The following is a 124894-nucleotide window of genomic DNA, read 5'->3' on the forward strand; positions in this document are numbered from 1 at the left end:
CCAGGCCGGAAATAAGCGCATCGTTGACCCCCGTCACGTGATCAGGGGTCAGCGTCGCGTTGCCTTGACAACCAGAGGTCGGCGCTCCTAGCAATGCAGAAAACCTGCTACATATAAGCGATCTGAGCATCGCCTATATGTGGCAGAGCCGATCAAGTATGGCAAAAAAAAGTGTTTAAAAATGAAAAAAAAATTTAAAAAATCCTAAAAGTTGAAATCACCCCCTTTTCGTCCCAATCAAAATAAAATAAGAAAAAAAAAATCAAACCTACACATATTTGGTATCGCCGCATTCAGAATCTATCAATAAAAAAATGATTAATCTGATCGCTAAATGGCATAGCGAGAAAAAAATTAAACGCCAGAATTACGCTTTTTTTGTCGCCGCAACATTGCATTAAAATGCAATAACGGGCGATCAAAAGAAATTCTTTGCACAAAAGTGATATCATTAAAAACGTCAGCCCGGCAAGCAAAATATATGCCCTCACTTGACATCACGAAAAATGGAGACACTACGGGTCTCGGAAAATTGCGCATTTTTTTTTTTTTTGCAAACTCTGGAATTTTTTTTCCACCACTTAGATAAAAGAGAACCCAGACATGTTTGGTGTCTATGAACTCCTAATGTCCGGGAGAATCATAACGGCAGGTTAGATTTAGCATTTAGTGAAACTAGCAAAAAAGCCAAACAAAAAAACAAGTGTGGAATTGCACTTTTTTGCAATTTCACCGCACTTGGAATTTTTTTTCCCATTTTCGAGTACAAGACATGGTAAAACCAATGTTGTCGTTCAAAAGTACAACTCGTCCCGCAAAAAATAAGCCCTCACATGGCCATATTGACGGAAAAATAAAAAAGTTATGGCTCTGGAAAGTAGGGGAGCGGAAAACGAAAACGAAAAATGCTCCGGTCATTATGGGGTTAAATAATATCCAGTGCACTTTCTATATGATTTTGGTCACATACCTTACTAATTAATCTTCCACTTGTGTTTAAATTTGCTACTCTTGTATTTGGGCATCATGCAATGTGGCTATGTGCAATATATTTGGCTTATATTTGATCAGCTGTTTAATATAAATTGATCTCATTTGATATAAAAAAATTATTATTATATTTTTTTTCAATCTGATCAGATTATGTTTTCACATCATATTGTGAATTCAGCACTTTTTTCAGTATTGCTCTATGCCCTAGATTACATGCTGTGGTTTTGCTTTAACTTACATTGATGTTTCACATTGCATCATTTGGATTAATGTTACAATATACTGTATGATGAATTGACTGTTTATTTACTCTGCACACCCACCCCCCTCTTATTTTGTATATATTTTTATCTTTTCCTATCTTTTTATATTTTTATGGTGTTATGTTTTATGATGTATTAATAAAATGTCAATATTTTAATATATTTTGATTGTCTCTGCTTAATTCTAAAACAATTTTTTGAGGGTTTTCAGTTTGGTTTGTTCATAGGTACCTATTTATTTGTTTTGTATTTTTTCTATTTCCTTCTATTTAGGTGTATACAATTCCCAGGTGACCTGTCACAGCTCGGGGATAAGTACATCATGCAGGTACTCAGACAAGCTGCTCTGCGCATGCTCAGTCTGAACAATGAGAGAAGGTCTGCGGAAGAGGGGTACTTAAGTGAATAAACGTGCATACTCGACCTGTTACAGTGAGAACTACTACAGGTCGTACTCAGCAGGACAATAAAGGCTATGGATGGCGTTCTAGAAGTTCTGTCGACGTCTTAGGATATTTGTACATGATCAGTACGTACTTCTGCAGTGTTCAACCTGCAGCAATCAGATGTTACAGCATAGTGGATGGGATTTCAAGAAATGCCATGCCCGCTATGCGTCCAGAGACGTCTGCAGCTCACCCGCGGAGACGGACATGTGCGTCTCTCCAGACCGCAGCATGTCCATTTATCTTGTGGTGTCTCTGCAATATAAATTTCACCTGTATAATGTATTGTACTGTGAATCTGCACAGTTCAGTGAACACATGCGGATTCACCTTCGTTCAATATCCGGCAGCGCTTTGGACGCAGCGGACATGTGTCCAAAGTGCTGCCAATTCCTGATAGTGTGCACTTACGTACCCTAACATATCCAAACAAATATGCTTCTTGTGCCACAATGTATTTTTTATATCTCTTTGCTTGATCTATGTTCTAGCTGCTGCTTTCCTTTCACAACCACTGCCCTTTTATACATTCCGTGGACTCTCTCTCTACATCCAGGGGAAGAGTCCTGAGGTGAGAATTTGCATATTCCCAGTGCCTTCTGGGATAAGTGAAGAGTCTCCGCGAGCTCAACGATCACTGGATTTTGGCTGTTGCAGCTGAAAAGAGGAAATCGGTAAACCGCGCGCCGACAGGCGTGCGAATTTTGGCTCATTTTTCATCGCTTTAGAATTTTTCTTTAACAATAACAATATGGAAGAGGCCAGGAGCCATTTGGTGAGCTGCATTTCTTGCTACATGTTCACAGACTTACCAGTGGAAAAGCCAAACTTCACATGCCACAAATGCAAGATTGTGTTCCTGTTGGAAGAAAAGTTGCAAAATCTTGAAGAGAGGTTAGCTACATTGAAGATCATTAAAGAAGGTGAAGAGTTCTTAGAGCAGAATTATCTCTTCATGTTACAGAAAGAGAAGAAATTCGAAGTGCACCTGAAGAAACAGAGGAATGGAAACATATGACCCAGAGAAGCAGGAGGCAGTCAGCACCCATACTTCTCAGGAACCAGTACCAGGCTCTCACGCAGGAAAACGATGAAGAAATACATCAGGATAAGACTTTGCCCACAAACAGCAACCTTGTACGCCTTCAGAGTCCTCCTGGATGGAGAAAGAAAAATGTTGTGAAGAAGAAACGGAGAGTGGTGGTCATGGGGGATTCCCTGTTGAGAGGAACAGAGGCCGCTATCTGCAGACCGGATATAACTTCAAGAGAAATGTGCTGTCTTCCAGGTGCAAAAATTAAAGATGTGTCTGACAGGATATCAGGACTCTTCAGACCTACAGATGACCACCCATTCCTGCTAATACATGTGGGGACAAATGACACCGCAAGAAACGACCTGGAAACCATCTGCAGAGACTTTGAAAACGTAGGTAAGAAAGTGAAAACTGGGAGCGCAGGTGGTCTTCTCTTCCATCCTCCCAGTGGATGGCCATGGAACAACGAGGTGGAATAAGATTCTGCAGGTGAACAACTGGCTATGTCGATGGTGCCGTCAGCAAGGATTTGGATTTCTGGATCATGGAGTGAATTACACATACGATGGACTACTTGCTAGAGATGGGGTGCACCTTACGAAGACTGGAAAACATGTATTTGGAAGTCGCCTTGCTACACTCATCAGGAGAGCTTTAACCCCTTTCTGCCATTAGACATACTATCCCGTCCACGTGCCCTGGGACTTAATTCACAAGGACGGGATAGTACGTCTAATGCGATCAGTGGCGCCCACGTGGTGAGCGCCGCTGATCGCGGCCGGGTGTCAGCTGATTATCACAGCTGACACCCGGCACAATGTGTCAGGGGCGGTCCGTGACCGCCCCGACACGTTAACCCCTTGTACACCGCGATCAAACACGATCGCGGTGTACCGGGGGTTAAAGGGAAGCATCGGCAGGGAGGGGGCTCCCTCCGTGCTTCCCTGAGCCCCCCACGGCAGCGTAATGTGCAGCGCTGCTGCGGGGGACCCCTTCTCTACAGGCCCCCGGATCCAAGATGGCGACGGGGGCCTTCGGGGGCCTGTAGGGAGCGGACTTCCTGCCTGCAAAGCGCAGGCATGAGGAAGTCTGAACTGCCTGTGACAGATTGCTGATCTGTCACAATGATCTGTGATGTGACAGATCAGCGATCTGACACAGGACAGTGATGTCCCACCTGGGACTATGTAATAAAGTAAAAAAAAAAAAAAAGTGTAAAAATAATAAAAAAAAAAATCACTAATTAGTAAAAAAAAAAAAAAAAATATTCCCCAATAAATTCATTTTTTGAAAAAAAACAAAATAAAAGTACACATTTGGTATCGCCGCGTCCGTAGCGACCCGCCCTATAAAACTGTCCCATTAGTTAACCCCTTTAGCGAACCCCTTAAATAAAAATAAACTAAGCAAAAAATAATGATTTATTATCATACCACCGAACAAAAAGTGCAGTAACGCGCGATCAAAAAGACGCATATAAATATCCATGATACAGCTGAAAACGTCATCTTGTCCTGCAAAAAACGAGCCGCCATACAGCGTCATCCGCAAAAAAATAAAAAAGTTATAGCTCGCAGAATAAAGTGATGCAAAAATTTTTTATATAAAATTGTTTTCATTGCAAAAAACCGTCAAAACATAAAACGACCTAAATGAGGTATCGCTGTAACCGTACCGACCCGAAGAATAAAACCGCTTTATCAATTTTACCGCACGCGGAACGGTGTAAACGCACCCCCCAAAAGAAATTCATGAAACGCTGGTTTTTGTTCATTCTGCGTCCCAAAAATCGGAATAAAAAGCGATCAAAAAATGTCACGTGCCCGAAAATGGTATCAATAAAAACGTCAACTCGTCCAGCAAAAAATAAGACCTCACATGACTCGGTGGGTCAAAATACGGAAAAATTATAGCTCTCAAGATGTGGTGATGCAAAAACTATTTTTACAATAAAAAGCGTCTTTTAGCGTGCGACAGCCGCCAAACATAAAAACCGCCATAAATAGTAAATCAAACCCCCCGTTATCACCCCCTTAGTTAGGGAAAAAAAATAAAAAATGTATTTATTTCCATTTTCCCATTAGGGTTAGGGCTGAGATTAGGGTTAGGGGTGTGTTGGGGTTAGGGTTGGAGTTATAATTGGGGGGTTTCCACTGTTTGGGCACATCAGGGGCTCTCCAAATGCAACATGGCGTCTGATCTCAATTCCAGCCAATTCTGCGTTGAAAAAGTCAAATGGTGCTCCTTCCCTTCTTCCAAGCTCTGCCATGCGCCCAAACAGTGTTTTACCCCCACATATAGGGTATCAGCATACTCAGGACAAATTGAAAAACAACTTTTGGGGTCCAATTTCTCCTGTTACCCTTAGGAAAATAAAAAATTGGGGGCAAAAATATCATTTTTGCGGAAAAAAATGATTTTTTTTATTTCCACGCCCAGGCGTTCTAAACTTCTGTGAAGCACTTGGGGGTTCAAAGTGCTCACCACACATCTAGATAAGTTCCATGGGGGGTCTAGTTTCCAAAATGGGGTCACTTGTGGGGAGTTTCAATAGTTTAGGTACATCAGGGGCTCTCTAAACGCACAAGACACCCGTAGACCAATCCATCAGTCTGCATTCCAAAACGTTACTACTTCCCTTCCGAGCCCCGACGTGTGCCCATACAGTAGTTTTCTCCCACTTATGAGGTATCAGCGTACTCAGGACAAATTGGACAACAACTTTTGGGGTCCAATTTCTCCTGTTACCCTTGGGAAAATAAAAAAATTGGAGACTAATTGATCATGTTTGTGGAAAAAATATGATTTTTTTATTTTCATGCCTGGGCATTATAAACTTCTGTGAAGCTCTTGGGGGTTCAAAGTGCTCACCACACATCTAGATAAGTTCCTTAGGGGGTCTAGTTTCCAAAATGGGGTCACTTGTGGGGGGTTTCCACTGTTTTGGTACATCAGGGGCTTTTCAAACGCGACATGGTGTCCGATCTCAATTCCAGCCAAAAACGTCAAATGGCGCTGCTTCCCTTCCGAGCTCTGCCATGCGCCCAAATAGTCATTTACACCCACATATGGAGTATCAGCGTACTCAGGACAAATTGCACAATAACTTTTAGGGTCCTGTTACCCTTGGAAAAATAAAAATTGGGGGTGAAAAGATCATTTTTATGGAAAAAATGATTTTTTAATTGTACCGCTGTACGTTATAAACTTCTGTGAAGCCCTTGTGGGTTCAAAGTTCTCACCACATATCTAGATAAGTTCCTTAGGGGGTCTAGTTTCCAAAATGGGGTCACTTGGGGGGGTTTCCACTGTTTAGGTACATCAGGGGCTCTCCAAACGCGACATGGCATCCGATCTGAATTCCAGCCAATTTTGCATTGAAAAAGTCAAACGGCGCTCCTTCCCTGCTGAGGTCTGCCATGTGCCAAAACAGTGGTTGCCCCCCACATATCAGGTATCAGCGTACTCAGGACAAATTGCACAATAACTTTTGCAGTCCAATTTCTCCTGTTACCCTTGGTAATATAAAAAAAATTGAACCGGAAGTATTTTTTTGGTGAAAAAAAGTTAAATGTTCATTTTTTTTTAAATATTCACAAAATTCCTGTGACGCACCTAAAGGGTTAATAAACTTCTTGAATGTGGTTTTGAGCACCTTAAGGGGTGCAGTTTTTAGAATGGTGTCACTTTTGGGTATTTTCTATCATATAGACCCCTCAAAGTGGCTTCAAATGTGATGTGGTCCGTAAAAATAAAATGGGTGTTGCAAAAATGAGAAATCGCTGGTCCATTTTTAACCCTTATAACTTCCTAACAAAAAAAAAATTTTGGTTCCAAAATTGTGCTGATGTAAAGTAAACATGTGGGAAATGTTACTTATCAAGTTTTTTGTGTGCCGTATCTCTGTGATTTACTGGCATACAAATTCAAAGTTGGAAAATTGCGAAATTTTCTAAATTTTTGCCAAATTTCAGTTTTTTTCACAAATAAACGCAAGTTATTTGAATCAAATTTTACCACTAACATGAAGTACAATATGTCACGAGAAAACAATGTCAGAATCACCGGGATCCATGGAAGCCTTTCAGAGTTATTACCTCATAAAGGGACAGTGGTCAGAATTGTAAAAATTGGCCTGGTCATTAACGTGCAAACCACCCTTGGGGCTTAAGGGGTTAATCTCTCTTCGCATCCTCCATGCACCCAACAACACTTGGCAATTGTACTTAGACACTTGATGATGATTGGCTCATACAGCTTTATATCACAACTCCTATTAATTTTACAATTGCTGGACCATACATAAGAACTTTTTACCTATTGCGTCACCATATTTCCTTATAGATTGTAAGCTTGTGAGCAGAACCCTCACTTCTCCTGTAACTGTTGCTCCATGTGTTACTTTGCAAGGTCTTTGTCTGTACACGCCACCGCTATATTGTAAAGCGCTGCGGAATATGTTAGTGCTATATAAATTAAAATACAAAAAACATTTTAAATATTAAATTTTGAGCTGTCTTCTTCCATCAAGCTGTTAACATTTTTGGGTGTTTTAGATATAGCTTTTCATTGACTATGTTCAAAGAAGCTACACTGGAGCACCAGAAGAAGAAAATGGAGTGCTGCCATGGATGATGTACCTAGAGCACAGTGGTTAATGCTGCCACTACATCTTACCCAGGATAACCAAGTAATACTCCTGTGTTTTGTTGCCCTTTGTTCAATAAAAAAAAGAAAAAAAAAAAACATTACAAACTAACAAAACAAAACAGAGCAATGATTTGGCACTTCATTAAAACAGTTTAATATCACGAATGCTGGATGACAACTTGGAATGCAATGGATCATATATTAAAAATCTTAAATAGATTTGAAGAATACAATAACACTTTTAAAACCAACTCCGCTGCAACTTTTGTTTGCTTTTATATTCCGCTGCTTGGAACAGAATGATGGATGATTAGAATGTACCAGTCATTTGTGAAGAAACAATAAAACAATTTATTGCAGCCACTCCTTCATGTCACCACTGTGCGATGGACTAGAAGCATCTACTATGTGAGAGGACGCCGCGCCCCATCATGCCAGGATACCGATAATATTCGGGTCTTTAGCCAGTTGGCTGTCTGGTGCTCGATGTGGCAAAGATTAGAACCACTGGTGGCTCGCTATAAAATACTGGCTCCAAATTCAGTAACAGATAAAAGATCCGCGGATCACAGTACAGTCAGATGAGCTAACGAGTCCATTTCTACCAAGTCCAAAGGGTTGTAGCGTACAAACAAGTGCAAATACATTCGCTCTAGACAGTCACAGTTTGGCAATATTTGGCAAGCAATATGCTTGGATATCAGGATTCCTTCAATATCAGAATTTTCTATTTTCTTCGGTTTGTCTTGACGATGAGAAGTTCAACTCCTGAAAATAAAAAGAAAGTAATATAGTAAACGAAGTGTACAAACACTAGCAGCTGTACATCCAATTGCTTTCATGTTGCGGTAATAGTTTTCCTCTATACAAATACAAACAAACGGAGGGCACCGCTGAACTGCAATAGGAAAAAAGGGGGGGGGTTCTCCAAAGGCAATTCAAATTAGACAGTGTCATGAAACGAGAAAAGCAACTAGCCCATCTAAAGGGAACACCACAAATATGAATATTTGTATTGAACATGAATTAGTAATTTTATTTGTCAAAAAAGGCACAAACATGGAACACAGAATCCATAAAAACAATTAAAAAATGCAAAACTGCAATCTGGCAGATTGGTGCTTGCATTTGGAAGGTTTTGCTGTGAAGGAAACATGCGGTCAAAGGAGCTCTCCATGCAGGTGAAACAAGCCATCCTTAAGCTGCAAAAACAGAAAAAACCCATCCAAGAAATTGCTACAATATTAGGAGTGGCAAAATCTACAGTTTGGTACATCCTGAGAAAGAAAGAAAAAGCACTGGTGAACTCATCAATGCAAAAAGACCTGGGCACCCACGGAAGACAACAGTGGTGGATGATCGCAGAATAGTCTCCATGGTGAAGAGAAACCCCTTCACAACAGCCAACCAAGTGAACAACACTCTCCAGGAGGTAGGCGTATCAATATCCAAAACTACCATAAAGAGAAGAATGCATGAAAGTAAATACAGAGGGTTCACTGCACAGTGCAAGACACTCATAAGCATCAAGAATCAAAAGGCTAGACTGGACTTTGCTAAAAAACATCTAAAAAAGCCAGCACAGTTCTGGAAGAACATTCTTTGGACAGATGAAACCTAGATCAACCTCTACCAGAATGATGGAAAGAGAAAAGTATGGCGAAGGCGTGGTACAGCTTATGATCCAAAGCATACCACATCATCTGTAAAACACGGTGGAGGCAGTGTGATGGCTTGGGCATGCATGGCTGCCAGTGGCACTGGGTCACAAGTGTTTATTGATGATGTGACACAGGACAGAAGCAGCCAAATGAATTCTGAGGTATTCAGAGCCATACTGTGTGCTCAGATCCAGCCAAACTGATTGGTCGTCGTTTCATACTACAGATGGACAATGACCCAAAACAAAGCCAAAGCAACCCAGCGGTTTATTAAAGCAAAGAAGTGGAATTTTCTTGAATGGCCAAGTCAGTCACCTGATCTCAACCCAATTGAGCATGCATTTCACTTGTTAAAGACTAAATTTCAGACAGAAAGGCCCACAAACAAACAGCAACTGAAAACCACCGCAGTGAAGGCCTGGCAGAGCATCAAAAAGGAGGAAACACAGCGCCTGGTGATGTCCATGAGTTCAAGACTTCAGGCAGTCATTGCCAACAAAGGGTTTTCAACCAAGTACTAGAAATGAACATTTTATTTACAATTATTTAATCTGTCCAGTTACTTTTGGTCCCTTTATAAACAGGGTGGCACATGTTAAGGAGCTGAAACTCCTAAACCCTTCATCCAATTTTAATGTGGATACCCTCAAAGCTGAAAGTCTAAACTTCAACTGCATCTGAATTGTTTTGTTTAAAATTCATTGTGGTAATGTCTAGAGCCAAAATTAGAAAAATGTTGTCTCTGTCCAAATATATATGGACCTAACTGTATATTCCACTTTCAAGTACCCTGCTAGGGCATTATGGAGGAATGGAGAATGCAGACGACTCCCTCTCTAGAAGACTAAACACATCCATAAGTTACATGGCTAGTCCATAGGTTTCAATGGGCACCAGGTGGCACTGCAGCTAATTACGGGGACTCCCAGTTAGGCAGTGTGCACACACTGAGTATTTGGTCAGTATTTTACCTCAGGATTTGTAAGCCAAAACTAGGAGGGGAGCAATCAGAGGAAAAGTATAATAGAAACACGTCACCACTTCTGGATTTATCACCCGCTCTTGGTTTTATTTTACAAATATTGAGGTGAAAAAACTGACCAAATACTGAAAGTGTGACTGGAGCCTTACGGATATGGGTAATAAGTAGTGATGAGTGAGTATGCACGGATAAGGTGTTATTGAACAACCTCTGTGTTAATAGAGTATCTTCGGCGTGCCCGAATAATATATTATAGTCGCCGTGGCTGCATGTCTCGTGGCTGTTCGATAGCCGCAACACATGCAGGGATTGCCCATTAGGCAATAGCGGAATTTTCTCACAGACTGTTCTCAATAGTCAAGCTGTATTGCTGCTCATACAACTATTAAGAAAATCACTTATTAAATAAGTTCTACACAGAAATAACAAGTAGTCATGCAAAAATTAACCAAACGGAAAAGGGTTAAGAAATGGATTGTGCAAGACTCATGTGACAACACCTCCCTCCCGAACCTTCCGGTTAGTAGAATGCTAAGAGAGGAGATAGACAGCAGCATCAGAGTGAGGACCGCCCTGGGAGCATCTGAGGACGAAGACGGGTATCTATCATGCTATTCTTGACCTCAATGGGCATTACATTTAGGTCTACCTATTGACACTGCCTTATGACTGGACAGCATCATGAAAGTACACACCCACAGAGCTGAATGAAAAAACGCCCAGTTGATTAAAAAAAAATTAACATATTAGTTACCAGAAATTACAATTCCCTGTATCTCCACAATGGAGTGGAGGGGAAAAAAAAATAAATCAATTTTTAGTTACATTATTGCTAATATACGCAGAAATGTAGTTAGTTAGGCAAAAATAGTGTAAGGTCCCCTTTAAGGGATTGGCCAAAGTGGATATTCACTGTCCACACTTCAGTAAGGCTTCATGGCTTTTCAACAGAACAGAATACTGCTATTTTATCCTGTTTAACCCCTTCATGACCCAGCCTATTTTGACCTTAATGACCTGGCCATTTTTTGCAATTCTGACCAATGTCCCTTTATGAGGTAATAACTCAGGAACGCTTCAACGCATCCTAGCGATTCCGAGATTGTTTTTTCGTGACATATTGGGCTTCATGATAGTGGTAAATTTAGGTCGATAATTTTTGCGTTTATTTGTGAAAAAAATGGAAATTTGGTGAAAATTTTGAAAATTTTGCAATTTTCAAATTTTGAATTTTTATTCTGTTAAACCAGAGAGTTATGTGACACAAAATAGTTAATAAATAACATTTCCCACATGTCTACTTTACATCAGCACAATTTTGGAAACAACATTTTTTTTCGTTAGGAAGTTATAAGGGTTAAAAGTTGACCAGCAATTTCTCATTTTTACAACAAAATTTACAAGACCATTTTTTTTTTAAGGACCACCTCACATTTGAAGTCACTTTGAGGGGTCTATATAGCAGAAAATACCCAAAAGTGACACCATTCTAAAAACTGCACCCCTCAAGCTACTCAAAACTACATTCAAGAAGATTATTAACCCTTCAGGTGCTTCACAGGAACTAAAGCAACGTGGAAAGAAAAAATGGACATTTTAATTTTTCCAACCAAAATTTTCTTTTAGCATCAGTTTTTTCATTTTCACATGGGTAACAGGATAAAATGTATCCTAAAATTTGTTGGGCAATTTCTCCTGAGTACACTGATACCTCATATGTGGTCATAAACCACTATTTGGGTGCACGGCAGGGCTCAGAAGGCAAGGAGTGCCATTTTACTTTTTGAATGTAAAATATGCTTTAATATTTAGCGGTTGCCATGTCTTGTTTTAAGAGTACCTGTGTGCCTAAACATTGGAGATCCCCCACAAGTGACCCCATTTTGGAAACTAGACCCTCCAAGGAACTTATCTAGATGCATAGTATGCACTTTGAACCCCCAGGTGCTTCACAAATTGATCTGTAAAAAAAAAAAAAGTACTTTTTTTTTTCCTCACAAAAATTTTATTTAGCCTCAGTTTTTTCATTTTCACATGGGCAACAGGATAAAATGGATCCTAAAATTTGTTGGGCAATTTCTCCTGAGTACATCAATATCTCGTATGTGGTCATAAACCACTGTTTGCGTGCACCGCAGGGCCCGGAAGGGAAGGAGCGCCATGTGACTTTTTCATTGGAAAATTAGCTCCAATCGTTAGCGGACACCATGTCGCATTTTCAGAGCCCCTGTGTGCCTAAACAGTAGAAACCCACACAAGTGACCCCATTTTGGAAACTAGAACCCCCAAGGAGCTTATCTAGATGTGTAGTGAGCACTCTGAATCCCCAAGTGCTTCATAGAAGTTTATAAATGCAGAGCCATGAAAATAAAAAAATATTTTTTTTTCCTCAAAAATGATTTTTTAGCCCGCTATTTTTTATTTTCCCAAGGGTAACAGGATAAATTGGACCCCAAAAGTTGTTGTCCAGTTTGTCCTGAGTACACTGGTACCCCATATGTGACTGGTACCCCATATGTGGGGGGGAACCACTGTTTGAGCGCACGGCATGGCTCAGAAGGGAAGGAGCGTCATTTGACTTTTTGAATGGAAAATTAGCTCCAATCGTTAGCGGACACCATGTTGTGTTTGCAGAGCCCCTGTGTGCGTAAACTTTGGAGCTCCCCCACAAATGACCCCATTTTGGAAACTAGACCCCCTAAGGAACTTATCTAGATGCATAGTGAGCACTTTGAACCCCCAGGTGCTACACAGAAGTTTATAACGCAGAGCCGTTAAAATAAAAATATTTTTTTTCCCCTCAAAATAAATTTTTAGCCTGCTATTTTTTATTTTCACAAAGGTAACAGGATAAATTGGACCCCAAAAGTTGTTGTCCAGCTTGTCCTGAGTACGCTGGTACCACATATGTGGGGGGGACCACTGTTTGGGCACACGTTGGGGACCAGAAGGGAAGTAGTGACGTTTTGAAATGCCGACTTGATGGAATGGTCTGTGGGCGTCATGTTACGTTTGCAGAGCCCCTGATGTACCTAAACAGTGCAAACCCCCCACAAATGACCCCATTTTGGAAACTAGATCACCCAAGGAACTAATATAGATGTGTGGTGAGCACTTTGAACCCTCAAGTGCTTCACAGAAGTTTATAACGCAGAGCCGTGAAAATAAAAAAATATTTTTTTTTCCTCAAAAAATGATTTTTAGTCCACTATTTCTTATTTTCACAAGGGTAACAGGATAAATTGGACCCCAAAAGTTGTTGTCCAGTGTGTCCTGAGTACTCTGGTACCCCATAAGTGGGGGGGACCACTGTTTGGGCACACGTTGGGGCTCGGAAGGGAAGTAGTGACGCTTTGAAATGAAGACTTGATGGAATGGTGTGTGGGCGTCATGTTACGTTTGCAGAGCCCCTGATGTACCTAAACAGTGCAAACCCCCAACAAATGACCCCATTTTGGAAACTATATCACCTAAGCAACTAATCTAGATGTGAGGTCAGCACTTTGAACCCCCAAGTGCTTCACAGAAGTTTATAACGCAGAGCTGTGAAAATAAAAAAATATTTTTTTTTCCTCAAAAAGTGATTTTTAGCCCACTATTTTTTATTTTCACAAGGGTAACAGGATAAATTGGACCCCAAAAGTTGTTGTCCAGTTTGTCCTGAGTACGCTGGTACCCCATATATGGGGGGGGACCACTGTTCGGGGACACGTTGGGGCTCGGAATGGAAGTAGTGACGTTTTGAAATGCCGACTTGATGGAATGGTCTGTGGGCGTCATGTTACGTTTGCAGCGCCTCTGATGTACCTAAACAGTGGAAACCCCCCACAAGTGACCCCATTTTGGAAACTAGACCCCCCAAGGAACTTATCTAGATGTGTGGTGAGCACATTGAACCCCCAAGTGCTTCACAGAAGTTTATAACGCAGAACCGTGAAAATAAAAAATCTTTTTTTTCCACAAAAATAATTATTTTATCCCCCATTTTTTTATTTTCCCAAGGGTAACAGGAGAAATTAGACCCCCAAAGTTGTTGTGCAATTTTTCCTGAGTACCCTGATACCCCATAAGTGGGGGTACACCACTGTTTGGGCACACGTCGGGGCTCGAAATGGAGGGAGCACCGTTTGACTTTTTGAACGCAAAATTGGCTGAAATAAATGGTGGCTCCATGTCGCATTTGGAGACCCCCTGACATGCCTAAACAGTGGAAACCCCTCAATTCTATCTCCAACCCTAACCCCAACACACCCCTAACCCTAATCCCAACCCTAATAATAACCCTAATCCCAACCCTAATAATAACCCTAACCACAACCCTAATCCCAACACACCCCTAACGAAATCCCAACTCTAACCCTAACCGTAATCCCATCCCCAACCCAACCCTAACCCTTAGTCCAACCCTAACCCTTAGTCCAACCCTAACCCTTAGTCCAACCCTAACCCTTAGTCCAACCCTAACCCTTAGTCCAACCCTAACCCTTAGTCCAACCCTAACCCTTAGTCCAACCCTAACCCTTAGTCCAACCCTAACCCTTAGTCCAACCCTAACCCTTAGTCCAACCCTAACCCTTAGTCCAACCCTAACCCTTAGTCCAACCCTAACCCTTAGTCCAACCCTAACCCTTAGTCCAACCCTAACCCTTAGTCCAACCCTAACCCTTAGTCCAACCCTAACCCTTAGTCCAACCCTAACCCTTAGTCCAACCCTAACCCTTAGTCCAACCCTAACCCTTAGTCCAACCCTAACCCTTAGTCCAACCCTAACCCTTAGTCCAACCCTAACCCTTAGTCCAACCCTAACCCTTAGTCCAACCCTAGCCCTAACCCTAACCCTAGCCCTGGACCTAACCCTAATGGAAAAAAAAAAAAAAATTATTATTTGTCCCTACCTATGGGGGTGATAAGGGGGGCGGTGATTTACTTTTTTTTTATTTTGATCACTATGAAAGTTTATCATAGTGATCAAAATAAATAAAATGAATCTGCAGCGTTGCAGATTCGATTCGGCGCACTGCGCATGCGCCCGCCATCTTGCAAGATGGCGGCGCCCATGACACTGGACGCCGGGACACCGGGACGGATAGCGGGAGGTCGGAGGCACAAAGGAGGGTGAGAGGGGGTGATTGGAGGGGTGATCGGAGGGCTGGGGGGGCGGAGGGGCAGATTATGACGGCGGCTGCCGATCGGTGCCGTCAGACGGTGGCGGCAGCCGATCGGTGCCGTCAGTCGGTTTGGGGGGGGGGGGGGGTCGGGTCCCGGTGTCCAGCCATGTCCGATGCTATTTCAGCATCGGCCATGGCTGGATTGTAATATTTCACCAATTTTCATTGGTGAAATATTACAATCGCTCTGATTGGCAGTTTCACTTTTAACAGCCAATCAGAGCGATCGTAGGCACGTGGGGGCTAAGCCACACCCCCACGTGTTAACTCTGAAGGGTCCTTTGTGTGCGGGTCGGGTGACCATTCAGTGACCCCGGTCACCCGACCCGCAGGGGGGCTATTTATAGCATGACGCCTACGTAGGCGTCATAGGTCGTTTGGGCACTGCTTTTCATGACGCCTACGTAGGCATCATAGGTCGTGAAGGGGTTAAAAATATACCCATTGTAAGCCAATGGGATAATACAATCAAAGGACCCCCGTTGGAAGCCATGACATCAGTGGAAACGGAATACCAGCCAGTAGATGCTATAACTTAACTCCCAACTATCAGTCATTATATCCTGAAAAGGCCATATTTGGTCCGGTATAACCCAGATATACCCGGCGTGAATAATACATAAGCGTGTACCGGCACTGCTGCTGTCATCACCAGTGCGAGGAGTTATTCTGATGAATCTGGAAAAAAAAAGAAAGAAAAAGAAATTAGTCAGAAACTATAGAGGTGGTACTTCACTGTTTTATCATGTGTTATCAACAGCAGAAGTGAAATACTGGTGAAAGATGTGTGTGTCCATAAAACATGTTTACTTGGCTGCATAAATATCAATCCCCTAATTTCTATTGACTCTCTCACAGACAGGAAAATTTAATGTCATGACAACAAGAATCTTTGCTTTTAATCATCATTTCAATAAAACTCTGCATTATCCATGCAGCAGAATAAGTAACAGTGGGAGTAAATCCGCTGATCACTGAAGCACATGTCCAGTAGTAAACCTCTCTAACGTTGGAGGCCAATGTGAACCTACACTTCAATTCCATGTTAAGAATTATTAGGCTGCGTTCACACGTTGCGTTTTTTTCACGGCGATTTTCCGCTGCAAAACCGCTAAGAAAATGCATCCCATGCAATCCTATGGGATTCCGCATTGCTGTGCTTAATGCTGCGGATTTTACCGCTGTGGAATCGCATCGCAGTAAAATCCGCAGCATGCTCATTCTTTTTGCGGAATCGCGGCGAATGCATTGATCCGCTTACTTTCCGCATGTGGCTATGCCCACCTTGAGCAAAGTAAGCGGATCATGTGCAGATGGTATCCAGGGCCTGGAGGAGACTATCCTCCATGCCCTGGGTACAATAATCCTGTAAAAAAATAGAATAAAAATAAAAAAATAGTGATATACTCACCATCCGGCGGCCCCCAAAATCCTTCCCGCATCTCACCACGCTCCCGGCATCTTCCGCTCCCAGTAATGCTTTGCGCAAATGACTGCGCTCTTGTGACGTCATCTCAGGTCCTTCGGGCAAAGGATTACTGGGACCAGAAGATGCCGGGAGCGCCGCAGAGCAGATCGGGGGCCGTCAGAAGGTGAGAATAACAATATTTTTTATTTTTTTTATTACTTTAACATCCTACCTATCACATTCCAAGCGAATTCACATGCGTTTTACCCGCGGCGGAAGTGCAGAAATGTGGAAATCTCTGCATTTCTGCAACGTGAGTACATAGCCTTAATGTTCTGACTGGTTGTGTTCATCAAACACAGTATTCTCCTGTTATTTGGAAATGATCAAAACTTAAAAAAAAAAAATCAAACAAACAATGCAGGGGCCTCTCTTACAGCCAAAACAGATCTCATGCTTTGCACTGAGGAGGGGCAAACACCTTGACCTGTGTCTGCAAAAGAAGTTTCTCATAAAAAATGCCTATAGTGCTTGACCAGAAAACATTGGGGGAGATTTATCAAATAAAATATGCCTGAATTACACCACAATTTTGCTAAATTTAAAAAAAAAAAAAACAAAAACAAAGAAAAACTTATGACCTGCTCCATAGTCATTATGCGTTTTTAGATGTTTTCTGGTTATAGCTTCACTGAAAAGGGTGTGGCTTAGCGTAAAGGAGGTGTGGCTTAATACAAGAACATTTTTGAAGAAATTTCTGGACTAAAGTAAGCGAAGAAGATATAGACATTCCTGCACTCTTCATATAAAACATTCACTTTAACTAAAATGAAAATAGACATGGCAGAGAGCATGCATGGCTGGCAGAGAGCATGCATGGCTGCCAACGCATTTCAAACAACCCCAGTTCTTACTCAAGCAATGAGTAAGAACCAGGGGGATTGAAAAGCGTTGCTTGCTCCCTGCCATGTCTATTTTGATAACTTTTCTTATAGATCAATAAAGAAGTTAATTTTTTTTAGATGAAATGCACTGGAATGTGTACTCGCAATTCCTACGTTTGCCGTTACCTGTCTGACCGGTTGGATACTTTGCACTCCTCCCAAGATAGTGAAGAGGCTGTATTGAACATTTGGACTCAGATCTTTTGAGGTTTTGCACCATCTCTAAGCTAATAATAGGTGATAGAAACTTAGACAAGATGCTCTAAACACCAGAATATTAAAACATTGGATGGACATAACGGGAGCCTAACTGGGATACTATTACTCCTAAATCCATAGAACTTGCTGAATAATATTAATTGCCGTCACTTAGAGTATATAGAGAAGTCTAACCTGGATAAACCCTTTCAGGCTGCTCGGCGTTTTAAAGTCACCTTTTAAGACCTGAAAAATAATATCAAGCATTGGGATAATTGTCAATAACACTTGCGAATGTACAAAATTAATGAGAATAAAAAGTTTATATTGTACAGTACGTAAAAACTTGCTGTGTAAGCTGAGAAATGCATTTCTATAGGAAGCCACACTTGTCACTAGTTACAGTACTTGAGTAAGGCCTGGGAAAGAACTGTCTCCTGCAAAACCATGCTGCCATTAAAAATCGCACAGTTGAGCGGGTGAAACATTGGGTTTCCTGCAAAACTATGTGATTGCTTGGTAAACAAATACACAAGGCCACTCCGTTTTGTCTTACCCTCAATTCTTCAATCAGAAAAGTTACTTTGATGACTGTCAGAGTGGATTTTACAGGAGTGTACGTGTGTTTATATCACAGATATACTCACTCTGTGGGTGTTGTTGACCACTAGGGCATCTGGACTACCATATTTCGGCGGGTTTGCAAAAGGATCATACCCTAGACGCGCAAGCATTGGAGCCACACGAGGCATGTCCTCTACTATATCTGCTGGAAGCTTTCCAACCCACTTTGTCAAGGCCTCAAGATTCACAGGTTTCATTACTTGATCTGTTGACTTTTCAGTCCTGACAATAAAAATAAAAATTAAAGTCAAGGCAAAGAGACATGCTGAGAAAATTAAACACCCGGCAAATCCTTAAAAGGATAATGAGATGATGACCCATTTCCGATTGAGCAGGAATAATGACCAGAACAAACCACATTCTAGGTATTTACAAAGAATTCAGGTCATCGGTCCCCCTCGAGTCCGTAATCGACATCTAGATACTTGGGAGTGTAATGACCATCAACATTTGCAATAGGCTTACTTTCTTGATGGCCCTCTGGCCTGGGAAGTTCAGTAAATGTGGCTGAAGAATTCTATGGGCAACATTTCCAGCCTCAGTTTATTCATATTGATAACAGATCGCCAGTGTGAAAGCCTCATATTTACCAAGTAAACCATCTCCAGAAAGATTGATCCAGAACATTCTTCACGTTCCTCTGATTGGACCCGGATAGAGATACATATACCCAAAAACCTATCTGTATATGAGCTGTCATATGGCCATGTGAATAAAGCCTTAAAAATGGGTATTCTGGAAAGAAGTCATCAGAACGGAGTAGCAGTGTGCATGTGTGACATCCCATCCATTCATTTCCTAAGGAACAGCTACAGAAAGCAGAGTGCATTGCTCAGGCAGTCCCACGGACAGAAAATAATTAAGCAGAGGTAATGCTTATAATGGGGATAAAAGGTGCTCTGTTCTGGCTTGTGTAAGGCCATGTGAACTTTGGTTGTCATGCATGCTGTTCACTTCTAAAAGAAGGCCACATCAATTAACATGCTGCAAGGAACGGGAACCAGATGGCAGCCCCATGTCCCCAGCACACATGGTCGAGCATCAAACCAGTAATTGACATGGCATCTGCTTATATCTTTTGTACTTCACCTGTATTTAGGTATCTGACCACTGTAAATGTGTAACAATCGTGTATATAGTGTATTGTCTAGTGTGCCCTTAAGGCAATTATATAATTTAACCTTGGGCTGCTCTTTTATCTCAATCCACACGTCTGTGTTCTTGGCTTTAACTTCACATGCTATCTGGGCTGGTTTCTGGCCCGATATAATCCAGTTAATGAACAGGGCTTATATCTAAGCAGTCCCACCGGGTTGGCAGTGCTCTGTTTTACTGGTACCAGTGAAAGGGGCCTCTCAGCCTGTCAGGGTTGTGAGCAAGTGTGGTGTCATATCAGCGGCTGCGTGGGCCACCTTCTCTCATTCACCGTGTGGACAGGGGGTGTCTGCGTAAACTATGCTAAGCTGACCTTACGTGTCCCCAGGTAGTGCGGAACGTCACGTTGGTGCAAATGCAGCAATCGTACCACATGATCCCTCTGATGTAATTGTGACAACAGGCGGGGAGACGAGGTTGAGAGCGTGTGGGTTCTTCACATGTGGGTGCAGTGATGGGATCTGCGTGATCTCTCTAGTTCCATCTTTCACAGAAACGTTTTGCTATGGGTCCATCAACCCTGCTCATGTATTATAAGGAATCAGTCATATTATGCTGCTCAATATATGAGAAGCACATAAAAGGGACAGAACAATGGTCCTATTAGCCCAAATGGCACAGAAATGTTGTGCCCTTTAGCTACTAGAGGTGAGGGGAGCTCATAACCATGTAGTTCTCTGTACTCTTTCATCGGCTAAGAATTCAATGATAAAATAAACCAGCAGAATATCCTAGTCTGGATACAACTGTAGCAAACCCACGGCTACGAGAATTAATGGCTCTGTACACTTGATCTGCCTGTAGATGTAAACATACCATGACACCATGCAGCGGTCTTGACAGAAAAATATAGCGCTTAAGATAAATTTACATATATCCAATTCCAATTTTAATTTTCTGCTGTGATTATTAAATTAATTTGCAACATTTGCGAGAGAATAACCTAGAAAAAGAAGCTTCAATATTTCTGGGGCATGTTTCAGTAGATGAAAGAATTATTAAATGGTGGGCTTGATCAGAAAAGCCTACAATATCCTCAGGTGCACAATCACCACAATGACCACTAGGTGTCAGCAATAACCACATTTGCACATGAGTAAGAGCACAACGCTTTTCAGCTTTGCTGTTAAAAGTAGAAAATAAATTAAAAAATAAAGTTCTAACTGGACACTAGCAGATGCGTCACATTTGCAATGGCAGCACTCACTTAGAGAGGGATACTCCTCCTGGTTTTCCAATCAGTTCCTCGTGATGAAGCACTGCATCATTCCATGGGATACCCAGAAACTCTATAATGGCGTGCATGGTTTGCTTCGGATGCAGAACGAGCTGCTCATAGTACACTGGCAGGCACTTGTCCTCTCCGATCTCCAGGCACTGCGCATACATGATCTCTATCGCCTTGTTCCATTTGGTCAGGCAGTCTCTGTAGCTGTTGAGATCGAAGCCGGCAATCGTTATCTTCCTGGTGATCATGGAATGTACAGACGCACGCCCGTCCCGAATCATTAGCAGAAACTTGGAATTTGGGAACAGTTTGGAGAGATAAACTGATGATTTCAGAGTAAATGGATCCTTATTACACAGCAGTTTAGCAGGTTCTCCATGTTTGGCAATGATCTCTAGTATAAAGGCCTGAACGGCGGCATCCATGACCCCGTCTGTTACACCGGCCTCATCAAGACGCAGCTTTTCACTGCCAGATTTTGACCAAGCTTGGCGCATTGCTAAAATCCGAGGTATAATTCTTGTCTCTTCTCCACAGCGGACGTCTGGATGAGCGTCCAGCATGGCTCTCATTAACGTAGTACCGCTCCTCGGCACTCCTCCAATAAATATAAGTGGCATGTCTTTACTGTATCTGTACTCTATGTTGTTGGCGTCCATCATTACAAGTTCTTCACTTTCTGGCTTCATGATGCCCCGATTTTTACTACCATATCCTTCATCTAAAATCTGCTGGCATTCCAACATTTGTTGTCCAAGATGCACTGCCAAGGCGACCAAGGCAATGAAGCCAAACACCAGCAGCACCTTCCTCACCGTGAAGCGCATTCTTACTGGTCACCATGCGGAATCAAGCTCTGCAGCGGGTAAACTAAAATGGTAATGCTTCCATAGGGGCCCTGGAGAGGAGAAAAATATAAAGCAGAACATGGTAAATCCGTTCTAAATGCAGCACTCGCTCCGGATAGGTTATTTACCTTTGAATGCAGTACCATACAGTGCCACAAGGTGGCAGTGTTTTGCTCCAATTTACAATTGCTTAAATAATACGTCTTTACGAATCAGCTATTCCTGACCCGCATGCCCTAGGATTGTGTATACATCAAAAGATCGAATAGACGACTTTCTATACACAAAGTGGCACAGTTCTTAATATAATATATTTAGTGGCTTCACTAAAAAGGAGTGTAATCAATTCAGCATCATGGCTCAGTGGTTAGCAGTGTTTATTTTCAGTGCTAGGGACCTGGATTCAAATCCCACCAAGGACAACATCTGCAAGGAGTTTGTATATTCTCCTCATATTTGCATGGGTTTCCCTCCGGTCCACTCTGACATGTTAGAGACATACCGACAGGGAATTTAGATTGTGAGCCCCAATGATGACACAGAGGATGAGGTCTGTAAAGCGCTGCAGAATATGATGGCGCTAGACAAGTAAGCATAATAAATAAGACTGGTCAGTCCTGTATTGTACCATGCAGTTTCACTTATTCACAGATCTTACAGCCAAGCATTTCACATTCCGGCTCATCTGCAGCACGCTCTAAAAATTACCGTACTTGAAATTTTAAAGGGATTGTCCGATACGTAAAATGCCCTCTATAAATAGTTATCGTTAAGCCCTAACCACTATTGTAATTAGCTTTATTATAAAATTCCCTGCATTCCTCTTACTGTTAATCCATGTATTCATTTTTTTTTTTACTTTCTGCAATGTTTCATTTGACAGGAGTCTCAAACTGCAGTGTAGTGGTCATTTCCCTGGAGCGTCCATCACCCTCAACCCTCCCCAAAACGGGACGGCACTGTGGTCACTTATCACAGCTTTCACTGCCGTCCCCTGATAACGTCTAGTTTCAGAGGGGTGATGGAGAAGTGACTGCAGCTTAAGTGGCCACCACCACACCCGTAGCTTCAGTGGTTGCTGCCACACTTCTGTGCCCGCCCCCTGCAACTTCGGTCACTGCAGCCACAGTCCCTGCTCCTGACACCGCCACCTCTTTCAATGAGATGTCATCAAGGGGCAATGATGAAAGCAGAATGAGTGACTACCCTCAAATGAATCGTCATCAAAGGGCACTCACCCTGCCAAGATGACAGCTCATTCAGGGAGAAGCAGTGGCGGTATCACAAGCAGGGACAGTGGTGATGACCGAAAAGATGTGGGCAGCGGCAAGAGAAGCTGCACTCACTTCTGCATCACCCCCTGAAACAGGTCATCATAGAACAGCGAGGACGGATGACATCCTGTTACAGGAGGGAGGGAAAGGGTGGGTGATCATATTTCAGGGAAGTGACTCCAGGGCCGTTTTCCGGTGCTGACATGTTTTGGACTCCCCTCAAAGAAAAAGAAACTAATCTAGGGATTAGCAGGATCGGTAGAATAGTAGGGATTTTTATAATAAAGCAAATTACAAAAGTGGGTAGAGCTTTAAGATTGATATTTATAAAAGGGAATTATAGGTATCAGACAATCACTTTAAAAAGTGAGTTGCAGGGATTTCCACCTTCACTTACATCTCAGAAGCAAATTCTCATTCTGCAAAACCTCCGTGTACAAGGCGTGTTTGTATAAGAATTCCATTAATTTCATTATGGGTTCAGGTAAAGAAAGGGTTTAAAAAATTAAAGGGAATCTGTCAGTAGGATCAACCCTCCTAAGCCATCTACATTGGCAAGTAGGTCATTGGAAGCGGAATTATGTGATACCTAGGTATAGATGATCAGATGTCTTATTCCAGAGAAATCTGTGTTTTACTTCATATGTAAATGACCTATTATGATCACTGGGATGGACAAAGATCTCCTCAAGAATCTGCCTCCAGACATGTAGATCAGGAGAGCAGACTGTCAGTCATTATATGTCTCATACTGGTAACACCCCCTTTTATTTAAAGCAAGCTACCAGCCAGTAGGCGGATTGTCTGGGAGATCTTTGCCCACAGATCTTAGTCAACTTACATATTAAGAAAAACGTGGATTTCTCTGGAACACCACATCAGATTGCAGATACCAAGGTATCATTATATTAAGCTTCTTATGACCTACATGCCCATAAAGACTGCTTAGGAGGGCTGAACCTATTGACAGATTCCCTTTAAAGTAAGGGGGAATCCATTCATTTCAAGTCAAGTGGAAATATACGGAGAAAGCGCTTCCCTCCCTACATGACATCCGTATGTACTAATCAGTAGTGCACAATGGTTACCATAAAGTTGATAGTACAGGAGTACACTTAGTTCTAGGATATTGTAGGCAGTGACTAATAAAGCTTTCTTATGTCTATGTACTGAACACTTGGGATAGTTTTTTCTTGCCAAGTTGCAATGTGTGTTTTATTGGATTTGTATTTTGGTGGTACATTTACAGCTGAAGGTGCACAATATGGCAAGAGAAAGCCATGGCTACAGTATAGACAGCAGAGGTGGCACGTGAAGAATGTTTCTGCAGTTGTTTCACAAAGGATAAGTGCGCCTTGCAGTCTGATATTTTACGCCCCTCTCTGCCATAGCAAATTTTTATTTTTGCTCTGTGTTTCCCTCCCCTTCTTCCAAGAGCCTTACATTTTTTAGTTTTTCATTGACATAACTATATATAAGAACGTTTTGTTTTTTTATGTGGGACAACTTGTAGTTCTATAAAGCACCAATCAGTTCACCATACAATGCAGAGAAAATGGAAAAAATGACAGCACAGTGAAATTGTGAAAACAAAGAAAAATGCACTTACGCCATTGTATTTTGTTGTGATAGCATTTATCAAGTGGTAAAAATTTTCAGGCAACTTGATTCTTCAGGTCAGTACAAATACTGTGATAAATGTGTAGAGTTTTTGCTTTTTTTACAAATTGAAAAGTCACAACTTTGTTATAAAAGAGAATAAAAGCTGTGTGACAGAATGTTTTTTTGCGTGGCACGCTGACCTTTTTATAGATACCCTTTTGGGACATAATAATGGTCAATTTTATATTTTTTTAGAGCAAGCTTTTACAAATGATGAGATATCAAATAATTTCATTTTTATATATTTTGTAAGCTTTTTTTATAGATTTTATTTTTTGTATTTAAAAACTACACAGGAGACCTAGGACAGCAGCCATGGTGGCCTTCAGCAGGCCATTAGCTGCCATGATAGCACATCAGAACACAGAAGTTTCCCCATTTAAATATAACAGTTGGCATCTGCCGAGCATGGTGCAGGCTCAGACTTAACACATGGCGTACTACTTGTGTTCTATGTCGGCAAACCGTAAAAGCAGCAACATTTTGCAGCAAAGGCTAGCACTGAAGAATAATGTGACAATTCGTTCTTTCCCTCCAAAATGGTTGCCTTACATTTCCCATGATGACTGACTTTTCAGACAAGGGACGTGAAGTCTCATTACACGGCACTTGCTCTGCTCGGAGTCCTCTCTCGGTGGATTATTGACCTGTGGCTCATGAATTACACTACAGAGTTCCGGTGTTAGGGCTCATACTCACTTGCGAGAAACTCTCACGATTTTCGTGGGAGCCTCTTGCATGAAAACCTGGCACTGCCACCGGCACTCAGACCGGTGCCTGCAGCTACATGTATGTCTATGCAGTCACACGCTCCGTTCGTAGTGCCAGGTTTTCATGTTTCTCACAAGTGAGTATGAGCCCTTATACAGCTTCATTATCTCTTCCCCTGCCTCCTGCTTGTGAAAGATTACTCCCTGTTATTACTTTCAAGTGGGAGGCAGGGGAGAACTTAAGAAGCTTCATTTCACAGGGAAACACTGGAGATTTCACAGGTTGCGGTCTTTTCTCTGCACAACAAAGTACTAGACTGGGGGGGGTCAGACTGGAGATCACATAACATCACTGCCAATGAAAGTCAAAATGTATTAATGTACATATCAGTTAGAAAGTTAGAGGGCACCACCAAAATACAGTCGGGATCTACCTGTCACATAAGAGCGAAGTATTAAGGGTGTATGAGAAAAGAAGTATGCAAAGACTAGGATCACAAAAAAATATATACCGTATTTTTTGGATTATAAGACACTCTGGATTATAAGACACACCCCAAATTTTGAGGAGAAAAATAGGAAAAATTATTTATAATAAAATGGTGGTGCTTCTTATAATCCATGAGTCTTATTGCTTACCAGGGATGGTGGCTGCGGTGAAGCGGGATCCCAGGGTCACTGCTGGAGGAGGCAGGAGTGGGGTGATGCTGCAGGCCGCAGGCTGGGAGGAGGGGGGTGTCCGATGTACAGGGTGCTGCTGCAGGGGGTCTCAGCCGACATTTTGTGAAAGGCTAGAGCGCCCACAGTCCCGGGGTTTCCTGTGCGGTGAACTCTGGGAAAATGGCCGCCGGGGGGTGTCGCATGCGCAGATGGACATCTCAGCATCAAGTTCTCAGGAGATGAGATTTCAGCGCTAAAATCTCTTCTCCCGAGAACTTGGTGCCGAGATCCCGATCTGCGCATGCGCCACCCCGGCGGCTATTTTCCCGGAGTCCACCGCACAGGAAACCCCGGAACTGCGGAGGGTCTGGCCTTTAACAAAATGTCGGCAAAGCCCCACGCAGCACCGATGGGCACCCCTTCAACGCAGCCTGCAGCAACGGTACCGGTAAGGTATATACACATTATAAAACGCACCCACCATTTTCCTCCCAAATTTTGGGGGAAAAAAGTGTGTCTTATAATCCGTAAAATATGGTAAATAATTTATTAACAAGCAAGCCAAACATTACATTTAAAAACCATTAAAAAAAACACAAATGGCTGTAACACAAACATACGTACTATAGTGCTGTGGCCTGGTACATTTGTGTTACAGCCATTTGTGTTAATGATTTTTAAATGTTATGTTTGGCTTGTACAGAAAAAATAAAAAGTCAAGTTGGCCACATTGCCAGCCGTGGTTCCCAGACGGATCTTCTAATGTTCCAGCATTGCAGATAAATATACCTGACTGCAATTATGCTGTCATGCTCCAATTCGGTTTGGGCTGCAAGAATTAACAGATAGGTTCCCTTAACGGTGATATGAAATTCAAGTGATTTGTTGGTGGAGGAGGGGGCTCATTTTAGGCAACTATTACTAAAACACAAGCAACGGATGAACTTGTTGGCAGTAAAGATATTTTTTATAAAATCTGAAAGCGAGTTAATTATTAATGGTACAGCAATGGATTCTCCATTTACAGTATCAAATATTTATACCAACCCTGCTGTACTATCAGACCATACTACAGAGGATAAACCCACCTATCCATGGTGTAATCATCCTATGAGGTCAGCTTCTTCTCTTTATAATGGTCCATTCTGAAAGAGAACATCCATTTAGAATGCTATTAGAGATCAAAGAAACATAACGAGCCCCCAAATGCTTCATCCTACTGGAACGTAATCCATTTATGAAGACTGTAAATACCGGTACATACAAGCGCACTTCATTATACATACAACCCTGTATATGGATAAATCATGGGGGTAAATCATCTCATGGGATCATCCTCTTTGGGATAAGCAGTTTGGTTGGTAGGAGAAGCTTGGGAAACTTCCATCATTTTGTTTTTCTCATATGACAAAAACTGATGACACACTAGCGGTTAAAACAGATATATATTGTCTATTTAAATATGTATCTATATACAAAAACAGCATATATTAACGGACTGTAAACTAATTTTGAGACCTACTATGGATGCGTCCTATTAATAGGAATGCTATCAGATTGTACATGTAACATGAAAACTAGTAGTAAAATAAAAGCAAACATTTTCATTTCTCCTTTACAATATAATCTCATGATATCAAAACAGACTGCTCTAGATCACCAAGTGAGGACTACACAAGGAAAGGAGTGGAAATGTCACACAAGGGTGTCAAGTACACGTTAGACAAGCCATCTAACACCATGAATGTGTACACAGCACAAGTCATAATCATTCCCAAATAACTGCAAGTACAGAGATGTAAAATGTTGATATCAATTCACCAAACTGCCAAGTTCCCGAAAGTCCAACACAATGGCAAAATAGAAGAGTCTGCCCTAAGCACGTGCAATGAATGGGCACCTCACTTCTGTACAGGGGAGTCTGATTTATCACTAATAGATAGCGATGGATATAAAACTATTGTAAGAAGAACTGACAGGTCTCCACAAGCCTGAAAACCATGCACACTACGACTCCCTGAGGGACCTCATGTCAGCAGAGGAACAGAAGTTCTTCTCAGATCTGAACTTCGCTCATCAACGAAACAGAAAAACTACAGGAATAAAATATTTTTCCACTCCACAAAGAATTCCTTGCCTTTTTTCATCAATTGTTTGCAGCGTGCTACAGAAGAGCATTATATAAGCCCTTTGTTGGATAGTTTGTGGATTGCAGTTACAACACGAGAAGCATCCCCTGGGCCAAAATTCCCACCTGCACATCACATGGAGCGCTCGCCATAACGCAGCACAGCGCCCACAGTGCACAATATTGCTTCCAGCTGCTCACGCCTGGCACCATGTAGTTCCTTCTTCTTCATCGCATCATTACACTGGAGGACGCGGAGGTTTCTTACACTGTACGACAGACGATTGTTACTTCATGTCACAGGCCACCATTGTCAACTAAATATACCGGAGATATGGGAACGTTGCACACAGGAACCGCAGTACCTGGGCTCACAAGGTACAAACAGTACAATAATGATCAGAGGTACATATTACGCACATATATTCATATATGCAGCATGCGAGCCTTATGTTCACACTGGCCAATAAACAGACACCCAAGTCAAAAACATAAAAAGCAAATAGTATAATATATATATATATATATATATATATATATATATATATATATATATATACACACATATATATACATATATATATATATATATATATATATACACACACATATACACATACACACACATTATATACACATATATATAGATATATATTTTACACATCGCTATCATTTATGCAGTAACTCCACTGCATTTTGCTTTTCATGATATTTTACATGTCTTATTAAAAATGAACCTATTGCTTAATTGAAGTTTGTACATGAAATATATTTTTAAATTGAGGCTTTATTCTCCATATCACTGCAATATCAGGAAATCTCAAGTCTTGCAATTTTCACATTGGTCGCTGCACCCAATTCTAGACTTGCTTCCTGTTCTTTACAGAAGACTTTGTGGAAGTGATCACATGCAGCGATACCATGAAAGGTAACAACTCTATATCAAGGGATCCACCATTCACAATAGGTGGTGTCACAACTCGCCTCCTCCCTCTACCTTCAAAATGACTTTTGTCTTGAATAGTCCATACAAGTAGGTTCCGAGCCAGTCTATTGCTATTACTGTCCATGTATGTTTACAGAAAGAGCAGGAGGGAGGAGACTAAAATTAGGTTTAGTGGTCAGCTTAATTGCAAGATTTCAGGTTTTTTTTTTCTTTTAATACAGATCGCAATATATAAATATATCACAATTCCTTACTGAGGCTGGTACACTGTGAACACAGTAAATCTACGAAATTCTAGCAGTCTGTGCTTGAGGCTTTTTTAGAACATTTTACCAACTTGCTCTTATTTAATAAAAGAATGGGAAGCTGCAGATACAAGATACCATGACCCGGAAAATCAGGCTCCTCGCTGGAGTACGATACGTCACATTCATTAAGAGGAGCACGCCACTTAATGAATTCACAGTAGTGTGTGCCTATGTTTCGCCTCCTCAGAAATGCTGCTCCATCAGGGACTCTAGTAGCATTTCTGGCGTACAAAACACCAGAAGTTCTGCGGAGTTTGGGCGTGGGTCGGGCCTTACTGCCTTTCTTGCACTACCTATTTTGTCAAACTAGCTTCAAACTGGCATGAAAACACAAGTCGCAACATTTTTATGCAAGTTGGTGTTATACAAAAATTTTGTGACTTTTCAAAGCGTTTTCTGCCAGTATTTTATGGCATAAAAGCTTTGATGAATCGCCCCAGAAAACCTTGAAAGTAAAAAATGATACAAAACTGAAAACAATGCTATGTCACGATTAAAAGGCACCCACTATTCAATTTGAAACAAAACGACAAAAGTTTTTAAACTTGTGATTAATTAGAAATTAGTCACTTTGTCCCCACCTTGTCTGTGCTCACATTTTAATTAACCAAACAAGGACTGCTTTCATGCTTAACCCCTTAGCGACAGAGCCAGTTTGCAGCTTAATGATCAGGCCAATTTTTACAATTCTGACCACTGTCCCTTTATGAGTTTATAACTCTGGAATGCTTTAATGGATCCCGCTGATTCTGAGATTGTTTTTTTGTTACATATTGTACTTCATGTTAGTGGTAAAATTTATTCGATAAGTCTTGTGTTTATTTATGAAAAAATGGAAATATGGCGAAAATTTTGAAAATTTTGAAAATTTAAAACTTTAAATTTTTATGCCCTTAAATCAGAGAGATGTGTCACAAAAATTTCTTAAAAAATAACAATTCCCACATGTCTACTTTACATCACCACAATTTTGGAAGCAAATTTTTTTTTTGTTAGGAAGTTATAAGGGTTGTTAAAAGTTGACCAGCGATTTCTCATTTTTACAACAAAATTCCCAAAACAATTTTTTTTTTTTTTTTAGGGACCACATCATCATATTTAAAGTCATTTTGAGGGGTGTACATGACAGAAAGTACCCAAAGTGGCACCATTCTAAAAACTAGACCCCTCAAGGTGCTCAAAACCACATTCAAGAAGTTTATTAACCCTTTAAGTGCTTCACAGGAACTAAAGCAAAGTGGAAGGAAAAAATTAACATTTAACTTATTTTTACAAAAAATTTACTTCAGAACCAATTTTTTTTATTTTCACAAGTGTTAAAAGAGAAAATCAACCACAAAATTTGTTGTACAATTTCTCCTGAATACGCCGATACCCCATATGTGGGGGTAAACCACTTTTTCAGCACACGGCAGAGCTCGCAAGGGATGGAGCGCCGTTTGACTTTTCACAACGCAGAATTGGCTACAATTGAGATCGGATGCCATGTTGCGTTCGGAGAGCCCTTAATGTGCCTAAAGAGTGGAAACCTCCAACAAGTGACCCCATTTTGGAAACTAGACCCATTATGGAACTTATCTAGATGTGTGGTGAGCACTTTGAACCTTCAAGTGCTTCACAGAAGTTTATAACTTAGAGCCGTGAAAATAAGAAATCCATTTTTTTTCCACAAAAATTATCTTTTCGCCCCCAAATTTTTATTTTTACAAGGGTAACAGGAGAAATCATACTTCCACAGTTATTGTGCGATTTGTCCTGAGTACGCTGATACCCCTTATGTGGGGGGAACCACTGCTTGGGCACATGAGAGAGCTTGGAAGGGAAGGAGTGCCATTTTGGAATGCAGACTTTGATTTAATGGTCTGCGGGCATCATGTTGCGTTTGCAAAGCCCCTGATGGGCCTAAACAGTGGAAACCCCCCACAAGTGACCCCATTTTGGAAACTAGACCCATTAAGGAACTTATCTAGATGTGTGGTGAGCTCTTTGAACCCCCAAGCGCTTCACAGAAGTTTATAAACGCAGAGCCGTGAAAATAAAGTCTTTTTTATTTCCACAAGTGTGATTTTTTAGACCCAATTTTTAGACCCCCAAAGTCGGTAAATAGTGGAAACCCCTCAATTCTTGCTCCAACCCTAACCCCAACACACCCCTAACCCTAATCCCAACCCTAATCCCTAATCCTAATTCTAATCCTAATCCTAGTTCGCCCTAACCCTAGTCCAACCCTAACCCTAGCGGAAAACTGAAAAAAAAATATTTTTCTTTATTTCGTTATGTTGGCCTAACTAAGGGGGTGATAAACAGGGGGATTATGTACTATTTTGTTTATTTTGATCACGATGATAGTTTATCATCGTGATCAAAATGAATGAATGGAATCTTCCAGCCGGAACCGGAAGATTCCCGGCGGGCGCTCTGCGCATACGCCCGCAATTTTCCCCGGATCCAAGATGGCGGCGGGACGCAGGACCACCGGGAGGGGACAGAGGACCACGGAGAGGTACCGGGGGGGGGGGGGGGGAGATCAGGGACCCTCTTTCTCTCTCCTCTGATGTGCAATCACATCAGAGGAAAGAGAAATTAAATGTAAAATCGCGGCTTTTTTTTTTTTTTGCGGTCGCCGTTATAGGGTTAATAACGACGATTGCAAAAGCGGGGTCGGTAAAAACCGACCGATTCATGCTCTCTGGGGTCTCGGCTACCCCCGGCAGCCGAGACCCCGGAGAAAATCCAACACTGGGGGGCGCTATTCACTTTCTCCACAGTGCCGTGAATTAGCGGCGCTGTGGTTTCAGTACCCTTAATTACCACCGTTAAAAGGCGTATTGGCAGTCGCTAAGGGGTTAATAAGGCCAGGTTTATTCAATTCATTGTTTACATTGACAAAGACAAGAAAGCTGTCTGGGCAGACTAGATATACAATTATCACAAAGTACAAGTACAATAAAGGGTACAAGACTGGCTTAAAAAAACCTGGACATGCTGACTTCAACAGTTCAACATGTTAAGAAGTTTGCCGCTCATAGAAGCCTAGGTCCTGCCAGGAAGTGACAGAAATCAGAAAATTAATAAGTGAACCTGACAAAACTTGGTTTCAAATGTGGTAAAAAAAAACAAAAACTTGTACAAGACCTTGAGTTTCAACCCATACCATATGCCAGACTCAACAAACTAGGGCTCTGTGGGCAAAGGAAGTCCCATATTGCTTAAAGGCATAAAACCAGAGTGGACATTACCAAACGTTACATAAATAGACCAAAATCCTGAAATATGTTGTATGGACAGATGAGACCATACTAGCGCTCTTGATCATTGAATACCTGGGTTATGTTGATAGACAATGAAACAGAGCCTACAGAGAAACATGTTGGAAGATCCATAATGTTATTGGTCCCAAGACCAATTAAATCAGAGGATTATCAGAGTATTGGAGAGTGAAATGTGCTCCTATCTGTAAAAAAAAAAAAATTAGGTTTGAGAGGTATAAAAGTGACATTACACCAGAATAATGACAAATAAAACGTCCTACACCAGGCTAATGACAGAGTTAACATCCAAAACCACATAAGAATAGGTAAAAAAGGTAAAAAATAAAACTGCACACCAATTAGACCTCATCTCAATCCAATTAAAATCGGCTATTGGGAAAAGAAACCATGCAAAGACCCTCAGAGAACTGCAGTGCGTCCCCAAAAATAAGTCCTTGCACGATTTTACAGGATTTTTGGAGTATCCTTGAAATATAAGCTCTACTCCAAAAAATAAGCCCTAGTTACAATCAGGACCGTAGTTAGGGGCGGGGAAAATAGGCAATTATACAAAGCTCCCAGCGTTACTATTCCGAGATTAAAGGTACCGTTACACTTAGCGATGCACCAGCGATCCCGACAACGATATGGATCGCTGGTACATCGCAAAGTGGTCGCTAGTGAGCTGCCACACAGGCAGATCTCACCAGCGACATAGCAGGGGTCGGGGGTCGCTACTTACCTGTCAGACGCGGTGATCCTGATGTCCTCCCGCCCGCGTCCACGCGTCGCTCGTCGGCGCCACAGCAGGAAGCTGACGATGAGAAACGGTCCAGGACGTTCTCACGCGATCAGCGATAACCAGCGGGGAGCCGGTCGGAGGCAAGTATCAGACATAGCGATATCGCTAGCAATATCGCTATAACGTTACAAAAACTAGTGACGTTACAGCGATATTGCTATCGATATCGCTATGTGTAACGGGGGCTTTAGACTGCTTTAGGACTTTTGGTGACATCACTGTCACCAAAGGTTCTTTAATTGTGGGAATCGAGAGAAACTGAAGAGGAGACAAGCTGGTATGCAGGTTGGGGTAAAATGGGAAAGTTCTCGCTAGCCACCAGCATTTCTATTTTGGAGTTAAAACTGCTTAAAGGGAATCTGTCACCCATATTTCGTGATGTTATGTAAAGATATCACCTAATTGCGCGTCCCATAAGGATTCTATTAGGGCTTTTGACTCCCCCGACCCCGCACCTTTGAAGCATAAATACCTTTTTATCTTGTTGGGGATGTATGCAAATCACCGCCGTCTGGTCCGATGGGCGTGACTTAGTCGCCTTCTCCCCCCCCCCCCCTCGGCTTGCTACACGTAATCTTCATCTGTGAATAGCACAGAACGTTGGTTTCCGCGCTTGCGCATTGTAAAGGCCACCGGCGCCTGCACAGTATGCTTTGCCCAACTGTGGGCGAAGCATATAATCGCTACTGCGCATGTGCCGGTATTTTCCAGCGTGGTCTATGCCCTGGAAGTCTTCACATGCATGATTGAAGTTGGTACCAAGAAGTTCGACTTTGGTCTCATCTGACCACATGATCTTCTCCCATGCCTCCTCCTCTGTCATTGGCGCACTTCAAACGGGCATGGACATGTACTGGTATAGGCAGGGGGACCTTGCATGCCCTACAAGATTTTAATCCATGACGGCGTATTGTGCTAGCAATGGTAAGGTTCAAGACTGTGGTCCCAGATCCCTTCAGGTCATTGACCAGGTCTTCCTGTGTAGTTCTGGGCAGATCCATGACCATTCTCAGAATCATCCTTACCCTAGGAGACAAGATCCTGCATGGATCCATTGACCAAAGAAGATTGACAGTAATCTTGTATTTCTTCCATTTTTTAATAATTGCACCAACAGTTGTTGCTTTCTCACCAGCTGCTTGCCTATTGTTCTGTAGCCTATCCCAGCCTTGTGCAGGTCTACAATTTTGTCCCTGGTGTCCTTAGACAGCTCTTTGGTCTTGGCCATGGTAGAGAGGTTGGAGTCTGACTGATTGAATATTAACAGGTAAGGAGTTCAAAGAAGTGCAATTAATACAGGTAATGAGTGCAGAGTAGGAGGGCTTCTCAAAGAAAAACTAACAGGTCTGTGAGAGCAAGAATTCTTGCAGATTGGTAGGTGATCAAATACTTATTTCATGCAATTTCATTATTTAAAAATCATACAATGTGATATTATGGCTTTTATTTTTAGATTCTTTATTTCACAGTTGAAGTGTACCTACAATAAAAATTAGACATCTCCATTCTTTGTAGGTAGGAACAATTGCAAAATCGGCAGTGTACTGAATACTTATTTTGCGCACTGTATTTCTGTATATATATACATACAGTGGGGAAAATAAGTATTTGAGATAGACATATATATACACACACAGTAATGGGCAAAGAGTTGGCACCCTTGAAATTGTTCCAGAAAATGAAGTATTTAATCTCCCAGAAAATGATTTCAATTACATGTTTTGTTATAAATAAGTTTTTTTTGTGTGTATTGAAACACACACAAAAAAGCACATTGGACATAATTTCACACAAAACCCCAAAAATGGTCCAGCCAAAACTGTTGTCACCTTTTCAAAAATACAGGTAAACAACTTTGTTTCAAGCATGTGATGCTTGTTCAAACTCGCCTGTGGCAAGCAACAGGTGTGGGCAATATGAAAATCACTCCTGAAACCAGATAAAGGGAGAGGTTGACTCAACCTGTGCATGGAGAACAAAGAGGAAAAAGAGAACTGTCTGAGGACTTGACAACCAAAATTATTGAAAAATATTAACAATCTCAAGGTTACAAGTCCATGTCTAGAGATCTTGATGTTACTTTGACCACAGTGCACAACATAAAAAAAGTTTAGAACTCATGGCAGTGCAGCTAATTTCCCTGGACACAAGAGAAAAATTGATGAAAGGTTGCAACGCGGCATAGTCCAGATAGTGGATGAGCAGTCCCAATCAAGTTCCAAAGAAATTTAAAGGGAACCTGTCAGGTCACCCATGCCCTCTAATCCAGTAGCTTTCAGCTATATGTGATTAAACTCCCTTCCTAACCAGCCCTGTATATCAATTCAGTTAAATAAATGCTTTAAAAAAGCATATACAGTTAGGTCCATATATATTTGGACAGACATTTTTCTAATTTTGGTTCTAGACATTACCACAATGAATTTTAAACAAAACAATTCAGATGCAGTTGAAGTCTAGACTTTCAGCTTTCATTTGAGGGTATCCACATTAAAATTGGATTAAGGGTTTAGGAGTTTCAGCTCCTTAACATGTGCCACCCTGTTTTTAAAGGGACCAAAAGTAATTGGACAATTGACTCCAAGGCTATTTCATGGACAGGTGTGGGCAATCCCTTCGTTATGTCATTCTCAATTAAGCAGATAAAAGTCCTGGAGTTGATTTGAGGTGTGGTGCTTGCATTTGGAAGGTTTTGCTGGGTTCTCCAAAGGCAAGTCAAATTAGACAGTGTCATGAAACGAGAAAAGCAACTAGCCCATGCCCATGTCTCTGTCCAAATATATATGGACCTAACTGTATGGTAACCTCTGCTTATCCTATACTAATGAGGCTTTGACTAGTCGATGGGGCGTTAGATTCCCAGACTAGTCAGCCCTTTCTCCATGTTACCATGCCCCTGTGGGCGTAATAATCTGCATCATCGCCGCTCATTCCGGCAGCGTTACGGTGTCTCTAAAGCTAGGTGTACGCATCCCAGCTTCAGTGGCGTGCACTACACATAACCGGAAGTTCAGAAGATGGATTTCAGTCACGAATAGTGTGCGCCTCTGAAGCAAGGAAGCGTACACCTGGCTTCAGAGACGCAGTGAAGCTACCGGAACGAGCAGCGCACATGTGCTAGATATGCACAAGCAGCGATGACGCCGCTAGTACAAGTTATGTTATCATGCCCACAGGGGCATGATAACCTGGAAAGAGTGCTGACTAGTCTGTGGAACTAACGCCCCATTGACTAGTCAAAGCCTTCATTAGCATGGGAAAAGCGGTTATAAATGCTGTTTTTTATAGCATTTATTTAACTGAATTATGATATATAGGGATGGTTAGGGAGGGAGTTTAATCACACATAGCTGAATGCTGTTGGATTGAAGTGCATGGAAGACCTGACAGGGTTCCCTTTAATCTGTATCGCAGGCTCAGGGTGCACTAGTGTCAGCTAACTATCTGTCGATATTTGAATAAAATTAAAGGAAACCTGTCACCCCTGTTATGAATGAGTCACCGGAGGAGAAAACATAAATACAAGCTAAGTCCAAAAAAACGGAGAGGTTGGTAGCTATCGGATTGCAGACCCCTGAACCTATACACCACAACTAACAGTAGCCGTGGGGGGTTCCTACGGTGCCCTAGACCCCTCGTCACAGCCGGAGAACTACATAAGCCTAAAGAAGGAAAGGGAAAATCTAAACTGCCCCAGAGCAGACCCCAAAGCAATAGACAGCCCCCAACATGTATTGTCGGTGAAACACAGATGAAAACACAAACACAGACAGAAAGACAGGCTGAGCAAACGATGGGGACCAACTAGCTAGATAGGACAGGACAGAAAAGATACTGGCTGCAATCCGCAAAAAACCCTACCAAAAATGTCCCAACCGTCTGATAGGGAAAAAGGACCTGAAGTTGCTAGACTTCAAAATCACTATATCAGCACTCAGGTATATTCTGAAAACAGAGCAAAGAGATCAACTGATCAGAGACAAAAATGGAATTCAGCCAGTCCCAACCAGGACTGGCTGAATACAAACACTAAGGAAACCAGACAAAATCTCATGGAATAATAGCAGGGCAAAAACTTAGCTTTTAGTAGACAGGAACTAAGCTGGATGCAAGAGCTCAGAGCAGAAAGGATCACCAGCAGCCCTGCATGGCGTCGGCTGCCTTATATCCACTCAGAAATTCCAGATGTCGAATCACACTCCGCCTGTTCAGATGACAGGTTCTTCCCATCCCAATCAATTTCACTACCTCTCTTCACCAGCAGAGGGAGTTCATCAAACATCAAAGGTGAAGGGGAGAATGAACTCACAACAGTACCTTCCCCTTGAGGAGGGGTCACCAAACCCTCATCCACGCCACCAGGGCGATCAGGATGGGCCCGAAGAAAAGCACGCACCAATCTTTCGGCATGAATATCGGATGCAGTGACCCAAGAATTATCCTCCTGGCCATAACCCTTCCATTTAACCAAATACTGGAGTCTGCGTCTAGCCAGACGAGAATCCAGTATCTTCTCAACCTCATATTCCACATTACCTTCAACCAATACAGGGTCAGGAGGTGCCACCACAGGAACTACTGGCTCAACAAACCTCTTTAACAGAGACTTATGAAACTCATTATGGATCTTGAATGTAACAGGAAGAGCCAATCGAAACAAGACCGGATTAAGAATCTCCAAAATCTTGTAAGGTCCAATAAATCTAGGTTTAAACTTTGGAGAAGCCACCTTCATAGAGATATTCTTTGATGACAACCAAACCATATCACCCACCTTAAACCGGGGACCAATGGTCCTATGCCGGTTGGAAAACCGCTGGGCATTTTCCTGGGAGAGAGACAACTTATCCACCACTTGGTCCCAGATCTGGTGCATTCTCTCCACCACAGTGTCAACACCTGGGCAGGCAGAAGACTCCACCTGCCCTGAAGAGAATCGAGGATGAAACCCAAAGTTACAAAAAAAAGGTGACATCAAAGTGGCAGAACTAGCTCTATTATTTAAAGCAAATTCGGCCAAGGGCAAAAATGAAACCCAATCATCCTGATCAGCAGAAATAAAACATCTCAAATATGACTCCAAAGTCTGGTTTGTTCTCTCTGTCTGCCCATTGGTCTGAGGGTGAAACGCAGAGGAGAAGGACAACTGAATACCCAGCTTGGAACAGAAAGTCCTCCAAAATCTAGAAAAAAACTGAACTCCTCTGTCAGATACAATGTTCTCAGGAATCCCGTGCAAGCGAACCACCTGTTGCAAAAACAAGGGCACCAACTCTGAGGAAGATGGCAACTTAGGGAGTGGTACAAGATGGACCATCTTAGAGAATCTATCACAAATCACCCAAATATCAGTCATTCTCTGAGTGACAGGCATATCAGAGAAAAAATCCATTGAAATATGGGTCCATGGCCTCCTGGGCACCGGCAAAGGCATCAACAACCCACTAGAGCGAGAACAAGGTTTAGACCGGGAGCAAGTCCCACAGGACTGCACAAAATTCCTGACATCACGAGACAAGGCGGGCCACCATAAAGACCGACTCACCAAATCTCTAGTACCAAAAATACCTGGATGACCAGCCAATGCGGAGCAATGAACCTCAGACATCACTCTCTTCCTCCACTGGTCAGGAACATACAATTTTCCAATGGGACAACGCTCAGGTTTGTCCTCCTGAAACTCTTCCAGAACACGTCTCAAATCGGGCGAGATGGCAGAAAGAACTACCCCCTCACCTAAGATGGTAGTAGGCTTGGTCACAATAGGAGAATCAGCAAAGAAACTCCTAGAGAGGGCGTCTGCCTTGACATTCTTAGTGCCCGGAAGAAAAGAGACCACAAAATCAAAACATGTGAAAAACAAGGCCCACCTAGCCTGTCTAGGTTTCAAGTGTTTGGCCGACTCCAGGTAAATCAAATTCTTGTGGTCAGTAAGGACCACGACTTGATGTTTAGCTCCCTCCAACCATTGTCTCCACTCCTCAAATGCCCATTTCATGGCTAACAGTTCCCGATTCCCCACATCATAGTTACGTTCGGATGGGGAGAACTTTCGGGAAAAGAAAGCACAGGGATTCATTTTAGATGTTACAGGATCTTTTTGGGACAAAACAGCTCCTGCACCAATTTCAGAAGCGTCCACCTCTACCTGAAACGGGAGTGAGACATCAGGTTGCCGCAAAACCGGAGCAGAAGTGAGTCTTCGCTTCAGCACCTGAAAAGAAGAAACAGCCTCCGGAGACCAATTCAGCACATCAGCCCCCTTCTTAGTCAAATCAGTCAATGGTTTGGCAATACCAGAAAAATTAGCTATAAATTTACGATAAAAATTAGCAAAACCCAAAAACTTCTGGAGGGCCTTCAAAGAAGTGGGCTGAACCCAATCATAAATGGCCTGTACCTTGGCCGGGTCCATTTCAATAGTTGACTGAGAAAATAAATCCCAAAAATGAAATCCTCTGTACACCAAAAAGGCATTTCGATCCCTTGACATACAGGGAATTTTCCCTCAAAATCCGGAACACAGTCCGAAAATCATGTGGAACAGAGTCCCAATCCTTGGAAAAGATCAAAATATCATCCAGATAGATGATCAAAAATTTATCCACAAAGTCTCGAAAAATATCATTCATGAAGCACTGGAAGACAGAAGGGGCATTAGTGAGCCCAAAAGGCATCACCAGGTACTCAAAATGTCCCTCCGGAGTATTAAACGCCGTCTTCCATTCATCCCCCTGCTTAATGCGAATAAGATTATACGCCCCCCCTGAGGTCAAGCTTGGTAAACCAGCAAGCACCTTTAACTCTGGAGAATAGATCAGAAATCAGGGGTAACGGATACTGATGTTTAACAGTAATTTTGTTGAGGGAACGATAGTCAATACAAGGCCTTAATGAACCATCTTTCTTGACCACAAAAAAAACCCAGCACCTAAGGGTGAAGAGGATGGTCTAATATGACCCTTCTGCAACGACTCCTTAATATAGAATCGCATAGCCTCATGCTCGGGTACAGATAAATTGAAAAGTCGACCCTTGGAAATTTACACCCAGGGCTCAGCTCAATTGCACAGTCATAACTCCTATGATGAGGCAAAGATGCAGACTCATTCTCACTAAATACATCATAAAAATCAGCCAAATAGTCAGGAACATCATGCGACTGGGGAGAGGTGGAGAAAATAGGAGCGTCACTAAGGGCACACCGACAACCCCAACTCACCACAGACACAGACTTCCAATCCAAAACAGGATTATGGATTTGCAAACAGGGAAACCCCAGAACGATGGTATCATGCAAATTATGCAACACCAAAAATCTGCAGTTTTCTTGATGGTCTGGGGCGACCCGCATTACCACCTGGGTCCAAAACTGAGGTTTATTCTTCGCCAAAGGAGTAGCATCAATACCCCTCAAAGGGATAGGCGTCCGCAGAGGTGTCATAGGAAACCCACAACGTTTAGCAAAATCCAAGTCCATCAGGTTCAGAGCTGAACACCACCCACAGCAAATGTGTGTGCAAAACGTTTCTCTCGTTTAGGGCAGACAGAAATAATATGAGAGGCATCACCACAGAAGAAACACAGCTTATTACGCCTTCTGAAATCCTGACGTTGCGCCCTAGACAAAACTATCACATTGCATAGGTTCAGACATTTGTTCAACAGGTGGCAACACCTCTCGTGCAGTTTTGCGTTCACGCAAACGCCGATCAACCTGAATGGCTAATGACATAGAATCGTCAAAACCAGAGGGAACAGGAAGTCCCACCATAGTATCTTTTACGGTTTCTGACAAACACTTCCGAAAGAGCGCTGCCAAGGCACCATCATTCCATGTAGTAAGGACCGCCCACTTTCGGAATTTGACAGTACAACTCTGCAGAATCCTGACCCTGGCTCATTGCCAACAGGGCCTTTTCAGCCTGATCAATAGCATTAGGTTCATCATACAACAACCCCAAGGCCTGAAAAAATGTGTGCACATCAGTCAGAATAGGATCATCAGGTTTCAAAGAAAATGCCCAATCCTGGGGATCGCCGCGCAGCAAAGAGATGACAATTTTAACCTGCTGCGCGGAGCTCCCCGATGAGATAGGCTTCAAGGCAAAAAATAATTTACAATTATTCTTAAAATTCAGAAATTTAGACCGATCCCCAAAAAACACATCAGGAGTAGGGATCTTTGGTTCAGCTGCATGTGAATGAGCAAGATAGGCGGAAATTCCCCGCACTTCAGCAGTAAGCTGCTTCACACGATCAGACAATTGCTTAATCTCCATTGAGAAAAAATTCCCCCTACGGCCTCAGAGAAATAGAGGAAAAAATATACACAAAAAAAAAAAAAAAAAATTCTGACACTTTTTTTTTTTTTACAATTCTCCTGCTATTGAGCACCCTAGAATCTGCGGTATGGCTGGTGATTCTGTTATGAATGAGTCACCGGAGGAGAAAACAAATACAAGCTAAGTCCAGAAAACCGGAGAGGTTGGTAGCTATCGGATTGCAGACCCCTGATCCTATACACCACAACTAACAGTAGCCGTGGGGGGTTCCTACGGTGCCCTAGACCCCTCGTCACAGCCGGAGAACTACATAAGCCTAAAGAAGGAAAGGGGAAATCTAAACTGCCCCAGAGCAGACCCCAAAGCAATAGACAGCCCCCAACATGTATTGTCGGTGAAAAACAGATGAAAACACAAACACAGACAGAAAGACAGGCTCAGCAAACGATGGGGCCCAACTAACTAGATAGGACAGGACAGAAAAGATGCTGGCTGCAATACGCAAAAAGCCTTACCAAAAATGTCCCAACCGTCTGATAGGGAAAAAGGCCCTGAAGTCGCTAGACTTCAAAATCACTATATCAGCACTCAGGTATATTCTGAAAACAGAGGAAAGAGATCAACTGATCAGAGACAAAAATGGAATTCAGCCAGTCCCAACCAGGACTGGCTGAATACAAACACTAAGGAAACCAGACAAAATCTCATGGAATAATAGCAGGGCAAAAACTTAGCTTTTAGTAGACAGGAACTAAGCTGGATGCAAGAGCTCAGCAGAAAGGATCACCAGCAGCCCTGCATGGCGTCGGCTGCCTTATATCCACTCAGAAATTCCAGATGTCCAATCACACTCCGCCTGTTCAGATGACAGGTTCTTCCCATCCCAATCAATTTCACTACCTCTCTTCACCAGCAGGGGGAGTTCATCAGACATCAAAGGTGAAGGGGAGAATCAACTCACAACACACCCCCCTCAGGCGTTTTTAAGTAAAAGAGCCAAAAATTTGTGAGACATACCAGTGGGCAGGTCTTTCCCCCTCTGACACCGACGCCTCACATCCATCATTCATGTCCTCCTTGTGTCTTTGCTCCGCCTCCTCAGCATTCATTTCAAATGCTGGTGCCCGTGCTGTAATATCTTCTATTGGGAATGGCAAGTTAGCACTGCCCTTCCCTGACATCACGTCATGATGTCCTTCCTACCGCGGCAGCCTGCAGTCCAGGGAGAGATGAGGCTGTAGCAACGAGCTCAGCTCAGGCGCTAGCACGCATTGTCCAGGAGGAAGCGACGCTCTGTGCACACCAGCAGGAAGCCCAGAGTGCAGCTCTACCAGCTAATGCCTGCACAGCGCTGCATGTTCTTAGGGTTCACGACCATTGACGTCACGGCTGCAGGAGGACCCGCGGGGCCTCGGCGGATCGCTAGGACTTTTTTTTTTTTTTTTTTAAACCTTCACAGCTTGATTGCCAAATGGGTTGCCCCTAGCAACGGGAGCCAGCGCTGACGTCAAGCGCCTTCTGCACAAGCTGTCAGTCACAGAGCAGAGCGGAAGAGAGACAGAGAGAGAGCGGGGAGAGAGAGGTAGAGAGAGACAGAGGGAGGAGACCGAGGGGAAGAGAGAGTCCGAGGGAGGAGAGAGGGGAAGAGAGAGACCGAGGGAGCAGGCTCGGTAGGAAGGACATCATGTGATGTCAGAGAAGGGCAGCACTAACTGCGCATGCCCAATAGAAGATATTACAGCGCGGGCACCAGCATTTGAAATGCACGCTGAGGAGGCAGAGCAAAGACACAAGGAGGACATGAATGATGGATGTGAGACATCGGTGTCAGAGGGGGAAAGACCTGCCCCCCTGTCAAATATCAGGTATGTCTGACCAATTTTAAAAACGATTATTTCTGCGGTGGAAGGTACCCTAAATAAAAGAGCCACCCTGACAGAATGCAGCATTAGTGCTGCACAAGGTGGCTCTTTTACTTAAAACTGCCTGGGGGGGGGGTACAGGTTCCCTTTAAATGTTATGGCAGGAGACCCAGGAGGACCCCGCTGCTGACACAGACATAAAAAAACTAGACTGCAGTTTGCCAAAATGTACATGAGTAAGCATCTTGTGGACAGATGAGACCAAAATAGAGCTTTTTGGTAAAGCACATCATTCATCATTCTACTGTTCAATGAAAATGGAATGAGGATTACAATGAAACGAACACATTACCTACAGTCAAATATGGTGAAGGTTTAAAAATGTTTTGGGGTTGTTTTTGCTGCCTCTGTCACTGTAGGATTTTGGGTCGCAATGTAGTGCCCAGTGTCAGAAAGCTGGGTTTCCATCCTAGGTCATGGGTCTTCCAGTGGGACAATGACCCAATACATACTTCAAGAAGCACCCAGGAATATATGGAGAGTGCCGGAGAGTTCAGAAGTGGACAGCAATGTGTCCAGATCTAAATCCCATTGAACACCTCTGGAGAGATCTTAAAATTGCTGTTGGGAGAACGCACCCCTCAAATATGAGCGACTTGGAGCAGTTTGCAAAGAAGAGTGGTCCAAAATTCCAGTTGACAGATGGAAGAAGCTTGTTGATGGTTATAGGAAGGAAATAAAACGATTTTAATAAAACGTGTTGAACAAAATGTGTGACTGCAATAATTTTCTGGGCGAAATACTTCCAGCTACGGAACAATTTTAAGGGTGCCAACACTTTTAGGGTATGTTTCCACAGTAAGTAAACGCTGCGGAATGGACGCTGCATATCTTCCAAATGTTACAGCGTAGTGGAGGGGATTTCAGGAAATCCCATCTCCACTATGTGCGCAAGGACACCTCCGGCATCCCTGCATAACCGGAAAAGCGGCGCATCTTTCTAGACGGCAGCATGTCTATTTATCTCGCAGAGACGCTCAGTATGTGTATATATATATATATATATATATATATATATATATATATATATACACACACACACACACACACACACACACACACACACACACACATATACACACAGAGTTAAATCAGACTGCAGGAGTCATTTTTGAAAAAATTGGAGACCTCTTTTTACATTGGTCATGTTGAGCTAATTACATTGGTTTTTTACAAACAGCAGAAAGTTTGAACATTTTGCTAATAAATATGAAATGAGGGTGTGAATCATTTTTATCGCCACTGTTTATATATATTTGAAACAAATACATTATTAGCTATAAGTAAAGGGCCAATTAGCACAATAAATTTAAGAAACGATATATGAAAGAAATGTGCTCAATTTGTTTTAATACACAATAATTAAAAACAATAAAGTAGACATACAAAGACAGTTTGTCCTGTACTGATGAGGCTTGAAAAGCGCATCGGGTACATTTTCATGGGTCGGGTCCCTTACATTGTCTGGGTAGTATTGACTACTTTGGGCTTGGATTCATACTATAGTATCTGTCTTCAGTGCTGAGACTACACAACATTCTTATTTACTGATTTTTCTCCTCTTCTGGGAGTGTGGCGTCATTGTTCACATATCCATAGTATTTTAAATGTCTGACTTTTTAGGTCTACCTTATTTTTTATTATTGTACCTTAGTGCTTTTTATTATTGTGCAACAAAATAAATATTTTTACTTTGTGTTGAGCCTTGCACATTTCTTTAAATAGGTTGTCTTGTTTATGCAGATACTGTATTGTATGTATAATTTTTGGAAAGGCAGCAAAAATGTGACAATTCTAAATTACAACTCCTACATGCACGTTATCAGTTACTAGGATAGTCATTTGTTGTGCAGAGATAAGGTCAATAGAAGAAATGGGCTCTTAACGTTTCTTTAGTCACATGAATGCATTAGAGGATAAAAACAGGACTTTCATGATCGCCTTGGTATTAATGCATTTCGAGTGTCCAGGCACCTCATGACTCAGGCTGTGTGCACACGTTGCGGATTTTGATGTGTTTCTGCAGTATTTCTGGATGCGCTGAATTGCCCAAAATCCACAGTGTAGTGCACAACCAAAGTTATTCAATGTGAAACTAAGAATTGGTGTGCACATGCTGCGGAAAAATCCGCGCAGATTTGCAGCGTTTTTTTCTGCAGCATGTCAATTCTTTTTGCAGATCTGCAGTGTTTCTGCACCCATTGACTTCCATAGAGTCAGGCACATCCGCAGCAAAACCAGTAAGTGTAAAGATTTGCGGATTTGCTGCGGATGTGGGTGCTAGAAACGCTGCAGATCGGGAGGAGGGAAGTGTGTGAGCGGAGACTACGTGCGTGTCTGTGTGTCCCTGTGTGTGCGCGTGCGTGTGTCCCTGTGTGTGTACGGGTCTGTGTAGGCAGCTATTGCCTGACGTGTCTACTGCTCCCATCCGGCTATGAATGCTATCACATATTGACAGTGACAGCATTAGCCGATGATGGGACAGTAATCCCATCAGACAATGGCTGTGTTCAATTGTAAAATTAAAAAAAAAAAAAAAAAAAACAGTACATAAAACATATAACATACAGTACATACTCGCCAATTACCTAGTCCCCAAAGCCCTCGCTCTCCTGTAACAAAAAATAAAATAAACCAACTTATACATAGCTTTCAGCCGTAGTCCAAATAACGAGTGTCCCATGACGAACTCCCATGTAGAACACTGACATCAAGCGATGTCAGTGTTCTACAGGGCCTCCACGATTCACTGACAGGCGGAGGTAATCCTCCACGCTGTATCCCTCCGCCGCCGGGATTTTTAAAAAAATTAAACAGATATTGCGTTTAAGGCCGAGGTCACACTTGTGAGAAACTCGCACCTCAATATCTGGCACTGCCGCCGGCACTCGGGACCGGGAGGGGGCAGCTGCATGTATTTCTATGTAGCCACACACTCCGGTCCGAGTGCCGGGTATTGAGGTGCAAGACTTGTGCAAGTTTCTCACAAGTGTGACCCCGAACATAAACGCAATATCTGTTTAATTTCCCATGACAGCACCACAAGAGAATTATAGAGATGTAAACTAACTTAGGGAGGGACTACATCCTGCAGCACCCTTAGCCCAAAGGTGAGATCTGAGGAGGCACCCATATCTAACTGATAGTGGTTAAAAAAGGTGGAAGGAAATGACCAGGTGACCGCCTTACATATCTGGTCAATTGACACTCCAGATCTTTCCGCCCAAGATGATGCCATGGCACGAGTGGAATGTGCCCTCAGGTTCTGCGGAGCCGGACCGCCACCTGCTGTATAAGCCAGAGAGATAGCCTCCCTAATCCACTTTGCTAATGTGTGTTTTGATACCCTAAACCCTTTCTTAGGACCTTGGAAGGCTAAAAATAATGTGTTCTCTTTCCTCCAAGGATCAGTAGCCGATATATTCTAGAAGCAATCTTTTAACATCTAATGCATGAAGCTTCTCCTCTTTAGGGTTGGTAGGATTAGGGAGGAAGGAAGGGAGAACTCTCTTGTGTCCTGTGAAAGTGTGATGCTACCTTGGGCAAGTATGCTGGGTCCAGTCTCAGGATTACTCTATCATGTAAAACTCTGTATAAGGGGGCAGCCTGGAAAGTGCCTGTATATCACTTATCCTATGTGCAGATGTTATTGCTACCAAAAAAGCTGTGTAAGAAATATAATCTTTAACGAGGCCGAATCCAGAGGTTCGAATGGCTTCTCTGTCATAGCTGTAAGGACTAAATTTAAGTCTCATGGTATACATTTATCCCTGTGTATGGGTCTGGATCTACTAGCAGCTCTGATGAATCTAGTAACACAGTAGTTGCTGGCAATATCACAGGTAAATAGGGCCCCCAAGGCTGAAATCTGTACTTTTAAGGTAATCGTGGAAAGACCCAACTCGAGACCCCTCTGAAGGAATTCTAGAATCTGTCTCGTGGGTATTCCATCCCTGAGATTAAACTCTGAGGTGGACAAGAATCGCCTCCAGGTTCTAGCATAGATATTTGTAGTAGTCTGCTTCCTGCTCTTCAGAAGGGTATTAAATTTTGGGAGAAACCTCTATCCCTCAACAGTGTCCTCTCAAACTCCACGCCGTCAAATGGAGCCCCGTTACTTGCAGATGGTTGACTGGCCCCTGGTAGAGAAGATTCGGAAGGTTCGGCAGTACCCAGGGATCGCATACTGACATGGTCCTCAGCCATGCGAACCAGGTCCTCCTGGGCCAGAATGGGGCAATTAGCTCTTGCTCAATCTTCCATGATCTTTCTCACCACCAGAGGTAAGAGGGCTAACGGTGGAAAGGCATATGCCAGGGAGAAATCCCATTTTATTAGGAAAGCGTCCACTGCCATTGGATTTTCCCTGATGTTCAGAGAGCAGAACTTTTTTACTTTCCTGTTTTCTTTGCTGGCAAAGAGGTCTACCTCTGGCTGACCCCATCTGCGGACAATCTGGTTGTAAACATCCGTGTTTAAAGCCCATTCTCCTTGCCTTAGCGCCCTGCGGCTTAGAAAGTCTGCTTTTGTGTTGTCTTTCCCTCTGATATGGAGCGCTGTTAAAGATTGAAAATTTCTCTCTGCTATTTGAAATAGATGTTCTGTTATCCGCATCAGGGCCCCGGAGGTGCATTCCACCTTGGTGGTTGATATAGGCTACTGCTACCTGGTTGTCCGAGAGGATCCTCACATGATGACCCTGTAGGTACATAATGAGTTTTTTTAGTGCCAGCTCAATCGCCAACAGCTCCCTCAGGTTAGACGAGGTCTCAGTTTTGGAGTCCCATTGTCCCTGGACCAATATGTCCCCCATATGGGCCCCCCAACCCGAGGGGCTAGCATCTGTGGTTATTATGCGGGTTATCTGCATTACCCAGGGCACCCCTGAAGATAAGTTGTTTTGTCGAGCCACCATCTAAGAGATGTAAGGGTCAAAGGGCTCAATGATATCTGACCTTGTAAAGACCCCTCTAAGGCCCTATCGCTAACTAGGACATCCTTCTGAAGGGATCTAGTGTGAAACTGCGCCCACCTGACTGCTGGCATACATGACGTCAGGGAACCCAACAGTGATATGGCTTGCCTGAGGGTCATGGAGGGTTTATCAATTGCCCGAAGTACCTCCTGTTGTATGTGTACTAACTTATCTGATGGCAGAAGACACTGCTGTGTTTCTGAATTTAACACTAAGTCTAGGAATTTTTGGACTCTTAAGGGCTGAAATCGGGATTTTTCATAATTTATTATCCACCCGAGGTGCCCTAGTCTGGACTTAGTCCTTTCTGAGATAGACAATGGTCCACCGAATTACCCACAATCAAAAATTGTCCAAGTACGGGACAATAAGGATATCAGCCTCCCTTAGATGAGCCATGACTTCGGCCACTATCTTCGTGAGAAAGATATGAACCCCACTTTTCTGGTTTCAAATCTCGGCAACGAGATCTCGTCCACCGAGATCTCGGGCCGAGATCTGAACCCGCGCATGCGCAGTCCCCGAACCGGCGGCCATCTTCCCGGCGTCCATGTTCCCGGAGGCCACCACAACATGGCGGCGGTCAGCAAGGGATGTGCGGGGGCCTCCGGGCTTGGAGAAAATGCCAGCGGAGCCGCCGCCCCTGCACCGGAGTGCAGAGAGCCGCTACCCCTGCACCGGAGCACAGCCCGCTGCCACCACCGCACTACAGAGCCCCCGCGGCACCCGAACCAGCCTCACAGGTTAGTACATTGCGACCATAAGACGCACCCCCCACTTCCCCCAAAAATTTTGGGGGAAAAAAGTGCGTCTTATGGTCTGAAAAATACGGTAGCTGTGGTTTGGGCTCCTCTACCTCCATTGTTCCCCTCACCGCCTTTACCAGCTTATCAACCCGGTCTAGGGACAGACAGAACCGACCGGAGTCCTCTTCCTCCGAGGAGGACGAGGGGGATGAATAAGAGGAGTCCTTATTTCTTCTCCATTCCACCGAGGAGTCTGAATCCAAAGGGTCCATAACCTTTGAGCTCCCCGCTTGGGACAGGGATTTTAGGGTTTCTCTCATTTCTGCCCTATATCTTTTAGGCTTGCAGCAATATTAGGCGATTCCTCTGCCACCGTCTGTTGGATACAGGGGGGACATAACTTTATTGGGCATGAATCCGGTAGTGGGCATCCAGAGAGAGCGCATTCCCTGTGTTTTGCCTTACCCGTGGACTTCTTCCCCTGAAAATAAAAACATAGGGGGAAGCTCCGTCACTGAGTGAACATTCACGTAGATCACTTACCAGCGCAGCAAATAGGTACCGGAGTATGAGAGGGATTTCTCTCAGCCGATTCTCCTGTCCGTCTGGAGGAGCTCTTACGGCTGGGTTGGTCACTCCGTTTGGCAAGCTCCTTACTGTCCCGTGATTTCTGCATGACGTGCTGATGTTCCTCTAGGGGCGGTGGCGATGGTTGGCGCTGCTGCTGTTCTTCTTGTTCGCTCTCCATCATTGCGTGCAATAATGTGGCCAGAAGCATGGAACCCCCCCTTGGGCCCTGCTTAAATACCCCTCCTCCGGTCAGCAGACATGCCGCGCCCCCCCTGATTGGTCTCCCCCACTCCAGCTGGCGCAGCTATCGCTAGGTGAGTCGGCGTTTACCAGGCGCTTGTTCCGATGGGCGCCGCCATCTTGGTTTCTTCGCGCCTGCGCAGTGGCGCCACTGACCTAGAAGTGCCCGCGGCTCTGCCCCCGACGTCACCGCAGACACTTCCTGTTTATCAGGGAGCAACGCGGGACGACCGGGCATCCTCCTGCAGCGCCTCCGGGTCCCGGACGCCACTTGGTTGTGCTGCCAACACCGACCCCAGCCACCGCGCCGCTGGAGCAGGGAGACCGAGGGGCCACACTTACCGGCTGCGGCTTTTTTTCCACGGAGGCGGATATCCTCCGGACTCCGCTCCCTGCTGCGAACGCCACTGCCGTGCAGCCTAGCAAGGACTACCGTGATGTCTCCAGGAGCTCCGCAACTGGCCGAGGTAGGAGACCCCCTGCTACCTGTGTCGGCCGGCCTGGGATCCATTCGGACTTCCATCTGTAGGATCCCGTCCCCTCAGGAACAGGAAACCAACTGATGCGCGGGAGAGGTGCCGCCCTTTTTGTCTGTAGGTTTCCTGTTCCTGAAGGGCAGATCCCCTCTCTCTCGTGGTGCTGTCATGGGAGTCCGAATAAATAAGACGCTGCAAATCCATGTGTTTTTTTCCGCAGCATGTGCACAACAAAACTCCATTTCCCATAGATTAACATTAGCAGTGCACTACACTGCAGATTTGATGGGAATCCACGCGTCCAAAAACGCGAATCTGCATCTAAATCCACAATGTGTACACATAGTCTTAAGCAGGGCTGTGGAGTCGGTAAGCGAAACCTGCGACTCCGACTCTTCAATTTCCCTTACACCGACTCCAACTCCGACTCCCATATATATTGCTTTTATTTAAGTGAAAAATTTATTGTAGTACAATGTGAACATCAGACATTTAATCATTTTTATGATACAATAATCAAGATATTTAGATGGAACATATTTACTTTGTACCCTTGTCTGTAGAGGAGGAGCTTCACTGGTGCTGGAGTGCAGCAATGACTTATCTCCGCTAAGACAAAGCCTAGATCCTCAGGCTACATTCACACCATGGGCGTAGCCGGGATCAAACCTAGGGGGGGGGGGCAGAACCTCATACTGTTCCACAGAACCTCATACTGCACACCTCAGCTGCTGCAGAACCTCATACTGCACACCCCTACACTTGAAAATAAAGCCTGCACCTTAAGAAGATGTGGTGATTAATGCAGTCTATTTATTCCAACAATCAATTGATGTTGATGTGTTACTGAAGACGAGCAGTGCCTGTCCCGGGCGTCCTTTTGGGCAGCTATGAGGTGTACCTGACCGGTGCTTTAAAAAAAAAAAAAAAAAAAAAAAAAAAAGTGTTAGTCTGTGTGCTACCTGGCTTTCATTCTTTTTGGTACAGATAAGATATGGATAGACAGATATGGATAAATGGATAGATAAAGCAGATTAGAAACCTGCTCTTGCTATTGAAAACATTATCTATGAGCTCAAAAACCTTTCCGGTGATGCGGTTTTTCAAAAATCTGATCTGCTTTTGCAGCTGAAAAACGTATCCTCAAAAAATGCAGCAAAAACGCTGTGTTTGAATGTAGCCTTAGATCAGGAATAGAACAGCCATTTATAGGACACTAGCTGAAGAGCCCGGCGCTGCCCGGGCATAGTAACTAACTACGGCTAGTTAGAACAAATTATAATGAATATATATATAGATATATATATATATATATATATATATCTCTCTCTCTCCATATATCTATCTAATATATAAAGCTCAAAGTATGTGTGTGTGTGTGTGTGTGTGTGTGTGTGTGTCCGGGATAGGCATCCGCACCGTCGCAGCTACAGCCACAAAATTTGGCACAGTCACACGTCTGGACCCCGAGAGCGTCCTAAGCTATGTTGTGAGGCGAAATTTTAACCCCCCGCGTCCCAATTCACCAAACAATTTTGCCCTGTCTACATACTGGGGGGAAAAGTGTGTGCGTGTCAAGCCCCGCCCCTCATTATGATGTCACAATGCCCCTATTTGCATACTGGGGAAGCAGTGTGTGCGCGTCAAGCCCCGCCCCTCATTATGATGTCACAATGGTTGCCATGGCGACGCTGATGTCATCATAGGTTGAAAGCCCCGCCGCCGCTCATTATGATGTCATAATGGTTGACTATGGATTGGAGGATGTGTGTGCGTATATGGGCACCGGACTATGGGATGGAGGATATGTATTACGGGTATATGGGCACGGGACTATGGGATGGCAGATATGTATGATGGGTATATGGGCACGGGACTATGGGATGGAGGATATGTATGATGGGTATATGGGCACGGGACTATGGGATGGCGGATATGTATATGGGCACGGGACTATGGGATGGAGGATGTGTGATGGGTATATGGGCACTGGACTATGGGATGGAGGATATGTATGACGGGTATATGGGCACGGGACTATGGGATGGCGGATATGTATATGGGCACGGGACTATGGGATGGAGGATGTGTGATGGCCTGGGTATATGGGCACTGGACTATGGGATGGAGGATATGTATGATGGGTATATGGGCATGGGACTATGAGATGGCAGATATGTATGATGGGCATATGGGCACGGGACTATGGGATGGAGGATATGTATGATGGGTATATGGGCATGGGACTATGAGATGAAGGATGTGTGATGGGTATATGGGCACTCGACTATGGGATGGCGAATATGTATGATGGGTATATGGGCATGGGACTATGGGATGGAGAATATGTATGATGGGTATATGGGCATGGGACTATGGGATGGAGGATGTGTGATGGGTATATGGGCACTCGACTATGGGTTGGAGGATACTCTTGATGCATGATGAACTCTTTATGCATCAAATGGCCAAGTTCTCCAAAAAATATGACATAGTTGTCATGGGAGATTTCAACTATCCAGACATTTGTTGGGAATCTCTCTCAGGCAAAACTAACAGGTCAAGGAAATTCTTATCCTCTCTTGCTGACAACTTTATCTTCCAAAAGGTAAGGGAGAAAACAAGGGGAACTGCTACCTTGGATCTAATCCTTATAAACAGGGAGGAAATGGTTGAGGAGGTAAAAGTGGCTGGGACCCTAGGAGGTAGCGACCATGCTATTTTAGAATTTTGGATAACTAGAGGCGGAAGACCTGTGAAGACTCAGACGTCAAGGTTAGATTTCAGAAAGGCAGATTTTAAGGGATTCAGAAAGAGAACTGGAGGGATCCAATGGCTGGATATCCTTAAAGACAAAAATGTCCAGGAAGGATGGGAAATCTTGAAAAATGAAATTCTCAAAGCACAGTTGTTAACAATTCCGAAAAGAGGGAAGAATAGGAAGCATTTAAGGAAACCAGGATGGATGAACACAGAACTTAAGCACATGCTAAAAAGGAAGAAAAAAATGTTTATAAAATGGAAAGAGGGAGGCATATCTAAAGAAGAATATAATGCTGTCTGCAGAACCTGCAGGGCACAAATCAGATTAGCTAAAGCTGAAAATGAATTGAGGCTTGCAAGAGATGTCAAAAGCAATAATAAAGGATTTTGGGGATATGTCAAAAGTAAAAGAAAAGTCAAAGATGCTATAGGATTTTTACAGGATGAAAATGATGAAATGGTAAGACAGGATGTTGAGAAGGCTGAACTTTTAAATTCCTATTTTGCATCTGTTTTCTCTCAGAAACGAAATGTAACATCAACTGTTATTCACTGTCCTATTAAGGGAATAGAAGAATCCAGGATATCTATAAACAGAAAGATAGTGAGGAAACACTTAGCTAGCCTAAATGAATTCAAGTCTCCAGGTCCAGATGAATTACACCCCAGAGTACTGAAGGAGATAGCAGAAGAAATTTTTGAACCCCTCTCCATAATCTTTGAAAATTCATGGAGAACAGGAGAAGTGCCAGAAGACTGGAGAAGAGCAAATGTTGTTCCTATCTTCAAAAAGGGGAAGAAGGTGGACCCAGGCAACTATAGGCCGGTGAGTCTGACTTCTATACCAGGAAAGATCTTTGAACAAATTATTAAACAACATGTATGTCAATACCTGGATAAGAATGAAGTGATTAAACAGAGTCAGCATGGGTTTGTAACTAAAGTCATGTCAGACTAACTTAATTTCCTTCTATGACTGTATCACTGATTGGGTGGATCAAGGAAATGCTGTAGATATAGTATATCTTGACTTCAGCAAAGCATTTGACAAAGTCTCTCATACAATCCTTATTGAAAAAATGATTAAGTATGGAATGGACAAGGCAACTGTTAGGTGGATTCATAACTGGCTTAGTGATCGGACCCAAAGAGTGGTCGTAAATGGCTGCACATCCAGTTGGAAGAATGTCTCAAGTGGGGTACCACAGGGCTCTGTCCTGGGCCCTGTATTGTTCAACATCTTTATCAACGATTTAGATGAAGGAATTGAGGGTAAACTGATTAAATTTGCTGATGACACAAAGCTAGGAGGGATAGCTAATACTAGAGAAGAGAGAGAGAGGATTCAAAAAGATTTAAATAAACTGGAGAAGTGGGCAGCAACTAACAGAATGGTTTTTAACAGGGAGAAATGCAAAGTACTACATCTGGGCAATAAAAATGGAAAAAGCATATATAGAATGGGAGGAATAGGGCTAAGTGACAGCACATGTGAAAAAGACTTGGGTATACTAATAGATCACAGACTGAATATGAGTCAACAGTGTGATGCAGCAGCAAAAAAGGCAAATGCAATTCTAGGATGTATTAACAGAAGCATACAGTCTAGATCACGTGAAGTCATTATTTCCCTCTACTCCTCTTTGGTCAGACCTCATCTGGAATATTGTGTCCAGTTTTGGGCACCACATTTTAAAAAAGACATCAACAAACTGGAGCAAGTTCAGAAAAGAGCGACCAGAATGGTGACCGGTCTGCAAACCCTGTCTTATGAGGAAAGGTTGCAGGATTTGGGAATGTTTAGTTTGCAAAAGAGAAGACTGAGAGGAGACTTAATAGCTGTCTACAAATATCTAAAGGGCTGTCACATTGTAGAAGGATCAACTTTATTCTCATTTGCACAAGGAAAGACTAGAAGCAATGGGATGAAACTGAATGGGAGGAGACACAGAATAGATATTAGAAAAAACTTTTTGACAGTTAGAGTGATCAATGAGTGGAACAGGCTGCCACGAGAAGTGGTGAGTTCTCCTTCAATGGAAGTCTTCAAACAGAGGCTGGACAGACATCTGACTGGGATGATTTAGCGAATCCTGCTTTGAGCAGGGGGTTGGACCAGATGGCCCAGGAGGTCCCTTCCAACTCTACGATTCTATGATTCTATGATTCTATATGTATGATGGGTATATGGGCACGGGACTATGGGATGGAGGAAATTATAATTTTCTATAACTAACCACAGTTAGTTACTATGCCCGGGCAGCGCCGGGCTCTTCAGCTAGTATATATATATAAAGCTGAGTGCAGAGCCCCGCCCACTCCGCATAACCACATTCGCTATAATATCCCACATCATCCCTTCAGCCAGAGCCATCGGACTACTACCTCCATTATCCCACATCATCCAGTCAAAGCCACTGGACTACTACCCCCAATATCCCACAACATCCCATCTGCCAGAGCCACCGGACAACTACCACTAATATCCCACATCGTCCTGTCACAGCCACCAGACTACTACCCCTAATATCCCACATCATCCCATAAGCCAGAGCCACCGGACTACTACCTCAAATATCCCACATCATCCCATCAGCCAGAGCCACCGGACTACTACCCATAATATCCCACATCATCCCATCAGGCTGGGCTCAGAACCAGAGTGCTGAGTGGAACGGTCCTAACTTCCATACCGGGGATCCCTTTAAGAGAGGTCTGGCGTCAGTACCAGAGTGCTGAGTGGATTTGCCCTGACTTCCATACCAAAGATCCCTTTAATAGAAGCCTGGGGTGAGAATCAGAGTGCTGAGGGATTTACCCTAACTCCCATACCGGAGATCCCTTTAGGAGAGGCCTTGGGTTAGAACCAGAGCGCTGAGTGGGTTTGCCCTAATTTCCATACTGGGGATCCCTTTCAGAGAGCCTGGGATTAGAACCAGAGCGCTGAGTGGATTTGCACTGACTTGCATACCAATGATCCCTTTAAGAGAGCCTGGGGTCAGTACCAGAGCATTTGAAGGCAATTGCCCTGACTTCCATACCGGAGATCCCTTTAAGAAAGGCCTGGGGTCAGTACCAAGGCTCAGTGTGGATTTGCCCTAACTTCCATACCAATGATCCCTTTAAGAGACCCTGGGGTCAGAACAACAGAGCTGAGTGGAATGGTCCTGACTTCCGTTACGGGGATCCCTTTAAGGGAGGCCTGGGTTCAGAACCAGAGCGCTTAGTGGAATTGCGCTAACTTCCATACCAATGATCCCTTTAAGAGGGAAGATGTGCCTATGGGGTGGAGGATGTGTGATGGGTATATGGGAACGGGAGGGGGATTCATTTCTGTCATGTGCTCTCTGCTCCTTTCTGGGGGCAGACAATGGCTGGGAGCTTATGTTCCTGGGGATGCTAGATTTCTCCCACCATCTCAGTGTCTGCCGAGGTGTTGTCAAGTGGGAAAACTTGCTTATAGCAACCAATCACAGCTCACCTTTTAACCAGCTCTGGTGAAATGAGAGATGCTTAGTGACTGGTTGGTGACACACACATACATCCATCCAGATAGATAGATATAGATAGATATAGATAGATATAGATAGATATAGATAGATATAGATAGATATATATATATATAGAGAGAGAGAGAGAGAGAGAGAGAGAGAGAGAGAGAGAGAGAGAGATTGCATAACTTTCCAAAATTCCTATGAAAAAATATTCAGCACATTCTGCATTGAACTACTGTACCCAATTTATTATATATTTTAGGAGTCGGTCCATTTTATATCGACTCCACCAAAATGAGCACCGACTCCGACTCCACAGCCCTGGCCTTAAGGGGACTAGTAAAGACATTGAAAAGTATTTAAAAAAAACAAGTCTTTAAAAATTTTAAAAACAATATTGCTGCATTTAGAAATGCAGGTCTACCAAAATATAAAATAAATTAATCTGGACAATAAGCAGTGTAACAAGGAAAACAAATCGAAACGCCAGAATTGCGACTTTTCTGGCTGCCGCAACATTGCAATAAAAGGCAATTAAAACATGGTATCTACCCCCAAAATGGTATCAAAAAAGTTAGCCGAAGCAACAAAAAATAAGCCCTCACCCAGCTGCATATCATGAAAACATTACGGGTCACAGAAAATGGTGACTAACTTTTTTTTTGACAAATTTTGAAAAAAAATTTCATCACCTAAATAAAAACAACAAAACTACTGTATATACTTGTGTATAAGCTGACCCGAGTATAAGACGACCCCCCTAATTTTGCCACAAAAAACTGGGAAAACTTATTGACTTGCGTATAAACCCAGGGTGGAAAATGCAGCAGCTACTGGTAAATTTCGAAAATACAAATAGATACCAATAAAAGTAAAATTAATTGAGACATCAGTAGGTTAAATGTTTTTGAATATCCATATTGAATCAGGAGCCCCATATAATGCTTCATACAGTTCATGATGGCCCCATAAGATGCTCCATACAAAATACACCCCATATAATGCTGCACAAAGGTTAATAATGGCCCCATACACACATACTTCCTGGCGCCGCTGGAGTGGCAGCCTGTTACAGTAGCTCCTTCTTTGATCTTTTTTTTTCTCTATTTTTTCTATTTTTCCTTTCTCTTTTTTATTGTTACTCCAAAGGACATTGCACTATGGATAACCATAAGAGGACGTGGACCTTTGATGGACTCTTTACCTTGTTTTTACTTGGATCTATTGTGTTGGGAAATCCAGGAACTGAAAAAGACCCTAGTGTCTTCTCCAGAGAAGCTATACTGCTGCTTAGGGACACAGCAAGGCAGCATGCTGCTAATAGACCAGAGGACATTCCACCAGAAATAAGGAACACTAAGAGAAGAGGTTGCAGAGCTGGAGCCCTCAGGAAAGCTAGAAGAAGGCGCTATAGACCTGCTCTTCCCTCCGTCATTATGGGCAATGTGAGATCACTCAGGAATAAGATGGACGAACTGTCGGCGCTGACCAGACATCATCGGGAATTAAGGGAGTGCAGCATGTTGCTGTTTACAGAGACCTGGCTCACCGAAGGTATTCCGGACACTGTTGTCTCGTTGGATGGCTTTAAACTCATTCGCGCGGACAGGACAAGGGAGAGCGGTAAGAGGAAAGGCGGAGGGCTGGCGATATTTGTGAATGATAGATGGTGTGACTAGGCATATCGTGGTCAAGGAGCAAACATGCTGTAAGGACATTGAGCTATTAGCTGTGGGCATGAGACCTTTTTATTTACCGAGGGAACTATCGCATGTAATCATGATAGCTGCATATGTCCCCCCTTCTGCGAAAGCTGATGCCGCCACTGAGGTCCTACAATCCACAGTGAGCATGATGCAGTCCCTTCACCCCCAAGCACTCCTTCTGGTTTCGGGAGACTTCAATCATGTGTCTCCAGCATCCATACTAGCCAGTTGCACACAGTATGTTACCTGCCTCACTAGAGACAACAAAACATTGGACTTGTTCTTTGCCAATGTGAGAGGGGCATATGCCTCGTCAGCCCTACCGCCCCTTGGAAGATTGGATCACAACCTAGTGCACCTCCAACCCGTGTACAAGCCACTTGTACAGAGAGAACCTGCTGTCACTCGCACAGTGAGGATATGGACTGAGGAGAGTGATGATGCTCTGAGAGACTGCTTTGAAACAACCACTTGGGAAGTGCTGCAAGATTCCTATGGTGATGACATGGATGGTCTCACACACTGTATAACGGACTACATTAATTTCTGTGTAGACAACAGGGTACCCACAAAAGTAGTGAGGTGCTTCTCTAACAACAAACCATGGATCAGCCCCGGAATAAAGGCTCTTCTCAAAGAGAAGAAGTTGGCCTTCAGATCAGGTGACAAGGGCAGGCTTGAACTGAAACGGTCACAGAAAAGGATCCATGAAGTCTGGGAGGGTCTAAAGTCTATATCTGGGCATAGACAGACTGTCTCCAGGATGGTTGTAGATAAAGAGGGGCTTAATGAACTTAATCTATTCTTTAACAGATTTAATCACACACTGGCTGCTCCTGCCCCTGCATACCATTCACACGTCTCTGCTACAATAACCTCACCCCCTGCTGCAACTTGTCAACTGAGCCAGGGTCTGTTCTTCACAAGTACCCAGGTTGCAAAAGAACTGAATAAGATCAAAGTTTTGAAGGCTGCAGGTCCTGACGGCATCAGTGCAAGACTAATCAAAACCTGTGGGCACCAGCTGAGTCAGATCATTACATATCTGTTCAATATGAGCCTGAGAATAGGTATAGTACCACAACTGTGGAAATTATCGTGTGTTGTACCGGTTCCGAAGAAACCTTATCCGAAAGACCTTAATGACTATAGACCTGTAGCAATGACATCACAAGTGATGAAGGTATTAGAGAGATTGGTTCTCACATGTCTCCGTCCTCTAGTGAGCTCGGATATGGACCCTCTCCAGTTTGCCTACAGGCCGGGCATTGGTGTGGATGATGCCATTATCCACCTTCTAGATAGGACTCTCTCTCACCTGGAGAAACCTGGGAACACTGAGAATAATGTTCTTCGATTTCTCTAGTGCTTTTAACACCATACAGCCAGGTCTACTGAGAGACAAGCTGGGCCTTGTTGGTGTGGACCTCCAACTCTCCACCTGGATCCTTAACTACTTCACGAACCGACCTCAGCTTGTAAAGGTTCGGGACAATGTGTCAGACACGGTGATCTGCAATACAGGGGCACCTCAAGGTACAGTTCTTGCCCCTTTTCTCTTCACACTGTACACTGCGGATTTTAGGTGCAACTCATCTAGCTGCTACTTGCAAAAGTATTCTCATGACTCTGCAATAGTAGGCCTCATCACAGGAGGTGATGAAAGAGAGTACAGAGACACTAACCAAGCTTTTGTGGAGTGGTGTCAGAGGAACCACCTTAGGATTAATTCCGGGAAGACCAAAGAATTGGTGGTGGACTTTCGCAAGGGCAAAAATCCACCAGTAGTGGTGAACATTCAGGGAAATGACATTGAGATAGTCGACATCTTTAAGTACCTTGGTGTGATCCTCAATAATAAGCTTGACTGGGCCCATCACTTGGATGCAGTGTACAGGAAGAGCCAAAGCAGGCTTTATCTGCTCGGAAGGCTGAGAGCCTTCGGAGTTAGAGGGGCACTCCTTGCATCCTTCTTCAACTCTGTTGTGGCGTCAGTCATCTTCTTTGGTGTGGCGTCCTGGGGTAGTGGCATATCAACCAGGGATAGGAATAGGCTGGACAAACTGATTAGAAGGGCCAGCTCTGTCCTGGGATGCCCCCTTGATCCAGTTCAGGAAGTAGGCGACAGGAGGATACTGGCCAAGGTGAGCTACATGGTGCAGAATGATTCCCATCCCATGCATGAGACCGTGACAAAGATGTGCAGTACTGTCAGTGACTGGCTGCTTCATCCTAAATGTGAGAGGGAGCGCTATCGAAAGTCCTTCCTTCCTGCTGCAGCTAGGCTGTATAACCAGCACTGTCCAAAACGGAGAACGACACCAAACAGAGAACTGATAGATCCAAAGTTGTGACAGTCCGGTTACATTTTTTTTTTTTTTTTCCCCCCCTGTATATGTACCTACCTACTGTCAATGTAATACCTTTATGCATCTGTATCTGTACTTGTTCCTGCCTTGCTACTGTAATGCTCTGAATTTCCCCATGGTGGGACAATTAAAGGATTGTCTTATCTTATAAGATTCTCCATAGAATAATATGCCCCACATGCTGCCCCATAAGATCCTCCATAGAATAGGACCCATATGCTGCTGCTGCAAATAAAGAAAAAAAAAAAGACATACTTATCTCTCCGTCGCTGGGGGACAGGTGCCAGTGTCACTATATTCACCTGTCCCCGTTCCCACGCTGTTTGCCGCTGTCTGCCGCGTCGTCTGTCAGTGACGTTCAGGCAGCAGATGGCGCAGCGCGCACTAACTACGTCACTACGCCCTCTGACCCGAACATCACGACAGAGGACACCAGGGCTGTGGAGTCGGTAAGCCAAACCTGTGACTCCGACTCCTCAATTTCCCTTACACCGACTCCGACTCCAACTCCGACTCCACGACTCCGACTCCCACACATATTGCTTATATTTAAGTGAAAAATTTATTGTAGTACAATGTGAACCTCAGACATTTAATCATTTTTATGATCCAATAATCAAGATATTTAGATAGAACAGAATATATATTGGTGTACTACCCGGTTTTCATTCTTTTTGGTACAGATACGATATGGATAGACAGATATGGATAAATGGATAGAGCAGATTTCTAATCTGCTTTTGCTATTGAAAACATTATCTATGAGCTCAAAAACCTTTCAGGTGATGCAGTTTTTTAAAAAGATGATCAGCTTTTCAGCTGAAAAACGTATCCTCAAAAAACACAGGAAAAACGCTGTGTGTGAATGTAGCCTTAGATCAGGAATAGAACAGCCATTTATAGAACATTTCATAACTTTCCCAAACTCCTATGAAAAAATATTCAGCACATCCTGCATTGAATTACTGTACCCAATTTATTATATATTTTAGGAGTCGGAGTCGGTCCATTTTACACCGACTCCAACTCCGACTCCACCAAAATGAGCACCGACTCCGACTCCACGACTCCGACTCCACAGCCCTGGAGGTCACGACAGACAGCAGTTAGCAGCTTAGGAACGGGGACAGGTAAATATCGCACTCACCCCTTCTGGCGCGTCTCTGCAGCCCCGTTCTCCCACAGTCTCCAGCGCCTGCCTTCAGCGGTCATGTGATACCGCTCATTAAAGTCATGAATGAATATGCGCATATTCAAGTCTTTAATGAGCGGTACCACGTGACCGCTGAAGGCAGGCCCCTGAGACCATGGGACGCGCCAGGGGTTAGTATGATCTGACACCCCCGCTTCTCCCCTGCCGACCCCCTGGCGTATAGGACTCGCGTATAAGCCGAAAGAGGGGACTTTCAGCCCAAAAAAATGGGCTGAAAATCTCGGCTTATACGCGAGTATATATGGTATACATGTTTTGTATCAGTGTACTTTTACTACTGACCTGGAGAATCATGCTGCCAGGTCAGTTTTACTGTAGAGTGAACATGGTAAGTAAAATACAACTGTGGAATTGCACTATTTTTTGTAATTTCACCGCACATGGAACTTTTTTCCCCGTTTTCCAGTACAGGATATCGTAAAATGGATGGCGATGTTCAAAAGTACAACTCATCCCGAAAAAAACAAGCCCTCATTTGGCTACTTGACTAGAAAAATTAAATAAAAAAAAAAAAAAAAGTTATGGCTCTTGGAAGAAGGGGAAAAGACAAAAGCTGAAAAACAGAAAATCGTCAGGTAGTGTCTTGTTCATGAATTATTGGAGAAAAATATGCATTTTTAGGATTATAATTTTTGGCTTGTGGACAAAGACACATGTAGTCCCTAAAAACGCATATCCAGAAAGGTAATCTTGCGTATCTGGAAGCACCCTCAGAAAGTTTCCAGGGCAGAATGTGTCCGTGAATTAAATGTGTGGAATATGTACATCTTCTTTGCTTACGTTGTATTTTTAAAGTGTGAATCCTAAGTAGATAATTAAAAAAACGTCTATTCTGTGTTACTTGTGAAGATTAGTTAATGAGACTGCTAACCCACAACTTCCTGCACGCTCATCTGTCCCTACACAGATGCATAAGACATGGCCCCGCTGCTTGGAAATAGATTCTGGCGTAAAACCCCACAGAAAAGAACAAAGAATAAAGTATGAAAACTAAGTCCACCAACAATGGCGCATCTATGCAGTACAGTGCTTTGTTATTTCTGCTGCTTTTGTAGTCAATGTAGGTTTATCTAAACACATCATGGTCTGGGTATAACTTTTTTTTAATTTCCTTAATCACAAACAGCTTTAAGTGCAGAGATCAGGTTGGGTTATTTTATGGGTTACTATTAGTGATGAGTCCCAACGCCTGCATATCTTGCGGATGTTCGACAACCGCAACACATGCAGGGATTGCCTAACAAGCAGGCAATCACATGTTGCGCGAGACTTGAACATATTTTTCGAGCATTTTTCGAGCACACTGTTAGCACCCGAACAAGCTCGGATAACACCCTATCAGAGCGTGTTCGCTCATCACTAGCTACTATGAAAGCCAGGTGCTGGCTTAATTCCCCCATGTTATTCCTCCCATAAAATCCAGCCGTAGGCCAAGTCATTGGAGACACCGGTTGCTTTATATAGCACAAGTAAACAAATGATCGCAGGTCCAAGCAAGTCCTCTTAGGGACTGAAAAGAAAATGTAAAAAAAGTAAAAATAAAATTTTTAAAATTAACATACTAATAAAACCAAAACTTGAATCACCCCTTTTTCCACCATAAAAAGCAATGTAAAAAATAAAAGTATATTTGATATTGCTGCAGCTGTAAAAGATTGATTAAAATATAAAAAAATTTAATCCCTACAGCAAGAATAGTTTAACCGAACAAACATCGGCAGTTTGGGCAATTCATTTTTTTTTTCATTGCACCTCCCACAAAAAAAATGCAATAATCAAAGCATAGCACCAACTCCAAAATGGTATAAAGCACCAGCTCGCCATGTAGAAAACAAACCGTCACAGCTCCAATGAATTAACATCAAAATAAAACCCCCAAAAAAACAAAGGCGAAATTGCAATTTTTCACCACATTTGGAATTTTTGTGCCATTTTCCTTACTATTTATAGTTAGATAAAATGAGGTACCGTAATTCAAAACTATAACTCGACCCCCCCCAAAAAAAAAAACCTCCTCATACATATTTGTTGAATGAATGTTGAGAGAAATAGCTACGGTATTTGAAAAAACAGGAACCAAGGCTATTGGGTACAATAGTACAATGCAAAATGTGCTGTAAATGCTTGCAGAAGAATTTGGGAAAGTTATGAAATATCATAAGTATCTGTTCTGTTTCCTGATCTAAGGATCTCGGCTTTCAGTTTAGATGAAAACGTGCTGCACTTTATGCACATGCTCAGTAGTGAGGCAGTACTGTGGAGTCATAGCTGAGATGAATCTGTGCTGCACTTTATGTACATGCTCAGTAGTGAGGCAGGGCTGTGGGAGTTGTAGCTGAGATGAATCTGTGCTGCACTTTATGTATATGCTCAGTAGTGAGGCAGTGCTGTGGAGTCATAGCTGAGATGAATCTGTGCTGCACTTTATGGACATGCTCAGTAGTGACCAGTGCTGTGGAGTCATAGCTGAGATGAATCTGTGCTGCACTTTATGTACATGCTCAGTAGTGAGGCAGTGCTGTGGAGTCGTAGCTGAGATGAATCTGTGCTGCACTGTATGTCCATGCTCAGTAGTGAGGCAGGGCTGTGGAGTCATAGCTGAGATGAATCTGTGCTGCACTTTATGGACATGCTCAGTAGTGAGGCAAATGCTGTGGAGTCATAGCTGAGATGAATCTGTGCTGCACTTTATGGACATGCTCAGTAGTGACCAGTGCTGTGGAGTCATAGCCGAGATGAATCTGTGCTGCACTTTATGGACATGCTCAGTAGTGACCAGTGCTGTGGAGTCATAGCTGAGATGAATCTGTGCTGCACTTTATGTACATGCTAAGTAGTGAGGCAGGCCTGTGGAGTCATAGCTGAGATGAATCTAAGCTGCACTTTGTCCATGCTCAGTAGTGAGGCAGGGTTGTGGAGTAGTAGTTGAGATAAATCTGTGCTGCACTTTGTCCATGCTCAGTAGTGAGGCAGGGCTGTAGAGTAGTAGTTGAGATGAATCTGTGCTTAACTGTATGTCCATGCTCAGTAGTGAGGCAGGACTGTGGAGTCATAGCTGAGATGAATCTTTGCTGCATTTTATGTACATGCTCCGTAGTGAGGCAGGGCTGTGGAGTCATAGCGGAGATAAAACTGTGCTGCACTTTGTCCATGCTCAGTAGTGAGGCAGGGCTGTAGAGTAGTAGTTGAGATGAATCTGTGCTGCAGTTTTGATAAATGAACTGATTTATCAGCAGATCAGTAGTAAACTCCTCCCAGGTAGGTCACCATATTCATAGGCTGAATAACACCGCCCCCACCACTGATTGGCAGCTTAATATGCACACTGTGCATGAGCAGAAAGCTACCAAACAGTGCTGGGAGAGGGATAATACAGAGCACAGCATTCAGAGAACTGCCACATCTGTAGCAGAGAAAACAGCAGTTTTATCAATACTGCAGCAAGTAGTGTCCCAGGAATCAGGGTCATCATTCTACTCTCAGTTGAGTGGCATAAGCATGGTGACAGATTCTCTTTAAGGGGCTAAGGAAAAAAGCCACTGCACTGCAAATGCGCTCCAAAAATGCCACAGACCAAAAAACATAAGTATTAATTTATTTGCTATTAAAATTCTAATATCTGCAAGGTCTTTCACATTTGTCATGTAACCCCCAGCTCCTACTTTCTATAACAGTTCATTCAAAATATTCAAGCATGGAGGACAGAGATTTCCTCTCTGTTCTTTGAATAGAACATGGCCTGTCCATCAAGCAATACCCTGCATGCAGGAGGAAGGACTCAGCCAGCAGCTCTCAAAAGCAGAGAGCCCTGAACATGAACGCCATGGTGGCACCGCCTGTAATCTGTGAATCACTGACAATAAGTACATGGAGGGAGATCAAAAGCCAGATAAATATTGCAGGACCTAAATAGGTGATTAGAAATATCACCTAGTGATTTTGGCCAGAGGTAGTGGGAATTCTAAAGTGCTAGATTACATTACAATTAATCCATAACTCACTGCTTCCCTACCGTACGCTGAGCCTGTATGATACCAGAGTAAGGAGAAACTTAAGGCCCCGTTACACATAACGATGTCCCAGCGATCCCACCAACGATCCGACATGGATGGGATCGCTGGGACATCGTTAGGCTGATCGCTGGTGAGCTGTCACAGACAGCCCCTCCAGCGATCAGGACCAGCGAGCAAGCTGGTTTCCAATGTAAACAACGGGTATCTAAGAGCAGCGCGGCTCTTGGATACCCGCTGTTTACCCTAGATACCAGCGTGCATGCTGGTTTCCAAAGTAAACATCGGGTAACTAAGAGCCGCGCGGCTCTTGGATACCCGCTATTTACCCTAGGTACCAGCATGCGCTGGTATCTAGGGTAAACAGCGGGTATCCAAGAGCCGCGCGGCTCTTAGTTACCCGATGTTTACGTTGGAAACCAGCGTCGCTGATCGCTGGTCTCTCGCTGCCACACGCAGCGATGCGCACTGGCCAGCGGAAGACCAATGATCAAAAAATGTCCCAGGACGATCCTGCACAATCAGCGATACCCGGCAGGGGGGCTGGTCGCTGATCCCCGTCACACACAGCGATATCGCTGGAGAGATCGCTGATGCGTCACAAATTCAGTGATCTCGCTGTGTGTGACGGGGCCCTTACTCTGTAGACAGCAATTTAACCATCTTGAGACTATATAGGAGGCTCAGGATGGGCATTGTAGGTGGAGTTGACTGGCATTCAAGGTGGGAGTGAAAGATAGATGGTGAGACAGATACAGCTCTGCCTCTTGGGAAATGTAATCTAGAGGCACAGAGGGAGAGCTCAGAATTAAAACAAATCGAAAAGATGGCTGCATAGGTAGAAAGGGAGCAAAGACCATAAAAAACAGCTAACAAAGGCGTTTGGAGACTTATTATGGGCAGCACGGTGCCTCAATGGTTAGCACTTGCAGTGCTGGGGTCCTGGGTTCAAATCCCACCAAGGACAACATCTGCAAAGGAGTTTTTAGGTCACCTCCATGTTTGAGTGCGTTTCCTCCCACACTGCAAAGACATAGTGATAAGGAAATTAGATTTTGAGCCCCGATGATAGCGATGCTGATGTCTAAAGCGCTGTGGAACATGATGCCGCTATACAAACGAGTAAAATAAATAAATGACTAAATATTATAGGGAAAGTCAGATTTTTTTTTTCTTATTTCTACCTTAAGTTTTCCGGGTAACATGTTGCTAGAATTTTTTAATTCAACAAAACTCACGGAATTGGCACAACACTTTATAACACTGAATTCAGCATCAAAAAAGTACTTTACAATCTAAAATGCAGAAAAACGTTGCATTGGGTCTAACTAGACCCCGAAGTATAACCAATGTGATCAGACCCCCCCAGCAGCAGACAGAAGCGGTGACGTTCAGGCCAGCAGTAGGTATAACGTAACATTATTATATGCTACACAGAAGCAGCACATTGTAAATGTATACAGCTCTTTAGGCTAGCCAAGCTGTACGGGTATTAGAACGGAAAGGCGTAGTTTCACATGATCTGATCTAGAAAACAGTGTCTGATATCTGAGTTATCTAGTGGTAAATGTGGTTTTCAGCTGGAATTAATTTGTGAACTGTAAGGGTATGTGCACACACTGCAGATTCACCTGCGGAACCGCAGGTAAAACCGCAGGTAAAGTGACCTGCGGTTTTGCTGCGGTTTGGCCTACAGTTTTGCCCTGCGGTTTGCCACCTGGACAATGGAATAGGTGGCAAACCGCAGCAGAATCCGCAGAAACAACTGACATGCTGCGGAAAAAAAACGCAGCTTTTCCGCAGGTAAAAAACCGCAGCGTGAGCACTGCAGTTTTGAAAACCCACAGGCTAACATGGTAAAGTACCATGCCTGCGGAACTGCTGCAGTTCTGCAGGGCCAAAACCGCAGCATGTGCACATACCCTAAGAGGGTTATCATGCAACAGACAATAATGGTCACCCAAACCAATAAGTAAACATCACATTCATCTCCGTCCTGATATTGCATCTTGAGGTCTAATAGTGGTTTAAATCCTAGCCAATGCAATACTGCGCTACAGACACATTTTCTAACATATCAACCACTATGCTCAAAGGTGAGCCGATGGGTTTACTACCAACATCAAAAGACAAAGTAGAATGAAGTATGGCAGTCAGATGAAAGTGACGGAGTAATTCCAACATAATCCGGTGGTGCACGTCACTTTGCAAACAATTTTATGACTATTGAAACCACAGAATGAAAGTGTGGCACTCACTGGTATCATACAAAGGAGTCCTTCTCATATTGTGAAACATCAAACGGTTGTGCAGGCGATGGCCGTTTTGCGCCAACGTTGCTTTTACAAATTTTTTTTTTTTTTTTCATAATTAAAACCAGAAGATGCCTGTTCGAGAGAATCAGGAAAGGTTTTGTGCCATACATACGGAGGTTTTGTTGATCCACCACACATCTGGCGTATCTATGCCATCCTACCGGTGAAAATTTGATGGCATTTAAAAGTGTCGCAGGAGGAGACAGACACCAACTCGTCAGTCATGATGAGTACATAGTGAATGGCAGCTGTAACAATGCCCTGGAACTGACAGACGGATGGCTCTGAACTGATGCACTGCTGAGCCTGAATACTATACATGGTCAAGCGCCTTTTTACAGATGAAACATTTATTTTACACATTCCACCTGTAAATGCATGCATGCAGTTGTTTAGGGTGGAGCTTTACGCACACCACAAATGCACTGTATGAATACACCCTCATGTGGTCCAACCGTATATGCAATATAAAATCCATCTAATCCAGGTTAAAGGCTGTATATTGGTCACACTGGTTAATATTTAGTTTGATAGGGTACAGGTATTGGAAACAGAGGCTTTCAGAAGCTGGGAAAGTCTGGAACAAGAAATACCAGACTCTGTTCTTAATTGTGTCTGATCATTCTGCAGTGAACTGGGAGTTTTAAACCAATTGCTTTCAACAAATGCAAGCCTCTTAAAGAATGAAATCTTAGGAAGCCTTTGTGTCTCCACCTAACTGGAGAAACTCAAGTGTTTCTAATCTTGAGAGCATCACTCACCCAAGTTTAGAAAAGTCTGGTAGCTATTAACCAATCAGAACTCAGCTGAAAAGTTTGTACACTGTTCAAGACAAGTGCTTTTCATAACTATGATCAAAAGGCCAGCTAAACGAAGCCCATAAGTGGAGATTGACTAAGGTATTTAACTACGGGTAAAAAAAAGTGAGACACTGTGTAAAGTGTAAAGAAAACAAGAATGCAATGATTTGGAAACCTCTTACAGCACAGTTTATTCACAACAGAACAAAGATCAAAAGGTGAAGGTTAGACATTTTTTCCATTTCATTAGAAAAATTCATTTACAAATTGTTGGTAGCAACACATCTTACGAAAGTCAGGACAGAGCCATGTCTGCCATTGTGTAGCACCCCCCCTCCTTTTAACAGTCTATAAATGTCTGGGACGTGAGGAGACCAATTGCTGGAGTCTTGTGAGAGGGATAAGGTCCCATCCTTGTCGGAGGTAGGATTGAACTTGTTCATCAGTCCTGGGGGTCTCCCTTTCCAAGTTTTTCATAATATGTCAAATATTTTCTATTGCTGAAAGGTTTGAACTGCAGGTCGCCAGTTCCCTCCCAAAAACTCTTCTGTGAAACCAAGCTGTTATTGTGGATGCAGTGTGTGGTTCGGAATGGTTTTGCAGAAATATACAAAGCCTTCTGTGAAATAAATGTTTTCTGGATGTAAGCATCATATGATGTTCTAATCTAAAACCTTTATATAATGCTCAGAAATGACAGAGCCTGTCAAGGATGGGGCGATTTAATGACAGCTTACAATCCTCCTGAAAGCATGTGTTGCTGTAACAGGACACCTGACTTGGCAGGTGATCCAGCCCCACTAGATAGAATCCAAGCTTCTACCGGAAGACCTCCTGTGGAATCCAATGCTATGTAATTGCTTTGTTTAGACAGCTAGGATTTCATAAGGAGAATAAGAACTTCTCGTACAGCCTAGCCACACGGTTACATTTGAGATCTCTTGAATGGGCCAAACGCCTTCCAGGGTCTCAATCCTTTCTAGCACCAGAGTGGGAAGGTACGTAGAATAGCTTTTAGGAGCCAGGTAGCAAAGCAGTGTTTGGCCTCAGTTTAGAAGCGGCCCAGCCGGATCTGATGGCGTCAAAACAGACTTCCTGGGACCATCCATTAAGGAGTTATGAGCATAAATGCTCATGTAACGCATGGTCAATTGCTTTTTTTTCGGGGAGGTCACAAAGACATATCAGCTGACATGTGCCCGCAATAGGCGCAGGTGGAATCGCGCTCCACCTGCACCTATTACCCCGTTAAACGAAGCTGTCAAACGCTGACAACGGCGTTTAACCGGCGCTTCTAGCCTCTGGACCGGAAATGAGGTCATCGCTGACCCCCGTCACGTGATCGGGGGTCAGTGATGCGTTGGCATAACAACCAGAGGTCTCTTGGAGACCTCTATGATTGTTGATGCCGCTTTGCTATAAGCACCACCCGGTGGTCGGCGCTCATAGCTATGCAGTAATTCTGCTACATATAGGCGATCTGCTCATCGCCTATACGTAGCAGAGCCGATCAAGTATGGCATGCTTCTTTGCTCCCATGGAGGCTATTGAAGAATGACAAAATTAACCCCTTACCTACAATGGACGTAATATTCCGTCCATGTGACCCTGGACCTAATTACCATGGACGGAATATTACGTCCCAGCGATCAGCGGCGCCCACGTGGTGAGCGCCGCTGATCGCGGCCGGGTGTCAGCTGATTATCACAGCTGACACCCGGCACAATGTGTCAGGGGTGGTCACGGACCGCCCCCGACACGTTAACCCCTTGTACACCGCGATCAAACGCGATCGCGGTGTACCGGGGGTTAAAAGGAAGCATCGGCAGGGAGGGGGCTCCCTCCTTGCTTCCCTGAGCCCCCCACGGCAGCGCAATGTGCATCGCTGCTGCGGGGGTCTCTTTCCCTACAGTAGGGAGCTGACTTCCTCACTGCCTGCAAAGCGCAGGCATGAGGAAGTCTGCAGAACTGCCTGTGACAGATTGCTGATCTGTCACAGTGATCTGTGATGTGACAGATCAGCGATCTGTCACAGGACAGTGATGTCCCACCTGGGACAAGGTAATAAAGTAAAAAAAAAAAAAAGTGTTAAACATAAAAAAAAAAAAAAAAAAAAAAAAAAAAAAAAAAAAAAAAAATCGCTAAATAAATTAGTAAAAAAAAAAAAAATATTCCCCAATAAATCCATTTTTTCAAAATAAAAAAAACCAAACAATTAAAGTACACATATTTGGTATCGCCGCGTCCGAAGCGACCCACCCTATAAAACTGTCCCATTAGTTAACCCCTTTAGCGAACCCCTTAAAAAATAAAAATAAAAAATGAAGCAAAAAATAATGATTTATTATCATGCCACCGAACAAAAAGTGCAATAACGCGCGATCAAAAAGACGCATATAAATATCCATGGTACCGCTGAAAACGTCATCTTGTCCCGCAAAAAACGAGCCGCCATACAGCGCCATCCGCAAAAAAAATAAAAGTTATAGCTCGCAGAATAAAGCGATACAAAAATAATTATTTTTTATATAAAATTGTTTTCATTGCAAAAAACCGACAAAACATAAAAAAAGACCTAAATGAGGTATTGCTGTAACCGTACCGACCCGAAGAATAAAACCGCCTTATCAATTTTACCGCACGCGGAACGGTGTAAACGCACCCCCCCAAAAGAAATTCATGAAACGCTGGTTTTTGTTCATTCTGCGTCCCAAAAATTGGAATAAAAAGCGATCAAAAAATGTCACATGCCCGAAAATGGTACCAATGAAAACGTCAACTCGTCCCACAAAAAATAAGACCTCACATGACTTGGTGGGTCAAAATACGGAAAAATTATAGCTCACAATATGTGGTGACAGCCGCCAAACAAAAACCGCCATAAATAGTAAATCAAACCCCCCGTTATCACCCCCTTAGTTAGGGAAAAATAATAAAACTAAAAGAAAATGTATTTATTTCCATTTTCCCATTAGGGTTAGGGCTAGGGTTAGGGTTAAGGCTAGGGTTGGAGTTATAATTGGGGGGTTTCCACTGTTTGGGCACATCAGGGGCTCTCCAAAGGCAACATGGCGTCTGATCTCAATTCCAGCCAATACTGCGTTGAAAAAGTCAAATGGTGCTCCTTCCCTTCCAAGCTCTGCCATGCGCCCAAACAGTGGTTTACCCCCACATATGGGGTATCGGCCTACTCAGGACAAATTACAAAACAACTTTTGGGGTCCAATTTCTCCTGTTACCCTTAGGAAAATAAAAAATTGGGGACAAAAATATCATTTTTGCGGAAAAAAATGATTTTTTTATTTTCAAGCCCAGGCGTTATAAACTTCTGTGAAGCACTTGGGGGCTCAAAGTGCTCACCACACATCTAGATAAGTTCATTAGGGGGTCTAGTTTCCAAATTGGGGCCACTTGTGGGGGGTTTCCACTGTTTAGGTACATCAGGGGCTCTCCAAAAGCAACATGACACCCGCAGACCATGCCATCAAAGTCTGCATTTCAAAACGTCACTACTTCCCTTCCGAGCCCCGACGTGTCCCCATACAGTAGTTTTCTCCCACATATGGGGTGTCAGCGTACTCAGGACAAATTGGACAACAACTTTTGGGGTCCAATTTCTCCTGTTACCCTTGGGAAAATAAAAAAAATGGGGACTAAAAGATGATGTTTGTGGAAAAAATACGATTTTTTTATTTTCACGCCCGGGCGTTATAAACTTCTGTGAAGCACTGGGGGGTTCAAAGTGCTCACCACACATCTAGATAAGTTCCTTGGGGGGGGTCTAGTTTCCAAAATGGTGCCATTTGTGGGGGGGTTTCTACTGTTTTGGTACATCAGGGGCTTTCCAAACGCAACATGGTGTCCGATCTCAATTCCAGCCAAAAACATCAAATGGTGCTGCTTCCCTTCCGAGCTCTGCCATGCGCCCAAATAGTGGTTTACCCCCACATGTGGGGTATCAGCGCACGCAGGATAAATTGCACAATATCTTTTAGGGTCCTGTTACTCTTAGAAAAATAAGAATTGAGGGTGAAAAGATCATTTTTGTGGAAAAAATATGATTTTTTAATTGTACGGCTGTATGTTATAAACTTCTGTGAAGCCCTTGGGGGTTCAAAGTTCTCACCACACATCTAGATAAGTTCCTTGGGGGGGGTCTAGATTCCAAAATGGTGCCATTTGTGGGGGGTTTCCACTGTTTTGGTACATCAGGGGTTTTCCAATCGCAACATGGTGTCCGATCTCAATTCTAGCCAAAAACGTCAAATGGCACTGCTTCCCTTCCGAGCTCTGCTATGCGCCAAATAGTCAATTACACCCACAAATGGGGTATCAACGTACTCAGGACAAATTGCACAATAACTTTTAGGGTCCTGTTACCCTTGGAAAAATAAAAATTGGAGGTGAAAAGATCATTTTTGTGGAAAAAATGATTTTTTAATTGTACCGCTGTACGTTATAAACTTCTTTGAAGCCCTTGTGGGTTCAAAGTTCTCACCACATATCTAGATAAGTTCCTTGGGGGGTCTAGTTTCCAAAATGGGGTCACTTGGGGGGGTTTCCATTGTTTAGGTACATCAGGGGCTCTCCAAACGCGACATGGCGTCCGATCTGAATTCCAGACAATTTTGCATTGAAAAAGTCAAACGGCGCTCCTTCCCTACTGAGGTCTGCCATGCACCGAAACAGTGGTTCCCCCCCACATATCAGGTATCAGCGTACTCAGGACAAAGTGCACAATAACTTTTGCAGTCCAATTTCTCCTGTTACCCTTGGTAAAATAAAGAAAATTGAACCTGAAGTATTTTTTTTGTGAGAAAAAGTTAGATGTTCATTTTTTTTTTAAATGTTCAAAAAAATTCCTGTGACGCACCTAAAGGAATAAACTTCTTGAATGTGGTTTTGAGCACCTTAAGGGGTGCAGTTTTTAGAATGGTGTCACTTTTGGGTATTTTCTATCATATAGATCCCTCAAAGTGGCTTCAAATGTGGTCCCTAAAAATAAAATGGTGTTGCAAAAATGAGAAATCGCTGGTCAATTTTTAACCCTTATAACTTCCTAACAAAAAAAAATTTTGGTTCCAAAATTGTGCTGATGTAAAGTAAACATGTGGGAAATGTTATTTATTAAGTTTTTTGTGTGCCGTATCGGTGTGATTCAAGGGCATAAAAATTCAAAGTTGGAAAATTGCGAAATTTTCAAAATTTTCGCCAAATTTCCATTTTTTTCACAAGTAAACGCAAGTTTCACAAGTTATTTGAATGCAATTTTACCACTAACATGAAGTACAATATGTCACGAGAAAACAACATGTCAGAATCACTGGGATCCATGGAAGCGTTTCAGAGTTATGACCTCATAAAGGGACAGTGGTCAGAATTGTAAAAATTGGCCCAGGAGTTAATGTGCAAACCACCCTTGGTAGTGAAGGGGTTAAAAAAAAAGGTATTTTAAAAAATATGAAAAAAATAAAATATACAAGTTCAAATCACCCCCATTTCACGCTATTCAAAATAAAACAATTAAAAGAAAAAAAAACACACATACACATTTGGTATCGCCGCGTTCAGAATCGCCCAATTAATTAAAAAAAGCATTAACCTGATCGCTAAATGGCGTAGCGAGAAAAAAAATCAAAACCCCAGAATTAAGTTTTTTTGATCTCTGTGACAATGCATTAAAATGCAATAACGCGCGATCAAAAGAACTTGTCTGCATAAAAGTGGTATCATTAAAAATGTCAGCTCGGCAAGCAAAAAATAAGCCCTCACCCGACTGCAGATCACGAAAAATGGAGACGCTACGGGTCTCGGAAAATGTTTTTTTTGTTTTTTTTTTAATGCAAACTTTGGATTTTTTTTCACCACTTAGATAAAAAAGAACCTAGACATGTTTGGTGTCTATGAACTCGTAATGACCTGGCAAATCATAACGGTGAGTCAGTTTTAGCATTTAGTGAACCTAGCAAAAAAGCCAAGCAAAAAACAAGTGTGGGATTGCACTTTTTTTTTTGCAATTTCAGCGCACTTGGAATTTTTTTCCCGTTTTATAGTACACAACATGGTAAAATCAATGGTATTGTTCAAAAGTACAACTCGTTCTGCAAAAAATAAGCCCTCACATGGCCATATTGACGGAAAAATAAAAAAGTTATGGCTCTGGGAAGAAAGGGAGCGAAAAACAAAAACGCAAAAACGAATATAACCCCGGTACTTAAGGGGTTAACTTTCCATAATACCGGGGCTGGTTTCTGGACAATATAATCCAGTCAACGGACTGGGTTTATCGCTAATGAGGAACTGGTGGCAGTCCTACCGGACTGATCAGGCACTGTTTCAGTGCATTAGTGCAAGGGGCCACTCAGCCTGTCAGGTTTGTGAGAGTGTGTGGTGTTATGTCAACGATTGTGTGGGCAACATCCTCTCAGTCCCCATGCCTCATTTGGATCGGGTGGACAGGGGATGTCTGTGTAAAACTGTGCCAAGCTGACTTGGGTGTGGAATGTCACGTTGGTGCAAGTGCGAAGACTGTACCGCGAGATCCCTCTGATGTAATAGTGATAAAACTTACCTGGAGCAGCCAGTGCCAGGCAGTGGCTGCCAAGGCAAACAGGATCATGGGGTGCATTAAAAGAGGTCTGGATACCCATGATGAGAGCATTATACTGTCTCTGTACAAATCCCTGGTTAGACCGCACATGGAGTACTGTGTACAGTTTTGGGCACCAGTGCTCAGGAAGGATATAATGGAACTAGAGCGAGTACAAAGGAGGGCAACAAAATTAATAAAGGGGATGGGGGAACTACAATACCCAGAGAGATCAGCAAAATTAGGATTATTTAGTCTAGAAAAAAAGACGACTGATGGGTGATCTAATAAGCATGTATAAGTATAAAAGGGGACAATACAAATATCTCTCCGAGGATCTGTTTATACCAAGGAAGTTGACAGTCACAAGGGGACATTCATGCAAATAAAGTCCGTGGAGTCTCATTTAAGAGTCTCAAACACGGGACTAGCCAGATCTTCCTCCAGGGAAGGACCCAGCCAAGGAGTGGCTCCTTTCGGAAACCACCATTACCACCATATTAAGTAGCCCTTTAAGTCAATATCCAGCTCTTTACGAGTTTACAGACATGACAAGGGAAATACCAAGGCCAGGTATCCATCCACAGACAGCTGTTTCAGGGTGTTGCCCCTCATCAGTGTGGAGTAGGATTCTGGCTAGGTGGGAGCAATGCCTAGTTGACCAAGGGGACATTCATGCGTCTGGAGGAGAGAAGCTTTTTCCACCAAAATAGATGAGAATTCTTTACTGTTAGAGCAGTGAGAATCTGGAATTCCTTGCCTGAGGAGGTGGTGATAGCGAACTCAGATGAGGGGTTCAAGAGAGGCCTGGATGTCTTCCTGGAGCGTAGCAATATTGTATCTTACAGTGATTAATAACCTCCCTCTCCAACATCACTGAAGGAGAGCTTATTCATCTCCTTTCCAAATCACGCCTCACCACCTGTGCACTTCACCCCATCCCTTCCCACCTGCTCCCCAACCTCACTAACATGATCATTCCGGCCCTAACCCATCTCTTCAACCTATCCCTAAATTCTGGTACCTTCCCCTCTGCCTTCAAACATGCCACCATAACACGCATCCTCAAAAAATCAAACCTTGACCCAACTGCTATGCCCAGCTCTCGCCCCATATCACTGCTCCTGTTTGCTTCCAAACTCCTTGAACAGCATTGTCCATGCTCAACTTTCCTCCCACCTCTCATCTAACTTCCTCCTTGACATCCTGCAATCTGGCTTCCACCCCCACCACTCCACTGAAACTGCCGTGACCAAAATTACTAATGACTTACTCACAGCCAAAGCTAACAGAGTTCTCCACCCTCCTCCTTCTTGACATGTCCTCTACCTTTGACACAGTTGACCACTGCCTACTGCTACAGATTCCTTCTTCCCTTGGCATCAAAGACCTTGCCCTGTCCTGGATTTCCTCATACCTTTCTGACTGCACATTCAGCGTTTCCCACTCCCACACTACCTCCTCATCCCGCCCCCTCTCTGTTGGAGTCCCCCAAGGCTCTGTCCTGGGACCCGTACTTTTTTCCCCATCTATACTCTTGGCCTAGGAGAACTCAAAGTCCCATGGCTTCCAGTACCACCTGTATGCAGATGACACTCAGATCTACCTCTCTGGCCCAGATGTCACCTCTCTGCTGTCCAGAATCCTGGAGTGTCTATCAGCAATATCCTCCTTTTTCACCTCTCGCTTCCTAAAACTCAACATAGACAAAACTGAACTCATTATCTTTCCTCCATCTAACGCATCTTCCCTTCCTGATCTCTCTATTATGGAAAACGGCATCACACTCTCTCCCGCATCTGAAATACGCTGCCTCGGAGTAATTCTCGACTCTGCCCTGTCCTTCAAACCACACGTCCAAACTCTTGCCACCTCCTGTCGCCTCCAACTCAAAAATATTTCCAGAATCTGTCCCTTCCTCAGTCCTCAATCCACTAAAACTCTTGTACATGCCCTCATAATCTCCTGCCTTGACTACTGCACCACTCTACTTTGTGGCCTGCCTGCTAACTCTCTTGCACCACTCCAGTCTGTCCTCAATTATGCTGCCCGATTAATCCACCTCACTCCTCGCTACTCCCCCATCTCCCCCTCTGCAAATCCCTCCATTGACTCCTAATTCCCCAACGAATCCAGTTCAAACTACTAACAGTGACCTACAAAGCCATCCACAACCTTTCCCCTCCCTATATCTCTGAACTAATCTCCCAATATATTCCCTCACGTAATCTTCGATCCTCCCAAGACCTCCTACTCTCCTCCACACTTATTCGTTCCTCACACAACCGCCTCCAAGATTTCTCCCGAATATCCCTTATCCTCTGGAATTCCATGCCTCAACACGTCCGATTATCCACCACCCTCGGATCCTTCAAACGGAACCTGAAAACCCATCTATTCAGGAAAGCTTACAGCCTGCAATGACCATTCTGCCGCCTCACCACCGCCTGAGCTGCCACCTCATCACCACCAGAGCTTCTGCACCCCCGACCTTCTGTCTCTCCCCCACTATCCCGTAGAAAGTAAAGCCCCCGTTACACACTGCGATATCGCTAGCAATATCGCTGTAAAGTCACCGATTTTGTGACGTTGCAGCGATATTGCTAGCGATATCGCTGCATGTGATACTTACCTCCGACCGGCTCAACCGCTGCTTATCGCTGATCGCGCGAGAAGATCCTGGAGCATTCCTCGTCGGTCACTTCCTGCTGCGCTTCCTGTGGCGCCGACGAGCGACGCATGGAGCCGGGCGGGAGGACGCAGGATCGCCGCGTCTGACAGGTAAGTAGCGATCCCCGTCCCCAGCGATGACGCTGGTGAGATCTGCCTGTGTGGCAGCTCACTAGCGACCACCTAGCGATGCACCAGCGATCCTGACCGCGTCATATCGCTAGTCGGGATCGCTGGTGCATCGCTAGGTGTAACGGTACCCTAAGTCCGGAAGGACAGGGTCCCCTCCCCTCTGTACCAGTCTGTAACATAAATTTGTTTACTGTTAACGATATCTATAACTTTGTATGCAACTCCCCTTCTCATGTACAGCACCATAGAATTAATGGCGCTATATAAATAAATAATAATTAGGTTCTTTAGAAGGACGTAGATCGGGAGATTTATTCTGACAGAAAATAGGCTGAACTGGATGGACAAATGTCTTCTTTTCGACCTTGCTAACTATGTTACTATCAGACAGGGTGGAGTGCTGCGATTCTGTGTGACCTCCCTGGTGTCATCAAGATATGTGTAACGGACGGGGTGGTGGAACCACTATGCAGTGATTTGAGGAGAGCCTGGATGGGCATGACTAGGCGCCTCACCGAGTTCTACCTTGGATGTACAGCAGCTGGCGATACAATCTGATGAGGAACGTGGGAGACGGAACCAGGTGACCTTGGGTAGATGGCAGCTGACCCCCCCAATGGACAGCAGACACAGGCAGGTACTGACTGGAACTACTGGTATTCAGGCAGGCAGGTGCTGGTGAGCATGGCTCATATGCAGACAGGCAAGAGCTGGCGGGCACGGCTAATAAACAGGACAGGTATACCGAGATACGACCACTGAGATCTGGGAACTTGCGTGTTAGAAACAAACTACAATATTGTACAGTCATGTAGTGGTGTCTAAAATAGTACTTGTCTCCCAGCCATTGGCTGGGGACATTTTAGGACGGCATGGGTGCCTTTCAGAAGGAGGGAGTGCACGTAACACGGACATCAGTCACAAGAGAGGAGGAACTGCAGGACCACGGCAGTGAGTGAGTCGGCGTCTCTGCCGGGAAAGGAAGGCAGAGTGCAGAGACACCGATGCTACAATATGAAAGCTGACCATGCCATAATCAGTAATACAGCTCAATACCATCAGAGAGGCATGACCCCATACCATCAGAGAGGCATTTGAACTGCATGCTAATAAGCTGGATGGTCTTTCTCCTCTTAAAAGGTGTTGTGCAACAAATGTATATTTTAAATCAACAGATCTTGGAATAATATATTCCTCAATTGGATCTGTTTAACAAATATATTTCTGTGCTGAGATAATCTTATAACTGTGCCCCTGCTGTGTGTGACCATACAGGGACATGGTCTGATCATACCACATCTCCTGGGCAAGGAAGAACGCAAAAGAGAAGATACAGACATTACAGCAGGGGATTGCAGCCGATTATTCTTTTGAGTAAAACATTTAACTGCCTGTTTTTAAACAATATTTTACATCAAAGAAGGAACTGGCTGCGACCCCATGCTATAATGTCTGTACAGTCTTTTGCTTTCCCCCCTGCCCAGGAACTGTGATATGATCAGACCATGTCCCTGTACGGTCAGACACAGCCATTACACGGTACACAGCAGGGGCACAGTTATAGGATAATCTCAGCACAGGAACATTTTTTTTTTTCTTTTTTAAACATGTCCAGTTGTGGTGTTAATTTTTATTCCAAGATCTACTGATTAAAATATACTTTTGTTCATGGCCCAACCCCTTTTAAGTTTGTAGGACACGGCATTTATGGTTTCCATGAAGAATTTAATATTTTGATTCATCTGACCACAGAAACGTTTTCCATTTTGTCTTAGTACATTTTAAATGAGCTTTGGCCCAGAGAAGACTCCAGCATTTCTGAATTGTGTTGATATATGGCTTCTACTTTGCATGGAACTTTAGAAAACCTTTCACAAACTTTAGCATTATAAACTGTACATTTCTGCACACAGTATCAGGAATGTACAGTCATGGCCAAAAGTATTGACACCCCTGCAATTCTGTCAGATAATATTCAGTTTCTTCCTGAAAATGATTGCAAACACAATTTCTTTGGTATTATTATCTTCATTTAATTTGTCTTAAATGAAAAAACACAAAATAGAATGAAGCAAAAAGCAAAACATTGATCATTTCACACAAAACTCCAAAAATGGGCCGGACAAAAGTATTGGCACCCTCAGCCTAATACTTGATTGCACAACCTTTAGCCAAAAGAACTGCGACCAACCGCTTCCGGTAACCATCAATGAGTTTCTTACAATGCTCTGCTGGAATTTTAGACCATTCTTCTTTGGCAAACTACTCCAGGTCCCTGATATTTGAAGGGTGCCTTCTCCAAACTGCCATTTTTAGTTCTCTCCACAAGTGTTCTATGGGATTCAGGTCTGGACTCATTGCTGGCCACCTTAGAAGTCTCCAGTGCTTCCTCTCAAACCATTTTCTAGAGCTTTTTGAAGTGTGTTTTGGGTTATTGTCCTGCTGGAAGACCCATGACCTCTGAGGTAGACCCAGCTTTCTCACACTGGGCTCTAAATTATGCTGCAAAATTTGTTGGTAGTCTTCTGACTTCATAATGACATGCACACGGTCAAGCAGTCCAGTGCCAGAGGCAGCAAAGCAACCCCAAAACATCAGGGAACCTCCGCCATGTTTGACTGTAGGGACCGTGTACTTTTCTTTGAATGCCTCTTTTTTCTCCTGTAAACTCTATGTTGATGCTTTTGCCCTAAAAGCTCTACTTTTGTCTCATCTGACCAGAGAACATTCTTCCAAAATGTTTTAGGCTTTTTCAGGTAAGTTTTGGCAAACTCCAGCCTGGCTTTTTTATGTCTCGGGGTAAGAAGTGGAGTCTTCCTGGGTCTCCTACCATACAGTCCCTTTTCATTCAGATGCCGACGGATAGTACGGGTTGACACCGTTGTACCCTCGGACTGCAGGGCAGCTTGAACTTGTTTGGATGTTAGTGGAGGTTCTTTATCCAACATCCGCACAATCTTGCGTTGAAATCTCTTGTCAATTTTTCTTTTCCGGCCACATCTAGGGAGGTTAGCCACAGTGCCATGGGCTTTAAACTTCTTGATGACACTGCGCACGGTAGACACAGGAACATTCAGGTCTTTGGAGATGGACTTGTAGCCTTGAGATTGCTCATGCTTCCTCACAATTTGGTTTCTCAAGTCCTCAGACAGTTCTTTGGTCTTCTTTCTTTTCTCCATGCTCAATGTGGTACACACAAGGACACAGGACAGAGGTTGAGTCAACTTTAATCCATGTTAACTGGCTGCAAGTGTGATTTAGTTATTGCCAACACCTGTTAGGTGCCACAGGTAAGTTACAGGTGCTGTTAATTACACAAATTAGAGAAGCATCACATGATTTTTCGAACAGTGCCAATACTTTTGTCCGCCCTCTTTTTTAAGTTTGGTGTGGAATTATATCCAATTTGGCTTTAGGACAATTCTTTTTGTGTTTTTTCATTTAAGACAAATTAAATGAAGAGAATAATACCAAAGAATTTGTGTTTGCAATCATTTTCAGGAAGAAACTGAGTATTATCTGACAGAATTTCAGGGGTGTCAATACTTTTGGCCATGACTGTAGATGAAGTTTTTTCTTTTTTCTCCACTCTACTGTGGAAATACAGGACACTGAAATTATTAGCACCAAATTTCTTATTGTTCCTTTCCTTCAGCTCAGTGGGCATGTATTAACCCCTTAGCAACCGCTGATACGCAGTTTAACGGCGGCAGTTAAGAGTATATAACCCTCAGCTTCGCTTAATAACGGCGCTGAGAAATAAGTGTATAGTGCCCCCCAGTGTCTGAATTTCTCCGGGGTTATGGCTACAAGGGGTAGCCGAGACCCCAGAGAACATGATTCAGGTTGGTTTTTACAGACCCCAGTATTGCAATCGCTGTTATTAACGGAATAACAGCAACCGCAAAAAAAAAAAAAAAAGAAGAAGAGTCAGATTTCCCATTTAATTTCTCTCTCCTCTAATGCGATTGCACATCAGACGAGAGAGAAATGGGGTCCCCCGATTCCTCCCCCCAGTACCTCTGATGTCCCTGGATCCTCCTGCATCCCCCCGTGATGTTCCCCGGCCAGCGGCGTCTTCTTCTGGGAAGAAAATGGTGGGCGCATGCCTAGTGCACCAGCCAAGATCTGCCGGCCGGCACTTGGCAACAATGGAAAATTTTTCCTATTGGTTCATTTTGATCACTGTTATAGACCCTACAGTGATCAAAATAAAAAAATAGTAAATAAAACCCCCTTCCTTTATCACCTCTTTAGTTAGGTAAAAATAATAAAAAAAAAAATGTATTTCCATTTGGGTTAGGGCTGGGGTTCGGATTACAGCTAGGGTTCAGATTAGGGGTGTGTTGGGGTTAGGGTTGGGAATGTGGGAGGAAAATCGGAGTACCCGGAGGAAACCCACATAAACACGGGGAGAACATAAAAACTCCTTGCAGAGGTTGTCCTTGGTGGGATTTGAACTCAGGACTCCAGCGCTGCAAGGCTACAGTGCTATCCTCTAATATGGCTATGTGAGGATTTGTTTTGTGCGGGACGAGCTTTACTTTTGAACAACACCATTGGTTTTACCATAATGTCTAATGGAAAGCAGGAAAAAAATTTTAAGTGCAAAAAAAAAAAAAAAAAAAAAAGGGGCAATTCCACAATTGTTTTTTGGGTTTTTTTTTAACCATGTTCACTATATGTCATTATGATTCCCCAGGTTATTAAGAGTTTGTAGATACTAAACATGTATAGATTCTTTAATATTTAGTTAGCGAAAATAAAATACAAAGTTTGTAAAAAAAAAAAAAAAAAATTAAAAAAAAAAGCACAATTCTCTGAAACCTGTAGCGTCTCCATTTTTCGTGATCTGGGGCTGGATAAGGACTTATTTTTTGCGTGTCGAGCTGATATTTTTATTGATATCATTTTGGAATAGATAAGATTGCAATCAATAAGGATTAAATTCTGAAACGCGTATGCTAGATGTGCACATTTTTTCTGCCCTGTACACTGGTACGATTTTTTCATTCTTCAATAAAGACTTCCGAATTTTATTCAACACGCTGGATATTTTCCCATTCCTACAAATGGATTCCAAATAGGTGTATTTTTTTTTTTATTTGTTTTATTTTGAATGGGACAAAAAGGGGGGTGATTTAAAGTTTTATATTTCTTAAATATTTTTACAACTTTTTTCAGTTTTTACTTGCTTTAACTTGCTGCAGCCCTGCTATGTGTAACAAAAATGCTCATCTGCTATCAGCACTGACCATAGGCAGAGCCAAGATTCGCATTCTTTTTGCGAAAGTTAAATGCCGCTCTCAGAGATGGAAAGCGGCATTTAACTAATTGATAGCCACAGGTGGATCATGATTCCACCCTTGGCTGTTAGGGGCACATAAAAGCAGACCAGATCAACTGTCATATACCGGAAAAGGTGCAGGCTCAGGGCCGAAGCCTGCGCCAAAGAGGGGGAGGCGACCTATGACGAATATATATGTCATAGGTCGTTAAGGCTGGTTTCACATTTGCGTTTTTTAGCGCTGGAAAAAAACGCACATGTGCGCATGCGTTTTTTCCCCTATATTTAACATGGGTGCGCATACCTGCGCGCTTGTAAGCGCATGTATGCGATTTTCATGCGCTGCGTTTTTTTGGGGTGTGCGTTTGTATTTTCCAGACGCAGCATGTTGCATTTTTTGGCCCTGCAAAAAAGCGCATGCGCACATATGCGCACGTTTTGCGCTAAAAATGGCCATTATAGCCTATGGATGCGCATATGTGCGCACTGGCATGCTCATGTATGCGTTTTTTTGCATATGCGTTTTTTTTTTTTAACCATGGAATTTAGGGGTTTGGGTTAGAGTTAGGGTTAGTTAAGGGGGTTTAGGGTTAGGGTCAGGGTTAGGGTTGGGGTCAGGGTTAAGTATGGTTTGGTTAAGGGTTAGGGTCAGGGTTAGGGTTAAGTATGGTTTTGTTAAGGATTAGGGTCAGGGTTAGGGTCAGGATTAGGGTTAAGTATGGTTTGGTTAAGGGTTAGGGTCAGGGTTAGGGTCAGGGTTAGGGTTAAGTATGGTTTTGTTAAGGGTTAGGGTCAGGGTTAGGGTCAGGATTAGGGTTAAGTATGGTTTTGTTAAGGGTTAGGGTCAGGGTTAGGGTTAGGGTTAGGGTCAGGATTAGGGTTAAGTATGGTCTGGTAAAGGGTTAGGGTCAGGGTTAGGGTTAAGTATGGTTTTGTTAAGGGTTAGGGTCAGGGTTAGGGTTAGGGTTAGTTAGGGTTTGGGTTAAGTATGATTTGGTTAAGGGTTAGGGTCAGGGTTAGGGTTAGTAAAGTCATGGTTTGGGTAGTGTGAGGGGCCACCTAAAAATGTTGGAAAAAAACGCAAACGCGGTAAAAACGCACTAAAAACGCATACAAACGCATAAAAACGCTGCGTTTTTTTCATGCATGCTCATAAAAATGCTTGAAAAAAACGCAGCAGTTGTATGCTTTTGTATGCGTTTTTTCAATGCGTTTTTTTGCGGGAAAAACGCGCTGCAAAAAAAAGCAAGTGTGAAACTAGCCTAAGGTATGTTTTTATGAAATCATTTAATTACAGTTGTTCATAGATTGGGAAGATGCTGACTATCTTTGCTTCTGAGCCCCTGCCTCTCAAATATGCTCCTTTTCTACACAGTCATGCTTTTCTACCCTTTCTTTTAACACTGTCCCAACTTTTTTGAAATGTTGAAATGTGTTGCTGCCAATTTTTTTTTTTTTTTTTTAAAGGGAACCTGTCAGCTGTTTTTGCCGCTATAAGATGCAGCCACCGCCTTTCAGGACTTATCTACAACATTCTGTAATGCTGTAGATAAACAACCGGTCCAACCTGCCAGAGAAGAAAAATAATTTTTATTATACTCACCTGTAGAGCGGTCCGGTCCGATGGGTGTCGCATCTCCGGGCCCGGCGCCTCCCATCTTCTTGCGACATCGCCCTCCTGCTTGCTTCATGGCTCACCGGCATCGCACTCCTGCGCAGGCGTACTTATCGCAAAGTACTGCAGAGCGCAGGCACCGTGAAAGGTCAGAGAGGCCCAGCACCTGTGCACTGCAGTACTTTGCTCTGCCGTCAACAGGGCAGATAAGTACGTCTGCACAAGAGCGCGATGCCGAGGAGCCATGAAGCAAGCAGAAGGGCGGCATCTCAAGAAGATGGGAGGCGCTGGACCCGGACCTGTGACACCCATCGGACCGGACTGCACCAGACCACTCTGCAGGTGAGTATAATAAAAATTATTCTTCTCCTCTTGCAGGTTGGACCGGGGGCTTATCTACAGCATTATAGAATGCTGTAGATAAGCCCTGAAAAGCAGTGGCCGTATCTTATAGCGGCCAAACAGCTGACAGGTTCGCTTTAAATGAAATGGAAAAATGCCTAAGGCCTGTTTCACACTTCCGTTTTTGACCATCAGTCAAAATCCACCGGTTTGCAAAAAAAACGGATCCGCCATTTTTTTTGGCGGATTCGTTTTTTCCCCCATTGATTTGCATTACCGGCGGATCTTGACGGATGGCCATTCGTTGTATCAGGTTTTTTTGCGGATCCGTCAATTTTTTTGCGTCCACCGACATGCCCGGACGGACCCTGCAACGTTTTTTTTGCTGCAGGATCCGCATTTTATAGTGTGCATGCCCGGAGGAATGAAGTCAGGCGGAAATTTAACCCTGAAATAATTTCTGGGGGACAGAAAAAAATTCTCTCTCTCCTTCCCGGGCTGCGATTCCTTTAAAATTCTTCATTCATCGGATCCGTCAAAAAAACGGTCCGGTGGCATCCGTTCACATCAGTTAGCAACGGATCCGCTTTCCACCATTTTGGCGGATTTTAACGGACACAAAAAAGCTGAAGAGTGAAACAGGCCTAACTTTCACCTTCTGATCTGTGTTTTATGTTGGGAATAAAATATGACCAGAAAAGATTTCAAAGTCATTGTATTATCGTTATCTTTACATTTTACACAGGATCTCCACTCTTGAAATTGGGGTTGTATGCAGAATTTTCACATAACAAAGCTCTGTGTCGATTTACTTATGTGTTGATTCCATGATGTTGGGTAAAGTAGGTGGGTCTCCTTAGTGTCACTGAACATAACCCATTCATAAACTTTCTCTGACACTTTCCTGTTTAAAAAAAAAAAGTACGGGTTTGAGCTCATGTTTTTTTCCTGTGCCATCTTCCTGGATCTAGTACACACTCTAATGGTTAATGATATTGTCAAAAACTCACTGCAAAGCCCCAAATTCTAAGGCTGCGTTCACATAGCGTTAATGCGCTGCGTTTAACACATCTGTTACATAACGCAGCCGTTAGGCTAGTTTCACACTAGCGTTTATTCCACGCAGCGCACAGCGCCGCTAAGCCCCGCCCCCTGCCCGCCCCATCCGGTCATCGCCGCCTACTATCGCACATGGACGCTTGCGATCTGCGCACCCTATCCTAGGGTGCGCAGATCGTGCGCTGGCCGTGCGCTAGTAGGATTTTGGCGTGCGCTGCGCACTTTTGAAGGTGCGCCCGTGTGCGCCGAACACAGCATGTTGCATTTTGACGAGCTTGGCGCACCTTCAAAAGTGCGCCGTGCGCCGAAATGCAACATGCTGCGCTGGGCGCACCTTCAAAAGTGCGCAGCGCACGCTAAAATCCTACTAGCGCACAGCCAGCGCACGGCCAGCGCACGATCTGCGCACCCTATGCTAAAGATAGGGTGCGCAGATTGCAAGCGTCCATGTGCGATAGTAGGCGGTGATGACCGGATGGGGCGGGCAGGGAGCCGGCAGGGGGCGGGGCTTAGCAGCGCTGTGCGCTGCGTCGAATAAACGCTAGTGTGAAATTAGTCTTACATAGCCTTAATGCCGCTAACGCACCCATAGACGGCTATAGACGAGCGCATCGCCTACGCATGTCATAATTGGCATTTGTTAGCGATGTGCCATCATTCTGTGACGGACGCACGGACGCGGTCTCCAGCGTCCGAGGGTCCGTCACTACTAGCGCAGATGCAATCAGAATATGAGAGTAGCGTTAATGCAGTCCGTTCAACACAATGTGAACCTAGCCTAAGACTGCAAACAGCCACATTCCTCCTACAAGAATATGTAATGTCAGGTGTTTTTATCTTCTGTGGATGTGTTACCTTAAGTTGTGTTCACATGCAGCTTTTTTTACTCCTTTACGTAAATTAAAAGCTGTTTTTTATATTACCAGCAAAAGCTAGGAGATTTAAGAAATCTCAAGCACATGCGTGTTTTTCTTTCCTTAATTATTTTGAAAGTTACAGTGTTTTTGAAATCTGCATCTTTCAGTGTTTTTTGGGAATAAAACCAACTTTAAACCAACTGTTGACAAAATACACGTTATCTGTACTTAAACCTGTATGAAAAAAACACTGCAAAAACACTGAAAAACAAGCATTTTAACCCCTTTCCGACATAGGGCGTAATAGCACGCCAATGTCAGACTCCCCCTGTATAGTGAGGGCTCTGGCACTAAGGCCGCACCTTTTATCTGTACAGCTGACATGTGCCCGCAACAGCTGTGGGTGGAATCACGATCCACCCGCCGCTGTTAACTAGTTAAATGTCGCTGTCAATCTCTGACGGCGGCATTTAACTCACGTTTACCGGATGTGCGTTGTAGATCCCACTCATCGGTGACCTCACATGAACACGGGTCACTGATGGGTTGGAATGACAACCAGAGGTTTCCAGCAGGCCTCTATGGCTGTCATTGCTATTAGCGCCACCCAGTGGTCAGCGATCATAGCAAGTAGGCGTTTCTGCCACACACAGGCAATCTGATCATCGCCTGTGTGTAGCAGAGGAGATCGAAGTACTGCAGCTTCTAGTCTCCTATGGAGAATATTGAAGCACACAAAAAGTAAAACAAAATTTAAAAAAAATATTTAAAAAAAAATTATATAAAAGTTCAAATCACCCCCCTTTCACAGAATTCAAAATAAAATAAACAAAAAAAAAAAAATCAAATATACACATTTGGTATCGACGCATTCAAAAATCACATCAAAACAAAAAAATAGTTAACCCGATCGCTAAACGGTCTAACGATAAAAAAAGTCAAAACGTCAGAATTACGTTTTTTTGGTTGCCGCTATATTGAAATAAAATGCAATAACGAGCAATCAAAAGACTGTATCTGCACCAACATGGTATCAACAAAAATGTCAGCTCGGTGTGCAAAAAATAAGCCTACAGGTCTCAGAATATGGCACTTTTTTTTTAGCCAAAGCTTGTATTTAATTTTTCACCACTTAAAAAAAAAAAAAAAAAAGAACCTAGACATGTTTGGTGTCTATGAACTAGGAATGACCTGGAGAATCACAATGGCAGGTCAGTTTTAGCATTTAATGAACACGGTAAAAAAATAAAATAAAAGGAAACTGTGGAATTGCACTTTTATGTGTAATTTCACCACACTTAGTGTTTTTTTTTCCCGTTTGCCAGTACACGTTATGTTAAAACCAATGGTGTTGTTCAAAAGTACAACTTTTCTCGCAAAAAACAAGCTCTCACATGGCCATCTTGACAGAAAAAAAAAAAAGAAAAAAAGGTTATGGCTCTGGGAAGAAGGGGAGCAAAAAAATGAAATAGCAAAAACAGAAATACCTCTGGTCATGAAGGAGTTAAAACACATTTTACTGCAAAAACAGCGGGTTTTGGCTGCAAAAAAAAAAAAAAAAAAAAACCATCGTTGCACGTGAACATAGCCATACCTTTAAAAGAATTACTGATGAATTTATCCGAGGTGAGCTAGTTTGAAAGCAATAGTGAAAACTCAGTACTTGAACAATGCGGCTTCCTGAAAGATATCATTATATTAAATGTGTGTACCCATCAGGGCCCTGTGTACACACCTCACAAGTGGGGCAGGAAATTGCCCTTGATACATAATATATTGGTTACTTAAGAGTGGAAAACACTTTTAATTAGTGGCATTAGTTAGAAAAACTTTTCCACTGTTATAAAAGTACCCTCCAAATGACAGCAATCACATAAAATCAAATAGCACTCAACTTCCTCCTGGGTCCATCACAGCCTCTCCGACCACTACTCCCGTCTCGGTGTTTTGGCGAAAGTGGAGACGTCATGTTGACAGAGCACATCATCGTTACAGAAAGTTGTAGCAGTGATGACACCACAGCAACCAAAACACAGGAACCAAAATTCGACATGGGGAGGGTGAGTAATATGATTTTTTTTATTTTGCATCAACCACTGTCATTTGGAGACCACATTAAAAAAAAAAAAGAAAATGGAAAACCCCTTTAATAGGCAACCATACAAATCTTTTACCTACATTTTGGAGAGCTACTTGTTCTCACTGGTTAATATGGCAGATTCATAGTTACAGAGTATAGACACAATGCATGGAAATCCACGTTCTGCAAATGGGGCGTTCCATAAAATAAGATTACTAATCCCAATTTCTAGTTATACCTATTGATAGGGTTTCCTAGTTACTTGAAACAAAGTGGAATAATGCAACTTTTTATTGGGGGCTGTGCTTGAATCCTTCAAAAGATATCTTGTAGTTAGTGATGGAGACATTCCACACAGGTGAACAGATCATTCCGAGGAAACTTACATGGGATGATCTGAGGGTAGGGGGCCAGATGTGGCGTTCACTGTGGTTTTCAAATTGCCCAATAAATAATTTGTTTTTTGCAGGGGTAACAGCTTTTTCACCAATAAAACCGTGCAGTCAATCGTCACGGATAAGAGCTCTGAGACTGACAACACAACATGACAAAAGAGCATCCCATGGAACATAGTTCATTTTTAAGATGACTCAGGAAGAGCACATACACAAAAAACTTTATATAGTCATGGCCAAATGTTTTGAGAGAAATTTTGGATTTTCACAAAGTTTGCTGTTTCAGTTTCTATACTGGCAATTTGCATTAACTCCAGATTGTTATGAAGAGTAACCTAAAACCCATCCACTTGACACCTGCCCCACCACTCCCTCTCTCTGGATCACTATGGAACGCACGCTACATACAGGTGCTTGTCACAAAATTAGATCATCAAAAAGATAAATGCAGTTCTTCAATTAAAAAAATGAAATTCATTATACAGAGTGACCTATTTCAAGTGTTTATTTCTGTTAATGTTGATGATTATGGCTTACAGCCAATGAAAACCCAAAAGTCATTATCTCAGTAAATTAGAATACTTTTTAACACCAACTAGAAAAATGATTTTAAAATCTGAAATGTATGTTCAGTAAATACTGTACACTGAATACTTGGTCGGGGCTCCTTTGGCATCAATTACTGCATCAATGCGGTGTGGCATGGAAGAGATCAGCCTGTGGCACTGCTGAGGTGTTATGGAAGCCCAGGTTGCTTTGATAGCAGCCTTCAGCTCGTCTGCACTGTGGGGTCTGGTGTCTCCTCTTCCTCTTGACAATACCCTATAGATTCTCTATGGGGTTAAGGTCAGGCGAGTTTGCTGGCCAATCAAGCACAGTGATACTGTTGTTTTTAAAACAGGTATTGGTACTTTTGGAAGTGTGGACAGTTGCCAAGTCCTGCTGGAGAATGAAATTTCCATCTCCAAAAAGCATGTTGGCAGAGGGAAGCATGAAGTGCTCTAATATCTCCTGGTAGATGGCTGCACTGACTTTGGTCTTGACAAAACACAGTGGACCAACACCAGCAGATGACATGGCTCCCCAAATTGTCAGCACCTTTTCTACCACACATTTTCCCTCCACTCAACTTTCCATTAATATGCTTGGATACAGCACTCTGAACAGCCAGCTTCTTTAGCAATGACTAGTACCATCCGATACCTTAAAATATCGGATCGGATGGTATCGGCCCGATACGATAAAAGTATCGGGTATTGCCGATTCCGATACTGGAAGTCCCATTCAAGTCTATGGGACTTCCGGTATCGGAATAAGAAAAACCCTTTTCTGTCCTTGTACAGCCTCTCGGGGGTCTGTAGTATATATGTAGTATGTATGTAGCATGTATGTAGTATGTATGTAGTATGTATGTTGCATGCATGTAATATATATGTTGTATGTATGTATGTTGCATGCATGTAGTATGTATGTTGCATGTATTTTTTCTTTTTTTTTACATTCAACACATTAGCCGGATGATGGGACTACTACTGTCCCATCATTGGCTAATGTGTCAATCACCGTCATGGTAGCAGGCATCGCCCGATGGGACTTGCATTGCTGTGTGAGAAATTTCCCACGCAGCTTTTGCCATAAAATGAGACTAGGGACTTTTTTTTTTTTTTTACAGTGGCAGAGGAATACAGTGCGGAAGGATACCTACCTCCCGTCATTGGATTCCTGGAGCCCGTAGAGAACGGTAGCATCAGCTGATGCTGCTGTTCTCCACGCAAGATCGTCGTGGGACACTCGTGGACTTCTGCGGATCAGTGGTTTGTTATGTATGTATTGTATGAATGTATTGTATGTAGTATATATGTATGTTGCATGCATGTAGTATATATGTAGTATGTATGTTGCATGCATGTAGTATATATGCATGTTGCATGCATGTAGTATATATGTAGTATGCATGTTGCATGCATGTGGTATATGTAGTATGTATGTTGCATGTAGTATATATGTATGTTGCATGCAAGTAGTATATATGTTGTATATATGTAGTATGCATTTTACATGCATGTAGTATATATATGTTGTATGTATGTTGCATGCATGTAGTATATATGTAGTATGCATGTTGCATGCATGTAGTATATATGTTGCATGCATGTAGTATGTATGTGGTATATATGTAGTATGCATGTTGCATGCATGTGGTATATATGTAGTATATATGTAGTATGCATGTTGCATGCATGTGGTATATATGTAGTATGTATGCATGTTGCATGCATGTAGTATATATGTAGTATGCATGTTGCATGCATGTAGTATATATGTAGTATGCATGTGGTATATATGTAGTATGCATGTTGCATGCATGTAGTATATATGTATGCATGTAGTATATATGTGGTATATATGTAGTATGCATGTTGCATGTAGTATATATGCATGTTGCATGCATGTAGTATATATGTAGTATGTATGTTGCATGCATGTAGTATATATGCATGTTGCATGCATGTAGTATATATGTAGTATGCATGTTGCATGCATGTGGTATATGTAGTATGTATGTAGTATGTATGTTGCATGTAGTATATATGTATGTTGCATGCAAGTAGTATATATGTTGTATATATGTAGTATGCATTTTGCATGCATGTAGTATATATATGTTGTATGTATGTTGCATGCATGTAGTATATATGTAGTATGCATGTTGCATGCATGTAGTATATATGTTGCATGCATGTAGTATGTATGTGGTATATATGTAGTATGCATGTTGCATGCATGTGGTATATATGTAGTATATATGTAGTATGCATGTTGCATGCATGTGGTATATATGTAGTATGTATGCATGTTGCATGCATGTAGTATATATGTAGTATGCATGTTGCATGCATGTAGTATATATGTAGTATGCATGTGGTATATATGTAGTATGCATGTTGCATGCATGTAGTATATATGTATGCATGTAGTATATATGTGGTATATATGTAGTATGCATGTTGCATGTAGTATATATGCATGTTGCATGCATGTAGTATATATGTAGTATGTACAGTATGTTGCATGCATGTGGTATATATGTAGTATGCATGTTGTATATATGTATGTTGCATGCATGTAGTATATATGTGGTATATATGTAGTATGCATGTTGCATGCATGTAGTATATATGTAGTATGTATGTTGCATGCATGTGGTATATATGTAGTATGCATGTTGTATATATGTATGTTGCATGCATGTAGTATATATGTAGTATATATGTAGTATGTATGTTGCATGCATGTGGTATATATGTAGTATGCATGTTGTATATATGTATGTTGCATGTTTGATGATATTCAATTTTGTGACAAGCACCTGTATGTAACAAACTCCATGTTATTCATGACTGCTTTACTTCTCGCAATCGATCTTGCCAGGGTGTAAGAAAAACATGACAAAGCCTCCCCATGCTGCGTTGTGGTATGGCAGCCTTCCAGTCACCCATATTCCTTGGCCTTGCAATAAAAATAGTTGAGGAATTCACCTTCTCTTCTCCAACTGCATCTTGAGTCCAATCCCACCTCTACCCTCCCTTCTTTTGACGTTCTCTTGGTCAGAATCTACTCTGCCTCTAAACAGCAAGTGGTCATCATTTACCAACCTCCTTGGACCTAGAAACATCTTTACTGACCACATCAACACCCAGCTTCTACACTTTCCCTCTACTGACATTCTGATCTTGATGGGCAATTTAGACATTGCAATTGACATCCACATGGCAGCAGTCTTTCAACTATGGTCATTCACTTTATTATTTAGTTTCTTACAATAGTCCTTCACATCCAAAGATGGACATACTGTTGATCTCATCTTCACCTTCCTACATTCCCTTTATAAGTTAAAAACCCACCTCTCCCCTATTTGACCATCACTTACATTGTCATCTCAATCCTGTCCTTCACCCGTTCCTCATGAAACTACCTCCCAGTTTTTTTCCCCAGCATTCCCTAACTTCTGGAATTCAGTACCACAGTACCTCAGCATGTCCAAATGTCTTCCACAATTCGAACCTTCAATCATAATCTGAAATCTCTTCAAAAAAGCCTACAGCATGCAATAAACCCCGCTGCCACTTCACTGCCACTGGAGCAGCTGCAACCCCCCAATCCTTCCCATATACCCAGAAGATTGGACTCTCTCTCCCCTTACACCAGTCTGTCACTGTTTGTTTGTTTAATGTAATTTATATATGTATTCTGTATGTAAACCCTGAGAACATGTACAGCACAATGGAATTGCAGGTGCTTTAAACATAAAAAAAGTAATCAGCTGAATTGTAAAAATGTTGCAAAGCTGTTCCTTACCCTGAAAATTAACTTAACAGTGTTACTAAGAACCCTGTGTTATTTAAATGCATTTTTGCTTTTTACTTATTTAGTTACAGTAGGTTTCAGGTCTATTTTGCTTCTTGTAGGTTTTGTATGCTTTATGGCCAAAGTGGACATGAGTTTATGTGCTGCATGGATACCAACTTAAATCAAGCTCAATTTTTGTGTTTATTTGGTTGCTTTAAAAGTGGGCTGGTGCTTGGAAACTTTGTTTTCTTCTGTTAACCATGGTTACAGCCAAGCAAAGACGTACAGTAAACATTGCTTTACATCAAAAGAGCGTCACAGGCAATGCTATTGCTGCCAAATCAACCATTTATCGGATCAGCAAGAACTTCAGAGTGGTTTAATTGCCATGGAGAAGGCTTTAGGGTGCCCAAGAAAGTCCAGCAAGTGACAGGACAGTCTCAGAGGATTCTACAATTTTTCTTAAGGACACTGCCACAAATATGGAATGATATCATAATATCCTCAAGAGTAACTTCTAATGATCCATGAGCAACTCAGTAATGGACAATGCTTTCCAGTAGGATAAAGCACCATGTCACAAAGCAAAGGTGGAAATGTGAACCAGGTAACTCCCCAGATCTCAATCCTATTGAGAATCTAACCAATCCCCAAAAAGCAGCTGGACAAACAAAAAGATTTCTGATCATTTCTACGCATTGAGCATCTGTCAGAATTTGGCCCAGAATCGGATATTCAGCATGCCAGGGCGGATTGCATAAGCCGCGAAAAATAAGGGCCATCACTGTAAATAGTGTTAGTATAAACTTGATGAATTTGACAATAAAAGTGTAAAAACGTATTAAATCTTATGCCGCAACTGTACTTCAGTAACCATACACTTTGTGTATAATTGTTAGGCACTTTGTTTGTTTCTTTTTGAACAACTACAGTGCTATCGGTCAATCTAAAAAGTTAATAAACCTGAATTTCTATTGAGGCACTCTTACCAAAGTTTTTATCCTCTAAATATATTGCAATCATATTATCTAGCACTGTGTACTTACAATTGCTCATTTTGATCTTCTACCCAGCTAAGGCTAGTTTCACACTAGCGTTTATTCCATGCAGCGCACGGTGCAGCTAAGCCCCGCCCCCTGCCGGCTCCCTGCCCGCCCCATCCGGTCATCACCGCCTACTATCGCACATGGACGCATGTGATCTGCTCACCCTATCTTTAGCATAGGGTGCGCTGGCCGTGCGCTAGTAGGATTTTAGCGTGCGCTGCGCACTTTTGAAGGTGCGCCCGTGAGCGCCGAACGCAGCATGTTGCAGCTTGGCGCCCCGTCAAAAGTGTGCAGCGCACGCTAAAATCCTACTAGCGCACGGCCAGCGCATGATCTGCGCACCCTATGCTAAAGATAGGGTGAGCAGATCGCATGCGTCCATGTGCTGTGCAATAGTAGGCGGCGATGACCGGATGGGGCGGGCAGGGAGCCGGCAGGGGGCGGGGCTTAGCGGCGCCGTATGGAATAAACTCTAGTGTGAAACTAGCCTGTGCTCTATGTAGAAACAGAAAGTACATTGTCCCTGCAGAAATCATTCCCATCTTCATCTCCTAACCCAGCTGATCCGCCCCTCCGTCAATGCCTTTTGCAGTGACTCATAATGCAGGGAAAATTGACCTCCTCTTTCTACATAGAACATATAGAAGATTTAGCTAGTCAGTTTTAAAGCAAGTGATGTCATAGACCTAATGGAAAGAAGAGAATTAGCTAGATAGAAAAATAATTGAGATAATTGCAATAAATGAGCAATTGCAAGTACACAGTGCTGTATAATATGATGATTGCAATATATTAAGAGGATAAAAATGCTTCTTTAGGAAAAAAAAACTGAGGTTTTGTCTTGGGACAATATCTACACAGTGTTCCCAGTTATGCAAATTGTATTTCATTGTAATAAAAATGTAATTTGTTTTTTTTAATAAACTCCTGGACGGTCGGGCTCTGCGGATCACTTAAATCAATCTCAAACACCTGTGATAATTAGTTTGCCAACTGAGCACAATTAAAGGAAAAGTACTGAAGGAGGAAGTTCCACATTATTAAGCAGGCCACGTTACAAGCAATACGGGAAAGAAAAAAAAAAATCTCTTTGCTGCCAAAAAACATCAAATAGTGCAATGCCTTGGACAAGGTATGAAAACATTAGATATTTTACAAAAAATATAAGCATGATCACTGTACTGTGAAGAGATTTGTGGCCGATTCTGAGCACAGATGGGTTTCTGCCAGACAGATTCATAGGATTAAAAGACCAGCTGGTAAAGTATTAAGTTACGTACCGGTAACGGTATTTTTCGGAAGCCCATGACAGCACCACGAGAGAGGGGATCCGCCCTTTAGGAACAGGAAACCTACAGATACAAAAGGGCGGCACCTCTCCCACACATCAGTTGGTTTACAGAGCTTGAGAGGCTACCATGGTTAGTACACAACATATAATATATACAACCTATCTACCCTATATAGCAGAAATATATATATATTTTTTTTTTACACCATCTCCCACATACCGTAAATTGTGGACAATCTTCTAAAGGAGTGCACCCCTATATGTGAACAAGGGAGGGAACTAAGGGTGCTGTCATGGGCTTCCGAAAAATACCGTTACCGGTACGTAACTTAATACTTTATTCAGACTCCCATGACAGCACCACGAGAGAATTACAGAGATGTAAACTAATTTAGGGCGGGACTACAGCCTGCAGCACCCTTAGCCCGAATGTGAGATCTGAAGAGGCACCCATATCTAATCGATAGTGGTTAAAAAAGGTGGAAGGAGATGACCAGGTGGCCGCCTTACATATCTGATCAATTGACACTCCAGATCTTTCTGCCCAAGATGATGCCATGGCACAAGTGGAATGCGCCCTCAGGTTCTGCGGAGCCGGACCTCCACCTGCTGTGTAGGCAAGAGAGATAGCCTCCCTAATCCACCTCGCTAATGTGCGTTTTGATACCCTACAACCTTTCCTGGGACCTTGGAAGGATAGGAATAATGCATTCTCCTTCCAAGGATCCGTGGCTGCTAAATATTTAAGTAAGCATCTCCTAATATCTAATGCCTGAAGTTTTTGCTCCTTAGGGTTGGTCGGATTAGGGAGGAAGGAAGGCAGAACTATCTCTTGTGTCCTGTGAAATTGTGATGCTACCTTGGGAAGGTATGCTGGATCTGGCCTTAGGATTACTCTATCCTGTAAGAACTCTGTGTAAGGGGGCAATCTGGAAAGTGCCTGTATGTCGCTCACTCTACATGCGGATGTTATCGCCACTAGAAAAGCTGCCTTAAGAGATATAATCTTTAATGAGGCCGAATCCAGAGGTTCAAATGGTCTTTCTGTCAAGGCCGTAAGGACTAAATTTAAGTCCCAAGGTACACATCTGTCTTTGTGTATGGGTCTCGATCTAGCCGCTGCTTTGATGAACCTTGCTACCCAATAGTTATTGGCAATATCACATGCAAACAAGGCCCCTAAGGCTGAAACTTGTACTTTTAATGTACTTGTGGAGAGACCCAATTCGAGACCCTTCTGGAGAAATTCCAGAATATGTTTCGTGGGAATTCCGTCTCTGGCGTCAAACTGAAAGGTGGACAGGAATCGCTTCCAGGTCCTAGCATAAATGTTAGTGGTAGTCAATTTCCTGCTTTTTAGGAGGGTATCAATTAACTTATTGGAGAACCCTCTTTCCTCTAACAGTGACCTTTCAAAGACCACGCCGTCAAATGGAGTCTCGCTACTTGTGGGTGGCTGACTGGCCCCTGGTAGAGGAGATCCGGAAGGTTCGGCAGCACCCAGGGATCGCATACAGACATGGTCCTCAACCATGCAAACCAGGTCCTCCTGGGCCAAAAGGGGGCAATTAATATGACTCTTGCCCGATCTTCCCTGATCTTCCTTACTACCAGAGGTAGAAGATTTAATGGCGGGAAGGCGTATGCCAGAGAAAAGTTCCATCTTATCAGGAGGGCGTCCACTGCTAGTGGATTTTCCCTGGGATTCAGAGAGCAGAACGATTTTTCTTTTCTGTTTTCTCTGGTGGCAAAGAGGTCTACCTCTGGCCGACCCCACCTGCGGACAATCTGGTGGTAAATATCCCTGTTCAAAGCCCATTCTCCTTGCTTTAGAGCCTTGCGGCTTAGAAAGTCTGCCTTTACGTTGTCCTTTCCTCTGATGTGGAGCGCCGTCAAAGATAGAAAACTTCCCTCTGCTATTTGAAGGAGACGTTCTGTTGTCCGCATCAGGGCGTCGGAGCGGGTTCCACCTTGGTGGTTGATATATGCTACCGCTACCTGGTTGTCCGAGAGTATCCTCACGTGATGGCCCTGTAGGTACATAATGAGTTTTTTGACTGCCTGCTCTATCGCCAATAGCTCTCTTTGGTTGGATGAGATCTCCGTATCCGAATCCCACTGTCCCTGTACCACTATGTCCCCCATATGGGCCCCCCAACCGAAGGGACTAGCGTCTGTGGTTATAACACGGGTTATCTGTGTTATCCAGGGCACCCCTGAGGCTAGGTTCTCATCATCGAGCCACCATCTAAGCGATGTGACAGTCGAGGGGCTTAGCAACAGTTGACCTTGTAAGGAGTGTCTTAAGGCCCTGCTATTAAATAGGACATCCTTCTGAAGGGCTCTAGTATGGAATTGTGCCCACCTAACTGCTGGGATGCATGAGGTTAGAGATCCCAACAGGGCCATGGCCTGTCTGAGGGTCATAGAAGGATTATCAACCGCCCGAAGAACCTGCTGCTGTATCTTTTGCATTTTATCCAATGGCAACAGACACTGCTGAGTTTCTGAATTTAATAGTAAGCCTAGAAACTTTTGTATTTTTGAGGGCTGGAGTCGGGATTTCTCGTAGTTTAATATCCATCCGAGGTTTTCTAACCTGGACTTAGCTCTTTCTATCTGGGATGTACAATGGCCCCCTGATTTTCCCACAATTAAAAAATCATCCAAATATGGAACAATCAGGATGTCCACCTCCCGTAAATGCACCATCACTTCGGCCACTATCTTTGTAAATACCCGGGGCGCTGCTGAGAGACCAAAGGGAAGGGCTCTATATTGATAATGACGGACTGTGCCGTCTATTGAAACCGCCACCCTCAGGAACTGCTGGAAGTCTGCATGGATAGGTACATGATAGTACGCATCTTTCAAATCTATGACTGCCATAAAACACCCTTTAAACAATATTTTTATTGTCGTATTGATGGACTCCATCTTAAAAGTACGGTTCACCAAAAACTTATTAAGGAAACGTAAGTTAATGATCGTTCTAAATGTCTTATCAGGTTTTTGGATCAGGAATAAGGGAGAGTAGAACCCTTTTCCTCTCTCAGCTTCCGGAACCTCTATCAGGACGTTTTTCTGGCATAGGCTCAAGACCTCCGCTTCTAAAGCTGCTTGTTCGAGGGGTGAAGATCTTAAAGGAGTGGATTTAAAGGTATCCCGCGGGACCTGGGTAAACTCCAATCTAAGCCCGGTGGATATTACATTGCGCACCCAGTCACTATTTGTAATCTGTGACCATGCCGGAAGGAAGGATGATAGTCTACCTCCCACGGGAATTGCTAGTCATTGATTCTGTCTCTTTTGATCTCTAGACGAGCGTCTAAACATGTAGCCCGTACCTCTTCTCCTTCTATCTTCCCATCTGGGACGGTCTCTAGTAGGCGAAGAATTGGGCCTTCTCCCCAGACGGAATCTCCTTCTACCAAATGGGCGTCGGTAGGATGTAGGCCAGAGATTTGGGAATTTTTTCTTGTCGTCCCCAGCCTTCTCAAGCAGTTCGTCCAGGACTGCGCCGAACAAATATTCCCCCTCACACGGAATAGTACAAAGCTTCGCCCTGGTCTGAATGTCTCCCTGCCAGCACTTTAGCCACAGGGCTCTACGAGCCGCATTAGAGAGACCTGCTGCTCTGGCTGCCATTCTTACTGCATCCGCCGAGGCATCTGCTAGGAAGGCTGCTCCCTCTTGGATTGTTGGTAGGGCCCCAAGAATTGTTTGTCTTGACGTACCCTGTTTTAATTGTGACTCCAACTGGTCCAACCAGACCATCATGGATCTGGCTGTGCATGTTGACGCCACTGCTGGTCTTAAGGAACCGGCTGCCATCTCCCAAGTATTCTTAAGGAAGGTGTCTGCCTTCCTGTCTAGGGGATCTTTAAGGGATCCCATGTCCTCAAAGGGCAGCGAGGATCTTTTCGATGCCTTTGCAATGGCCGCATCTAATTTGGGGGCCTTGTCCCAAGTATTTACTGCCGGATCGTCGAAGGGATATCTGCGTTTGAGGGCTGGTGGTAGCGACCCTCTTTTATCCGTTCTTTTCCACTCTCTGTGGATTAGATCCTGGATCTTCTGATTTAACGGGAAGACTCTAAGCTTCCTCTGCTCCAGCCCCCTGAACATGACATCCTGCATGGATAATTGGGGCTTAGGCTCCTCTACTTCCATTGTCCCTCTGACTGCTTTGACCAGCTTGTCTACCCGGTCAAGAGGCAGACAAAACCGCCCAGAGTCCTCTTCTCCTGAGGAGGACGAGGGAGATGAAGCCTGGGAGTCTCTACTTCTCCTCCATTCTGCCGAGGAATCGGACTCCACCGGGACCCCGCCCTTTATAGTTTCCGGCTGGGACAGTGACTTTAGGGTTTCCTTCATTTCTGCCCTAAAAATGTCTCTCAAACTCGCTGCTACCGCGGGCGACTCTTCCGCCACTGTCTGCTGAATACAGGGGGGGCACAATCTTTTGGGGCATGAGTCTGGTAATGGGCATGCACAGAGTGCGCATTCCCTGTGTTTAGTTTTACTTGAAGCCTTCTTCCCCTAGAATAAAGCACAGAAGGGGGGCCCCGTCACTGAGTGAACTTTCACGAAGATCACTTACCAGTGCCACTATCAAGTACCGGAGGATGAGGGGGATTCTTCTCAGACGATGCTCCTGTCTGCTTAGAGGAGCTTTTATGGCTGGACTGGTCATTTCGTCCCGCACGTTCACTGTCACGTGACTCTTTCTTTTTCTGCTTGACCTGCCGAAGGTCATCCAGGGGCGGCAGAGATGTTTGTCGCTGCTGCCGTCGTTGCTGCTGCTGCTGCTGCCGCTGCTGCTGCTGCTCGCTCTCCATTACTGCTCGCAATAATGTGGCCAAGGCAAGGCACCCTGCCCGGGTCCTGCCTATATACCCCTCCTCCGGACAGCAGTATGCGTGCCGCGCCCCTCCCCAGCTGGCGCCGCACCCGGCCGGAGAGCCGACGCTCATCGGCGTTTGCGATGGGCGCCGCCATCTTGTTTTCCTCGCGCCTGCGCAGTGGCGCCGCCGACACGGAAGCACCTCCTCCGGCCGCTCCCCTGACGTCACCGCGACCCCGCCTGACCGGAAGTCACGCGGGATGCCCGGGAGCTTCGGGATACCGCGCTCCCCGGTCGCAGCCTCCTCCGCAGCACGCCGGCCATCGCACTAGCGCCGCCGGATCCGGGGGCCCCCCGGGGGGAGCATACTCACCGGCCTTTATCCTGGAGTCGGACATCCTCCGGACGCCGCTCCCTGCTGACTACGCCACCGCTGTGCTACCCATCCTGGGCCACCGTGGCGTCTTCCAGGGATCCGCACCAGGCCGAGGTAGGAGACCCCCCCGCTACCTGTATCGGCCGGCCGGCCTGGGATCCTGGTCTTCTGTAGGATCCCGTCCCTTCAGGAACAGGAAACCAACTGATGCGTGGGAGATGTGCCGCCCTTTTGTATCTGTAGGTTTCCTGTTCCTAAAGGGCGGATCCCCTCTCTCGTGGTGCTGTCATGGGAGTCCGAATAAAATACCATTACAATGCAGCAAACAGGTATTTGGTGCTGCTGGAACCACTGGAGTGCCACAAGTCTCCAGAGGCTTGCTTTTCTGCAAAAAACCTAATCCTCAGCCACACCTAAACAGTGTTCAAAAACATTTGCAGTGGGCCCAGACATACATGAATACGAATTATAAATGTCTTCTGGTTCAGATGGATGGATTGAATAGTGGATGGTCACCATGTTCCAACAAGACTACAACTTCAGCAAGGCGGTGGCAGAACCAGGTTTTGGGCCGGAATCATGGGGAGAGAAGTGGTATGACCCTTCAATGTCCCTAAATGTGTGAAAAGGACCTCAACAAAGTATATAGAGTTTCTGACTGACCACTTTCTTTCATGGCACAAAAAGAAAAACCATGCCATCCAAAGCAAAATCATCTTCATGCATGACCATGCACGCTCTCATGCTGCAAAGACCATCTGAGTCACTGGCTACTATGGGCATTAAAAAAGAAAGAAACTCAATGTGTTATCACCATCTTCTCCTGACCACAACCATACTGAGGACCTTTAAAAAATCAATTAGGATAGGAGGCAGTTCGCATCAAAACAGCAGCTCTGAGAGGCTATTCTGACACCCTGCAAAGAAATTCAAGTAGAAACTATCCAAAAATTCACTAGTTCAGTGGATGCAAGAATTGTGAAGGTGAAAACAAAGAAAGAGCCAAATGTTAACATGTAAATTGGCCTGTTAAGATGTTTTAGATTGAAAAAGCTTTTGATTTCAGTAAATTTGACCTCCTAATGCTGCAAGCGCAACAAATGATTATTTCCAGTTCTTGACAACCTATAACATATTTGGAAACTATATTGTGCATAATTTGGAACACTCCATTTCGAGTTTGTTTAGTTTTGAAAACAACTTATCATTGGGAAATTTGTCCAGTACAATTTGATACATACTCTAACGGATGATAAGTTGAACATTATACTTGACTCATTTGCTTCAAACATTAGGAAAATCAGAGAAAAATAGAATTTGAATAATAGTTTGGAACATGGTATAGGTGTGCATAATTATTTGGCATTATTAATGTGCAGACTTCTACAATTAAATGAAAACACAAGTTTTCCATATCTCAATTGTTCATTTTCATTTTTTTTGGTTTTCTTGAAAGATGTAGCGTTTTTCCTGCAGCACTACGTCTTAGGCTGTGTGCCCACGATGCGATTTTTTAAGCGTTTTTGCCAGGATTTTCGGCGCAAAAACGTTTAAAAATCTTGTACAGAACGCACCCCATGCATTCCTTTGGCATTCCGCACATGCTGTGCTAATGCTGCGCTTTTTCTGCGGCGGAATCGCATCGCGGAAAAAATTGCAGCATGCTCATTCTTTTGTGCGGAATCGCAAAGAATTGCCGCGATTCCGCACCCATAGGAATGCATGAGAATCGCTTACTTCCCGCATGTGGCTATGCCCACCATGCGGGAAGTTAAGCGTCTCATGTGCGGTTGGTACCCACGGTGTGGAGGAGAGGAGACTGTCCTCCAGGCCCTGGGTACCATACCCCTGTAAAAAAAAAAAAAAAAATGACTAAAAAATAAAAAATCTGCTTTACCTTGGTAAATTATCAAAAATAGGGGGGGGGGGGGGGGGGGAGAGTGGCAGGTCGTTTTTTTAAAATACTTAGCAGCTTAAACAACGCTATAGAGTTATATGTGCTTTTTTTTTTCTAACTGTTGTAGGGATTAGCTCTGGTAGGTAATGGCAGGGCTGCAGTAACGAGGCAACACACAGGCTTAAAGTCCAATTTCAGTGGTTTAATGTCACGTTGCAAACAGCAGGTTAACAGAAAGTAAGAAAAAACAAATATACTCCAGCTTGGAGAACCACTGGTCCCAGACACCCCTTGCACGGGACGGGCTTAACTAAGCGGCTGCCAGGTCCGCAGCATCCAAGTGCCATTCCCAAAGTTGTTGAGAGTCTTGTTGCTATAGTCCTGCAGCACGTGCAGTCCTGCTAGCAAGTTCAGGTTAACTCCAGCCAAGTTCCTGTAACTTCCAGACACACACTCACCACGTGCGAAACACCAACCTCCATTACATAGCCCATAAACCCTCCCACAAGTGAGGTAGACATCACATAGGCTGATCACGTGACCCTGACATCTTCGCAGGTCCTTGTCTTTCGGGAGAAAACCCAGCCAACCATTAACCTGCTGGGAGAAATGTATCTCCCATCTCCCATCCAGTAATACACTGTGGATTTTCAACATCTAATGCACGTCTATGGGGAAATTCCGCACAGAAGACTCAACATCTCTACAAAAGAATAGGATATGCTGCGACTTGGAAGTCCGCATTGCAGGTGATTTTACGCAGTGTAAAAAAGAAGCATAGTGGCCTTGGGATTTCTATTAATCCAATACACTGTACTTATATTGTACAATGCAGCGTTTTGGAAACAGCGAAGATATGCTGCGTCCAGAAAGCTAGTAGTACTGATCTCGGGCACGCAGCTTTAGCCATCATTCTGTGCTCATGGAAAGTGCAGTCAACCTATCTAAGCAGACTGTAAAGCGACATAGACGATTGGTGGTTGTTAATTGCCAGAGGTCGGCCAGTGTAAATTCTCCTTTATTATAAAATGTTGCATTTCCTTTCTCTATAAATAAAGGGAACTTATAATTTTTTAAATGTGTCTTACATACCTAAGCGTAATGCCGATCATTCAAGGTACCGAGACACCCAACAAATGCTCAAAACTCTGCTCTGATGAGCACACTTCTACAAGCATGTGCACAGGCTCACGTACAAGCAAACGAATAGGCTCATAGGACCATTGAGCCTAAGCACAAATCTATGCATCATAACTAAAAATTGAGAGCGCTCATGTTTACATGATGTAGATATTTCCAGTTTGGAATCACATGCAGGTGAGCTAAGGATAAGTGCACTTTTTTTTTTTGCACATACATTGACATTCCCATAGGCCCCAATTCACTGAACAAAGGTCAAAAGTGTGCTTTATGGGCCTCCTTCAGGCAGCAGCCATACATCTGCAAAAGGTTTGCTTTACTAAACAAGAACACAGATTTTTCACTAGCCATTGCATAAGCAAGGCGAAGGGACCAAACGTTTCTTACTAGTTAAAAAGGATCGTAAAACATATGCTGGAAGTCACCGATTTCTATAGTACTACCTATATTACTGCACGCGAGTCTATGGAGACTTCATGATTGTTTTGCTTTGTGTCTATGCAGATTGCTATTTCAGTTTCCACACATAATGTTCACCATATGATAAAATCAGCCAATCTAATCTGCATGTGGATCTCTCCTGACTTACCACTAAGAATTTTAAAAGGAAACTGTTATTAAATTAATGCAGAGCGATACACGAGCAGTAAGATCGGGAGCCGGGCTGCCCGACTGCAGCCAGGTATGTGTCTCTCAAACGCCGATTTGTTCCAGAGAAAACATGGCTTTAACAGCTGACTGGGGATCATTGCCATAGAAGAGACTAGCCGGGCATAGCACCCCTCCCCCCTAAGAGACCTGTCAATCACCTGGAGTGGGACAGAGAGAAGCCATCCAGAGGACTAGTCTCTCCCTATTGTCCTACAAACCATGTTTTCTCTGAAACACCTGCGGCATTTGAGAGAAAGACAAACGTAGCTGCAGTTGTGCAGCCGGTCCGGAAATCATGCCCGTGGCTGGGGCATGCATCTAATGACAAGGTCCTTAGAACAGCTTCTTTTTTTTCAGTCTTTGAACATAAGCCTACTTTTTTAATTGTAATTTTTAGTGAAAGATTTTCATGTTTTATAAGATGTAGACTTGAAAGAAAGAAAATAATAAGACTTATACACAGATTACAATGAAAACAGGTTAAACAGTTAAACCGGATACGTAATTGATATGCAGTAAATGATAATATTAAAATTTCTTATACAGCTAAATCTGAAATGGGGGGAGGACATGAGACTCAGTAGATAGGAGGAGAAATGACAACTGCAGGTATTGGGAAGTGAAGAGGAAGGGAAAGTGAATGACCCAAGGTTCTTATTTATTAAGGCACATGGGGGGATTACAATGAGGGCAATCAGGGCTACCTGTGGCTCAAGGATCTTAATGTTTTGTGAGCGGCTACAGACTGGTAGGGGGCGTGTTCTGCAGTGCAGGGCTCCGCCAACATTTTGTGAACGCCCGTATTCCTCCACTTTCCATGGTTTTCAAAGCGGTAGAATTTGGGAAGATGGCAGCTGGAGGCGGCACATGCACAGATTGAGATCTCAAAAGGCAAATTTTAATTTCTCAATCTATGCATGCGCTGCCTCCGGTGTCAATTTTTCCAAAGTCCGCCGCATTGAAGACTATGGAACGTGTGGGGGCTCCTGTAAAATGTAGGTGGAACACCCCTTCACCTGGGGCCTGCAGCATTGCTCTGCTTCTGCCACCGCCGCCCGGTTCCTGCTCCACTGACCCTGCTCCACTGCAGGAGGTAAGCTACATTCAGATCATAAGATGCCCCCCCAAAATTTTATTTGGGAAAAAGTGCGTCTTATAATCCGAAAAATACAATATATCTGCAAGATTAAACCGACCAATGGGGCCCAAATATCTGTTACAGAGGGAGTCAAGCTTTCAGGGAAATGGGTGAAATAGGAAGGATGTAAGGGGGAACTTATAGATGATGGTTTGAATGTTATAGAGCAAGTCCTGCAAATGTCTCTGGTGAGATTCATTGGGCCTAAGAGTTCATTTGAAAGGCGATCATATGAACCAACACATATCAGAGAGTGAGGCTATGGGCACACAATGTGGATTTGTTGCCGATCCGCAGTGGTTTTTTCAACGCGGAATTGCACCAAAAACGCAACGGATTCCTAAGCAAGGTTAATCAATGAGAATCAGAATGTGTGTGCACATCAGGGTGGAATTCTCCGCATCATTCGCAGCGTTTTATTTTCTGCAGCATGTAAATTTTTTGCGGATCTGCAGCATTTTTTACCCAATGGGTCACTCAAATCTGCAGCAAAAACGCAGGTGTAAAAAGGCTTGCATATTTGCTGCGGATTTACTGTGGATTTGGTGCCAAATACACAGTGGATTTGTAAAAGGAAATGATGTCAGAAGGAGGAAGAGTGTGTGGGCGGAGAATATAGAATAGTGCCCATCTTGGTTGAAGCCCATCAACAATGGAGGTTGGACTTGAAAATTATTTTTTTTAAAATAATAAATCTTTATTTAGCTAACAAATATGCAAACAATTCCAAATAGAAATCCGCATGTAGATCCACATAAAAAAAAAGCATGAAATCCGCACAAACAACGCCCGGAATGTCTACCGCATTTTCTGCCAAGAGATGCAGAAACCGCGCAAACATTTTTGCAAGCAAATCAGCAACGTGCGCACGTAGCCTGAGGGTGTACTGGTGATAGCCAAACTTTTTCAATTTCCATCCATTTGATATAGGCATGTTTTGATGATTATGCTGGGATTGTGTAAAATGTGCCACAGAGCGGCATCCATAACAGTCATCCATTAACATTTCCTAACAGAGCTATTCCTAGACTAACCATATAATGGGAGGAAAAAAAATCTATGTTAAAACAAAGTAAAAATTCTAATGCTCCAAAGTGATTCTCAATTTAAATGAAATCTCAACAGCATGATGCAGAAACTCGTTCGAGTCTCACACGTCAATACCCGGCACTGTCGGGCCGGGTATTGACGTGACACTCGAGCAAGTTTCTTGCAAGTCTGACCCCGGCCTTAGTTTGACACTAGACACTTGCTTCGGTTCGGCCTGTGGACAGGTCTCTCCTTGGTTTCCCTGTCCTAAAGCAAGAAGAGAGATCCTACCTTACAGTCCCGCCCCAGAGCATGGGTATATAACTAACTGAAAACTTCTAACACTGATTACACAAGAACCACAAGACTGATTTCTTCACCCCAGGTATCATTTTAATCATTGTAACAACGCCAACTTGACAATGTCTGTAGTTTACTTAGCGAAATCCTGCAGACAGGTTCACTTTAAAGACTTGTACATGTTAACTCAGCCCAATTTCACCATCTATGCAGCAATCTGATATCTGGCTATGTAACCTGCAGATATACCCAAGAACAAGACTGGAAAACTGGGTGGCAGACAGTGTAGGTGGCTATATTCAGAGGCCATTCTGTAATACTAGAAACAAAACTGTTCAATGTTTTGTAGTATTATATTGCCTTTTTTATTTATTTTTTATTAGCAAAAACACTACAGTTGGTTTAAAGGGGTGCCTTGGACTTTAACCCCTTTACGACCTATGACGTACAGGTACATGATAGGTCACCTTCTCTTCGATGTGGGCTCCGTCGCTAATCTTTTCATGAGAATGGCAGATGATCTGATCAGCTGTCATGTGCCCCTAACAGCTGCGATGGAATCGCGAAGCACCCGCGGCTGTTAAGATGTTAAATGCCGCTGTTAACATTTGACAGAAGCGCATCACAAGCCATGCCCATCAACGCCTCATCACATGATTGCGGGGCGCCAATGGGTTGGCATGACAACAGGGGGTCTGCAGGAGACCTCCGTGCTTGTCATTGTAGATCTGCTATGAGCACAGCCCCGTGGCTCACCCAGCTCTAGAGCCCGAAAAATGGGGGCGCTACGGGTCGCTAAAAACGTAGAATTTTTTTCTAAAAAGAAAATATATATGTTTGGTATCTGCGTACTCGTAATGACCTGGAGAATCATATTGGCAGGTCAGTTTTATCATTTAGTGAACAAGGTAAAGAAAAAAAATGTGGAATTGCACTTTTTTTTTTTACAATTTCACAGCACTTGGAATTGAATTTTTTTTTCCAGTACACTATATGGTGTCATTCAAAAGTATAACTTGTCCCATAAAAAACAAGCCCTCACATGGCCATATTGTTGGAAAAAGTTATGAGGAGCAAAACACAAACGCAAAAACTGAAAATTCCGATGTGGTGAAGGGGTTAATGCTATGGCCTATTTTTTTTTTTTTTTTGAGAGGTCTGCCACCTGGCACTCCAACAATGAGTGGTTTGTACAGTGCTTTGCGAAAGTATTCGGCCCCCTGGAACTTTTCAACCTTTTCCCACATATCATGCTTCAAACAAAGATACCAAATGTAAATTTTTGGTGAAGAATCAACAACAAGTGGAACACAATTGTGAAGTTGAACGAAATTTATTGGTTATTTTAAATTTTTGTGGAAATTCAAAAACTGAAAAGTGGGGCGTGCAATATTATTCGGCCCCTTTTGCTGCGATTACAGCTGCAAGTCGCATGGGGTATGTCTATCAGTTTTGTACATTGAGAGAATTTCTTGAGAGACTGAAATTCTTGCCCATTCTTCCTTGGCAAACAGCTCGAGCTCAGTGAGGTTTGATGGAGATCGTTGGTGAACAGCAGTTTTCAGTTCTTAGCACAGATTCTTGATTGGATTCAGGTCTGGACTTTGACTTGGCCATTCTAACACCTGGATACGTTTATTTGTGAACCATTCCATTGTAGATTTTGCTTTATATTTGTGATAATTGTCTTGTTAGAAGACAAGTCTCCGTCCCAGTCTCAGGTCTTTTGCAGACTCCAACAGGTTTTCTTCAAGAATGGCCCTGTATTTGGCTCCATTCATCTTCCCATCACATTTTATCCATCTTCCCTGTCCCTGCTGAAGAAAAGCAGCCCCAAACCATTATGCTGCTGCCACCACCATGTTTGACAGTGGGGATGGTGTGTTCAGGATGATGAGCATTGTTGCCAAAAACTTCGATTTTGGTTTCATCTGACCAGAGCACCTTCTTTCCACATGTTTGGTGTGTCTCCCAGGTGGCTTGTTGCAAACTTTAATCAACACTTTTTATGGATATCTTTGAGAAATGTCTTTCTTCTTGCCACGCTTCCATAAAGGCCAGATTTGTGCATTGTATGACTGATTGCTGTCCTATGGACAGACTGTCCCACCTCAGCTGTAGATCTCTGCAGTTCATCCAGAGTGATCATGGGCCTCTTGGCTGCATCTCTCTCTGATTAGTCTTCTCCTTGTTTGACATGAAAGTTTAGAGGGGCGGCCGAGTCTTGGTAAATTTGCAGTGGTATGATACTCCTTCCATTTCAATATGATCGCTTGCACAGTGCTCCTTCGGATGTTTAAAGTTTTGGAAATCATTTTGTATCCAAATCCGGCTTTAAACTTCTCCACAACAGTATCACGGACCTGCCTGTTGTGTTCCTTGGTCTTCATGATGCTCCCTGTGCATCAAACAGAATCCTGAGACTATCACAGAGCAGGTGCATTTATATGGAGACTGGATTACACAGTTGGATTGTATTTATCTTCATTAGTCATTTAGGACAACATTGGATCATTCAGAGATTCACAATGAACTTCTGGAGTGAGTTTGCTGCACTGAAAGCAAAGGGACGAATACACGCCCCACTTTTCAGTTTTTAACTTTCCACAAAAAGTTAAAATAACCAATAAATTTCGTTCAACTTCACAATTGTGTCCCACTTGTTGTTGATTCTTCACCAAAAATTTACATTTGATATCTTTATGTTTGAAGCATGATATGTGGGAAAAGGTTGAAAAGTTCAAGGGAGCCGAATACTTTCGCAAGGCACTGTAGCTCCCCTGGAGGCAAGAAGTAATGAGAGGACAGAGCACAAGGGCACAGATCTGTAGACTGTTTAGTGGTCGCTCTGAGCTACTGAAGATCTGCTCCCATTCACTTCAATGGAAGAACATCCACTACTCTGTGTACATAAACATGGTATTCTGCCTACATACAAAGACTCCCATCAGTCATCATGGGACCTGCCAACAGCTGGGGGTGCCCATATTAAACTCTTGGACAGACCCTTCAAAACTTGCAGTGAGATACAAGAAAGTCTACATAGATGTTTGATTCCAACTTTTTGGGAAAACTGGTCCCTTTTTATTCCCTCTTTAAATCAAAGACAGCATGCTGTAGGTATTGTATTCTTCAGTCTTAGAACTTTGAAAACGTATGTAAAAAATGGGACAAACTGAAAAAATATAGGAAAAGGAAGGAGGCCTGAAGGTGGCTGGGTAGAATTTCTACTTGCCAGAATAAGATGGCTCATAAGGACATGTTCCCTGGGGCGTCTTCGGAGGCGCTACACATAATGACCAGTCTGCCCGTGTCCATTTATCATACATGGGAGGGGGCCAATGTGTTTCACTTGTATTTTTACAATCTTAGAAAGTGAGAAATAAGGAAGAGGCCACTTCCTTTTCAATTCCCGGAGGCTTGTATCACACATAGGGCTGAATTTACTGAGGATGGACTTTCTTACATCAGTTTTAGGCCAAGTTCTGACCAATACAGACAAAGTAAACTTTCATATAGAAAAAAATAAATCATTTTTCATGCACTTGTCCATCTTTTTAGATGTCATTGGCTTTTATATTGACAAATTAATAAAATAAATACAGTTTCCTGTGTAAATAATTGCAACCGATCTGTAAAAATGGATGGTAACCAGCACATGATCTGTCTTTTTTCTGCACCTTTGGCTTAATGATGAGCGTGACCCGGAATACAGATCAAAGTAGTGAATTTTTACATGTGGATCACCTGTGTGTGTAAAAAGGTTCATGTGAACAGTCCGTGATCGGCATTGTCAGTGTGCTGCACGCTACCTGCATTGTGTCCTGCTGGACAGCACACGGACTAGAATCACAGCCTTGTCTGAACAAGCTCTTAATCAGAAGAACAAAAGTCATGGAGAGGTGTAATAATCCCCTTAATAACTAAATGTGGCCCATGAGCCACAAACGGAAAACTTCTTTTTTTTCCATTATAATTTATAGAATGGAAAAATGAAAATATTTGGGAATATTTGGAGTGGCCTTTGGCCCCGTCCTTTCCAATAAACACCATCCGCTTTTAAGCGAAGGCCCATCGCCGGCATAAAACGTACGATATAAATGAACGGAAAGAAGAGAAATCGTTTCGTAAGTCCCCCGATAGGCCCTGAGGATCAGGTGAAACCCCCCAGTCGCACAGGAAGCAACGCTGGGTGGGTTTTTCCGGATAATCCACATTTAAAACGTGGATTTTTGTGACGGATTAGCCGCAGATCTCACACGTGGATTAACCCGACTGTAATCCAATAGAAGTAATCCTCAGCTTTGAGCGAGTAATCTGCGAAAATAATGGCCGTAATCCAGACGATAAACCCCACAGCATATACCGCACCCCCCGCCACATGCCCTGCTGGCTACCAAATGTGGGAAGAAGGCCAGTGCCCGGCAAGGGTTGTGACACCACCGCAAGGGTTACACCTGGGCAGCACCGACCACCTCTCAAGTTCTGACATTGCCAATAAGCAATGGACAATCCCTTGAAGAACAGCTCCACAAGTTGTCACTCAGCTTTCCTGGCATTCTGAGCGGCTGATGAATACTAAAGCCATGCACCAGGGTGGCAGTCAGACATCCCACAAATGGCTGAAGCCTTCAGACATAACATTGGGCTTATTGGGGCGACATGAAGCAGAGGAGCCTGTGTACACACCTGGCGGTAATGCTGGGGTCCACTGCGCCCATTCACCACCACACAGGCACATGTCTATCAGCATGAGGCACTGAGGAACCACAGTGCACCGACACAGCCGCACTCACCTCTCCGCTGCCAGTAACCGGGAGCCTCTCTCCTCACAGCAGCAACCCGAGGCACGCACCGACTCCCTCCCCCGCCACTGCCTCACTCACAGGCCCCGCCCACGCTAGGACGCGCACTAGTCTCCGCCCCCCCAGGCCTGTCCTCGGCCGCCGGTCCGGAGTTGTTCAGTGCTGACTGCTGAGGCGGTTGTGGCCCGCTGTGCGGCCGCGGTCTGCCTGTCTGTACGCTGTGTGGTCCGTGTCACACTGTGCAGGCGGTAACGGAGGGAGAACAGCCCGTCAGTAATGGAGGCGAGACCCGGAGCCCCGTACATAGAGACAGCAAGACCTGTGTGGGGAAGACAGTCGGGCAGGAGGCCATGTACAGACATAGGAGCACATTAGTCATCGTGCGGACACTGAGAACTTGGGGTACCCCGCTCTCTGGTAATGGGACCCCTGGAGCCTCGGGCTACGAGCAACAATAATAATCTTTACTTTTATATATCGCTAACATGTTCTGCAGCGCTTTACGGTTTGCACAAATTATCATCACTGTCCCCAATGGGGCTCACACTCTGAATTCAGTATGTCTTTGGAATGTGGGAGGAAACCGGAGAACCCGGAGGAAACCCACACAAACACGGGGAGAACGACAAGCCTGATAGCCCTCATTCCTAGAAAAAGTTCTAATTAGGCCTCCGCACCGCTACAAATAGCTAATATATAAAGCTCACTGTGTGTGTATGTCCGGGATTGGCATCCGCACCGTCGCAGCTACAGCCACAAAATTTGGCACAGTCACACGTCTGGACCCCAAGAGCGTCATAGGCCATGTTGTGAGGCAAAATTTTAACCCTGGACGTTCCAATTCACCAAACAATTTTGCCCCTATCTACATAATGGGGAAAAAGTGAAAGGAAAAGTGTTGGAGGCAAATTGACAGCTGCCAGATGTGAACAAAGGGGACTTAAAGAATGAGAGCGATGGCGCCAAAGAGTATATACCGTACAGTTGCTAAGGTGGGGCCCTGACATGGGATACTCACCACACACGGGGATATGAACACACACACAAAATGCGCCACACACTACCACGCGCTTCACCACATATACCACCCTCAGCACACATTTCACCACACATACACCAACCTCGCCACATAAAAGTCGCCACTCAAAACTCGCCACGCTGTCCCAGAGCTGTTTAAAAGATGAAAAATGAGCTGTGATTGGTTGCTATCAGCAACAGTTTTCTTTGTAGACAGTTGTGGTAACTGAGGCCTATTATTCTTATCATTTCTATGGTGTTATCGTCCTTCTGTAAAGCTGGAAATAACACAATTTATTACCGTGCCAACACAGACCACCCTCTGACACAGACTGCAGGGGGATCCCAGTATCACACAGGATAGGATTAGATACACGGCTCAGCAGTCAGTATCACACATGAGAGGATTAGATACACAGCTCAGCAGTCAGTATCACACAGGAGAAGATTAGACACATGGCTCAGCAGGCAGTATCACACAGGATAGGATTAGATACACAGCTCAGCAGTCAGTATCACAGGAGAGGATTAGACACATGGCTCAGCAGACAGTATCACACAGGAGAGGATTAGATACGCAGCTCAGCACTCAGTATCACACAGAATAGGATTAGGTACACAGCTCAGCAGTCAGCATCACACAGGATAGGATTAGATACACAGCTCAGCAGTCAGTATCACACAGGATAGAATTAGATACACTCAGCAGGCAGTATCACAGGATAGGAATAGATACACGGCTCAGCAGTCAGTATCACACAGGCTAGGATTAGATACACAGCTCAGCAGACAGCATCACACAGGATAGGATTAGATACACAGCTCAGCAATCAGTATCACCCAGGATAGAATAAGATACATAGCAGTCAGTATCACACAGGATAGGAATAGATACACGGCTCAGCAGTCAGTATCACACAGGATAGGATTAGATACACAGCTCAGCAGTCAGTATCACACAGGAGAGGATTAGATACATAGCAGTCAGTATCACACAGGAGAGGATTAGATACATGGCTCAGCAGTCAGTATCACACAGGATAGGATTAGATACATGGCTCAGCAGTCAGTATCACACAGGATAGGAATAGATACACGGCTCAGCAGTCAGTATCACACAGGATAGGATTAGATACACAGCTCAGCAGTCAGTATCACACAGGATAGAATTAGATACATAGCAGTCAGTATCACACAGGATAGGATTAGATACACAGATCAGCAGTCAGTATCACACAGGATAGGATTAGATACACAGCTCAGCAGTCAGTATCACAGGAGAGGATTAGATACACAGCTCAGCACACAGTATCACACAGAATAGTATTAGATACACGGCTCAGCAGTCAGTATCACACAGGATAGGATTAGATACACGGCTCAGCAGTCAGTATCACACAGGATAGGATTAGATACACGGCTCAGCAGACAGTATCACACAGGATAGGATTAGATACACAGCTCAGCAGACAGTATCACACAGGATAGGATTAGATACACGGCTCAGCAGTCAGTATCACACAGGATAGGATTAGACACACGGCTCAGCAGTCAGTATCACACAAGATAGGATTAGATACACAGCTCAGCAGACAGTATCACACAGGATAGGATTAGATACACGGCTCAGCAGTCAGTATCACACAGGATAGGATTAGATACACGGCTCAGCAGTCAGTATCACACAGGATAGGATTAGATACATGGCTCAGCAGGCAGTATCATACAGGATAGGATTAAATACGCAGCTCAGCAGACAGTATCACACAGGATAGGATTAGATACACGGCTCAGCAGTCAGTATCACACAGGATAGGATTAGATACACGGCTCAGCAGTCAGTATCACACAGGATAGGATTAGATACACGGCTCAGCAGTCAGTATCACACAGGATAGGATTAGATACACGGCTCAGCAGGCAGTATCATACAGGATAGGATTAAATACGCAGCTCAGCAGACAGTATCACACAGGATAGGATTAGATACACGGCTCAGCAGTCAGTATCACACAGGATAGGATTAGATACATGGCTCAGCAGGCAGTATCACACAGGATAGGATTAAATACGCAGCTCAGCAGACAGTATCACACAGGATAGGATTAGATACACGGCTCAGCAGTCAGTATCACAGGACAGGATTAGATGCACGGTTTTTATGTGCAATATAATCATTAGAATTTGTTATAACTAACCACAGTTGGTTACTATGCCCAGGCAACGCCGGGCTCTTCAGCTAGTATATATATATATATATTGACTGAGATATACAGTGGGGCAAAAAAGTATTTAGTCAGTCAGCAATAGTGCAAGTTCCACCACTTAAAAAGATGAGAGGCGTCTGTAATTTACATCATAGGTAGACCTCAACTATGGGAGACAAACTGAGAAAAAAAAATCCAGAAAATCACATTGTCTGTTTTTTTTTCATTTTATTTGCATATTATGGTGGAAAATAAGTATTTGGTCAGAAACAAGCAATCAAGATTTCTGGCTCTCACAGACCTGTAACTTCTTCTTTAAGAGTCTCCTCTTTCCTCCACTCATTACCTGTAGTAATGGCACCTGTTTAAACTTGTTATCAGTATAAAAAGACACCTGTGCACACCCTCAAACAGTCTGACTCCAAACTCCACTATGGTGAAGACCAAAGAGCTGTCAAAGGACACCAGAAACAAAATTGTAGCCCTGCACCAGGCTGGGAAGACTGAATCTGCAATAGCCAACCAGCTTGGAGTGAAGAAATCAACTGTGGGAGCAATAATTAGAAAATGGAAGACATACAAGACCACTGATAATCTCCCTCGATCTGGTGCTCCACGCAAAATCCCACCCCGTGGGGTCAGAATGATCACAAGAATGGTGAGCAAAAATCCCAGAACCACACGGGGGGACCTAGTGAATGAACTGCAGAGAGCTGGGACCAATGTAACAAGGCCTACCATAAGTAACACACTACGCCACCATGGACTCAGATCCTGCAGTGCCAGACGTGTCCCACTGCTTAAGCCTGTACATGTCCGGGCCCGTCTGAAGTTTGCTAGAGAGCATTTGGATGATCCAGAGGAGTTTTGGGAGAATGTCCTATGGTCTGATGAAACCAAACTGGAACTGTTTGGTAGAAACACAACTTGTCGTGTTTGGAGGAAAAAGAATACTGAGTTGCATCCATCAAACACCATACCTACTGTAAAGCATGGTGGTGGAAACATCATGCTTTGGGGCTGTTTCTCTGCAAAGGGGCCAGGACGACTGATCCGGGTACATGAAAGAATGAATGGGGCCATGTATCGTGAGATTTTGAGTGCAAACCTCTTTCCATCAGCAAGGGCATTGAAGATGAAACGTGGCTGGGTCTTTCAACATGACAATGATCCAAAGCACACCGCCAGGGCAACGAAGGTGTGGCTTCGTAAGAAGCATTTCAAGGTCCTGGAGTGGCCTAGCCAGTCTCCAGATCTCAACCCTATAGAAAACCTTTGGGAGTTGAAAGTCCGTGTTGCCAAGCGAAAAGCCAAAAACATCACTGCTCTAGAGGAGATGTGCATGGAGGAATGGGCCAACATACCAACAACAGTGTGTGGCAACCTTGTGAAGACTTACAGAAAACGTTTGACCTCTGTCATTGCCAACAAAGGATATATCACAAAGTATTGAGATGAAATTTTGTTTCTGACCAAATACTTATTTTCCACCATAATATGCAAATAAAATGAAAAAAAAAACAGACAATGTGATTTTCTGGATTTTTTTTTCTCAGTTTGTCTCCCATAGTTGAGGTCTACCTATGATGTAAATTACAGACGCCTCTCATCTTTTTAAGTGGTGGAACTTGCACTATTGCTGACTGACTAAATACTTTTTTGCCCCACTGTATATACAGTATATGTAAAAAAAAACTTCCTTCTCACCCCTCAATGGAGGTGGTCTTTGTTGTCCTTTCTCATTCTCGGGTCCTCTGCCTGAGAGTTCTGCGCAGGATCTTAGTTGTTCGCAGTATTGCGCTTTTCTGGACAGAGCTCAGATGTTGCTCCTGGGATCTGTTGTAGCCATTTTCCCAACTTAGGGGTCACTGCTCCAAGTGCTCCTATCAGCACTGGAATCACTGTTGCCTTCACCTTGCACTTCTTCTCCAGTTCTCCTTTTAGTCTCTGGTATTTCTCTAGCTGCTCATATTCCTTCTTTCTGATGTTGCTGTCTCTTGGCACTGCCACATCTATTATCATTGCTGTCTTCTGATCCCTGTTGACTATCACAATGTCTGGTTGGTTAGACAACACCTGCTTATCCATCTGGATCTTGAAGTCCCACAGGATTTTAGCCCTTTCATTCTCCAACACTTTTTCTGGGGTCTCCCACCTGGACTTAGGGGGGCTTCGCCCATATGCTGTGCAGATATTCCTGTATACAATTCCCGCTACTTGGTTGTGGCATTCGATATACGCTGTTCCTGCTTGCATTTTGCATCCTGCCACTATGTGTTGGACGGTTTCTGAGGTTTCTTTGCATAGTCTGCACCTTGCGTCTTGTCTTGTGTGGTAGATTCTATGGATCTTGTACTTAGTGCTTGCTCTTGTGCTGCTATGATTAGTGCCTCTGTGCTGTCTCAAAGTCCAGCTTTCTCCAGCCATTGGTAGGATTTCTCCATGTCAGCCACTTCCATTATCTGTCGATGGTACATCCCATGCAGTGACTTGTCTTGCCATGGCGCTTCATGTTCCTGTTCTTCCTTCCAGATCTGTTGTTGTTGCTGCCTTAGGCTTTCTATCAGCATCTCATCTTCTGGCGCCAATCTTCTGATGTATTCATGGATACTCCTTGTTTCATGTATGATGGTGGCTTGGATGCTTATCAAGCCTCGACCACCCTCCTTTCTGTTGGTATACAATCTTTGGGTGCTAGACTTAGGGTGTAGACTTCCATGCATTGTGAGGAGCTTTCGTGTCTTCACATCTGCAGCTTCCATCTCTTCTTTTGGCCAGCACACAATGCCACCAGGGTATCTGGAAACTGGCAGGGCATATGTATTGATATATATATATATATATATACAGTCATATGTTAAAGTTTGGGCACCCCTATTAATGTTAACCTTTTTTCTTTATAACAATTTTGGTTTTTGCAACAGCTATTTCAGTTTCATATATTTAATAACTGATGGACTCAGTTATATTTCTGGATTCAAATGAGGTTTATTGTACTAACAGAAAATGTGCAATCTGCATTTAAACAAAATTTGACCGGTGCAAAAGTATGGGCACCATTATCATTTTCTTGATTTGAACACTCCTAACTACTTTTTACTGACTTCCTGAAGCACTAAATTGGTTTTGTAACATCATTGAGCTTTGAACTTCATAGCCAGGTGTATCAAATCATGAGAAAAGGTATATAAGGTGGCCACTTGCAAGTAGTTCTCCTATTTGATTCTCCTATGAAGAGTGGCATCATGGACTCCTCAAAACAACTCTCAGTAGTGAGGCTGATTACCAAACACCTGGTCTGGTAGATGATGACTGGGTAACAGAAACTTCTGACTGGATATAAGGCAGCTGACGCCCTTCTGAGTCGCTGGTGATTTCTCTGCTGGATTCTTGGAGACCAGTCTGATTCCTGCTTCCCAAAGATAAGTTTTTGCTCTGCTATTGAACTTATTAGTTTTGTTTTGTTTACCTTGTTTTTTGGAGTTCAGCCATCCCCGGTCGGGGGTGTGCTGAGTTCCATTTTTGTCTCTGATCAGTTTGTCTCTTTGCTCTGTCTTCAGAATTTACCTGAGTGCTGATATAGGCATTTTGAAGTCCTAGCGACTTCAGGGCCTGTTTTTCCTATCAGACGGTTGGGACATTTTTTGGTAGGGTTTTTTACGGATTGCAGACAGCAGCTTTTCTATCCTGTCCTTTTTAGTTAGCTTGGGCCCCATCATTTGCTCAACCTATCTTTCTATCTGTGTTAGTGTTTTCATCTTGCTTCACCGTTGGGGGCTGCCTATTGCTTTGGGGTCTGCTCTGGGGCAGTTTAGATTTCCCCTTTCTTTCTTTAGGCCTATTTAGTTCTCCGGCTGTGATCGAGGGGTCTAGGGCATCGTAGGAACCCCCCACGGCTACTGTTAGTTGTTGTGGATAGGATCAGGGGTCTGCAATCCGATAGCTACCAACCTCTCCGGTTTTCTGGACTTAGCTAGTATTTTTGCTTTTTCCTCCTTCGGTGACTCATTCATAACAGAATCACCAGCCATACCGCAGATCCTAGGGTACTCAATAGCAGGAAAGAATTGTAAAGGAAAAAAAAAAAAAAAAGTTTGTCAGAATTTTTTTTGTGTGTATATTTTTTCCTCTATGTCTCTGAGGCCGTAGGGGGAATTTTTTTTCTTTCTCAATGGAGATGAAGCAATTGTCTGATCGTGTGAAGCAGCTCACTGCTGAAGTGCGGGGAACTTCCGCCTATCTTGCTCATTCACATGCTGCTGAACCAAAGATCCCTACTCCTGATGTGTTTTTTGGGGATCGGTCTAAATTTTTGAATTTTAAGAATAATTGTAAATTATTTTTTGCCTTGAAGCCTAACTCGTCGGGGAGCTCCGCGCAGCAGGTTAAAATTGTCATCTCTTTGCTGCGCGGCGATCCCCAGGATTGGGCGTTTTCTTTGAAACCTGATGATCCTATTCTTACTAATGTGAACGCATTTTTTCAAGCCTTGGGGTTGTTGTATGATGAACCTAATGCTATTGATCAGGCTGAAAAGGCCCTGTTGGCATTGTGCCAGGGTCGGGATTCTGCAGAGTTGTACTGTCAAAAATTCCAAAAGTGGGCGGTCCTTACTACCTGGAATGATGGCGCCTTGGCAGCTCTCTTTCGGAAGGGTTTGTCAGAGACCGTAAAAGATACTATGGTGGGATTTCCTGTTCCCTCTGGTCTTGACGAGTCTATGTCATTAGCCATTCAGGTTGATCGGCGTTTGCGTGAACGCAAAACCGCACGAGAGGTGTTGCCACCTGTTGAACAAATGTCTGAACCTATGCAATGTGATAGAGTTTTGTCTAGGGCGCAACGTCAGGATTTCAGAAGGCGTAATAAGCTGTGTTTCTTCTGTGGTGATGCCTCTCATATTATTTCTGTCTGCCCTAAACGAGAGAAACGTTTTGCACACACATTTGCTGTGGGTGGTGTTCAACCTAAGTTTCTTCTGGCAATTACTCTGATCTGCTCCCTGTCCACATTTTCCGCTAAGGCTTTTGTGGATTCGGGAGCAGCTCTGAACCTGATGGACTTGGATTTTGCTAAACGTTGTGGATTTCCTATGACACCTCTGCGGACGCCTATCCCTTTGAGGGGTATTGACGCTACTCCTTTGGCGAAGAATAAACCTCAGTTTTGGACCCAGACCATCAAGAGAATTGCAGATTTTTGGTGTTGCATAATTTGCATGATACCATTGTTCTGGGGTTTCCCTGGCTGCAAATCCATAATCCAGTTTTGGATTGGAAATCTGTGTCTGTGGTGAGTTGTGGTTGTCGGTGTGCCCTTAGTGATGCTCCTGTTTTCTCCACCTCTCCCCAGTCGCATGATGTTCCTGACTATTTGGCTGATTTTTATTATGTATTTAGTGAGAATGAGTCTGCATCTTTGCCTCCTCATAGGAGTTATGACTGTACAATTGAGCTGAGCCCTGGGTGTAAATTTCCCAAGGGTCGACTTTTCAATTTATCTGTACCCGAGCACGAGGCTATGCGATCCTATATTAAGGAGTCGTTGGAGAAGGGTCATATTAGACCATCCTCTTCACCCTTAGGTGCTGGGTTTTTTTTCGTGGCTAAGAAAGATGGGTCATTAAAGCCTTGTATTGACTATCGTTCCCTCAACAAAATTACTGTTAAATATCAGTATCCGTTACCCCTGATTTCTGATCTATTCTCCAGAGTTAAAGGTGCTTGCTGGTTTACAAAGCTTGACCTCAGGGGGGCGTATAATCTTATTCGCATTAAGCATGGGGATGAATGGAAGACGGCGTTTAATACTCCGGAGGGACATTTTGAGTACCTGGTGATGCCTTTTGGGCTCACTAATGCCCCTTCTGTCTTCCAGTGCTTCATGAATGATATTTTCCGAGACTTGTGGATAAATTTTTGATCATCTATCTGGATGATATTTTGATCTTTTCCAAGGATTGGGACTCTCATGTGGAACATGTTCGGACTGTGTTCCAGATTTTGAGGGAGAATTCCCTGTATGTCAAAGGATCGAAATGCCTTTTTGGTGTACAGAGGATTTCATTTTTGGGATTTATTTTGTCTCCGTCAACTATTGAAATGGACCCGGCCAAGGTACAGGCCATTTATGATTGGGTTCAGCCCACTTCTTTGAAGGCCCCCCAGAAGTTTTTGGGTTCTGCTAATTTTTGTCGTAAATTTATAGCTAATTTTTCTGGTATTGCCAAACCATTGACTGATTTGACTAAGAAGGGTGCTGATGTGCTGAATTGGTCTCCGGAGGCTGTTTCTTCTTTTCAGCTGCTGAAGCGAAGGTTCACTTCTGCTCCGGTTTTGCGGCAACCTGATGTCTCACTCCCGTTTCAGGTAGAGGTGGATGCTTCTGAGATTGGTGCAGGAGCTGTTTTGTCCCAAAAAGATCCTGTAACATCTAAAATGAATCCCTGTGCTTTCTTTTCCTGAAAGTTCTCCCCATCCAAACGTAACTATGATGTGGGGAATCGGGAACTGTTAGCCATGAAATGGGCATTTGAGGAGTGGAGACATTGGTTGGAGGGAGCTAAACATCAAGTCGTGGTCCTTACTGACCACAAGAATTTGATTTACCTGGAGTCGGCCAAACGCTTGAATCCTAGACAGGCTAGGTGGGCCTTGTTTTTCACATGTTTTGATTTTGTGGTCTCTTTTCTTCCGGGCACTAAGAATGTCAAGGCAGACGCCCTCTCTAGGAGTTTCTTTGCTGATTCTCCTGTTGTGACCAAGCCTGCTACCATCTTAGGTGAGGGGGTAGTTCTTTCTGCCATCTCGCCCGATTTCAGATGTGCTCTGGAAGAGTTTCAGGAGGATAAACCTGAGCATTGTCCCATTGGAAAATTGTATGTTCCTGACCAGTGGAGGAAGAGAGTGATGTCTGAACTTCATTGCTCTGCGTTGGCTGGTCATCCAGGTATTTTTGGTACTAGAGATTTGGTGAGTCGGTCTTTTTGGTGGCCCGCCTTGTCTCGTGATGTCAGGAATTTTGTGCAGTCCTGTGGGACTTGCTCTAGGTCTAATCCTTGTTCTCGCTCTAGTGGGTTGTTGATGCCTTTGCCGGTGCCCAGGAGGCCATGGACCCATATTTCAATGGATTTTATCTCTGATATGCCTGTCTCTCAGAGAATGACTGTTATTTGGGTGATTTGTGATAGATTCTCTAAGATGGTCCATCTTGTACCACTCCCTAAGTTGCCATCTTCCTCAGAGTTGGTGCCCTTGTTTTTGCAACAGGTGGTTCGCTTTCACGGGATTCCTGAGAACATTGTACCTGACAGAGGAGTTCAGTTTGTGTCTAGATTTTGGAGGACTTTCTGTTCCAAGCTGGGAATTCAGTTGTCCTTCTCCTCTGCGTTTCACCCTCAGACCAATGGGCAGACGGAGAGAACAAACCAGACTTTGGAGTCGTATTTGAGATGTTTTATTTCTGCTGATCAGGATGATTGGGTTTCATTTTTGCCCTTGGCCGAATTTGCTTTAAATAATAGAGCTAGTTCTGCCACTTTGATGTCACCTTTTTTTGTAACTTTGGGTTTCATCCTCGATTCTCTTCAGGGCAGGTGGAGCCTTCTGCCTGCCCAGGTGTTGACACTGTGGTGGAGAGAATGCACCAGATCTGGGACCAAGTGGTGGATAAGTTGTCTCTCTCCCAGGAAAAGGCCCAGCGGTTTTCCAACCGGCATAGGACCATTGGTCCCCAGTTTAAGGTGGGTGATATGGTTTGGTTGTCATCAAAGAATATCGCTATGAAGGTGGCTTCTCCAAAGTTTAAACCTAGATTTATTGAACCTTACAAGATTTTGGAGATTCTTAATCAAGTCTCTTTTCGATTGGCTCTTCCTGTTACATTTAAGATCCATAACGTGTTTCATAAGTCTCTGTTAAAGAGGTTTGTTGAGTCAGTAGTTCCTGTGGTGGCACCTCCTGAACCGGTATTGGTTGAAGGTAATGTGGAATATGAGGTTGAGAAGATACTGGATTCTCGCCTGGCTAGACGGAGACTCCAGTATTTGGTTAAATGGAAGGGTTTGGCCAGGAGGATAATTCTTGGGTCCCTGCATCCGATATTCATGCCGAAAGATTGGTTCGTGCCTTTCATCGGGCCCATCCTGATTGCCCTGGTGGCGTGGATGAGGGTTCGGTGACCCCCTCCTCAAGGGGGAGGTACTGTTGTGAGTTCATTTTCCCCTTCACCGTCGATGTCTGATGAACTCCCTCTTCTGGTGAAGGAAGGTAGTGAGGCTGATTACCAAACACCTGGTCTGGTAGATGATGACTGGGTAACAGGAACTTCTGACTGGATATAAGGCAGCCGACGCCCTTCTGAGTCACTGGTGATTTCTCTGCTGGATTCTTGGAGACCAGTCTGATTCCTGCTTCCCAAAGATAAGTTTTTGCTCTGCTATTGAACTTATTAGTTTTGTTTTGTTTACCTTGTTTTTTGGAGTTCAGCCATCCCCGGTCGGGGGTGTGCTGAGTTCTATTTTTGTCTCTGATCAGTTTGTCTCTTTG

The 124894-nt window shown here is 43.5% G+C and overlaps 1 protein-coding gene across 3 annotated transcripts; it reads right to left on the reverse strand.

Moving 5' to 3' along the window:
- Positions 1–7518: 7518 nt before the first annotated feature.
- Positions 7519–113346, reverse strand: TPST2 (tyrosylprotein sulfotransferase 2). Of its 3 annotated transcripts, none has more exons than XM_073582672.1 (7): positions 113009–113346; positions 26999–27055; positions 20736–21654; positions 18397–18595; positions 17945–17995; positions 15831–15877; positions 7519–8156 (listed from the first exon to the last, which is right to left on the reverse strand). In XM_073582672.1, the coding sequence occupies exons 3-6, from the start codon at positions 21581–21583 to the stop codon at positions 15848–15850; spliced, it is 1128 nt and encodes a 375-aa protein (XP_073438773.1). In that variant the 5' UTR covers positions 21584–21654; positions 26999–27055; positions 113009–113346; the 3' UTR covers positions 7519–8156; positions 15831–15847. The 3 variants fall into 3 exon arrangements, with proteins under 3 accessions (XP_073438773.1, XP_073438772.1, XP_073438774.1); XM_073582671.1 differs by having other exon boundaries at positions 113116–113345; XM_073582673.1 differs by lacking the exon at positions 113009–113346 and adding an exon at positions 28165–28189.
- Positions 113347–124894: the final 11548 nt, after the last annotated feature.

The sequence above is a fragment of the Dendrobates tinctorius genome, unplaced genomic scaffold, assembly GCF_039654945.1.
Source record: "Dendrobates tinctorius isolate UK_male_01 unplaced genomic scaffold, ASM3965494v1 ptg000073l, whole genome shotgun sequence".
Classification (NCBI taxonomy): domain Eukaryota; kingdom Metazoa; phylum Chordata; class Amphibia; order Anura; family Dendrobatidae; genus Dendrobates; species Dendrobates tinctorius.

What these genes read in the sequence shown, in the direction of transcription:
- TPST2 (XM_073582672.1), bottom strand. Translation starts at nt 21,583, where the DNA reads ATGCGCTTCACGGTGAGGAAGGTGCTGCTGGTGTTTGGCTTCATTGCC. An exon ending in GGAGGAGTATCCCTCTCTAA is followed by an intron (nt 18,596 to 20,735) that starts GTGAGTGCTGCC and finishes TTTTATTGTCAG; the next exon opens with GACTGAAAAGTCAACAGATC. An exon ending in GCCTGAAAGGGTTTATCCAG is followed by an intron (nt 15,878 to 17,944) that starts GTTAGACTTCTC and finishes TTTTTTTTCCAG; the next exon opens with ATTCATCAGAATAACTCCTC.